Source organism: Indicator indicator, chromosome 36 (genome assembly GCF_027791375.1).
Source record: "Indicator indicator isolate 239-I01 chromosome 36, UM_Iind_1.1, whole genome shotgun sequence".
NCBI classification, from domain to species: domain Eukaryota; kingdom Metazoa; phylum Chordata; class Aves; order Piciformes; family Indicatoridae; genus Indicator; species Indicator indicator.
In genome coordinates this window covers 1,357,522-1,469,706 of record NC_072045.1, presented here as the reverse complement: position 1 = coordinate 1,469,706, position 112,185 = coordinate 1,357,522, and the positions used below count along the sequence as shown (strand labels likewise).

The following is a 112,185-nucleotide window of genomic DNA, read 5'->3' as shown; positions in this document are numbered from 1 at the left end:
TGAGAACCCTTCCAATGCAGAAATATGTCCTGAGATCCAGACTGAGCTTCCCCTGGTGCAGCTTGGAACCATTTCCTCTGCTCCTGTCCCTTGCCACCAAGGAGCAGAGGCTGCTCCCTCCTCACTCCAACATCCTTTCAGGGAGCTGTAGAGAGCAATGAGGTCTCCCCACAGCCTCCTCTTCTCCAGCCTGAACACCCCCAGCTCCCTCAGCCCCTCCTCTCAGCCCAGGGGCTCCAGGCCCTTCTCCAGCCCCTCAGTGTCCTTCTTGGAGTGAGGCCCAGAGCTGAACACAGCACTCAAGGTGTGGCCTCCCCAATGCTGAGCACAGGGACATGGTCACCTCCTGTCCCTGCTGCCCACCCTGTTTCTGATCCAAGCCAGGAGGCCATTGGCTTTCTTGCACTGCTGCTCAATTTCAACCGGAGAAAACCTGAGCACATACCCAAGTGCTCAGGAGGATGCTGTTACCTTGCCCTTTAAACAGATTCACTTCCACCCACAGAGCAGAAATTCCACCCTAAAAAATAACTGGTAACACCCTGAAGCCATTCATTGCATGCACAGAAACAGCCCTGCTCTGCTTTACAGATGGAGATATTTTTTCCCCCCCTGTTTTTTTTTTTAACCTGTAATAAACTAGTAGAGAAGCTGCCAAGATCATACAGCTGTCCAAAGGCAGAGAGCAGCAAAGGTTCTCCCACCTCACCCCTGCCCTGCGGGCACATGTGTCCGGAACTCTCCCATCCCACAGGAAGGGTAGGAGGGAGACCAGATCAGGATGGCCTACACTGCTCCTGCTTTAAACACCAGGTATCACTGCTCTTACTCTACCTCCCTCATTCCTCTTTGCCCCACGTGGGGCTGAGCAGGACACACTTTGCTCAGGTAGAGGGCATCCATTCTTGGCCAGGGAGGCAGAAAGTAAGTTTGTGCATCCCAGTGAACAGGCAGGAGACTGAGGCTGCAAACCACACTCTTTAGTGATGGGTATGGGTAGGTTTCATGTCAGTCCTCAACTCCATCAGCAGTCTCAGCAACCATCTCAGCCACTGGAGACCTGGACCGTGACTTCATCGTGGTGACTGAATATAAAGAGCAGCTGAGAACGTCAAGCTAGAAGGTGATCGAAGGTTTGCAGCAACACCACACTGCCGGTCAGCGAATGGAAGGACAAAACCAGGCTGACCAATCCTACTCTTGTGAACCATACCATGGCCAGCAGCATGGCCTGACACACAACACAATCATTTTGAAGGGCAGCACCATGATTCGTCCAGCCTTTGACTCACACCAAGGACAGGTTTCCAACATCCTCCCTGACAGAGGGCTGTGTGAGCTCCATTATCCCATCTCCAAGGCTGCAGACCTGTTTGCCTCCTAAAGAAAACCCCATGGAACAGCTGGGAACTTCTCTGAATTACTAAATTCAGTGGAAGAGTAGGGACCTGACTGGCTCCCAGCCCAGGACTCCTCTCTCTCTGCTTATGAGCTGCCTTTCTTCCCAGAGCTCAGTGCTGGTTCTGGTCAGAGTGCTCCCAGATCTTCTGGAGAAGAAAGTAGGAGGTGTCTGCTATGGGTGCAGCAACAAAGAGAATATGAAGTCAGTGGTTTGACAGAACTTCATCAGAGAAAGCATCAGCAAGTTTAAATTCAAATGAAGGCTGTTAACTATTCTGGCTACCAGGGCCCTCAAAGCACAGGGACCTAATTCTGCAGGAGCCACCAAGCCCCATCCAAGAGCATTCCTCAGCAGCAGCTACCACAGGCACCACCCAAACCGCTGCAAAGTTAGGAGGCAGAAGCAGCAACCTCTTAGCAAGGGGAGCACAAGGCAGAAGCCAAATGAAACATCATCATGGCTGAGAGATTCATTGTTATGAAAGTGAAAAGCAGAGTTTGAGCTGCTTGGAGTCTGACCAGGACCAAGCTCCTCACCAGCCCACATCACCGACAGCCACGTCCTGGCAGCACACTGCTGCAAGCAGGGCAAAGCTGCCCCCTCCTATAATCCATTAATTCCTCTGAGTTCCAGAGCCTGAGCTGTTGCACACACAACAAAGACATGAGCTTGTTGCATGTGTTGTTCCCATGCTCAGCTTATCTCCAGGCCCTTTCAGAAGCAGCAGCATATCTGCCCAGGTTGATCTTGTGACAAACCCCTGGCTGTGACCCACTGTCCTTGGCCAGACCCAAGAGTGCCAGGAGCAGCAGGAACAGACCCAGGTGTGCCAACCTCTGCTCCTGCACAGGCAGGCCAGACTCAGGGCACACACTAGAGAAGCAAACAGCCATTTCCAACTTTTCTCCCAAGGAGTCCTTCCCACTCTCTCCAACAGTAATTTCTGCCAAGAGATCACATCAGTTCTTCTGGGTACAGGGTGTGAAGACTGTGCCCCCTTCCTGAGCCTGCAGAGCATTTTATGCTCCTCACACTGGATTCAAACTGGACAGGCAGCAGCTGGACATTCACAGAGTGCATCAGGTTGGAAGGGACCCTTGAAGGTCACTTTGTCCAACCCCCTACAGTCAGCAGGGACACTTCCAACTAGAGCAGGCTGCCCAGGGCCACATCAAGTCTGATCTTGAATGTCTCCAGGGATGGGGCCTCAACCACCTCCCTGGGCAACCTGTTCCAGTATCTCCCCCCCCTCACTGTGCAGAACTTCTTCCTGATGTCCAACCTAACTCTGCCCTGCTCCAGTTTCAAACCATTGCCCCTTGGCCTATCCCCACAGGCCAAGTGGCAGTCCTGAACAGTCCCTCCCCAGCCTGCCTGTAGGTTCCCTGCAGATATTGAAATGCAGCTCTAAGGCCACCCTGGAGCCTTCTCCTCTCCAAGCTGAACAGCCCCAACTCTCCCAGTCTGTCCTCATAGCAGAGGTTCTCCAGCTCTCCAAACTGATCTTCACAGCCTCCTCTGGACCCTCTCTAGCAGGTCCATCTCCCTCTTGTTTTGGGGGTTGTAGGAGATTGACCAGAGTCAGGACATGGACTCAATATGACTTAAAATCCTGCTCAGCCAGAGTCAAGACACAGACCCAATATGAGTTCAAGATCTTGCTCATTTATTGCTAAAAGACACAGGCTTTTATAGCATTCTGTGCTGTCCACACCAATAACCCCAGCTCACTGTTGGCTAACACACATTGCCCACGCACCCGTTACCGGACACCGATTGGAATATGGTATCGGCAATGTTCTTCTACCTTGCAGCTTTAACACCTGCCTTCATCTCCTGTTTATTGCTTTGCCAAGCTTTCTCTTATCAGCCTCTCAAGGACACGTCAGCCTGTTTATAGCTAAAAGGCTGGTTTGTGCAGCTCATGGCCTTTTATCTTCTAGCCATTTCTCTACAGGCCTCCAATAGCTGGACATAGCACTGCAGATGAGGTCTCACCAGAGCAGACATTGTGAGGTTTGTTCTCTGCAGCTCCAGATCTAATGGCTGCACAGCAGTGCCATTATCCAAAGGGGCAGCTCTTTGACAGTCATGTGCCAGAGGTGCAACTGGACAGAAGGTGTAATCTCAATGCTACAAAATAATAGTGCTTCTGAGCATCTATCCTATGATGAGAGACTGAGGGCCCTGGGCCTGTTTAGTCTGGAGAAGGCTGAGAGGGAATCTTATCAATGTCTATAAATATCTGAGGGGTGGGGGACAAGAAGAAGGTGCCAGGCTCTTTTCAGTGGTGCCCTGTGATAGGGCAAGGAACAATGAATACAAGCTGGAACCCAGGAAGTTCCACCCCAACAGGAGGAGACACTTCTGTATGGTGAAGGTGACAGAACCCTGCAGCAGGCTGCCCAGAGAGGTTTTGGAGTCTCCTTCTCTGGAGACTTCCAAAACCTGTCTGGATGCATTCCTGTGACCTGCCCTGGGCGCCCCTGCTCTGGCAGGGGATTGGACTGGATGATCTCTGGAAGTCCTTTCCAACCCCTAGCATTCTGTGATTCTTCAAGTATTAATTATATACTGAACATAGACTCAATGATGTTTCTGTGTTACACAGTTAGGAGAACTTTTCATACTGCATTTGTGTTTCTTTGAGCAGCCCTGGGGAAGCCTGGAGGCTCTGCTGCGTTCAGAGAAAGTTGGTAGAGAAGCAAAGGGACCAACTCCTCTGGGAGGAAGACTTCCAACCTCCTCCCAGAGCTGTGAGGGGATGAAACAAGCTTCAACAAGCTGCAGCTGGCAGTGCCCAGTGCCATGGAACAGGCTGTGGACAGCAGGGCAACTGACCAGGTTGAAGCCTCCAGAATTCCCCAGGGCAGCAGCTGTCCTCTGCCCCAGGCTGGGCTGCTCACCACAAGGCAGTGCAGAAGCCCTCATGTGAGCTGCAGAAACCACAGCAGCACACAATGGGAGAAGACTACACTTAATTAGGGGTTGACAGCATGTTCTACTTAAATATGTGGGTGAGAAGAGACAAAGTGACAGAAAAGCTGCTCCAATCACATTCTGCTTTTTAATTACCGAAAGCGTTTCCCAGAAAGTCCTGAGGTTAACTCAGCTACTGGCAGCACTGAGAAACTCAAACAAGTGCCAGGCACTGAGGAACAGAGCATTTCTAAGACCTGCCTAAGGAAGGAAACTCTCATTATTACTGTCTCCTGTAGGGCTGCTTGGAGAGGTCCAGTTCCTCTCTCAGAGACTCAGCTTGCTAGTTAGCTAGAGAGGAGGTGGAGCACCTGGGACAGCCAACAGATGCCTCTCCTTTTGGCACACAGCTGCCCAGGCACATAGGTAAGCAGCACTGGACTGCCCTGCTGAAGTCAGTGCTGATGAGGACCAGAACAAAACTCACTTCAAACAAATCACTTTAGTTTCTTATACATCACTTTTCTTGTGCTTTCACTGCTTCATTTCAGCAACAGATGGCCTTTTGTTTGCAGTCCCTTGGTTTAACTCTCTGCAGCAGAACAGGCTGCCAGCCCTGCACCAGCAGGGTCTCAGCATGGCACAGGTCCTTCCTGCAGTGTCCTTCCCCTCTGAGGAAAGCAAAGTGGCTGCACTGCCTGCTGGATTAACATAGAGCAGTGCCCCATCAGAAGGCAACAAACACAGAGAGGGCCTTTGTGCTAGGAATTCTGCTGTGCAAGAGACAAAAAATTACTCCTCTGAGTTTCTCTATCAGCCACAGATGGATTCAGAGATGGTGAAACACCACACAGAGATATTGTCCCATAGCAGCTCCTTGTTAGGAACACAGCAAACAATCAGAGCTTTGCATTCACACAATGTTGAGGCAATCCCAAGCACCAATACAGGCTGGGCAGTGACTGGCTGGAGAGCAGCCCTGCGGAGAGGGACTTGGGGGTGCTGGGGGATGAGAAGTTCAACATGAATGGGCTGCCCAGGGAGGTGGTGGAGTCACCATCCCTGGAGGTGTTCAAGAGGGGATTGGAAGTGGCACTTGGTGCCATGGTTTAGATAGTCATGAGGTTTAGGGTGACAGGTTGGACTCGATCTTTGAGGTCTCTTCCAGCCTTCTTGCTTCTATGATTCTATGAGCTGTCAGTGAGCACTTGCAGCCCAGAAAGCCAACCAGATCCTGGCTGCATCAAGAGAAGTGTGGCCAGCAGGGCGAGGGAGGTGATTCTCCCCCTCTGCTCAGCTCTGGTGAGACCCCACCTGGAATACTGCATCCAGTGCTGGAGCCCCTATTACAAGGTGTCCAGAGAAGGACCACCAGGATGATCAGAGGGCTGGAGCTCCTCTCCTATGAGGAGAGAGTGAGAGAGTTGGGAAGAGAAGGAGAAGAGAAGGCTCCGAGGTGACCTTATTGTGGCCTTCCAGTATCTGAAGGAGGGTACAAGAAAGCTGGAGAGGGACTTTTTAGGCTGTCAGGTAGCAGGTAGTGACAGAACTAGGGGGAATGGAACAAAGCTGGAAGTGGGGAGATTCAGACTGGACGTGAGGAAGAAGTTCTTCACCATGAGAGTGGTGAGAGCCTGGAATGGGTTGTCCAGGGAGGTGGTTGAGGCCCCAGCCCTGGAGGTGTTTGCAGCCAGGCTGGAATAGGCTCTGGCCAGCCTGATCCAGTGTGAGGTGTCCCTGCCCATGGCAGGGGGTTTGAAACTGGATGATCCTTGTGGTCCCTTCCAACCCTGACTGATTCTGTGATTTTAAATAGCTTCTGTCCACCCCGTGGATGCTATCACAGATGTCCAGTCCCATGGCACTAAGAAATTCTCTTGACACATTCACAAGGCAGCTTGTAGACCTCTAGAGAAGGCAATAGCTTGGGAGATAGCTGCAGGTGACACTGTCAGCTGTGTTGTTACATTAAATTTCAAGGAGACTAACAAAAGTTTTGGTTAGAGACTTAGAAAGACTTAAGAGGAAAAAATCCCTCCTACTTAGGCCTTCTTCCACTGTTCTGCTGCTGTTTGTGAGCTCACACAGTCACTGCTGTCCCCACACATGCCTCTTCAAGAAAGAGTGCCCATGCCTCTGCTTCACACTTTCTAGGGTCCAGAAAGCACTCCAGAAAACCAGCAGCCTGCTCTGATACCTGCTTCTCCTGCTAGCTCCCTTAGCACATTTCCCAGTGCAGTGCAAATGTTTTCTGACTTGTGAGTCACGAGTTAATGAGCCCCATGGTACCACCAGTTAATGAGCCCCATGGTACACCTGCACTTCCCATATACACAGACAGTAGATGGTCTTGTGCCTTAAGGTCCCTGTGAGCACATCAACAGAGTTTAGGAAGAAATTCCTTACAGTAAGGGTGGGGAGACATTGGAATAGGTTGCCCAGGGAGGTTGTGGATGTTCCCTCCCTGGAGGTGTTCAACGCCAGGTTGGATGAGGCCTTGAGCCACCCTGGCTAGGGGAAGGTGTCCCTGCCCATGGCAGGGGGTTGGAACTGGATGATAATTAAGGTCCCTTCCAATCCAGATCATTCTATGCATCCAGAGAGTGCTGCATCCATGCAGGGAGCCAGGCATCTGCCAAGACTCTGTAGATGGGTCCTGGTCCACAGGAACATGCTTGGCTGCCTGAAAAGATGGATGGGAGCAATGAAACGTGAGAAAGGTGTGTGTGATGAGAGCCTTCGTTAGGACAGCAGCCCTAGCAGGGCTATTTCTGGACTCCACTGTTGCAGCTAAGGATGCATTGGTGAAGGAAGCCAGCACTGGAGCTCCTGCTGCTGCTCTTCAGGCTGCAGCCCACCTTATAAGGGAAAACCATATCCTGTAAGATTGTGCCTCTGAGGAGAGCCCACAATGGCCATGCCAATGAATCACTTCAGGAATGGCTCCCAAATGATGCACTGCTTATACTAAATCTCCCTTCTGGAGAGGCCCAGCCAGCCTTCCAAGTGGGGCATGGCAGCAGCAGCTCTGGCAGCAGCAGACCCAGCAGCAGTGTCATGAGCTGCTCTATGCAAAGTAACTGCAGGGTCTTTAAAAGTTCAAGGCACAGGGTGTTTTTTTCTGCCTGTTTGTGCCCAGCTGACTCCCCAGCTAATCATCCTCAGCAGCACCATTTTCGGGGGAAAGAGGCATGTGACACACAGCCAAGCTGTGAACTGCAGTCGTGCTGGGGATGATGTTTACAGTCGATTTTTCCTCAAGTGGATAAGCTCTCTCCAGTGTCCCTCTCCATGTTGGTATGGATTGAACTGCCTGTGCCCCACAGGCTGAAACTCTTCTCTTATCTCTAATCTGATCACTGAAAGAAGTGCTTCCAGCCTCCAAATGACATGTTAAAGTTATTGTTGGAGGAGGGAAGAGCTGCACACCACCACTCAATGTGTCCCCACCAATGCTCCCCCAGATGGCCTTACAGGTACTGCCAGGACCCAGCACCCTGGGCACCACTGGCTGAGGCCACGATCTCCACTATGGTATCTCCAGCTCTGGGTACAGCCAGACAAGGGTTGAACAAGAGCATAAATATTTGTTAAATTGTTTCACCTCCCTAAAGCAGAGGAATTCAACTGAACAACACACTGGAGGCTTCTGCCCAGGCTCTAAGCCATAAATGATGGGCAGATGGCAACCTATGGAAGAAGACATGTGGGAAATGGAAACAAATTGGACACCAACTTTACTTCTCCGTTGAGCTCACAATTTTCACCTTTGCAAGGAGATGATGGAGATCAGCTTTGCTATCAGTTTTGTACCAATGGGTCTCCAATAACCTGAGCCCCCTTGGATAAAAGTTGGTTTCAAGATCATGTCTCCAGGCTGTACCCAGGCAGATGAGATGTGCCCTCTGCTCATCCAACTGATTTGGGGCCAGGACACCCCAGACTGGACAATCCCAGCGCTGAGCTGTCACCCTACACACACTGCCCCTGCTCCTGCCAACAGCTCTGCTGCCTTCCCCAAACATAGCAGACAGCCCCTTCTGAGGGCAGAAGGCACAGCAGTCATCTACAGCATCAGACCTGGGAACTCCCTTTTCAACAGCAGTGGTTACAAAACTTTAAAACCTCAAAGCTGGGCTCTTGGGAAGGGGCAAATGAGGCCTCTGTATCCATGCAGGAATCCAGCTGCTGGCACTAAATGAAGCTTCTCCCTCACAGCACACCACACTGGTTCCAATACCTCCCTTCAGGAGGCTCTCTGTGTCTGAAGTCAACCTACTGCCAAGGTTTCCCTGACTTTCAGTCCCTCTCCTCCAGCCACTTTTACACCTGTCCCAGACTAACCCTTATCAACATTTACAGAGTGCTTGGGGAAGCTCTTCGCTGACATGACCCACAGCCACGTTTGTTTAGTAAGAGCACAGCACGAAGCCATCCTTGCTCCCTAGCAAAGCACTGGGGAGCAAATCTTAGCCCTGCTGGTAATCCTTCATCCACAGCATGAACACTAAGGTGAGCAGCACACAGTATAGGTAGGTCATGAGCACTTCACCACCTCCACCACTGCTCCAAATAGCAGTGAAAGGCAACAGCGCCAAGCGAGATTTGTTGCCAGCAGCTTTGAAGCAGTCAAGAAACCAGGACTGAGCTCAGCACAAACCCCTTCTGCTCCTGGGCACATGGCTCTGGCAAACACTGCTCCCATCTGCTGCCAGGATGACCCCAGAGCACACTGATATGCTCCATCAGCCAGAAGTCCCAACCTGAGACCTGCAGCCCCTGCATGCCTGTGACTGTGCCTTCACACACAGCCTACCCAGGGCTGCCTCCAGTCCTCCCAGGTTTTGTTCTCTTCCAGAATCTGCTTGTAAGCTGTCATGCACACTGTCCGCAGCCCTCCTGGGAGCTCCAGTTGCAAGTGTGGCTGAGGCCAAGGGACACAATTTGGATGCTACCCAAGCGAGGAGTAAGCAACTTGACTAGAAAAATCAAAGCATGGGTGAGATCATTGGCTCTGTTTCATCTTTTGTACTATAGGTGCAAGGCAAGAGCCCACAGGTGTGTAAATCCACAGTTACTCACAAGGGGAGAAAAACATATCCCTCGCTTAAACCCTTCCTGAGCACCAACCTCCAAGGATCTCTTATCTCATTCTAAACAAACCTCTACCTTCCTCAGAGACCAGAAAGGCGACTGAGAAATCAGGGTATAAACAGTATTTTAATAGTTCTCTCCCTCAGCATCACAAGCTCTAATTCCAGCAGCCACACTACTCCCAGGAAAGAGGTCTGAGGGTGGGTGGGGAATGCCTCAGGAAAGGCTGCATGCAGCTAGCTGCTCCATTTCCCTTGCAGCACCAAGGAACCAAAGCAGGAAAGGCCAGGAGCAACTTGCCACTTGCCTACATCTCAGCACCTTACCAAAAACTACATGCTACATCCACCTCCCAACACAGCAGAGGACATCTGTGAACTAATCCTGGCCTCTACTGCAACTGTAATATTTCCAAGATCTAATGATCACTTAAAGGCCTGAGGGTGAGGAAATTGCTGTCATAACACGTTCAAAATCTAGCTACCCAGCAGCAGGCTCTGCATGAAGTTCAGGCTCAGACAGGTGCTTAGGAGCTTGGCATCAGGCCCACGGAGGAACACATCACCACAACAACAGAGCAGGCCTGGGTGATCCTGTGCAGAACCACAGCCACCTACTCCGAGGCTGTTAATCAACTACAAATTACCAGGCAGCAGAGGTGGAGAGAGGTCTGCCTCACAGCCCCATAGATACGATCTGCCAGCCGAGGACCCAGCAATGGTTAAGGCTCTGGTGGTGTTTTCAGGCTTGGGCTCGCTCCCTTCCTTTGCACTTGCCAAGATGGGTGCTGGCACAGCAGCAAAGCCAATGTCACCCTCCCTTGTCGAGAGGACACCCGGACCCCGCGGGAGCGCCGGGAGCCGCAGCAACTCCCCAAAGCAAGGCAGGACCCTCCCCACCCCCGAGCCGAAGCCCCCTTCCAGATCCTCCCGACCCGACTCATCCCCGAAGAGAGCGGAGCACGGGTCAGTGTCCCTGTCGCCAGCCAGGGAAGCGCGTAGCTGCTCCGGTGCCGGAGCGACCCGCTCCCGATGGTGCCAGGGTGCAACAACGTCCGCCAGAGTCCCCCGAGCCCGCCCGAGGCGGGTACCGGAACTGGGGGCCGGAGGGTGACGAGGAGCAGCCCAGGAGCTGAGCAGGCTGCCCCGTGCTCTGCACGTTGCTCCAGGGGTCGCCGATGCCCGACCCCGGCGAGTACAAGCCCAGGACACCCCAGGGCGGGCGGGGGACAGAAGACAAGGGGGAGAGGACTGGTCCGGCCTCCACTCCGGAGAGTCTCGGCTAAGGAGAAGCCCCGGGAGACGGAACCCCGGGGGAGCTGTGGGGGGCGGCAGTTGGATGGGGCCACGCGGTACTCCGGGGGTGGTGGGGAGGGGGCTGGACTGAACCACTCCGACACATCCCCGGGGGCTACACCGCACACTGCGGGGGACCTAGCCGGGAGGTACCACTCGGATCCCTCTGGAGGTGCAGCCGGACTAAACCACTGCAGGCCCGCAGGGGGAACGAGACAGGGACACACACTCCGGGAGGGCTGGCCGGGAGCGGCCCCTCGGGGAGACGGCGACACGCGAGAGAACAAGCCGGGAAGCCTGGCCGAAGGTGCCGGCGCCCGATGCTCGCAGCGCGTTACCTCCTGCCGCGTCCAGTCCCCCAATACCAGCCTCCGGGGTGATGGCACCGGCTCCCGCCACGGCCGAGCCTTCCGCCTCCTCGGGCACCTCCAGCTCCATGGCCGCCGCGAAGACCGCGGGCAGGGCAAGCACGGGACAGGACAGGCCCGCCCGCCGCCGCGCTCCTCCCGGCTCCGGCGGCCGCCGCTGAGGAGACTGGGAACGGTGGAGACCATAGAGCGCGGGAGGTGCCGCGGCTAGACACGCCCCGCCGGAAGGGACCCCAGCCAGCGCCGGAAGCGGAGCACTCCGCTTCCGCCGGAATGAATCACGGCGCGGAGGCTGCTGGTCGCGATAGTTCGGGGGCTGTGGGACCGGGGGAAATCCCGACTACAAGGGGTGGGGAGAGGGACAGCGCTTTACACGCCACACAGCAGCGAAGAGAAAAAGCCGCGCACGCCCTCTCGCGGGCCTGAGGCACTGGAGAGCCACGGGGAACCGGGCTTTACCTCTCGCCATGGCAAGGGGGGAGGCGGGGCTTAGGGGCCGGGGCCGGGCTGCCTCGGCACCGCAGGATCCCATGACCCTGGGCCTGGTAGTCTCTTCGGTGCGGCGGCGAGCTCTGGCCCAACGGGGACTAGTGCCGGGCTCCGCATCGTTGCCCTTCCCCTCGGGGGCTGCCTCGCTGGGCTTGCCCCACCACCGGGTACCGGGCACCCTTCTAGAGGCCTCAGGCCAGTCCAGCGGAACCCGGCTCCACGCCATCGTCGCCGCTCTCCACCCTGAGCCTGGGCCCGGCTCTCTGCAGCCCCTCGGCGAGCCTGGCCCGTGGCGCCACCTAGTGGCACTGCGCTGTCCGTCCCGAGAGGGCCTCGGGGTGCGGGTCAGCCCAGGCCGGCCCCGCCGGTTCTCCTGGGGTGGTTCCTTTAGGCCAGCGTGTCCCGGTCCCGAGCTCCGGGGTACAAACGTGTCACAGCCAAGGGCATCCCCGTCGGGAAAATGGCTCAGCACTAACGCGCGGCCCCCGGCACAGCCGGGGAAGGTGCCGCGGTGGTAATGAGGTTGGTCGGCTGCGTCGCCGTCCCCCTGCCCGAGGGGCTCCCTGCCGCGTCCCTGCATGGGAGGGCGGCCAGTGGCCCCACAGCAGCTGAGGAGACGGCAGCTGGGCCGGGAGAGCTGCAGGCGCCGGTGCTGGAGCCTCTCCGTCCTCCCCTCGGGACTGGCGAGGGGCTTCGGAGGCAAGGAGGCACTTGATGCCGATCTGACTGGCAGTGGGGAAAGCGGTGGCTCCATGGCTCCAGGGTGGTGGCTGGTGGCCGGGGGGTTCAGGAGGAACTGGTCCCTCTGTAACAGCCCACTGCAAGACTCTGACCTCCTCCTGCGGCATCGGTACCGACCCCGGCCGGAGGCAGCAGTCTGCACGGAGAGCCAAGTCGTGGAGCTGATTTCTCTCACCGCACGAAAGCGACCCAGCAGAAAGAGGAATGACGTGGGGCTGGCTCCCAGGTGGGGGGCAGAAGAAAGGGGGTGCGGAGGAGACGGGATGGCAGCCATCAGCAGGGTTGTTTTTTCCCCCACATCAGCCATAGAGGGCATCCTGCTGGCCACCATCCCTGTCGCCTCTTGGGGCACTGGATGAAGCCATTTTGTCCCCCGTGGGCACTCCTGAGCAGGGCTGCTCGGACGGTTTCGGGGGTCCGGCACAGAGCCCTGTCACCTCGCTGGAGAGCCAGCGTCGGGGAGGAAGAACCTCCATCCCCTGGCAATATCACCACCAGCATCCTGTCATCCTGTCCCTGCCCTGGACTGGGTGGGGCGCAAGTGGACGTGGCTGCACCATAAGGAGCGTGGAGGGCAAAGGGAACGGCGCCCTGTGACTCCTGTTATGCTCAGGAAGCTACCCTGGGACCCCCTTTATCCTCTGTTCCCTCCTGCAGGCAGCGTCTGGGCCACAAAGGGTTACGCAATGCACCCTGGAGTGACACCACTGCCACCAGCCCGGGAGCTCAGCTCCTTCCTGGTCGGATCAGACGCTCGGTGAGTGCCTAACTCTGTCTCCCGGGATCCTGCTTGCCGGCTGGGGACAGGGACCCGGCCATGCTTTCACCTGGGCAACGAGCCGTGCTGGACAACTGGCCGTGCTTTATTCCTCTCTGGGTGGCTTCAGGCCTCAGTGACCCTCCAGGAGTCCCACTCTGATGGCAGGGGGATACCCCGGGGTGGACCCTGGGATTCGTTGTCACGGCTCTGCACCCTGAGGGCTGGAGGTTGTGTCTATTGATTTACACCACATCTGGGGCAGATCTTCCAGAGACCCTTTTACCAGCGCAGGGAGGTCAGGATCAGCTCATCGACATGTGTCTGGGGCTGGGTCAGAAGAGCTGCTGCGGGGATCTGAGACCTCGGTCCTGCATAGCCAGGACCAGGCAAAGGATGAGCAACTTGGCAGCACAGGCTGAGACCAGGGACCTTGCTGATCCCAGGAAGGCTTTGGGTTCCCAGTTTGAGGACGCTTGGTGGTGGTGGGCTTGGGAAACAGGTGGTGGGAACAGCTGTGGGGCAAGACTGAGGTGGGCAGGGTGCGTTGGTTTGCAATAAATAAACCTCCCCGCCCAGTGCTGTCCCCATGGTGGGCATTGCCAGTGGTGTCACCTGGGGCTGGGTACAGCCAGGAATCGGGGCCTTGCGGTGGGATGAGCTGCCCGGGCACAGTCTGGGCTTTGTTTGGCATCGAATCCCCTCGGAGGTGCCAGCCAGGATGCGTGCACGGGGCAGGGTGGGGTGCGTGAGGCTCCCTGTGCTGGGCGCCGCGGTCAGCTCTGCCCAGATACCGCCACTCTCGGCGGGGCCATTACGGGTGCGGGTTGGTTTCTGTCAGAAACCGGCCGAGCCGGCTCCGCCAGTTGCCAGCCTCGGCCTTTGGCTTGGGGCAGGCCCTGCGCCAGGTCCCTGCAGGGAGACCGAGGGCAAGACAGGAGCTACTGCCATTCCCACACTTCCCTCCCCTCCCCAGACTGTTGCTGCCCACGGAGAGCCACGGGTGGCAACGGGACGCAGGTGTGTGGCTGATCTGTGGTGTGCAGTGATGGGACAGCAGTGGGAGCCAGCTGGCGACAGCGAGAGGCTGTGCTGGGTGGCAGCAGGGTCACTGGCACAGCAGAGTCACCCAGCTCTGGCTGCCTCATGATCGGGGGGTCCCCTGGCTTATGCCATGTCACCCGTGGGCATCCAAGGAGCTCATTAAGCATTGAGAGGTTGACAGTGGTGGCAGAGCTGGGATGAGACCAGCTCAGCTCACTGGTCTGGCAGGAAACCACTACACTGCCATGCTGGGCTCTGCTGTTTCTTTACTGCTCTTACAAGCGCCAGGACAGGACTGTGGGTGCCTCACACTGTGGTCCTGATGAGCCCCAGCTGCCCCCTGGGCGCACACATGTCCCTGTGTTGAGCATGGGCAGGTGGGCAGTCGGGCTGGTTTCACCAGCCTGGACTCTGTCCTCCTCAGTGGCTGGCTCATAGCCTGGCCAGCCGGGGCTGTTGGTGAGGCCTGGGTGAAGGATTACAGCCTCCCTCCCCAGGTATCATTTTGGGGGCCCAGCCCAGGGGCTCCAGCTGAGGACTGGCCACAGAAAGGCCTCATGCTGGGGCTGAGCTGCTGTGCTTGCCCCAGGGCTGGTTGCCCACTGCTGGCCCCAGCTTCCTAATGGGATTCGTGCTTGGCACTGCCTACGGCATAGCCTGTGAGGCACCAGCGCTCGTCTCTGATGCTCCCTGGTCCTACTGAAGCCACCTCCCATGGCCAGTTCCCAGAGGAGCTGTGGAGGTTTCCAGCTTCTCATGGAACTGTCACAGGGAGACCCCATCCAGGCTCAAGGGTGGCCAAGCTTCACCGGGGAGTCAGCATGGCCCCCAAAGCAGCCATGCCAGAGCCCTCACCACAGGGCCATGCAGGTGCCTTGGGCAGCAGAGCCAGCACAGCCTGAACTGGGGACTGCTGCTGCAGCAGAGCCAGTGGCCAGTCAGATCCTGGACAGTTGTCACAGTGCAGATATCAGCCATGGCAGAGCTGCCAGCCAGCTGGTGCCAGTGGATGGTGCCCACACCTCAGCTGTGGGCCAATCAGCACTGGAGAGATCTCCCCCTAGCGGAGCTGCTGGCCAGTTATTGATGGTGGCATCCTCTGCTACCAAAAATCTGTGCTGGTTTGAGGCCAGCCAGAACATCTCTTGCCCCGAAAGGGACAAAAGAATAACACACGCAAACGGATTGGAGAGTGATGGAAAGTTTAAGTGGAAAAGCGATTGGTGAAAATACAGAAAAAAACTACAAACTACAAAGCATAGTGGAAAGGAACATCCTAAAGCATACAGAGTTCCCTACATAGTACCCAGAGGTTTCCCAATCCTTCCCTCCTCCCACCTGAGGGTCTACCCAAACCCCCAGCGCTCCTTCTTCTCCCCTCCCGCTGCTAGGCAAGTCTCAGGCTGGCCAGGTCTGAGACTGTCCCCCCCCCCCATTCTCCTGGCATTAGGCCTAGTCAGGCCTAAGAGGCCTGAGATACTCCCCCACCGTTACCCGATAAGAGAGCATCTCCCATGGGAGCAGAGAGGGAAGAAAGAGGAAGAGGATGACTCTGCAGATGGCTTTATAGGGTGCAGGATTTATGGGTAGAAATACGTCGTTTCCTGTGTCCACCCCCAGTGGGTGGGTATCTGGGACACCAGAGGCGTATCTCATGCAGCAGTGGCAGGGGGCACCCAGCCCAAACTGCCACACTAGGGTATCCTGTACCAGACCTGGTGTGGCCAGGCTCATTGTGCCCATTATGGGCTCTGTCCATGCCTGTGCCATGGCTGTGGCCATGCCACGCCTGTGCAGTGCTGTGGGTGGGGCCAGGATGGGCTCTGGCAGTGCTGATATGTCTGGGGCAGGAGTAGGCTGTGATGTCTGGGAGCAGTCCAGCTTTGCAGGGGGTGTTTCACTGTTGGCTTGGGGCTGCTGTGGGCAGGCAATGGGTTTTAGTCTGTCCCTGTACTAGTTGGTAGGGTGAGGACCTGGTGGTGGTGGTATCATGCTAGTCTTAGATTTCCTGTCTCCATCACCCTGGGACATTACTTGGTGGTCTCACTGGAGTTTCCCTGGCATGTGCAATGGCATGGATAAACCTAGCCCCTGTCAGCCCCTGACCAAGGCTCCTTCTTGTCCCACCCCACTGGGAATTGCAGGAGGCTCTGGCTCCACTGTACCCCACCCCATACAGGGCTCCCACATCTCTCTGCCTTCAGTGGAGGGGATCCCTGGCTCTGTTCCCAGGCATTTCAACCCAGATGGGATGTCACATGCCAGCCAGGCCTCTTCCTCAGGGAAACCAAAGGCTGAAGCTGGGCACTGATGCTCCCAAAGTGATTGGCAGAGCTGTCAGTTCCACGTTGTCACAGAGCCCAAAGCAGGCAGGCAGGAGGACACCAAAGCACCCCAGGCACTGCCATGTCCTGGCAGGAGGAAGGGAACAGGACCATGAGAACACATGAGCAGGTGGCACCAGACATGGTCCCAGTCCTGACCTGCTGTCCCTTTGTAAAATCTGTTTGTGAACACGTCTGAGGGGATGGAGATAGACCTCTGGAGAAGGAAATTTCCTGCTGGTTTGTAAGTCAGCTCCCACCTGGGGCTAGCTGGGGTAGAACACAGCTGTGAGTCCCAGTGCTCCTGGTGGGTGCCCAGGCACCACCATGGATTCTGTCCCTGCACGCTGTTGTCGCCAGTACCTGCGGCTCAGCTTTGCTTCTGCTCTTTGTTGCAGCCCAAAGTGGGATTGAGGAAAGGACCAGCAGCTGCAAAGAGGAGCCGAAGCCAGACCGTGCCCCCAGCTGCTGCAGCTGCCCTGCCTCGCTTGCACTGGCTGGGGGCCACCATGGAGGAGATGGTGATCTGGGAGCAGCACACAGTGACCCTGAGCAAGGTGAGCATGGCCTGGGTTGGGGGCTGTGGGGCTCACTATGCCTGACCCCTCCCTGCCTGACCTCTCTCTGCTGTCCCCACTAGGACCCCCAGCGGGGCTTTGGCTTCGCTGTCTGTGGAGGCCGGGACTGTCCCAACAAGGCGACTGGGGCCACGGCAGTGGTTGTCTCAGATGTGGTGCCAGGGGGACCAGCAGTGGGCCACCTGCAGTGAGTGACATGTGGTGTGCTCAATGCCAGCAGGGACGGGAAGGGCAGTGAATCATTTCTGTTGGGACAGGACCAGCACTGCTGCCACCCTGCCCAGCTGGGATGGGGATGCCTTGGTGCAACAGGTGCCCTTGCCACCCTGCCAGCTCCCCTGGGTGAGGGCTGCAACTGGAGCTGAGCCAGGGCTGTGTTTTCCTCCCAGGAGGAAGGATCACATCGTGATGGTGAATGGCCTTTCCATGGAGAATGTTTTGTCCTCGTTTGCCATCCAAACCCTTAAAACCTGTGGCAAGATCGCCAACATCGTGAGTGCCCTGTGGTGGGGCCGAGTCAGTGCTGTGCACAGGACCACAGCCTGACTGCCCCACACACCCCAGGGGTTCTGTTCAGGTCTTGGAAACTGCTCTACAAACATCTCCTGGCAGAGATGGCTGCACCTCTCCTTCTCACTTTCCACCTGCAGACAGTGAAAAGACCAAGGAAAGTTCACTTCCCTGCGTGCAAGAGCAGCCTCGGGTCCCCCTCCGCAGCCCGGCGCCACGACTCGGACGAGGACCTTGGGTTATACGGCGCAGCCCCGGCCCTTCACCGCTCCCGGGACGACCTGGACCACAACTGGGGCTACGACAGGGACTCCTCCAGCGAGAGGAGCTCCGGCCACTGCTGGGATGACCTCTGCCAGCACAAGCCAGCGTCCTGCAGCCGAAAACAAAGCCAGGACAGCAGCTACCAGAGGCAGAGGCCGGGCAGTGGCTCAGACAGGAAGGGCTACAGCCGGCGCTGCTCTACCAATGGCTTTGGTGGCGAATGTGACCCCAAGGGGCTGGTCTTGGTGTCCGGCTTCAAGCGGCTGCCGTGCCAGGACGTGCCCATGAAGCCCATCACGTCCGTCCTGGTGAAGCAGAAGCAGAACGAAGGTGAGGTGCTTCCAGTCCCTCTGGCCCTAAGTTTTGCTGCCTCATTTATGGCTGCCTGTCTCCTGGGGGAGGACACAATGGCAGGGCTGGTGTCAAGGAGGCAGTAGCAGGGCTGGTGTCAATGAGGCTGGTGTGAGGGTCTGATGTGGTGAGGGTCTGACGTGGTGAGGGGCAGTGCTGGGTCACCAACCTGCCTGGCCTCAGCCCAGGGTTGCAGAGCTCAGCTTTGAGGCTTGCTCATGCCCAAGGCCATCCAGGGCAGGCTGGTGGGAGTGTTGGTGAGGGGAGACCTGCATCTGCCTGGCTCTGGCACTGCCATGGGCTCTCTCTGTTGCAGAGTATGGCCTGAAGCTGGGAAGCCAGCTCTTCATCAAGCACATAGTGGAGAATGGGTTGGCAGCAAAGGGCAGTTCCTTGCAGGAGGGAGACCTCATCCTGAAGGTATGGGCTGCCCATGGGGTGCATGGTCTCCCTCTCTTCAGGTGGTTTGTCCCTGGCTAGTGTCACCACAGGGGATAAGCTAAGAGCTTCTTCTCTTGGCTTCCTACAAAGGATGGCAGCTTGGCTGAGGGCAGCTCTGGTGCCCACACCCTGCCCTGGCTCTGTAACCATCACTGGAGACCCTGTGTAGGCTCTCAAGGACCTGCTCCCCGCAGTGCTGGGGCTGGCTGGTTGAGGCAGCCCTGTGGTGTTCAACCAGGGGTGGCAGCTTGTCCCATGCCACAGCAGGGTGACATCTGCCCTGCTGTCCCCAGTGCATGTGGTCTCCTGCTGCTTGTCCATGTCCCCACTTGGGAGCAGCTGGCCCGAGTAGCTCAGGTATTCAGAGTTTGTCAGGTGAAATGGTGCTTAAAATATTTGGGGGGAGGAGGAAATAGAGGCAGAGACTCTTCTTGTGCATGCATGGGCCAGGCACACCTGTGGCTGCTGGGAATTGAGGCCAAAGTGACTCTGGGACAAATGGGAGGATTTTGCCTCAGCAATCCAATGAGAAAAAGCTGCTGCATCCCGGGGAAATCAGAGCCCCACAGTCTGCTCCCCAGCACCCACTGGTGGGTGGAGGAACAGTGCTGGGCCAAGGTCAGAGTCAAACTGAACTTCAGGCAGCATCTGAGCAGCTCCTACCTCCATGCAGGCTAATGGTGGGAGTTAATTAGCCTTGCTAATTTGTTTCCTTTGTGCAGGATGAGGTCCCAATGAGAGGCAGCCAGGAATGGGGACATGGCCCAGGACAGGCATGGTGGCTGGGGCTGGGAAGGGACCTGGGAAGAGGCAGCTGGAGAATTGTTGTTGGAGTGGGACTTGTCTGGGGGCAGCTTTCCCAGGAGTGTGCTGAGGCCTCTCACTCGGCTCCCTCCAGATCAACGGGGTGGCCAGTGAGGACATGTCCCTGGCTGACACCCAGCAGCTCATTGAGAAGACAGAAGGGGTCCTGACCCTGCTCATCCTCCGGGACCACCGGCAGTTTCTGGTCAACATCCCTGACACAGAGGACAGCCTGAGCGACAGCTCCCAGATGGAGGGTGAGGGGCCAAGGTGGAGAGGCTGAGGGCCAAATGCACAGCAGAGGGACTGGGTGGTCACTGATGCCTCTGTTGCTGTAGATATCTCTGATATCGACTCTGATATGTCACATCTGCTATCCCCTGCAAGCTCCCCATGGCCTCCAGCTGCTGCCAGAGTGAATTACCCACCGTAAGCTCTGCTTTGTCCCCATGAGCCCCCTCTCTCCCCCATCAGATTCCTACGTTCTCTGCCTGTTGGGAGGGACTGGGTCTCCTCCATCCTTGGAGCCACTTCACCCTGGAGGTGGGAATGCCATTTAGCCTCCAGCTTGCTCTGCTAGCCCTGCTGCCCACTTGGCACTGCCTCCCCATGCCCATCTGGCACCTGCCTCTGTGACCTGCCTAAATCATGCCCAAACCTTGTTCCAGGGAGAGGAGAAAATCCATCATGGACCCTGCAGCTGATGCAACCATGGATGATGCTGGGGGCTCTGGTGAGTGAGCTCAGATCAGGTTGGGGGATGTAAGGGCATGGAGTGGGCTCTGGGCCCTGCAGATCTCTGCTGCCCAAGCTCCTCTGGTGGAGCTGCACCGAGTCTCCCTGTGCTTTGGCTGCCCTGGCAGTGGCACAGCCACTGTTGCCTCCTCGACCAGCTCTCTTTGCCTACAGACCTGCTGGTAGCTGTGGAGGGGGATGGCTGCCACAGCCTCCGTGCCAGCCCTGCTGCCCGAGCTGCCCACAAGGATGGGTATGTCTGTGGGAAGGGTTGGGGGAGATGGAATCTGTCCCACTGCAGCGCTGGGGATGCAGGGCTGGTGGCCTCTGTGCTGTCCCATGCATGTCACTGCTGGGCTGACTATGGCTCCCCTGCGGCAGGTACAGCGCAGACTGCAGGGTTGTGCACTTTGTGAAGGCCAAGAGCGTGGGGCTGCGGCTGGCAGGTGGCAATGATGTGGGCATCTTCGTATCTGGTGTGCAGGAGGGCAGCCCAGCTGCCAGCCAGGGCCTGCAGGAAGGGGACCAGATCTTGCAGGTACCCAGGGCTGGCAACGGCTCCAAATGCTTCTGCACGTGGACCGGCCCACGGTCTGACAGCCCAGCCTGGGGTTTGGGTCCTGCTGGGCATTGTTTGGGGTCAGTGGTGGTACCCATGGCCCATGCCCCTTGGGCTGGCTCTGCAGGCACTGCCTAAGGGGCTGGTCCTGTGAACACCATGCAGGCACCACCTCAGCTGGCTAAGGCCCCCTTCAGGGTTACTAGGGATTGTGGCAGGGACCAGATCCATCTCCTACCTTGCCCTGGGCATTGCCATCCCTGGACCTCCACTGGCACCTGTGCCATCCATCCTGCTGGAGGGGCTGTGCCCAAGTGCTTTTGTGTGGCAGGTGAACAGCACCAGTTTCCAGAACCTGACCCGTGAGGAGGCTGTGGAGTACCTCATGAGCCTGCCGCCCGGTGAGGACATCACGCTGTGCGCCCAGAGCAAGCAGGACAGTGAGTGACAACCAGGCCCATCCTGTGCTTCTCCATCCTCAGAGCTGCTTGACTTTCCACAGCTCTTTCTGCCACCACAGGGTGGTCTTTCTTCCCCAGACCGCCTTCCTCCTCTTCCAGAGAGGTGATGGGAAGGGACCAGACCATCCTCGCCCTGTTTATGCCTCAGCTTCCTGGAACACGGGGGCTTTCTGGCACCGTGGCAGAGGCCAGCGGGTGCTGGAGGGCCAGGTCCCACTGTTCTCAGGATACCTGAGAGCCATGACAGGCAAGGTGTCCCCAGTACCCTCTGCAACAGCAGGGGCTACAGTGGAGGCTCCTGGCCAGCCTCAGTTTTTCCCAAATCCCTCCATCACCTTCCAATCTTCTCCATCATCTTCCCTCTTGGACACCTCCTGCTCTGATGGTCTCTCTCATTCTGGGCTCCAGTTTATAGGAAGATGATCTCATCCAACATGGGAGATTCATTCCACATCCGGACACACTTTGACTTTGAGAAGGATTCACCATCAGGGCTCAGCTTCACGCGCGGCGACATCTTCCATGTGCTGGACACTCTGTACCGGGGCAGGCTGGGCAGCTGGCTGGCCGTGCGTGTGGGCAGGGACTTGGCAGAGCAGGACAGGGGCATCATCCCCAACCAGAGCAGGTAGGGATGGAGCTAGTGACAGCCCCAGGATGAGCAGAGCCAGAGGATGGCTCCCTGGTGAGGTGGGGACACAGATGGCAGTAAGAGGCAGGGCAAGGGCTGGTGGAGCAGCAGTGGAAGTAAGCTGCTGGAGTCCCTTCTCAGGCTGATGGTGCAGCTGCTGCTCTGGTTGTACAAGGGGAGGGCTACTGCAGCACCATGGAGCTCCTGCCCCACACCTTGGAGACTGGAGAGACAAAGCAGGAGTCAAATTCAGAGGCTGCAGGCCCTGAGCCCTTCCATCTTCCAGGGCCGAGCAGATTGCCAGCCTGGAGTCGGTGCTGAAAGCCGCATCTGGAGCCAGCCCCTCTGGGGCCCGGGCGGAGTTCTGGAAGCTGCGGGGCCTGCGCGGAGCCAAGAAGATGCTGCGGAAGAGCCGGGAGGACCTGTCCAGTCTCACAAAGCAGGGCCACTACCCACCCTATGAGAGGGTGGTTCTGAAGGAAGGTGAGCTCCAGGGCTGTCTCTAGCACCCAAACACACCTAGGGGATGCTGTCCCTGGGCCTGCCCCACTGCAGGTGCCAGTAGGCTCTGCTCTCCTGGGAGGAGGGGGTGAGTGCCAGGCCCGTGGGCATCTCAGGGAACAGGGCTGGATCCCTGGGAGCTGTGAGCTCTGCTCTCACCCCCAGCTCCCCTCTGCCAGTCTGTGCTTTGTCCACAGCCACCTTCAAGCGGCCAGTGGTGATCCTGGGCCCAATCGCAGACATTGCCATGCAGAAACTGAGCACGGAGCTGCCTGAGCTCTTTGAGATTGCCCGTAAGTGCTCCCACCCCATGAGGAACTCATGTCCAGCAGCTGGAGCTTCAGTGGCCAGGGCCTGTGGGAGCTCTTTACCTGCAGCTCTGTCCCAGTCCTGCCTCATTGCCCCCCTCCCTGTGACACCCCAACATGTTCCTGGACTCATTTACCCTCTCTCCATGTGTCATTGTGCCAGCCAGGCTGTGGACAAGTCTCCCCTTTGAGGGACAGAGGCCTGGGGCTGAGCATGACCAGACCCAGCCTGGGGCTGCTGGAGATGCCACATCTCCCCCAGCACCTCTCACACCACCTCTGTATGCCCTGCAGCGAGCGTGCCCCGAGATGGGGCAGCATCCAAGGTCATCAAGCTGGACTCTGTGCGGCAGATCGCAGAAAAGGTGAGATCTTGACTGTGTCCTTGGGACTGTGGACCAGGGCCTGGTGGGGAGCCCACGGCCTTCATGGCTGTGCCTGTGGGGCTGACAGCTGTGCCCTGCCCCAGGACAAGCATGCCTTGTTGGACATTACGCCCTCAGCTGTGGAGCGCCTCAACTACGTGCAGTACTACCCTGTGGTGGTGTTCTGTCAGCCTGAGAGCCGGCAGGGCATCAAGGCCATGCGCCAGTGGCTGGCACCCGACTCCAGGAAGAGCTCCCGGCACCTGTATGCCCAGGCCAGCAAGATGAAGAAGCACTGCAGCCACCTCTTCACTGCCACCATCAGGCTCAGCGGCAGCGGCAACACCTGGTACGAGGAGATCAAGGACACCATCAGGACACAGCAGAGCCAACCGGTCTGGATGACAGCAGAGCAGGTACAGGGCAGGGGGTCCCTGCGGCAAGACTCAGCCTGCCCGGGCTGCAGGCAGGCAGGCTAGAGGGCCACGCACCCCCACCCCCACATCTGGGGTCCTAGGTCTTTTGTCATCCCCACACTGCAGGCAGATGTGGCCTTGGAGGACAGTCTGGACCTGCTGAACCCACGGAGCAGAGTGGCCTCAGGCTACCTGAACTGCGACAGCCACGCCAACAGCGACTACGAGGACACAGATGGTGAGGTGGAGATGGAGGGGGAGGATGCCTGCGACCAGCCCGGGCTGCTCCGCTCCTCTGAGCCCGTGCAGATGTCCCCAAGCCTGAGAGAGCAGGTGGGTGTCCCTATACCAGGATGAGTGGCTCATGTGGCACAGCTGGAGTGGCACAGTACCTGGGCAGATCCATGCCCAGCTCTGGTTCCCCATGCAGGAATGCAGCACTGCTGCAGGCTGTGGCACAAATCCTGCCCCTGACCTTGCCCCTGCCCCTTCCTCTCTCTGGCCTTTTACAGGCAGCTAAGCAGCAGCAGCAGCAGCACCAGCAGGCCCAGTGCTACAACAGCATCAGGTACCCACAGCAGGGCAGCCAAGGGAGCCTGGCATGGGCTAGCAAGGGGCATGCAGAGCCCTCAGTGCTGGTTCTGTGTGGCCTGCCCTTGCCAAACAGGGGCCTGCCTCTGCCACCTGTCCTGACTGGGTGTCAGAGGCATCACAGCAGTTTCTCCTCCCCCAGGGCATATGAGCATGAGGCAGTGAGGAAGAGGTTCACACAGGCCAGGGATGACTCCGAGGAGGATGAAGGCTACGAGTGGGGCCCAGCTACGGATGTGTAGCAGCACCACTGGCCTGTCCCACCAGTGCCATGTGACAGTGCAGGCAGTGCCACACAGCACCTGGCAGCCAGCTGCTGTACCCATCACCTCCTTCCCCTTTTGGCCTGCCTTCCCCCCGGCAGGAGGGCAAGGGCTGGCAGAGAATAAAAGGGGTGTCTGCAGCAGGCTGGGCTGCGTCTGTGCACACTGGGTGGCAGCACCCTGGGAAGGGTCACACAGCAGGGTGGCTTTGATGGGATGCAGGCACTGCCATGGCCACGTGTCATGCTTGCCCCAAGAGGCATCAGTGTAAGGATCAGACTTTGGGTTGTGCCAGCACCTGGCACCACAACAGGCTCAGCCTGCGTGCCCCAGAGCCAAGCCTCCCCTGCTGCAGCACAAGCAGGGCTCCTGAAACACAGCTCCCATGTTCCCCAACACTTTTATTTTTACATCATCCAAGCACACAAAGTCAGCTCAGCACTGCCCTGGCTGTAGGGGCCCAGAGCCCTGCATGTGGGGCTGGGCCTTGGGGCTCACCACCCCAGGCTTCCCAGGATGTGGGGCTGGGCAGTGCTGCATTCCCTTTTGCTGTGCCCAGGGCAGCCCCAAGGGCTGCAGTGGGATCAGTCTGTGTGTGCAGAGCAGTTGAAGGCAGCACCAGCAAAAAGCAGGGCTGGTTCCCCAGCTCAGTGCAAAAGGCCTAACAGGGAATTTGCACTTATGACAGGCCTCTGGCAAAGCCAGAGATGAGAAGTGGCTGCCAGAGGTGCTGCTGCCCTTAAGGCTAAGTCTGGGAGTTGCTGGTTACTTGGGATGTCAGTGTGCACCCACACACTGGTATGCAGGGGCAGTGCTGCTCTGGTGACATGCTAGGGCAAGCCCTGGAGCTGTACTTCCAGCACCATCCCCCCACAGGGAAAGGCACCATTGGTGAGTGTGAAAATGCAATCTGTGGTGATGGATGGGCTTCCCTCTCCTGCCAGAACCAGGCCAAGGTGAGGGACCCTGTGAGGCAGCAGGACAGGCACTGTGCAGGCACTGTGGGGCAGGAAAGGGTGAATGGAGAGGGTGGAGGTGCCCAACCCGTGGCACCATAAGACCTGACACTGCTCAAGCTGGGTATCAGGTCCCCCACTGTGTCCTGAGCAAAAACAAAGAAGTGCAGGATTAGGCCCTTTCTGATGTCCAGAGGGCTCTGATGAGGGTGCTGGCTGGGGCAGGAGAGAGAGACTATTCTGGCCCCAGGCACAGGTGGTGACAGCCAGGCAGAGTGAGTAGCTCAGAGGAAGAGAGGCTGCTCCTGCCCAGTCAGCAGGCGGTAGGTGGAGGCTGGCATGGTCTTGATGTGCACCTAGGCAGAGAGGCAGAGATCAGCTTGGAGACACTGAAGCTGGGGGTGCTGGTGCAGACCTGAGCCCAGCCTGCTCCATGTGCAGCTGCACCTGCAGGCAGCCCAGGCCAGGCTCACCTCGCTGACTGCCTCTGTCAGGATCTGGATGATCTTCTCATGCGGCGTTGCCACCACGCTCTGCCCATTGATCTCGATGATGCGGTGTCCCACGCGGATGCCACCTCTCTCTGCAATGCCCCCACGCATCAGGCTGCAGATCTGGGGAGCAGGGAGCACTGCTAAGATCAGAGCTGTGCCCACAGCCACCACACCAAACCCTCTCATCTGTGCAGGCTCCCAGCAAAAGCTCAGGCCTTGGCTGCTGTCCCCTCCAGCCCAGGTGTGTGCAGCAAGGCCAGGGATGGCACCTGGCAGTCCCCTGACTGAGGGCGAGCTCAGCTTCCCCCACCCAACCCTTGTGTTCCCATCAAACCTGAGCTGCAGACAGAGCTGCTCCCCAGGGGCAGCTCCCACGTGCCTGGAGGTAACCATCTCCAGTGACTGCTCAGAGCATGATGCAGCTGTGCCACCCACTCTGCTGCCCACCCACACCAGCAATTGGTCCTGAAGTGTTCCTCTCCCCTTCCCAATGCAGCCCTTGGGGAGCACAGAGCAGGGTGGGACACTGCGGACAGTAACAAATGTGTGAAGGTCACACCAAGAAAGCCACCCCTTAAAAAGCAAACAGCTAAAGAGCAACCAGAGAGACAGAGCCAGCTGCTGGTGTTGCAGGAGAGCAAGGAAGAGCCTTCTGCAGTGGCGTAGCAGAGCCCTGGGAACCCTCAGCCCTGGCAGGCATGAAGAGCACTGGAGCTGTCAGCTCCTCTGTGGGGACACAGCCAGAGCCCTGTCCCTCAGCTCAAGGGGGCACTCACGCCCATGGGGGCTGAGCCCTCAACTCGGGGGGCACTCACCACACCCATGGGGGCTGAGCCCTCAACTCGGGGGGCACTCACCACACCCATAGGGGCTGAGCCCTCAGCTCACGGGGCACTCACCACGCCATTCTCCACACAGAAGCCCAGCTGGTACTTAGAGTCAGGGCGCCGGATGACTGCCGTGGTGACAGGGGGACAGTGCACAATGTTCAGCACCACCTCTGTCTGGTGCTTCAGCTCCTGGAAGATTGGATGGGGCTCTGTGAGACTTTGGAGAGCGTTTTGGCTTTGGTAAGAGAGGTGCTCACAGCAGGGCTGAGGATTACTAACCTGATTTTAATGGGGAAACTGAGGCAGACACAGGGACAGTGCCATGCTCAGACAGAACTTACAAATCCAGTCCCCAGACTGCCCCTGAGGCCACTTTCTGCCTTGTCACATCCCTTCCTTGCAAGCACCAGCGCAGGGCCTGTCGCAGCCCACACTATAGGTTGGCCTCCTTCATGCCCCACAGCCTCATATCACCCATCTGCCACGGAACCAGGAGCATCAGGGTCCCCAGCATTACAGACGCTCCCAGACACGTTCAGGCTGGTCCCACTCTGCCAGCCCTTGCCCTCCTGGCAGGGTGGAGTCAGGAGGCTACCCTGTGCAGCCCCCACTCACCCGGATGATGCTCTGGCAGGTGGTCAGGGGCAGCCCCACCAGGCTCATCCCATTGACAGACATGAGGCGGTCCCCGATGCTCAGCTTGCCTGACCTCTCTGCAGGGCCCCTGTGCATCAGGTTGGCAATGACCACGGTGGGCAGGATGGAGCCCCAGCCCGACTCCACTATGGCAATGCCCAGGATCTCTCCCTTCTGCTTATGGATGCAGACCTAGAGGGGCACAGATGGGTTATGGTCACCAGAGTGATGGTGCACATGTCCCAGCCCCACAGCACAGTGTCCTGGGCCCAGAGCCAGGGGAACGGGGCTCAGAGCTGTAGGGAGCATCTCAGCTGCTGAGGGAGCGATGGAGGAGTTGACAGTGAGGTACCAGGGTGTACCCCACAGTCCCTGCTCCTCCAAAGCAGCTCTTACATCCTTGCAGTTCTCCTGCCGGGAGAAGTGAGTCAGCTCCGCGTTGTACTGCTCCTGGTCTTCGAGGGCACAGCTGTACTGGCGAGGGCTCAGCTCACTGGGATCAATGCTGTTGGCCTCCAGGAAGCGCTGGTAGGCCACACCAAATGCCTGCCCAATGGCCTGAGCAATGACCTGCGCCTGGGGAAAGAGAGGTTGTTCTTGCCCGTTGCCAGAGCCAACAGCATGGCCAAAGTACAGCCAACAGCTGCTGGCGCCCTGCAACACCCAGCACAGGCACTGTGCCCTGGGAGCTCTGGGGCACCCTGGCTCCCTCTGTGCCTGAATGGGCCACTTTATGGTGCCAATCCTCCTGCCTTTTCTTTCTGGGCCCCTCTACATTGCAGAGGTGCCCATGCTGGGCTTTCTGCTCTGTGTGCTCACCAGGACTGCCCAGCACAGAGAGCCAGAGAGCACCCAGAGGATCTGCTCATCACAGCAGGACACAGCCCAGGACCCCCACACTTCCTGCCCTGCCAGGGGGCTCACATCAGCTGAGTGGAAGACGTGGCACAGCAGCTTGTAGAGTCGCTTCTCCTCCGCCCCCTCTGAGCGCCGAGGCAGCTTACGCCGTGCCATGAGCACCACGAGGGAGCCAATGTCGGCGATGTAGGAGATGGTCTGCAGGGAGTGATCCATCATGGCCTCCTGGCAAGAGCAACACCAGCAGAGATCTTCAGCCCTCTCCAGCCTGATGGAACCATGGGCAGCCTGCAAGCCAGGCAAGTGGTGCCACCAACAGTTTGTGCTCAAATGCCACAGTGCCTGGCACATACTAGGCCTGTGCTAAAAGGCACAAACAGCAGCTTAAGTCAAGGACTCGCCTGCATCCCTGGGTGCTGCTGGTGCTCAAAGCAGCTCTACCCTCTTACTGTAAAGCAGAGCTCATTCTGAGGCAAGGAGCTACAGAGCATGGTCTGGGAACCCAGCAGCTCCCACCTGGCACAGTCTGCAGGAGAAGCCTCATGCAGCCCCACAGGGAACTGAGGGAGATGACACAGGTGGGCTGGCTGCAGGGCGAAAGGTCTCCTCCCAGGTGCTTGTCTTCACCCATAGACTATTCTTGGCACCACGACTTGGTGTGGGCCCAAAGCCAAAGGTTTCAGCAGCCCCAAAGCCGTGTGGCTGCCCCAGTCCCTGCTCACCTGTGTGTCAGCCGTGAGCACCTTGATTCTCTGTGTGGAAACAAACAGATCCACCTCCGTCATGGGCTGGGACTCTCCCTCTGGTGCCTGCAGAACCAAGCGTCCAGGAGAGGTCACTGCTGCTGCTGAGACTCCTCTGGGTTCTTGCCCCATGGCCAGGAGGTTCCCCTGCAGGTCCTGAATGCTGGCCCAGCAGGGCCAGGCTGGTGGCAGTCGTGCCCCCCTACCCTCCTGCACCTTGATCCTGTCCACCGCCTCCTGGGCCTGTGCCATGCGGACACTGGCTGGGGGGTTCCTCTCCGACACCAGCTGCGTGGAGCCCAGGTACTTGGCCCCAAAAATGACACCGTCCAGCAGCTCCTCTGGGTCACAAGGGCCTGGAACTGAGGCAGCAGGAGAGACTAAGCAGTGGCTGGTCCCCCCACCTCTGAAAACGAGGGGCACCAGCTCCTACTGCCCTTTAGCTGCTTTCCTATACACAGCAAAGCAGAGCAGTGCTCAGAAGATGGGCTCCTGGCATCACCAGAGAAACAAATCTGATCCCAGGACTGCTTCTGTCTTCCCTAAGGCACACCCTGGCATTCTTCCTTTTCCATTCCCAAGTCAGTGCATTCTCCCTCCACAATCCCTGAAGCACCCCCATTTGCTCAGCAAAGGACAAGCTGGCCACCCAAAGCTTACAGCCGTGTTCCTGCCTTATGTGGGCACAGAGCCAGGTGCTCCCCAGCCTGGCTGGGACCCCTGCCCAGCCTACATTTGGGGTTGGAGGAGGAGGAGGTGGTGAGTCAGGACTCCTGGGTGTTTTTGCTGCTGGAGCATAAAAGCAACTCACCCTCTTTAAAGGCCACGCAGGAAGATGAGGATTCCCTGTTCTGCAAAGCAATAAGAGCAGGTGAGGCTCTGGTTCAGTTCCCAGGGATTCAGTCTGCCAGCCCCATGGCCATGCTGCCCCTGGAGCACCAGGACAGTGAGGGGCACAACATCCCTGAGGCTGGGGGGCTGTTTGGACCCACCAGCCTCTTCCCTGGGGCATGCACAGATCACACAGCCACACAAGTTATCTCCCTGCATTCAGGGCAGCAGAAGCCAAAGCCAGTACTGAGGGTCTTGCCTAGGCACCCCAGCAGCATGAGGCCCTGTAAAACCCAAGAAAAAGACATCTCTGGCTCCTCTCTGTCCCCACCAAAAACTCATGAGGGAGCAGAGCCAAAGGGCATCTCCTGGCTCACTGCCACACCACCACAGCCCATGCACTTTGCACTCACAGTCACACTGCCTTGGGCTGGCTGCTCTGCCTCTGGGGCTGGAGCAGGAGGCAGGGCCACCCAGGCTGGCTCTGGGGAACCTTCCCGATTGCTCTCACAGGTGGAGTCGACCTCGCAGAGCCCTTCTCTGTAACACCAGCCACCAGAAGGCCTTTCCTCCGAGCTCTCTGGCCTCTGCAGCCCGTCAGGTTTCTCCACAGTGGCCATTTCCTCCTGAGCCTGCAGCATCTCCAGATCGGTCCCGGTCAGGACATTGGAATGGGCCAAAGGTGTCTCAGCACCGGCCTCAGGCAGTCCCCCTTCACAGCGCAGGAGGCTCAGCAGGTCCTCCGGGTCAGCCTCGGCAAAGAGCAGGCCGTGGCAGGGCCGGGCACAGGCCGAGTGTTGGGCGCAGCAGGGCCGCGTCTCCAGGCCCCGGCCCATGGCCACATGCAGCAGGCAGGGCCCGCACCGGCCCTGGCACTGCCCACCGCGCCGGGGCTGCTCCCCCGCCGGAGAGGCTGAGCCAGCATCGCAGGAGAGCAGCAGGCCTCGCTCCGAGCGAGGAGAGTGGTCGGAGAGGTTGGAGTCGAGGGTCTCTAGCTGCGCCAGCAGGCCCTGAATCTCCGAGGGTTCATCCTCTGCACCCTCTGCCCACTCAGCCCTGCCGGGGAAAGTGCTGGCCGAGGGAGCCTCATCCAGCTCCATGCCTGTCGGATCAGCACTGCTGGGAGTCCGGGGGTGTCCTGTGTCCTGAGCGGTGCTCCTGCCGCTGGGTTTCCAGCCGGCAGCGCCCTGCGGCCCCGTGGTCACTGCCTGCTCTTCCATCTCTCTTCCCAAGCCCCGGCAAAGCTCAGTTTGTTCTTCTCCACCTCCCCCTCCTTTGAGGTCAGAGGCTGAAGCAGGACTCGAGAAGAGCCCCGGACACCTCCGCTGACCCTCGGGGACGGACAGGTCCTGCCTGGAGCCGCAGTCAGTGAGCAGGGTGCTGAAATGGGGGCCTTCCGGCTGCGCACCACCCACACGGAGCTCGGGGGCGCCAGGCCGCACCACCGCCTCCTCCTCCGTGTCCATAGCCGGCGGCTCCGGGGCGGAGGGGGCAGCCGCCTGGAAATCCATGCAGTTCTCCATGGCGTCGCTCCGGGCGGGGAGAGGGACTCGGGGATCTGTGGAGGGGGGGAGCCCGGCGGGGCTGGGCCCGACCCTGCCGGTACTCGTTCTCCCCTCCGGTGGCCGGGCCCGGGGCAGCGCTGGCCGGGCCCGAGCCCTGACCGACCCGGAGGTTCCTACCTGCCCTTCCGGGCGCTGCCGGCGGCGCGTGCGCGGCTGGGCGCGGGCCTGGCCCCGTGGCGCAGCAGCATGGCCGCCCGGGTGCTGCTGCTGCGGGCGCTGCGGGCGCTGCTGCTGCCCGGACCGGCCCGCGGCTACGCGAAGAAGCCTGGTGAGCCTCGTCCTCCGGTCCTACCGGTGTCCCTGCACGGCCCAGTCCACTGTGCCCTGGGCCCCCGGCGCTTTGCAGCGGCAGCGCTGTCCCCTCCTCCCGGGAGCTCCTTTGCCCTGCTTGCCGACCTCTCCCTCAGCTCCCGTCCTCATGCCCTGTGCCTCCCACCCCCTGCCCCGTTCCTCTGCCCCGTCCTCGCTGCTGCTGCTCGTCGCGGCGGCCATGGCCACGTCCCCTGCGCTGAGCCCTTGTCTTTTCCCCCGCATGCATCTCTCTCCCCCTCTTCACATACTCTGTCTTGACCGTGCTCTTGGCCCTGCAGCAGTGAAGTCCAAGGGCAAGAGCGTGGCAAAGGAGGCACTGAAGGGGCCAGAGGTGTGCACTGACCCCGCCATGCTCACCACCTATGCCATGGGAGTCAATTACTTCAAGGAGGGCCCAGAGGTGGCCCTGAAGCCTGACTCCGAGTACCCTGACTGGTAGGTGGTGCCCAGCTCCCCTTGCTGTGTGCAGAAGGGGTGTTGTACCCTCCCGGGGTGCGCATCTCTACAGAGTTGCTATCCCAGAATGTCCTACATGAATGGTGTAGGAGAGACTGTTCTGGAAGGAGGAATACTGCTGCTCTGCATCCCAGAGACCTTCCCCAAGGGCCAGGAGAAGGGAGCAGTGTGTGCTGTGGATGTGGTCAATGAGGGCTCTGTATGTCCTTGTCACACCTCCGTCACTCTGTGCCATGCTTGTGCCTTCACTCTTCCTGCCACAGCTTCATATTCTCTCTGCATTCACCCTCAGGCTCTTTAAGATCCACCTTGGACCCCCTAAGAACCTGGAGGAGCTGGACCCTGACTCAGTTGAGTATTGGAGGCGCCTGCGGAAGTACAACACATGGCACCGCAACAGGCTGAAGAAGGGCAAGAAGCTGTAGGCACTGCAGAGCCTGGGGCATGGGGGCTGCCCTGAGTGCCAGTGCAGGTGGTGCTTGGCCCAGCTCCTGTTTTTTGATCTCTTCTTCTTTCTGTGAACAAATAATAAATCTCTGGTGAAACTGATACCTGTTACAGAGGCTACGACAGACCCAGGCCCTCAGCAAGCTCGGTGTGGGTCCGGCCTTGTGCCAGGGTTTTGTGAGGCAACACAGCACACAGAATCTTGGTATATTTGCTAAAACAGCAGCTCAGTTTTATGTTCGTAGAGGGAGACTGTGCTAGGGAGCCTGTGCCATCAAATGGGTCCTGCTCCTTGATCTTTCACAACCTGCAACCGTGGTGGCTGGGGCTTAAGGACCCCACAGCCAGCAGGGGATGTGGTGGGTTTAGGATTAGGAGTGACTCTACTGACTGTGTCCCCTGTGGGGGGCTTTGTTGGCTGAGCAGCTGGGGGGGCAGGTGGACTGGGACCAGGCTCTGACAGTGCTGTGGGGGCAGCAGGTAAAGGGGGGTCATGGCAGCCTGTGATGTTGCCAGCACTGCCACAAGTTTGTTCCTTATCCAGCAGCAGGGTTGGACCCAGCGTGGCTGGGCTGTGGTGAAGGCTCCCTCACGCTACCCCAGCCCCATCTGTCCTTGGCTGGCTCCAGCCTGGCAGAGCCCTGCAGCTTCCCCTGGGCCTCCCCTTTGGCTGCCCTGGCTGAGATGTGCCCCACACCAGTTTGGTGGTTCTTGGTCCTGGGCTCACTGCCCTGCAGCTCCTGCCTGGCCTTGAGTTAGGCTTTGAGGTCACAGCAGCCACCCACGCAGCACTCCCACAGTGAGGAAAGTGCAGTGGAGGCACAGCAGCATCCTAAGTGCCTCACACTGTGGCAGGGCCTGGGGGCTGTGCACAGTGCCCCCGGGGAGCTGCAGGTTGTCTGGGTTGGCAGCTGCACTGCCTGCCTGCTGCGACACAGGAAATAGTGGAGGGAAGCAGAAGTGGTGTGCTGGGGCGGGGGTGCTGCAGGAGATCTTGGCCTGAACCCTCACTTCCTCTGCGTGGGGCTCAGTGTGCACTTCGGAGCTGACAGGGCTCGGGCCGGGACAGATCCAGTGGTGAGTGCCCTGTCTCCACCATGCCCATCCTGCAGTTTTCCCTGCCTTTGCCACACCCCAGCATGTTTAGACCCCCAAATCTAGCAGCAGGGGGGAGCACCTGAGACCCTGTCCTCTGTCTCAGAGCCCCCTGCTTTTGGATGAGTGTTGCCCAGACATGATGGATGGGTTGGTCCTGGGGCTGAACACCAATCCAGGGTGGGTTGCTAGGGAGGAACCTGAGGGAAGAAGGAGGGAGCCCATCCCTAGGTGCTGTCCCCATTCTGGGGTATTTCATGCCACTCTCCCCTCACTGCCAAAGCTTTTGCCAGGGCCACGGGGAGCTGAGGCAGGTCCCATTCCCAGGACCCCCATGTACCCTCCCCTGTGCACCATGTGGGCTCCTCGTGGCTCAGTAGGGCTCATGCTGGCTCCAGAGCCACCACCCAGAGGCCTGGCAATGCCAGGGAGGCTGCTGCTGTCCCATTGGGGTCTCTGTCAGGATAGAGGCCCCCAGGCAGCCTTCAATGATGGGTCCTGTTCTCTCTGTCCTTCAGATGGATGGGGAAGGGGACAGGGAGCATTCCCCCTTTCCAGTTCCTTGGACCCCATCATGTCTGATCACCAGGCTGGTGTTGCATGCCCAAGGCCAAGGGAGCAAGAGAGGTTCCCTATGCTGCTGTCACAGCTCTTGTCCTGCAGGCATGGGGGGGATCTTATGGCACTCTTGGCTGGCTGCTGGTGGCCAGGTCCCAGCACTTCCCCTGGGAGGCCAAACCCCTGCCAGGCTCCTGCGCGGGGGTGACTCAGTGCTGGTGAGCTGACACTGGTGGCTCTGCGGTGCCATCCTGCACAGAGCCACAGCAGCACCTGGCAGTGTCCTGTGGGGCACAGGCATCTGTCACCCGCTGACAGCTTGTCCCCTCCATGTCCCCAGGCAGGGCTTGGACAGGATGGGGGACTGGGGCATGCCCATCAGCTCGCTGAGTGAGGAGGTGGTGGCACAGCTCTGCGAGGTGCTGGATAACGCTGGGCGGGGCTGGCGCCGGCTGGCCGAGGTGGCCGGGCTGGAGAAACGCTTCAAGTGCAGGTAGGGCTGGGGGGCATCTCTAGGGGGCTGCATCCAAATGGGTGACAAAATGCATGTGGACACAGCCCTGCCATGGGCTGAGCCAGAGATGTGTGTCCTCAGCCACCCCATGGTGGACTCAGCTTGAGCTGGGGGCACTGCCAAGTCCCCTGGCAGGGGTCCCCATCCTCCCTGGGGGCACTTGGGGTGTCTTGCAGTGCAGAGGAGCTGGAGATGTGCTCGCTGAAGGTGCTGGAGCCCCAGGGCAGCCCCACACAGTGCCTCCTGCAGCTCCTGGCTGAGCGTGACTGCAGCCTCAAGTACCTGCTGGGCTGCCTGGAGAGGATGGGGCACAGGCAGGCCTGCCAGGTTCTCAGCAGTGCTGGTAGGGATGAACAGCAGGGTCCCATCAGGCCTGGAGAGGGACATGGGGGCACAACAGCTCAGCATAAAGAAAACAGGGGCAGATGAGGAGCAGCTCTTCCTGCTGCCAGCAGAGCCCTAGGCAGGGTGGGATGTGATGGATGCAGTACATGGAGGTAGGACAGGAGGTGGTGTGATGGGAGGTGGGCAGCGGGATGTGGTGGGCCAGATGAGATGAGACAGGACAGACTTGGACAGGTTGTAGTGGGACAAGAAGGCATGGAATAGGGTAAGGTGGGATGGGACAGGACAAGATCGGATGGAGCTGAGAGGAGTGGGGTTGGATAAGAGGGACCAGTATGAGATGGGGTGGAATGGCACAGAGTGGGACAAGGTAGGATGGTTGGGAAGGTTGGGACAGACAGAGGGATGGGATGGGATGGGATGGGATGGGATGGGATGGGATGGGATGGGATGGGATGGGATGGGATGGGAGAGGACAGGGTGTTGTGGGCAGGCATGGGATAGAGTATGATGGGATTGGATGGGATGGTGTAGGGTAGGGGTCTCAGCCAGCCCAGGCTGATCTCTCCTCACCCACAGTCCAGGACATGATCCACATCACAGTGCAGCCAGAGTCACAAGTAGTGACAGAGGGGACACGAGTGTCCTTGACCTGCTGGGCAAGTGGTCCACCCGGACTTGTGTACCAGTGGTTCTGTGGGAAGCAGGAGGTGAGATCCTGCTGTGCCACATCAAGCAGGGCCCCAGGACCCTGTCTGTGGCAAGGGCACCCAGATGGGTGGGAAGAAGCCCTCAATTCCATGGCCTGCTCCCATCTTGTAGGTGCCTGGTGCCGCAGGCCCAGAGCTGGTGATTGACACAGCCATGCTGCTGGGCCAGCCTGAGTGGTACATCTGCAGGGTGAGCTGCGGGGCCACCTTTGCCTTCTCCAGGTGGGCCCACATCCAGGTGGAGAAGAGCAGCAGCCCCATGTCAGGTGGGTCCCAAGGGCTGGCATCCCTGGCCTGGCACCTGTGGGGCACTGCTTGCCCTCTTGGGACTAGTGTGGCTCCCATAGGGCATCACTTGGCCTGTTGTGCTCTGGCTCAGCCACAAGGGCTTGCTGGGGTAACAGTGCTCAAGGAGGAGATGAATGCCCTGTGTCTTCCTTGGCTCATGCAACCCATGGGTGCCAGGGCCTGTAAGGAAGGGACCTGGGGCCTGGAAGCAACTCCTTGGAGTCCTGCTGTGGCTGGGTGTTGAATTTGCTGCCCTGTCCCCTCCCCAGCCAGTGGTTACTGCCCCACCATGGCAGGGCTGCAGATCCTGCGGCAGCCACAGCCGTGCCGCCTGGCTGAAGGGGACACACTGGCACTGGAGTGCAGAGCCATTGGCAACCCCCCCCCACAGTACCAGTGGTTCAGGAACCAGTGCCCTGTGGAGGGTGCACAGGCACCCCGGCTCCAGGTACGGTGGGCCCCTCAGCATGGTGTGGCATTGCATGGCATGGTATGGTTTGGCATTGCACAGCATGGCATGGCTTGGTTTGGCATGGCTTGGCATGGCATGGTTTGGCATGGCACAGCATAGTACACCATCCCAGATGCCTGCCATGTACCACTGGCAGGTGAAGCTGGTGACAACAGCTGAGAGGGGCAGCTACTCCTGCCATGTGTTTAACCTCTTCCACGAGGTGTGGAGCCGGGAAGTGGACGTGGAGATTGGTGAGGGCCCTGCATAAACCTCCATGGCTCCCCACCCCGTGTGGCCCTCCCTTGCCTGCCCGGTGGTTTTAGGGGGCTCCAGTCCATGCTGGGGGTGGTCATGTGGCTCTCTGACCCCTTTGCTGCAGGCCCACGGCTTTTTGCTTCTGGAGGCTCCTGGCAGGAGGGGGATGGAGGTAGGTGGTGGCAGAGGGGACAGGTCCCTGCTGCTCTGCTTGCCATGCTTCCCAGACACCGTGGGGCTGCAGGGAGGTGTTCCTCTTTTTCCAGGCTCCCCAGAGTGCAGCAGCCTTGGCCAGCTGTATGGTAAGAGCCTGTGCAGGAGGGGTTGGTGGTCCTCTGGGGCTGTGACCGTCCCTAGCATCACCACTGGCACCCCACAAGGCTTTGCTCGGCCAAGGGTGCTTTGGGTGCAGCACACCAGGGAGAGTGAACCAGAGAGGCAGGGATGACACAGGGTACCCAGGGACAGTGACACCAGCCACAACGAGGTGTCACCTCCGTGGGATGAAGATAGTGGTGACAGCAGAAGTATCTGGCTCAGTGCCTCCCCCTCCTGTCTCCGCAGCCACCGACAAAGTGGCTCTGCTGATTGGCAACATGCACTACCTGCACCACAAGCAGCTGCGGGCCCCCATGGTGGATGTGCATGCCCTCAGCACCCTGCTCCGCCAGCTCGAATTCAAGGTGGTCTCCCTGCTGGACCTGCGCAAGGCTGAGATGCAGATGGCTGTCAACGAGTTCCTCCTGCTCCTCGACAAGGGAGTCTACGGTGTGCAGCAGCTGCTGAGGCAGCTCTGGCTGGGGCGGGCGCCGGGGGGGTTGTGCTGCTGGGGTCTTGGAGAGCAGCTGGGCAAGAAGCAGGCACTGGCAGGTCAAGGGATGCCAACTGCTCTCCACCTCTCCTGCCAGGTTTGCTCTACTACGCTGGGCATGGTTATGAGAATTTTGGCAACAGCTTCATGGTGCCCATCGATGCACCCAGCTCCTACACTTCTGCCCACTGCCTGTGTGTGCAGCAGGTGCTGCAGAGCATGCAACGGCGCCACACCGGCCTCAACATCTTCCTGCTTGACATGTGCCGCAAGAGGTGACCCACCCCTGGCCACCACCTGGGCACACCCTGCCACTTAGGGAGGTCCTGGCACTGGGGTGCCCCTGGGTGCTGGTTTCTGTGGCAGCAAAGTAGAGATCCCTGAGGGCCCATTCAAACCCTCTGACTTTGTCTGGCTACCCCAAAGTGTCACAGCCCCAGCTGAGCCAGCAGGAGCCACAATGTGTGGGCAGAGGGACACAGGGCAGGGCCCAGGGTGTCTTGTGGTGAGTTCTGAGGGGGTGGCAGGTCCCAGCTTTGCCCAGTGGCACTTCTCTTGCAGGAACCTCAACGATGACGTCATCCCACAGGTGGAGGCACTGCAGGTCACAGCCAATATCGTCTTCGGCTATGCCACGTGGGTGTCCTCCCCACCACCCCCAGCATGGGCAGAGGGCATTCCTGCCTCAGGGCAGGGCTGGAGCTCAGCCCAGTTCTCAGGTTTTCACACCTCTGGTCCCTCCGCTCAGTGCTGCTGGGCAAGTGGCAGCCCCCTCAGTCCTTCTTGGGGCAGGGAGATGCCCATGGCACTGCTCAGCTTTCAGCAGCAGCCACAGGAATTAAGCCCTGAGGCTTCTCCAGGGTGCAGACCTTTGGGCTAATGATGCTTTTGGCATCTGCTCACGGCTCCCACCTCTCCCAGCATGGTTGATGGGAGCAGGTAGAGCTTTGGCTCTGGCTTCTGCAGGGCTGTCAGCCCAGTGGGGGCTGGTTCCCAGGGCAGTGACACAGCCCACGATGGAGCCGACTACTGCCTTGTCCCCACAGGTGTGCAGACGCCGAAGCTTATGAGCTGAGCCAGGGCGAGCTCTCCAATGGCATCTTTGTCACTTTCCTCAAGCGCTGGCTGCTGGAGGATGAGAAGATTACAGTGCTGCTGGACAAGGTGGCTGAGGGTAAGTAGGGATCCCGCAGCAAGGGACAGCGACCCCTTTGGCAGCCCCCACCACCCGCTCCATGCCCCCTGCAGACATGGGCACGCTGGAGATCACACGGGGCCGGCAGGCACTGGAGCTCCGCAGCAACCTGTCAGAGAGACGAGCACTGACGGACCCCATCCAGCCTCCAGGCCAGGATGAGTCATCCGCCAGGAACCTGCAGTGGGCCAAGGCTCATGGTGAGAGTCCAGCACAGCCATCCTGCCTGGAGCTGGCAGTGAGGGGCGAAGTGCTGAGTTGCAGGGAGAGGTGGCAGGCAGCATATGCTGCGTTTCTCCCACCCTGGAGGAGAGAAATCACCAGCACAGAGCTGCCAGCCTGGCAGGAGCATCAAGTTGGCATTCCTGCTAGGGTGACCCCAGTGATCACCTTGCCCCTGGGTGCAGCCCAGCTCCAAGCACCTGCAGGTGCCAGCCATGTGCCCTCTGTGCATTCCTAGTACTGCCGCAGAGCCGGCACCTGCGCTTTGAGTGTGGTGTCTGTGTGCAGCTTGGCTTCGCTGCAGAGTTCTCCAACATCCTCATCATCTACACTCGTGTGGTGGCCATCCCCAGGGACATCGCCAGGTGTGAGGCCAGGCTCACAGACATGCCCCAGGTGGGAGAGTGTTGCTGCAGCCTGTGCTCTGACCATGCCAGGGAATGGGTGGGGATGCTCATGGTGGCTTCCATGGCTGGATGCTGTCTGTGGCAGGAGCTGGATGTGGACCTGAAGTGCACCAACAAGGAGAGTGCAGAGGAGGTGGGCAGCCCACTGGCACCCACCTGGAGCCTTGGCTGCTCCTCCTGCTGCCTCTACAGCCGGCTCTGTGGCTTGCAGAAACTGCGGGTAAGAGCTGTGCTGGGTGATGGGGCACAGCATGGCCACAGCCCAGGACAGTTGCCCATGCTGCTGGTGTCCTTGCAGCAGGAGCTGGCATTCACCGTCTGCCTGCAGTATCGCTACCATGGCATGGATGACTTCATGGAGGAGAGGCAGAAGGTGAATGTGGGGAAGCCTCTCATCGCCAAGCTCAATCTGCAGCTGGCAGCCTCTTCATCACCACCTGGCAGCCCTCTCTCTATCTCTCCCCTGGGGAGCTGGGGGGCAACGAGTAGCTCCTGGGTCAACACTCCTGAGGAGAACCTGACCCCTGAGGTCCCCAGCTCCCACACGCTGTAGAGGATATCGACACTGCAGTTCCGTGGGGCCAAGTTTATCCTGCCAGGGGGCCAGAGGCTGGATGTGGCAAAGGTAACATATGCAGAAGTGGGCACCAGGAGGGGGTGAGCTCCATCCTGGCTTGTGCCAGGGGTTTTGGGTCTTGGTGCATGACATGGCTGGGACCCTTGGCACACGGGACTGCAACTCAGTGCTGCCCCCTGTACACAGCATTGTCATTGCAGGTACAGAGATTACCAGGCCCATGTTCCCTGGCACAGAACTGCCAGCCTCACATGACCTGGCATGGCAGTGCTAGCCCCATACACCAGGACAGTGCCACCACCATGTGCCCAGGACACTGCTAGCTCCATAACTCTGGACAGTGACAGACCTATAAACAGAGCACTGCCAGCCCCATGTCTCCTGGCATGGCAGTGCCAGCCTTGTATCCCAAGTGGGTGTCAGCGCCACATGCCAGGACACTGCCCAGCAGCCTGGGGGGCAGAGTGCCCAGACCCCACAGCTCAGCTGACACGAGGCGTCACGCTGGGGCAGGGCTGAGCTCGTTCAGGCCTAGGAGAAATAGAGAGAAATAAGAAGATTAGGGGGAAAATCCCGCGGGAGGAGATTAGAGGGGGTGGGAGTGGGAGGGCTCCTGCTCCACCACCAGGCTGGGAGAACTCCTCAGTTTCCCCTAGTTCTCCTAGCAGCACCCAATTCTCCCAGTACAACTCTAGGTGCTGGACTGTGCCATCTCTGCCTGGGCAGTGAGCGGTTTCAGAAGAGGCCTGGGGTCTAGAGAGGAAAGCTTCTGGGATTTGTCCCCAAAGCACAGCCCCTCATGGTGGCTGATGTGTGCTCCACGGGGTCTCTGCTGAGGCAAGCGCAGGGGGCAGCACGGGACGCTGAGCGATGCTGCGGCTTTTCCGCTGGGCAAGGAGGGGTTCGGGGCAGAGAGGCTGCGTTTGGCTGCTTCACGCAGGGTGCAGCCCCAGGGTACCCGTGGGGGCGAGGGACAACCGATCCTTCTGGCGGGAGTACCCCGGCACCCCCCTCACGATGCCCTGGGCCGTGCCAGTGCCACCCCATGCTAATCAGACCATTTAAATCATTTGCAGTCCCCCCAGTCCCAGGAGCCGCATCCTCTGCCCGGGGCCTCTCGGCGCCCTCGCTCTCGGGCGCCGGTTGCGGGGCTTGCGGCGGGGGGGGGGGGGGGGGGGGGCGCGAAGGCAGCTCCCTCGCCCCAATTAGGCTCCGATCAAACAGGTCGGGGGGTGCCGAGCTTCCCGCCCCCGGCTTTTGTTGGCGCTCGGGAGGCCGGGGGTGCCCCGGGCTGGCGCCAGCCCCGGCGGTTGTGTCATGCGAACGGCGCAGCCCTATTGAGCGGCGCCCCCCCCCGCCCCAAGCCCCATTACTTCCGCGGCCCTTGCTGCTTTATTTGCCCGCTGCACGCCTCGGCCCCGGCCCATTAGCCGGGCTGGACAGCCGGGGGAACATCGATTATGCGTTTAATGAGTTGTTAAAGGTTTAATTGTCACTAACGAAGCAGACGAGCAGCAGCAGCCGGGGGACGGGGGACAAGAGGAAGGGTCTCGCTGGGGTCACTGCCTCGCCCGGCCCAGCGGCATCCCAGCAGGTCCCGCCCGACCCCCGGGGCTGTGGGGACTGCAGGGCCTGGCCCCGCGGCTGTGGAGCTGCGCTGAGACCTCGCAGGGGATGGCGGTGCGGGCACCGAGCCCGGCCGGGCCTGTGCGGGGCCATGGGGATGTGGTGGGGCCGGGGCTGCCCCCGCCGTGCCCCGGGCTGTGGCTGTTAGTCCGAAGCAGGACGATTTTCTGGGAAACGTCTCGTTTTGGTGGGGGAAAGTCAGCACTGCCTGGCTTCCCCAGAGGCCTGGGGCACACAAGGACACCCCAGGAACTTGGGGCAGACGACGGAGTCTTTGGTGCTGAGCCCCTGTGCTTCACCGTTCCAGCTGTGCTTCAACACCCCAAAGCCACTGTGAGCTCAGCTATCTCCACCAGGCTCTGCTGACCAGGGCCACCACTGTGGGGGTGCAGGTGACACTGGCTGTGCCTTGAGCCAGTGGGTGGGCAGGGTTACCTCGGGGGTGTAGAGCCACTCTGGGCACCCCCAGGGACATGGCACCTTGCCACCACCACCCTGCTCCCACCTGGCAGGAACCACTGTTCCCTTGCTGTGAGGACCCCAGGGCACCTATCTGGATCCTTCCTTGTGCTAACCCCAGCCAGGGGCTGTGGGGATCCTCACAGCACAATTCTGGCAGCTTTGTGCCACCAACATGTAGCAAGGTGGACACCACTGGGCAGCACTTAGGGCAGGCAGGCGGCAGGCACAGCCCTCGGGGATGGCCAGGCAGATGCCACTGAGGACGTGGTGCAGCACAGAGCTGGTCCCAGTCCTCAGCTGCAGCTGGATCTGGTTGCTTGTGCCAGGATCCAGCCTCACACACAACATCCTCTTGGAAAGCTCCTTCCCAGCAGAACCTTGACAACCTCAGACAGCAGTCAGGGCCCTGGCAGCACCCACGTCCAGCAGCACCCAACTCCAGCAGGCAGAAGCCATTCAGCTTATCTCTTTACTCAGGATACAACTGTCTCCTTGGGACTGGCACAACCAGTGTCATGCCCCAATGCAGCTAAAAAAATCCCACCAGGTCCTCCCTATGAAACTAGAGCTTTTCTGTTCAGTTTTGTTCAAATCTGCAGCATTAAAAAAACAAAACAAAACAAAAAACAAACAAATAAAAAACAAAAAAAAAAAAAAAAGGAAAGGGAAAGAGCCTGAGGAAAGGAGGTGTCCGACTGCAAATGGTGGGTGGCCCAGCAGCAGGGTGGGATGCCCAAGCCTTGGCCAGATCCTCAGCCTGGGCTGGTGCCTCGGCAAGGCAGAGAGGCCATGAGTGACTGCCCCGTGGTGGGGTCCCACCAGCACCTTGTGTCCCTCCACTGACAGTGAAAGCACTACCTTCTACCTTTGCAGAAGGAAGATGCAGACTGGCATCCCTGCTCTGTGCCCGGTTTGATCCTACTGAGCATCTCACTGTCACCCCCTCGCCCGCCCCAGGGCTGAGCCGGTGCTGGGGGGCAGGAGCCAGGGGCCAGAGAGGCTGGAGGGGAGTGTTCATCAAATGGGCTGCCAGGTCTTGTCAATGGTCTGAATATGCTCCTTAGCTTTCATGCGAAGCGAGGCGATGCTGGAGCTCCTCTGGTCCACCTCCTCCAGCGGGTACTTGTCCACAAAGGTGGTGCCACACTGGTAGGGCGTGGGGGCCATGGGCTGCATACCCTGTGCCATTGGTGGAGGGGTGTTGAGGAAGGAGTGCCCTCCGTATGGGGGCTGCAGGGCCTGGGGGGCTCCCATAAAGCCAGGGATGCTGTGGACTGTGGTGGCGCTGGAGATGGGGGACGTCAGCCATGGATCCAGTGGGAGAGAGTTGCTCATGGGCCCCACGTTGGGTGTCATGGGAGGCCGGTTGAAGGAGAGCACAGGGGTGTCATGGAGCTTCATGGAGCTGGCCTCCATCTTCTCCTGCCGCCTCCACTTGGCTCGTCGGTTCTGGAACCAGACCTGCAAGGAGAGAGCCAGAGTGAGCCCCACTGTGCCCAGAGGGTCCCTCTCAGGGGGCCTGTGTACTCTAAGTTGGGTGCTCTGTATGGGGAATTGTATCTGGTGTGGGGTGCGCTGTGTGTTGGGTCCCACGTGGTGTGCCCCATAGGGCTCCAGAAATGCCCAGCACACCATGCACCTTTGCCAAACTTTTCCCATAAACCCCAGAGATCTCCAAGGCATGGAAAGCTGCTCCACGGCCCTGCAAACATCCCTCCAGGCCTCAGGATAACATTATCTGAACATTATCTGGTAAAGGCTTTTAGAAGCCAAACTGCCACAGTTGCACCAAAATCCAGCAGGAATGAGAGGGACCAAAGCTAAGGCCAGCAGTGACATCTCACCCTGTGAGTGCTGCTAACTGGAGAGCTGGTCCCCATGTCCCCAGAGCCACCAGCAGCACAGGGCACAGGCCATCTGCTGTGCAGTGCAAAGGAGGAGTAAGGATGAACACCTAAACGGTGGAGGGGATGTGTCCTATGGGCTGACCATGGGTGTTGGTGGACACTGGACCACACTGATGCAAAACTTCTTGTCCAAAGATGAGGAATGAAACCACTAAAGGGTCCTGTAAGGAGCAGCTGAGGGAACTGGGGTTGTTCAGCGTGGAGAAAAGGAGGTGCAGGGGAGACCTTCTCAGACTCTACATTTCCTTGAAAGGAGGTTGGAGTGAAGTGGGACTGGTCTCATCTCCCCGGGAACAAGAGTTAGAATGAGAGAAAACAGCCTCAAGTTGCACCAGATTGGAAATGAGGAAGAATTTCTTCCTTGAAAGGATTGTCAAGCCCTGGGCCAGGCTGCAAAGTTTCCAGCCCTGAAGGGATTTAAAAGATCTGTAGTTGTGGTGCTGGGGGAGATGGTTTAGTGGTGACCTGGCAGTGTTGGGTTGGATTGGGCTCGATGATCTTTTCCAACCTGAATGATTCTGTCGCTCTCTGTAACCAGTTGTTGCTCAGAGATAGGAAAGATGTCCCTGTGGTCTGGGCCTCCCCAGAAAAAGGCTTAGTTTTCTTGGGCTGGAGCTGAGGCCTGGGAAACTCAGCCCATTTGTAAGGGAATTATTGCTTTACTTAGCTGTGGGTTTGTCACTTCAACTCCCTGATCCTTTCCCTTCTCAGTCTCAGCTCATCAGTACTAGGGACAGTGGGAAGCAGATTGGTGGCCCCCAGGCTCTACCCTAGGTTGCATCTTTCCCCCACAGAGCTTCTGCTTAAGCCCAGGGAATGAAACCTTCTCAACTCTGCCATCCTGATGGAACTGCCCTAGTCTGGCAAGCCTGAAATCCTCACATCCAGGAGGATCTTGTGCTCTTGTGGCTCTAAAGATCTGTAGTCACAAGTGGCTGAGGTTTGGCTTCTTTCCCATGGGATCAGCTGGAGGGATGGGAGCAGGCACCACTAGGAAGGGAAAGAAATCTCTGGAAACCATCTCCCTCCCCAAATGGAGCCTCTGGCATATGGGGGGAACTGGGACCTCATGGGGCAGGAAGGTTTAGTCCCTAAATCCCTTCTTTGGTTGTGGCAGGAGCTGGCTCTGTCTGGATGCTGCTTCCATCTGGAGCAGTGGGGAGGCTGAGGCGGAAAGCAAGGCATCAGTGGTGGAGCTGAGAGCAGAGCAAAGCTCTGCAGTGCTGGCATGGACCCTCTGCCACTGCCCAGGGGACAGAGCCGGCATGCTGGGGCCAGAAGGCAGCCTACCTGCACGCGGACCTCCGGCAGGTTGACCTTCATGGCCAGCTCCTCGCGGCTATAGACGTCAGGGTAGTGAGACTTCTCGAAGGCGCGCTCCAGCTCGTGCAGCTGGTAGGTGGTGAAGGTGGTGCGGTTCCTGCGGTGCTTCTTCTTGGGCTGCTCCTCCTCAGCGGCAGCTGCTGGAGTGCCCTCACCATCCCCTGGCTTCCGCAGCTCACCCAGGTCCCCTTCACACTTATTCAAGAACATGGTGGCACCTGCAAGGGCACCGCAGGGGTTAGCTGGGGCATGGGGACAGTGGCCCTCTGCAGCCCCAGGCTGGGGCTCGGTGGACAAGGGACAGACAGGAGGATGGGAGAGCCCCAGGAACAGGTTATGCAAAGGCATAATCCTCTCTGCTGCTGCAGTGTTATCCTGGGCCACAGTGTTCTGGGGACTGATCTGTGGTGCTGGGGACAGCTGCCCTGGGCACCCTGCTGCTGGGCTCCACTGTGAGATGCCCCCAGCCCACTGCACCCACCCAAAGCTGCTAGGAAAATGTCACCTGAAGTTGGGGATCCTATGAAAGTGCTGCCACCTACAACCAACCTGTCCTACCCCCTGCCCTAGCATGGAAGAGACCGACACCAAGTCATCTCCCTCCTTCCAGCCCAGCTCTTCTCCTCCAGCAAGTCTTTTCCATGGGCTACAAGTCCAGCCCTGAGCCAGTGGACAACCCAGTGTTGGTCCTCAAGCATGGCTGTAGAGTCCTAGCAGCATCCCCTGGCCTACAGCCCCTTAGCACTCTTACACAGCATTTTCAACCCTTGTGATGTTTCATCTTTAAGCTTTTTATCCAGCATCTGAAATCTTCCTGCAGTAGTTGCTGGGGATTAAGGATCCTTTTCTAGAGGGAGGATGCAGGCAGATGAGGAAATGGGGCAGGAAGCCACAATCTCTGGGGCACTTCTGCCAAGGGGAAGGTGCTGCGCTGCCCAGCCCTGCCAGCAGAAACTCACCCAGGTGGGTGTGGGGAGGGAAAGGAATGGTGATGAATTCTGGGAGGGATAAAGTGGGCATCCCAAGTGGGAGCATGCAGGGGCTGTGCCGGCTGGTGCTTAGGCTGTGCATGTGCTGGGTTGCCTGCGTATGGCATGCACAGGGAGTGCCGAGGCAGGCAGTGGGCAGGCAATAGGCAGGCAGTGGGCAGGCAGTGGGCAGTATGGGTTCAAGCAGCAGGTTGCAGCGGTTGTGTGGGCACAGGGATGTGTGCAGCTGCCGCTGCAGGCAGGCACGGGGCACTCAGGCTGCTCAGGCTGCCTGGGGTGCTCAGAGTGCTCAGGCAGGGTACTCAGGGTGCCCAGGGTGCTCCGGGTGGTGTGCAGTGAAGGTGTGGTGTGCTGAGCCTGGGGCGGAGGGTGTGGAGGTCTGTGCAGTGTGGGTGCAGCTCTGCAGAGCAGTTTGTGACACGTGCCTGCTGCCTGCAGTGTGTGCAGTAGGGGTGTAGTGCTCAGGGTGCAGTGTCTGTGCTGCATATGCACAGGACGTGTGTGTGCATTGTGTGCAGTTCATGTGCGGTGTGCATAGCTCAGTGCAGGGTGTGAGCACAGTGTGAATCCATGCCAGCAGCTGTGAGGACACGGTGCAGTGTCCTCACCATGCATGTGCTGCCTTTGTGTGCAGTGCACACATGGCATGCAGTGGAGGTGCTTGTGGCTTGTGCAGCACTCTCCATGCAGTGCAGTTCACACTGCATGCAGGGGAACAGCATGTGCAGTGTCTGTGCATGCAGCATGGGCAGTGGGTGCCCAGTTCCTGCCAGTGCTGGCACCTCTGCAGCATTCTTGGGTGTGTGCCATGTGTGCAACATGTGCAGGACAGTGGGCACAGCATGCACAGCACAAGCAGTGCAAGCCCAGGGGCCATGTGTGCAGTGGACAGATAGGTATGCAGTGTGGGTGTGGTGCCAGCATGTAGGGCTTTGGGAGTTGCTGGTCCCTGAGATGTGCTGCTGCCCCTCACCAGCTGTGGTGCAGCCCCAGGGGCTCTGGCTGGCTCCAAGCCTGGCCCTGTGGCTGCAGGGGGACTGCAATCTTGGGGTGCCTTAGGGGGCACCCCAAGCCAGGGCAGGGGTATTGGATGCTGCAGCATGGGGTGCCCTGAGGGAGGGGTAAATGGGTGATGGGGGGAGCAGGGGCCCTGTTGTTGCTGTGTGAGCATTGCAGTGTGTCCTGGGGCTGGGGACATGGGGAGGGGATGGAGTCCCCTGCTGCCACCTCGCTCTCACTCACCTGCTTCTCATTTGTGCAGCTCTGCACCTGCAAGGAGAAGGGAGAGGGGGTGAGCACCCAGAGCACCCTGATTCCCTGCCTGGGCCATCGACTCCCTGGGCATCCCAGCACCACATCAGGGCCCCTAGCTGCCCCAGGGGAATGTCCGACAGCCCCATGGAGGGGCTGGGGCTGGAGGATGGGAATCAGGGAAAACTGGGGCAATGGGAACAGGTGAGATGTGCACTGGGGGGCATGGGCAAGACAGGCTGCTGGGGTGGGGCTGGGGAAGAGGGAGAAGAGAAGATGTGGGGCAATGGAGGGTGACAGGGACAAGGTGTGGTGATGGAGATCAGCGCCAGGGCTGAAGGCAGCCTCCATCATCGTCCCACTCTGACCCCATCTGAAATCAAAGGAGGCTAAAAACTGCTGGGAAGCAGAGCAAACCCTGCCATGGGAGCAGGAGTGAGGCAAAGAACAGCAAAATAACCATCAGGTGAGACCTGGAGCCGGACGGCAGCACCAGACCTTGCGTGATGGGGCTGGGGTGAGAGCCACACCACCCTACCCAGTTCTGCCTTAGCCTGGCCATGGGCATGGATGTCCCTGGGCATGGAAGAGGGGACCCCAGCACGGGTGGGCTGCAGTATGTTGGCATTGGCCACCCCATATGGCCACCCCATAGTCCTCGTCTGCCAGAGCCGGCCCAGGGATCCCAGAGCCTTCGCTCACGGCATTTTGGGAATGCTGCCTCGAACGGGCAGTGCTGAGCGAGCACGGCAGGCAGTCCTCCCTGCTGCCGTCGGACATTTTTCTGTGGCTGCTGTCATCCCGACAGCAACTTTGGGGTTTAAGCCCTTAAGCTTTAAAATTGTGTTGGGAGTCACAAGGACCTGAAGGCTCGGGAGGGTTCCCCGCCTCCCTCTCTCCCTTCCCCCCCCTTTCCCCATCTACTCCACTTCCAGACCAGTGGTTTTCCTGCAGGGACTGTCAGCCACGGGGGGAGGGGAGGGGAGGGCTGCTGTTAAAGACACCCGAAAAGGCAGCAGAAATGGCATCGAGCTCTGGTTGAAGTGCGTAAAAAAATTCAGTGTCCAGGTGCCAGAAAGCAGCAGAGCAGCAGTGAGGACCAGTGACCTCGCCCAGCAGCGGAGGACGAGAGGGCGACAGCCAGGGGACAGCCCCATCTTTGGCTAGGTCCCATTTTCTTACTTCAGAAGTCCCTCCGGGTGCCAGGATTCGGCCCCCTGGGCTCGGCCCCCCGAGTCGGGCTGTTGGCAGTGGCGGGTGCGGGCAGTGGGGAGCGTGGGTGGCTCCTGTCCTCCCTCCCCAGGTGTAAATCACAGCAAGTGACGCTGGTGGGTGCCCGGCACCTGGCACCCGCCACCCGCTCCCAGGGCTCCAGGGAAGGCTGCCAGCCCCGGCCCCACCCGCTCCCTTTTTCAGCATCTTCCCCCGGTGCTTCCTCCCGAAGTGGAATAAAACGGCGTTACCTGCTGGGCACAACTCGGCTTTTCCAGGAGTATTTAACTTTGCCGGCCCCTCCTGGGAACCAAACAAGCGGCTCAAGCTCACCAATCTCGCAGCTTTGGCAGCCAAAGTTGCCTCTAGTCTTCTTATTTGTCACAGAACCACCGTGCTAAGGCTCCGGAGAATCTTTATTTAGTGTTGCAGATGTCACCAAGGCACCGCAGATTGGAAATGAGTCCAAAGGATTAAGACAAGGTTATTAATTGGAGGCCTTCCCCTTTAAGAATGATTGACAGTTACTTTCTGGACAAGTAATTGCTCTAAATGTCCCCCCAGCACGGGTCCGGGGGGGTGGCGGCGGACAAAGCCCCGAACTGCCTTCCCCACTCAGATTGTCTCCCCACAAAGGCGTCCTGCTGGAGTTTGCCTTGTAATCCCCTCATTACGGGCGAGGAAAAAGAATTAGAAACAGGGGGAGCGGAGAAGAAAGGCCGGGGCCGTGGCGGGGAGGGAGGAGAATTTCCTTCGGCTGCGAAGGCTCTGCCTTGGGGCTCGGGTCCGGGGCAGGCACCCCAAGCCCCGGTGGGATGGGGATGCTGCAGTGGGTGTCATCGCTGCCGGATGGGGATGTGAGCCTGGGGGTGGCCTCAGTGACGGCGTGTGTGGCCCTGTGGGCTTTGGAGGATGCTGGCTGCAGAGTCCTGCCTGCGTGAGAACCAGGGACAGGCAGCGATGGGCACTGGGTGTAGGGACAGGGATGGAGATCGGGCATGGGGTCCAAATGTGGGGAATACCCATAGGGACCAGGCATCCTGAACAGCACTGGGGACCTGGTATGGACCAGGGGTAGCTGACCAGGCAGGGGGACCAAGTGTGGGGACCAGCCATGGGAGCAGGCATTGGGCACCCTGTCCATGGGACCAGGTGAGGTGATAAATCATGGACATGGAACTGAGTGTGGGGACTGGGCATGGGGACACCGTGGGGAGCAGCTGCCAGGGTACAGCCTTGGGGATCTGTCCCTGGGCACTGTCCATGGGCCCTGGATGTGGGGATGTGGGGATGTGGGGCAGAGGCAGCCAGGCTGGGAAACAGAAACACACCCCCCCCCCTCCTCCCTGCTGCCCTGGGGACCCCAGCATGGGGACTAGGAACAGTGCAATGGGGGTTCTAGGGAGCTCTGAGTGGGGTGTGCTCAGTTCTGTTCCAGGGTGAGTTTTGTCCTCTTCTGTCTCTGTTCACTTTTACTATCTCCCAAAAGCCTCTTCCTGCCACCTGCAAAAGCTGCCACCCCCAGCCATCACCTCAGCTTCCTCCCACTCGCTTCCTCTCCCTGCCACAGTTCCCCTTTCAGGTGGCAAATGTCACCAGGGGACTTTTTTTGACCCCTCCCACCCTGTGCTGGGTGGCTGCTGGGCCCATGTAGGTCTGTACCCTCCCCCCACCAAGGATGGTGCCAACAGGGCTCCACAGCCACCTCTGTGCCCCAGTTTGGGCCTGAGGCCATTTCAGCTTCACACATGCTCCATTTGACCCCACTCTGGGGACAGCATGACACTGTCTTGAGGGTGGCATGCCACCAGCTCAGGGACAGCATGCCACCACCCTGGGGACACACTGGAATCACTCTGAGATAGTATAACATGACCATGGGGGCAACACAGCCCCTGTGAATAGGGTGACATCCCCATGCCATTCAGTGCTGCCAGGGCCCCACCTGCAGCAGGGCAGTGTAGGGGTTGTCGCCTCAGGGGAATGTTTGGAGACATCCCTAGGAACAGGGATTGTGTGGGGCCAGGGATGCAAGTGGGCATCTGGCCCTGCTGCTCCCACTTGCCTGGGGTCAGTATTTGTGCCCACACCATGGCAGGTGCCAGAGCTGGGTGTCCTGCTCCAGTGGCCCTTGGATGCTTCCTCCAGAGTGCTGCCTGCCCGGGTGGGCATGGGGAGGTGTCGCCATGCCAGGGCTGGTTTTAGGGGCAGGGGCTGCCTGGCTGCCTGGCTGCCTGGCTCTGGTGTTGCCCATGGGCAGTGTGCTGCTCCTGCTGACAGCCTTAAGGTGTTGGCTTGCCTGGGGGGAAGCCAGCAGGCTCATTTGCCAAATGATTATAATTGCCTTTTAGGAGCAGATAGCAAATTGATTTGCTTCCTCGTCCAAGGCTCGTAATCACTTCATCACTTTAAAATATTAATGCTATACTTCTTTGCTAGTTTCCCAATTACCCTAATTGAAGGCAAATTGGTTAAGAAGGTGCAATGCAGAGTATCAGGGGGTTTAGTTCACTCAAATGACAGTTTTAAACCTCCCTAATCCTATTAGCAGGCAAAGCTGCTAACGCTTAGAGACGCTGTGTCAGCTTACTGGGATGGTGGGGCCGGAGGCGGGGGTCGGGCCGGGGGGCGGCCGAGGGCCACCAGTCTCACGTGACCAGCTCGGCCTGGGATTTATCACTTTTTTAGTTCATTAAGAGGCCTTGAGCAGGCGGGGAGGCAGCAGGGGTGACCCAAAAGGGTACTGAGTGGGAGGCAGGTGGCAGAGTGGGGGGGGTGGGGATGGGGGACAGACAGGACGATTAGCCAAGGAGACCTGGTGGAGGGTCCTGACCCAAATCCCAAGTCAGTGCTGGGAGCCTTTGCAGAGCCCCACTGGGAGCACTGGGATCCAGACTGCCCATCAGGACAGGATGGGGCCCCAGTGCAGAGCAGGAATGAAGGAGCTGGGAGGTACAGGGTGTGTTTGGGACCTCAGTGTCACCATCCCAGTGGCTGGAGATCAGTGTTGAGCCCCAGCATTGGGGAAAGTGGGGATGTGGGATGGGAATGAGGCTGTGCTGGGTGGCTGCCACCCCATCAGGGACCTGGCCGGGATGGGGGATGTGGGAACGGCAGGGCCAGTGGGGATGGCAGGGCCAGCAGGGCAACAGAACATGAGGAAGCTTGCAGGTGTCCAGCCCTTTGGTGCCTGTCACACACGTCCTGGGATGCTCCAGCAGTCACCAGGCTCTTGACTGGTCCCTGGAAGGGTGAGTGCCCGAGGGGGGAACTGAGCACCTCAAGCACCCAGGGTCCTCCTTGCTCCTTGTGTGGTGACAGCAGTGAGTGCCATGGCAAAACTCCCACCGCACCTGTGCTGGATCCAGCTGTCTCCTCCCATCGCCACCGCCCGAGCCGTGGGCAGCGGAGCCGGGCCCGTCCCCACAGGCCTTTCCGGAGCAGATGGCCCCAGCATGGGGAGCCCGGAGGCGGCTCAGAACGTCCTTCCTTTCATGCGGGTGCAACGCGGCTCCCGGTGGCTCCCAGCGGCTCCCGGGCACATTTTACAAGGGTTCAGCGAGCTTAGTCCTCGGGGACAGGCGACTCAGGCAGATTAGACCTCACTAAAATAGGCAGGTATTAGTGATCTCAGCAGCCCCCAGCCTTCCGGCCCGCTGCCATTTAAGCTAGTGCCAGTGCCAGTGCCAGCACCAGTGTGGCTGCCGAATGCCCAGGAGCAGGGAGGAAATTCCCAGAGGGGCAAGAGGCACTGAGGCACCCCAGCTCCAGCCCAAGGAACCTTGCTGCCTGCTCAAGGATGTTGTGGGTGGGTTAAATGCTGCCAGACTCACCCCCACTCCCCTGCTGGTGTTACCCCCAGGGGATGGCATGGGTCGGGCACTGGGTCCCACTGGCACTGGTGTGCTGTCCCTGGGCTGCTGCAGAGGAAGGGATGGATGCAGCCAGTGAGTGTAAGGGTCTGGGTCCTGGCTTTGGGGCACATGGGGCAGCTCTGGTGCAGTGCTGTCATCGTGTGTTCCCCCCTGCCCAGGACAGAGTTCCTGCAGGCAAAGGGAAGAGTGCAGGAAGGCCAGAGTGTTGCCAACAAACACTATGTTTATTGAAGCAAACACTTTGTGAGGCCCCAGGGTGGGTCCTTGGAGTGATAGAGCATCAGGGACCACTGCCTGTCCATCTCAGGGCTCACACCAGGGGTACTGTGGGGAGGGGCTCAGATAGCAAGACCAGAGTGAACTCAGTCATCTTGCATCTTAGCACCCATCCAGTGCACCCCTTAAAGGTAACAGGGAATGGTTTGGGGGAGGAAACCCAGACCCAGCACATGGATTGGACCCCTCAGGTAGCAGTTCCCAGGACACCCTCATCTCATCACTCCTGGGCAGGCAGGAACTGAGCCCCAGTGCTGCTGCTGTCACCCCCGGCAGGGCTCCCGCTACATCAGGGAGCTCTTCTCCTTCACCCCCTCCACACCGCCCAGCGCACGGTCCCACAGTGCCTGCAGCTCCACCTCCCGCAGCTTCGTCAAGAAGGTGAAGACCCCGGTGTCGCCATCCTCCTCCTCCTCACCCTGCACCATGGCAGCCAGCTCTTGCGGCAGCTCTGCCGTGCCACCAGCCACATGCAGCTGGCCACCATCCCGCTCGTCCTGCACACGGGTGGGAGACAGCGTCAGGGTCGTCGGCATACTCAGGCATCCACCAGCTATGGGGCGGTTGGATGGTGAACAGGAGGTTCCTCAGGGCCAGTCAGGTGCTACGGGGGAGTGGGGTGCTGGGGGGACGTGGGGCTGTCTACCTTCAGCCTGGGGCCGTGGGATGGAGGCTGGCAGCAGATGGTGCAGGTGCAGACAGCAGCCATTTGCTGCCCTCTTCAGGAGCCATCTCCCATCCCAGGGACGTCCAGCAGCCACCGGGCCTGGGGCTGTCCCAGAGGATGGAGCATGCAGGGGAAGACCCCCGAGGTCTCGTCACGGGTGGGCTGCTCCTTACCTGGGCCAGATGGTACTTGTCCCGCAGGTGCATCCGCACGGCAGCCCGGCCTGCTTTCCTCTGTGCAAATGCCTTGTCCCGCTCGACCCTGCAGCAGCAGGCACCACAGTGACCCTCCCCGGGCTTCACCAAGCCCCCACCAACACCCTTCTGGCATTGCCCTGGTCCTCCAGCAGCACAATGGGTGTGCCAGCTCTGGGCTGGGGCAGGAGGAGAAGGGGATGCAAAGATCCATAGGAGGGTTGCAAAGGGGATCAGAGGGTGAGGGCCACATCCTGCCTCTCCAGCCCCAGCACCCATTAGAGATGTTCAGTGAATGTGCCCATTGGAGGGACTTGCTCCTTCTGGGCCTCTCAGCTCACAGGTGTTGGGCTACTGGGTCCCCACAGTATCCAGTACCCAGGGAAGTGAGACCCTGATGCTGTGTCCCATGCTGTCACCCCTTGACTCCAAGGGTGATACCCACTGCTCCAGGGCACTGACACCCTGGGGTGTCCCTTGTCACCGACAGTGCACCAAACCACTGACTCAGCCCCATGCCAATACCCACAGGGACCTGCCACACTGTGGGGAGAGGCACCAAAGGGCACCCACTGTGCCCTTGTCCCTTGCCCTGGCTGCCTCCCTGTCCCTGGACCACCCTGGGAACAACCCATAGAGGGTGGTCCCGGTCCCAGTGAGTGGAGGACTGCAATGGCCCTTGTGCCCCACAAGCCTTACTTCTCCTCCAGCAGCTGCCGCTGGTACTCCTCAAACTCCTCACAGGCCATGCCGTTGGGCAGGGTGCCCACCCTGCCATCCCTGGGGGGCCCCTTGGGTGGAAGCTCTTCAGGGCAGTCATGAAAAAGGAGGCCATGGGTGGGTGGCTGTGGCAGACTGTGCTCCACAGTGCCCAGCAATGCCGGGTCCCTTCCTGGGGCCAGCGCCTGCAAGGTCAGTGGGAGCGACTGCCCCAGGGGCACCGTGGATCAGGGGTGGATTAAAGCATTAGGAGGGGAAGCCACAGCCACTGGGGTGGAAAGACCTTCCCATGCTGCTTGCTGCACCCAGGGGTGCTTGGGGGGAACAGCAGTGTGGGAAGACAGTGGGCTGCTCCCCAGTCAGGTCACTGGGGAGGAGGAAGGAGTTACTGAACCCCAGTGCACCCCAGACTGCGATAAAAGACTCCCTTCCTCCCCCTGCTTCCCCCCCTGGTGGAGGGCAACACCTACAGGGTCAGATCCTGCTGGGGGGGATTCCTGTGTTATGGGTACCCAGAGCCACCCACACCAGCACAGCATGTTTGGAGGTGCAAGAGTCAGTGCAGAGGAGACTCAGGAGGATTAGCCCCAAACACCAGCTGGGGGTTAAACGGCTGGGAGGCTGAGGAGGCAGGGGCAGGGTGCACACCATGCACGTGTGGCCCTGTGCCCCCATTAATCCCAGCTTCACTGTGGAGATTGCTTAGGAGCTGCAGGACTGGGGGCTTCCCACTGCTGGAGGCCCTGCCTGGCTCTGGGAGTTGAGTGCAGGCAATTCCCACACAGCCACAGATTAACAGAATAATCCCCAGGGAAAGCGACTGGGCTGAGTGTGGGGGGCTCTGAGGGCTGGAGCTCCTGGGCCCCCCTAAGCCTTTCACTGGGCTTTGCCAGGTCCCAAGGGAGGGAAAGGCCTAATTTGAGCCCAGAGGCTTAAAGGTTCTGTTGAACTAATTTCTTTGGTATAATCAAAAAGCCCAGATCCCTGTGATTTAGCTGCTCGTGCCCAGTGTCTGTGTGCGGGGCTGGCATGGGCCTGCCGTGGGTCTGGGGCTTCATCCTCTAGCAAGCTGAGATGTCCCATCCTGGCCCACATCACCAGGAGGGGCAGCTTGAAGGGACCCCACATGTGGCACCCGTTGTCTAGGGCTGAGCATGGGGCATGTGGGGCATGGTCCCTGGTGGGTCAGGGGAGATCAGTCCCATGGGAAGCTTCTCTGGTCTGTGTGGTGGGAAGGACGTGCCAGGATGGAGGGAGGCTCTTGACTCCTCTTCGGGCATCCCAGGGGCAGAGAGCCTTCTCCCCAGATGCTGCCCTATGTCCCCCCGGAGAGAGTGGCACCATGAGCCACCCTACTGCTTGGCCACCCCTTGCTGTGCTGCTCCCAACCCCAGCAGGTCCAGGGGGCTTCTGGCCACAGGTCCTGGGAGCAGGATGGGGATTAAACATCCCTCAGGTGCTTCAGCTCCTTCTGCAGCTTCTCTGCGAGTTTCTTGAAGGACGGCCGCTTGCCTGGCTCCATCTCCCAGCAACTCCTCATCAGGGCATAGATGGTGGGAGGGCAGCCCTCGGGGGGCTCCATGCGGTACCCCTGCTCCAACAGCTCCATCACCTCCTTCAGGCTCTGGCAGGATGGAGAAGCCATCTGGGACCACTCCTTCTCCACCCTGCAAGGGTCTTGTCCTGGCCAGGGCCCAGTAGGATGTCCCTGTCCCATCAGTGCCAGCAGGGTGTGACCTGCAGGATCCCCTGTCATGGCACTCACCAGCTTGGGGTACGGTGCTCGGCCGAAGGAGAAGGTTTCCCACAGCAGGATCCCATAGCTCCACACGTCTGACTTGGAGGAGAATTTCTGCAGCAGCAGGAGGCTGAAGTTGGCTGGGGTCTGTTCTCAGCTCTCATCCCTTCCCAAGGGCAAGAGAGTGCCTGCCCCCCACTGACCCCAGCTCCCTGGGCTGTGAATCCCCTCCAATCCCATCACCTCCTTGGCCCTGGGTCCACCTGGCCACATCTCAGTGGAGCTGCCCCAGGGTGAGGGCAGGACAGAGGGTCTAGATGTGCCAGAAGGCACCACAGGACAGGGACAAATTGGCAGGAAGGGGGCAAGCAGGGGGAAGCCAAGGGGATGAGCTGCTTTGAGAGGACCTCCTGGCCCCTGCTCCCTCCCTGCCATTGCTCACGTTGTGTTTCAGGGCCTCTGGGGCCGTCCACTTGACCGGCAGCAAAGTGCCATCTGCACCCTTGGGGTTGACTCTGGCCAGGCCAAAGTCGCTCACTTTGGCCACGTTCTCCTCAGAGATGAGGATGTTGCGGGCAGCCAGGTCCCTGTGCACCAGCTTCTTGGACTCCAGGTAGTCCATGCCCTGAGCCACGTCCCTGCCACGGTTGAGCAGAGCAGAAGGCAGTGTCACTGTGTGTCCCTGGGGCTGCCCAGGAGGACACAGAGCAGCCCTGCCCAGCCTGTGGGGAGGGAGAGGAACTCACAGAGCAAAGAGCAGAAGCTGCTGGGCTGGGACAAGAGCTCGGCCCCGTGTGCACAGGAAGTTCACCAGGTTGCCCTGATGGAGGAAGAGAAACACATAGGGACCAAGGGGCTGGGGCTGCAAGGGGACTTTGTCTCTACGGGGGCTGCAGCACCTGGCATCTGCCCAGGTCAGCCCCCAAATGGAGCTTTTGTCCCCAGATGAGAGCAGTGCTGGGCGCTGCTGGCCAGAGCCTGGCTGGGTGCCCTCACCTTGCCCATGAACTCCATGACGATGTAGAGGCCGTTGTGCAGGATCACGCCCAGCAAGCACACCAGGTTTTTGTGCCTAACCTTCCTGAAATGGGGGGGTGCAGGTCAAGGGGGTGCCTGCTTGTGCCTTAGTTGTGGGGCAGGGTTGGGCCGTGTTTACCCACAGGGCACTCACGTCATGGCAGCTGTCTCAGCAAGGAAGGCCTGGGCGGTCACATCGCACTTAATGTTCTTCACAGCCACCTTCTGCCCCATGTAACTTCCCTGCAGGACATCTGGGAGCAGACACAGAGGGGTCAGGATCAGCCCAGGACACAATTTCCCACATCCCTGGCTGAGCCCCCATGCCATAGGAGGGGACGTTAGGGGGTGCCACTGGGGAAGGCAGCAGGCAGGGAACCTCCAACCTCATCTTCTCACCTACCTCCAAACTCGCCCTGGCCGATGCGGTCTCCCAGTGTGAGGTGCTGCAGGTTCAGCAACCAGCCAGCTGGGCACAGGCACAAGGACAGGTTAACAGGGGTCACCAGCTGGGCCATGCTGCCTTGTCCCCCAAAACCCAGACCATGACCCTCTCCTGCTATCTCCTACCTTTGGCCAACTCCTCCTCGGCTGACTTCGTTCCAGGTTTTAGTTTGGGCTTCACCAGCTTGGTGCAGAGGGCTCCCTGCTCCTTCATGTAGTGCTGCCAGGGGATGAGCAGATGGAGGTGATGCAGTGATGCCCAAGAAACGCCCATGGGGTGCTCCACAGGACCTCACCACCATCACCACCCTCAAGGAATCTGGAGCAAAATGCCACATCTGCCCCAGTTCTGCCATTCACAGCCCACATTTCAGCCCTGCTCCCTTCTGGGCACAGCCAGGGAGACACTGTGAGGGACGATGGGCTGTATGGGGTGCTGCTGGTGAGCTGGTGGGATGCTGCTGGAATGCAATTGGTGAGTCTGGTTAAACCACCTGGTGAGTGCTGCAGCAGCCAAGGGCAGTTGGACAGCGTTGGGGTTACAGAGCAGGGCAGGGCAGCTGAAAGGGGAAGGATGTGTCTAAATGAGGGAAAAATAGGAGAGTGTAACCCCCTGGAGAGGAGTCAGGCAGCAGCTATAAGACAGGGCAAGGATGGGCCCTGAGGAAAACCTTTCTGGAAGGGACCTAAGGTGGCAGCCTGGGAGCCCCACAGGGTCAGCAGGTGAGAAGGAGGCTTGGAGAGGAAGGAAATGCAGCAAAACAGCTTAAAGCCTTGTTGTGGCTCAGATCTCATGAGGGGTCCAGGGGTGGCAGAGGCTGCCAAGGTCTTCATTTTTCAAAATGCCCAAGCTCTGCTGATGTGTGAAGCACTCAACAGGCAGAGATGTGGCAGGGAACTCAGGCTGCTGCTGGCATGGCTGGTTGGCATTTCTGGGGCATCCCAGGTGTGCTCATTGCACCCCAAACTGAGTGGGAACCATGAGCCTTTGGCAAGGATGGAGAATTACACCAAGTGATGGAACCCAGTGAGAACCACAGAAGAGAGAGGTGAGAAGCAGCCTCAGCTCTGCGTGAGCCCATGAGGTTCTTGCCCTTGGGCCAGTGCTGGTGGGGCTGAATGCCTGGGGTGGGGTTTCACTGCCGGGGGTGGGTTCTCACCTCAATCAAGTCAATGAGGTTGGAGAAGTAGTGCTGGCTGTCAATGCTGAGGGTGCTGTCCTGGTGCAGCACTCGGTAGTGGATCACGGTGCCGCTGCGGCTGACGCACAGCACATAGTCCCCGGGGTGCCGGACGGACTCACGCACCAGGAACAGACCATCCTCGGCGGGCTGCAGCTCCTGCACTGCCTCCACCCCTGAGATCTTCCCGTGGAACCAGCTGGAGAGAGGTGCATTGGCAAGAAGGGCCATGCCAGCAGGCTGCCCCCAGTGCTGGCAGCGGGATGGGGAAAGCAGAGCCCCTGCCGAAGCTGCGCAGAGCTCACTGCATACAAATCCCTCCCGCTGAGATCCATCCCAGCTGGGTGCACACAACTGGGAGTCTCTAAAGTTTGTCCCCAGCTGGCCACCCAACCCCTGGCTGGGGGGAGCATGCCAGACCCCATCCTCCCCCAGCTGTACTCACGGCATGAGGCTGAGCTTGGGGTCAATGCGGATGGCTCCTCGCTGCCGCAGTGTGCTGGCTGCCAGCAGCCCCTCCTGCCCTGTCTCGTTGTACCAGGTACCAGCCCTTGCCCTGCAGGCGAGAGGGTCTCAGAGCAAGGGAAGGAGAGGGACATCCTGCTGGCAAGGCAAGACTGGCTCTGGCAGCTCAGCTGATGGCACGTGGGTCCCACCCTCTCTGTGCCTTCCTGGGGCAGCAGGTCCCTCAGGCTCACCTCCATGGCTTCGATGATGGTGACCACATCACCCTTGTGGAAAGCCAGCTCCTGGGCCTTGGGCTTGGTGTGGTCATGCTTGGTGACACACTGCGTCCCAGGAGGCCAGTGCTTCTGCAGAGGAGGAGGCAGCTCTAGCAGCACAGCAACAGCTGGCTCCCCTCTGCCTCCCACAGCCATCAGGGCCAGCCCCAAGGATCATCTGAAGACAAGGGCATGAGCCCTCCTCCACCCCCACTGTGCTGATGGCTCCTCAGCCATCAGCAGAGGAAGTGCTGGCACCCCTGTGGCTGTCCTGCTCACCCCAGACATGGTTGCCTGTCAGAGCATCAGGGTCTCCCTGTCCTCTTCTGCTGCCACCTGCAGAGAAGAAGCCAAAAGGAGCTGTGGATGGATGGTGTCATGAATCACAGAATGTTAGGGGCTGGGGAGTCCAAATCCCCTACCAGAGTAGGGTCACCCAGGGCAGGTCACACAGGAACACATCCAGGTGGCTTTGGAAAGTCTCCAGCTTGTACCCATTGTTCCTTGTCCTATCACTGGGCACCATCAGAAAGAGCCTGGCACCTGCATCTTGTCTACCACCCCTCAGATATTTATAGACATTGATCAGACTTCTCAGACTTCTCTCCAGACTAAACAGCCCCAGGGCTCTCAGTCTTCCCTTCACAGCAGAGGTGTCAAAGTCCCTTCATCATCCTCATAGCTCTCCATTGGGCTCTCTCCAGCAGGTCCCTGCCTCTCTTGAACTGGGGAGTCCCAAAACTGAAATCCAGAACTGAAAAGCAACCCAAAACCTCCCAGCTGGCTGTGGGACAGGGAGGCAGGTTGGGTTAGCAGCTTTGAGAGCAAGGTCTCAGAGACATTGCCTCAGTTTGCTTTGAGACCCTCAGCAGTGTTTGTGAAGTGAAGATCTGCCAGGCTGCTGCCAGAGAGCTGCAGGAGGGAGCCTTGTGAAGATCACACAGCTCTGCTTTGGCTCAAACTGCTGGAGCAGGGCTCAGAGAACAGAAAACCCCAACTGCAAAGCAGGTTCTGGTGCTGGGGTGCCCAAACAACAACCTTTGCCTAATTAACTGTGGTTTTAATATTAAAGTTGACACCCTTCAACTGGCTAATGAAGAAGTCCATGCTAAACAGCTCTGACTGTTCACAGAATCACAGAATGTTACAGTTTGGAAGGGACCTCCAGAGATTATACAATCCAACCCCCTGCCAGAGCAGGATCACCCAGGGCAGGTCACACAGGAACACATCCAGGTGGGTCTTGAAAGTCTCCAGAGAAGGAGATTCCACAACCTCTCTGGGCAGCCTGCTCCAGGCCTCCAGCACCCTCACTGGAAAGAAGTTTCTCCTCACATTGAGGTGAAATCTTCTATGTTCAAGTTTGCACCCACTGTTCCTTGTTCTATCACTGTGAACCACTGAAAAGAGCCTGGCCCCCTTGACACCCACCCCTCAGATATTTATACACATTGATCAGATCCCCTCTCAGTCTTCTCTTCTCCAGACTAAATAGCCCCAGGGATCTCAGTCTCTCTTCACAGGGGAGATGCTCAAGTCCCCTAGGCATCCTCGTGGCTCTCTGTTGCACTCTCTCCAGCAGGTCTCTGTCTCTCTTGAACTGGGGAGCCCAAAACTGGACTCAATATTGCAGGTGTGGTCTCAGCAGGGCAGAGCAGAGAGCCAGAAGAACTTCCCTAGACCTGCTGGACACCTTTCTTGATGCATCCCAGAATCCCATTGGCTCTCTTGGCCACAAGGGCACATTGTTGTCCCATGCAGAACTTGCTGTCCACCAGCACTCCAAGGTCTTTTTCTGTGGAACTGCTCTCCAGCAGGGCAGCCTCTAACCTGTCCTGGTGCCTGTTGTTATTTCTCCCCAGATGCAGGACCTTGCACTTGTCCTTATTAAACTTCATGAGGTTTGCCTGCAGCCAGCTCTCAGCCTGTCCAGGTCACGTTGGATGGCAGCACAGCCTGAGGGGGGTCAGCCAACCCCCTCAGGTTTGTATCATCAGGAACTTGCTGAGGGTACTCTCAATGCCCTCAGCCACGTCGTTGATAAAGATATTGAACAAAACTCGACCCAGTACCCATCCCTGGGGAGCACCACTGGCCACAGGCCTCCAAGGTGACTCTGTGCCACTCTCTGAGTTCTGGTGTGGAGACACTTCTCAATCCACCTCCTGGACCAACCATCTCTGCCACATTTCCTGAGCTGTTCTATGAGGATGTTATGGAAATAGCATCCTCAACATTCCTCCCAATGCATGCTAAACATCACCTAGAAGGCAGGGACAGCCTGGGCTGGGCTGTGAACCCACCAGAGGGACATCTCAGGGTGCTGTCTCTGGCACTGGTACCAGGGTCAGTGAGAGAGGTGCAGCACCAGCACCAGCACCAGCTGGGGCAGAAGACAGAGGAGGCCAGGCCCTGGGCTGTGCTCCTGTTCTCCACCCCAGCCAGGGACACCATTCTGGGTGGGAATTGCAGCTGTGACACACAGCTGGACTTTGGCTGCATTTAACTTGAGGTCACCTCACAGGCAGTGCCTTTATCACTGGCAGTCCCCAGCCTGCTGTGGCTGTGAACAATCGAACCATTGATGGCTCTGGCTCCTGGGCTGTGTCACAGCAAGGCCTTGTGAGGCACTGAAAACTGGAGGCAAAAGTTAATCTTGCCAAAGAGTGCTGGGCTCTGGGCCAGGTGAACATTGGGGTCTTTCACCTCGGTGTGACAGATGGGGCTGAGCTGGTGTCCCAGGCCCCCTCTGCTGTCCCCACAGGCTCCTCTGGCCAGCACAGCTGCTTACAACCTGTCCATGGTGTGGGGCAGACACACACCACAGTGCAGGCTGCAAACCTGCCTGCATGGAGACACTCCTGTCCCAAAGCTGGGTGGGAGCAGGATCCAGCTGCCCTGGCCCCTAACCCTTCTCCCTTTTGTGGAGTCCAAAGATGTGCTCTGCTGCCTGGGGGCACAGCTGGCACAGCTGGGGCCCATGGCTGTGCTTGCAGTGGGTTAATGAAGCTTTATCAGGAACTGTTTTTTTTTTCATCTCCTGTTTCAGCAGCTCTGAGTCATCAAGACCATGAGAGGCACCAGCCCAGGGCCCTGCTGATGTGGGAGGTGGCAGGGCTGGCATAAGGCTGCCTGCCCAGGGCAGAGCTGAGGTAAGGTTGTCACATCTGCTGGCTGCACAAGGTCCCTGGCACCAGCTGGTCATGCTGGGGTGCATGTGACCACTTCCCAGTTCAGAGCTGTGGGTGTTCTGCTGGAGCCCCTCATCCTGTGCCACCTCCGTGGGAGGATCACAGACACCTGGTTTGGGTTGAAGAGACCTTTTCAAGGATTATTTATTTCCAGCCCCTCTGCCATCAGCTGAGACGTCTCCAACTAGAGCCTCAAACAGCCTGACCTTGAACACTTCCAGGGATGAGGCATCCACGGCTTCTCTGGGCAGCCTGTTCCAGTGCCTCACCCCCTCAGCACAGAATATTTCTTCCTTATGTTCAGTCTAAACCTGACAGCTTTTAGTTCCAAGCCATCCCCCCTCATCCTGTCCCAGCAGGCCCTACTCAAACATCCGTCCCCAGCTTTCTGCTCAGATTCTTTAAGCACTGAAAGGCCACCAGAAGGTCTCCCTGGAGCCTTCTCTTCCCCAGGCTGAACAACCCCAAGTCTCTCTGCCTGGTCCCACAGCGGAGAGCTTCCAGCCCTTGGATCATCTTCGTTGCCTCCTCTGGCCCTTCTCCAACAGGTCACTGTCTGTGCTGAGGACTCCAGAGCTGCCCCAGCACTGCAGGGAGGGTCTCAGCAGGCACAGCAGAGGGGCAGAATCCCCTTCCTGCCCCTGCTGCCCACACTGCTGGGGATCAGCCCAGGACATGGTTGACTTCCTGGGCTGCAAGTGCATATTTGCTGGCTCATGTCCTATTTGTCAACCACCAGTACCCCCAAGTCCTCTGCAGGGCTGCTCTCAATCCACTCACTGCCCTGCCTTTATTTGTGCTTGGGATTAGCCCAGCCCAGGCACAGGACCTTGCCCTTGGCTTTGGTGAACTTCATGCGGTTCACTGGGCTCACTCCTCCAGCCAAGGTCCCTCTGGATGCCATCCCTTCACCTGAGTGAATTCACTGCACCACTCAGCTTGGTCTTCTCTGCAGACTCAATCCCACTGGACACACCACTGCTGAAGGTATAAAATGACACTGGTCCCAGGATGGACCCCTGAGGGACTCCACTTGGACGTTAAGCCACTGACTGTCACTCTTCAGACATGGCCCTTCAGCCAGGTCTTCATCATCTCTGAAGCCATCCTCAAACCAGATCTCTCCAGTTCAGAGGCAAGGATGCTGAGAAGAACCACACCAAAGGCCTTACAGAACTCCAGGTGTGTGACATTTGTAGCTCTTCACTGCTCCACAGCTGCAGTCACTCCATCCTGGAAGGCTGCTGGGTGAGTCAGGCAGAGTCAGTGAAGCTGTGCTGGCTGTTGCCTCCCTGTCTTCCGGGAGTTTCAACATCCAGGAGGATCTGCTGCATGGTCTGAGAGGGCAGTGAGGTGAGGCTGACTCATTGGTATTTCTCAGGGACCTCTCTCTTACCCTTCTCAGCAATGGGAGGGCTGCTTCCTTTTTCCAGTGACTAAGAGCTTTGCCTGCCTGCCACAACCTTTCAGACAGGGTGGAGATGGCTGGGGACCACATTACCCAATTTCCTCAGGACCCTGGGCTGCATCTTGCTGCTTCCTATGGACTTAAGTGTGTCCAGGTTCCTCAGGTGGTCTTGGACCTGATCTTCTCTTACAATGGGAGGGACTTTGTTCCCTCAGTCTCCACCCTGAGGCACAGGGGCTTGAGAGATGTGGGAAGAGAGATTACCATGGAGAACAGCATCGGGAAACAGAGATGCTGAGCACCTCCTCATTCCCCGTGTAGCTGTCACCATCTCTTCCACCTTGTCCAAGCAGGGGGCACCTTTTCCTTGTTCTGCCTCTTCTGGCCAGTGCAGAGCCCCATCTTGTTATTCTCTTGCCTGATCCCTCTCTAGCAGTGCCTTAGTTTTCCTGATCCCATCTCTACACACCCAGGTGGCATCTTAATGCTCTTCCCAGGGTACACCTTCCTGGTTACGCTGCCTGTGCCTCCCCTCCTTATAAGCACTTTGATTTGAGCAGGAGGTCCCTACTGAGCCCTGATGGTCTTCTGTCTTCCTTGCCCAAGTGTTTTCATAGAACCGTAGAATGGTCTGGGTTTGAAGGGAACCCCAAAGCTCATCCAGTCCAACCCCTCTGCAGTCAGCAGGGACATCCTTCACTAGATCAGGTTGCCCAGAGCCCTGTCCAGCCTCACCTTGAATATCTCCAGGGATGGGGCCTCAAGCACCTCCCTGGGCAACCTGTTCCAGTGTTCCAGCAGCCTCATGGTGCAGAACTTGTTCCTGGAGTTGAGAGCTCTTGTTCAAAGCAATCTGTCCTTAAAGAGCAGCTTTGTTCTACTTTATCCCTGAGGGCAGTTTCCCAGGGGGTCCCATCTCCTAATTTCTTGAACAACTGAAAATGCAGATGCTGGGACTCAGTGAACAAATTTCTTCTTGCTGCTTTAACAGCACAGAAGGCTGGAGGGGGGGCAGCCACCTGCTGGAACACTGACACCAAGCCTGTGTCCTCAGTTTCACTACCATGTACCCCCATACCATGGCATCATCCCCAAACCCACCACAGTCAAGCCTCAGCTTGTCAGTTGTGTTCTGATTTCAGCACCAGATCCATGCTGCAGCTGAAAGTTCTCTGCCACTGCAGGGCAGAGGTTTTCTCTCCTTTCCTGAAGGAGGTTTGGATTTCTCACACATTTCAGCTTGGCCAAAGATCCCTGCTGATGAGACCCCCCTGCCACACAGCAAAGATGCTTCATGCCCACCTTGCTCCATCACATCACAGAGCCAGACAGCGTGAAGCTATCCCAGCAGCTTCATGCCCCTCTCTGGTTCCAAGATCTCAAAACAGCCACAGAAACATCAGCTTCCAGAAAGGAGGAATGTCTGGGGAGTGGGAGAGGTGGTTTCATTCGTGCCTTGGTTTTCTTGGTGGTCACTGAACACAAGAGCTTGGGCAAGGCAATGTGGGGCTGGGACATGGTGTTGGCTGTGCCTCACTGCTGGCCTCTTGGGAAGGAAACTTCTGTCTAGAGCAGGATGCTGTCTCCCAGCTCTGCTGGCTGGAGGAGGTGCAGAGGCTCACTCAGCTCCTTGGAGCAGAGGTGACAGCCTTTGCTCTCTTCCTCTTCTGGAGAGTGAGTCACAGTCACTCCTCTGCATCACTGGTTCTAAACCCCAGCCTGTCTCCATGGTGGCCAGGATCTGAGGACTCACCCTGCAGTCCCTTCCCAGATCAACATCAAAGGGACAGCTGCAGCTGTGGCAAGGTTCATGTCAGCAGGCAGCAGGTTTGTCTGCTCCAGAAGCCATGGTTAGCCAGCACCTTCCTATCCTGCAGCCCAGCTGTGCTGTGTGTAGCTTTGTGCTGGGCTGAGAGATGCACAGGCAGCCACTCTATACCTGATCCTCAAGAGGCACAGCCAAGGCCTGATGTGACTGGGTGCAGCTCAGCTCACTTCCAAGATTGCTGAGGACCTCATAGGAACTGACTGCTTAAGGACATGGCCCACACCATATCCCTCACCATGATACAGCCTGCTGTGAGGAGGGATGTGCTGGCTGAGCCAGGAATGGTCAATTCCTCCACTCTGAGCACCCAAGGGCCAGGCTTCTCTTCTGCCCAGCTTTTACTAGGGCTTGGAGTACTGGACTTGAGCCTCAGGTGGATATCTGCTGCTGGCAGAGCCTGGAGACCAGCCAGTGCCTCCACCCAGGCACCAGCCAGCACTGGCAGTGAATCACTTTCCTCCTAGTGACACTCACATGCCTTGCCCCAAAGCAACAACTTGTTTTTGGAGATGTTTGGTCCATAGGGTTCTGATCAGAGGAATGAACATTGTCCTGAGCAGGATGTGTGGGCAGAAAGCCTGGGAGGAGACATTTGTCCCCTTCTTGGGTTTGGAGGTGTTCTACACTTTCTGTTTTGTTAACCTCAGTAGCTGCAATGAGGATAAGTGCAGAAGCACACTGGGGTTTGGTGGAGCCATCCCAGCCTTGAACTGGAGAGTTCAGCAGCTGAGGAGCTGCCAGGGCCCAGCAGCACTGTTGCAGATGAGGGCACCCTCGCACTGGCAGATGGCCGCTCTGCCCTTGGAGCTGGGCATGCTGGGCACACACCCTAGGTACACAGCCTGGAGAGCTGCTCACAGACACTTGGCCACAACAAGGCTCCCTGGGGCAAAGGGCAGGTACAGCTCTGGGGCTAAAAAGCAGCTGACCCCCAGTCATTGTCCCCACTGACCACCCCCCCCCCCCATCACCCCACCACCTCCTCCCCTCTGCACTGGCAGAGCAGAGTGACACTGAGCCCCCTGCTCTCACAGCTGCTGCCCCTCACACTCACCTCCCAGCAACGTCCATGCAGGGCCCTGGGGGCGACGATGTCCGAGGGGAGCTCACAGCTGAGGCTGGACTCTGAGTGCTGAACTGCTGGAGATTGAATTCCCTGTGATCCTGTGATCATCTGGAGCAGCAAAGCTTCATTTTCAAGGGCATGCTCCAGACAGAGCTGCTGCTTTATTTCCTGATTTCACTTCTGCTGAGGGCTGCAGATGCAGCTCAGAGGTCCTAGTGCCTGCCACTGCCTGCAGTCAAATATTAATCAGAGATGACTCATTATTGACAACTCTTCAAACAACTTCTACCCTTCAGGAGCAGCAGCACACAGCCCCCCTGGAAGCTCCTGCAGCCTGCAGCACTCTGCAGCGCTCACAGAACATGGATGATCCACCCTGGGTGTCACACCTTGGGTGCCAGCATCAGAGCTGCCACGTGAGCCGGGAGAGGATGTGGTGGGAGCAGGGATCTGAAGTCTAATCCCATCTCAGCAACATTCAGTGAGAGCTGGACAGGCTGCAGAACTGGGCAGAGGGGAACCTCCTGAGGTTCAACAAGAATAACTGTAGAGTCCTGCACCTGGGGAGGAACAATCCCTGCAGCAGTACAGATGAGGGCTGACCTGCTGGGAAGCAGCTGCATGGAGAAGGACCTTGGAGTGATGGTGGACAAGAAGTTATCCATGGGACAGCAATGTGCCCTTGTGGACAAGAGGACTAACGGTGTCCTGGGCTGCATTCAGAAGAGTGTAGCCAGCAGGTGTAGGGAGGTTCTCTTCCTCCTCTGCTCAGCCCTGGTGAGACCACATCTGGAGTCCTGGGTCCATTCCTGGGCTCCCCAGTTCAAGAGGGACAGGGAGATACTGAAGAGTGTCCAAGGGAGGCTGTGTGATGCTAAAGGACCTGAAACATCTGTGTGATGGGGAAAGGCTGAGCCCTGGGGCTGGTCAGTGTGGAGAGGAGGCTGAGAGGAGATCAGTGTCTATAAATGTCTGCAGGGTCAGAGCCAAGAAGGGGCCAGGCTGGGCCAGGCTCTTTACAGTGGTGTCCCCTGATAGGACAAGGAACAATGGACATAAACTGGAACCCCGGAGGTTCCTCCCCAACATGAGGAGAAAATTCTTAGGTGTAAGGGTGCTGGAGCCCTGGAGCAGGCTGCCCAGAGAGGTTGTGGAGTCTCCTTCTCTGGAGACTTTCAAGACCCACCTGGATGTGTTCCTGTGTGACCCTGCTCTGGCTGGGAAGTTGGACTCAATCTTCAGAGGTCACTTCCAACTCCAATCATTCTGTGATTCTGTGAACTGACTTCTGCGAGACTTAGGGTAGGCTGATCCAAGAGCATGGCTGTGCCTCACTGCTCTGCTGGAGAGAACTCCAAGGCATCACAGGCTGGGCAGCTGCAGAGAGCTTTAAATGAGCAGCACTGTCCAAGGGCAGAGCTTTATCTGCATCCTCCAGCACCCAAAACTGGAGGGGAGGGAAGAGTCCCTTCTGCAGCTCCTCATTCCAGCCAGGAAACTGGGGACCTGCTTTGAACTGATGTTCAGCATTTCCAATATTCTGAGCCAAGTGGGGAAAAAGAACAAAATGTGGTTCCAGGCAAACATCAGGCTTCATTCAGGGGCTTGGGCTGAGGTTTTCTGAGTGTACTGTTTTGTCCTGTTTTTAATAAAAAGGTGTTTAAGCCTTCAACCATACTGGTTGCCATTCATGGGCAAAGGCAGTGTGGAAGAAAATTATCCCAAACCAGGCAGGAGTTTCAGCTCCTGGTTGTATTTGTCCATCAACAAACAACTTCCCCAAGCCAGTCAAGCCAGTGGATCCTCAGGAGGTCTTCCTGCAGGAGCACTTCTTGCATTATCCCCTGGATTTTTCAGGATGGATCTGTAGGTCCCAGGTCTGCTCAAGCTTGAGAATTAACACAGGAGTCCATCCCTGCAGCCCCTGTGCCAGGCTGCTGGGGCTCAGTGTCCTCTCTCCTGGGCTCTGTGCTCTCACCACAGACGTTTTGCACTCTCAGATTTTGCTACATCCAGTCGGTGTTGCAGACCTGACCACAGCCCAGGGAGCACGGCTGAGCAGCACAGGCAGGGAGCAACCCACCCAGACATAACCAGAGACTCATTCAGGTTGGAAAAGACCCTTGAGATCATCATGTCCAGCCATAAACCCTCCAGTGATGCATCTGTGCACCTCCACCCGAGCTGCTGCAGATGTATCTCCTGCTTCCCACAGCCCAGAGTTGTGCCTCTCTCATACTGGGGCTACAGGAGACCATTAGCTCAGGAGCAGAGGGCCCCTTGCTGCTGGGCACCTGCACTGTCCCATGGATCCCATTCATCATCAGTAAGTTTTCAGCTGCATTCAGCTGCTCCTGCCCCCAGAAGAGCACCAGGTCCAGGGAAGGGCTTTGTCAGCTGGACCCAGGCAGCAGTTACCTAACCCAGCTGCAGCCCATCCTGCATCACAGACTATCAGGATGGAGGAAAGCTGCATTACAGCAGAGAGGCACTTGTGGGATTCATGCTACCCTCTGTGATCTGTGCTGCCTTCTACTTCTAGTACGAGGTGTCCCTGCCCATGGCAGGGAGTTGGCACTAGATGATCTTTAAGGCCCCTTCCAACCCAACCCATTCCATGAATCCAAGACTGCAATAAATGGTCTTTCCCTGTCCTACTCTATGGCCACTAAAAATACTCCCACTTGCTTCTGCTGGGGCTGCTGGAGCTGTTCTCCCTCTAGCCTGAGGAATTGCCCTTCACTTTTAGCCTGTAGGAGAGTCAGAACATGGCAATATGCCACAGAAGCTGACAGCTCCTCCCTCCTTTGCCTTCACAACAACTCTGAGGGGGCTCTTTTTACCTCTCCTTTCAGCATCTGCAGTCAAACATCCAGGTTCCTTCTGGTTCCCTCCACAGCCAAAGGGAAAACTGGCACCTCCTGAGTGCAGCTTGGCTGACCTGGTTTCAGAGGCCCACCTTGAGCAAGCCAAGCTGTCCAGTGGGGCTGCTTCTCCCTGCTGCTGGGAAGGGCAGCACAGGATGTCTGAACTTGGTCTTCAAAAGCCAGCCTCCAGCATTTGGTATCATTGAGCCTAACCCCCCTGCTCTGCACAGCAAAGATTTGTATCTCACCCCAGCAACACCCTTGGGTCATTTGGGTAAAGCATCACTTGAAAGGCTGCTTCACCCCAGTTGGTTGGAGCTTCAGATGCTGCCTTGACCTTACCCAGCTCCAAGCAGCTGCACACTCCTGGGTTTCAGATGCTGATCTCACCCCCACCCTCTGCACTCTGTGTCACCAGGAGCCAGGCTGATGGCTCCAATAGGGATTCCCCTCCACCTCCAGCAGATGCTTTCACTAGATCAGCCAAGATGCTTCCACCAGATCCTGACCGAGCAAACAGCAAAGCACAAAGTTCTGCTGCAGAAAGAGAGGAGCTGGGCAGGCTCAGGGGTGGGTGTGAGGTGCAGTGCCACAGCCAAACACCACTCCACACCCAAACCCTGCTGCTGGGGCAGGTGCTGTGCAGCCTTCACTGCAGTGTCTGTGCTTGTGTGTCATGACTGTTTTGGGGGTGATGTGCAGCACTTACAGGCATGCTCCACACCTGGGCTCTTGGTCTTTACAGGCCTCTGTCACTTGCCCTCAATGGGGACTGATACATCTGTCCAGAGGAGGCCACCAAGATGACCAGAGGCTGCAGCACCTCTGCTATGGGGACAGGCTGGGAGAGTTGGGGCTGTTCAGCCTGGAGAAGAGAAGGCTCCAGGGGGACCTTAGAGCTGCATCTCAATATCTGCAGGGGACCTACAGGAAGGCTGGGGAGGGACTGTTCAGAAGGGGCCTGTGGGGATAGGCTTAGGGGTAATGGTTTGAAGCTGGAGCAGGGCAGAGTTAGGTTGGACACCAGGAGGAAGTTCTGCACAGTGAGGGTGAGGAGACACTGGGACAGGTTGCCCAGAGAGGTGGTTGAGGCTCCATCCCTGGAGACATTCAAGGTCAGCCTTGCTGTGTCCCTGGGCAGCCTGCTCTGGTTGGAGCTGTCCCTGCTGCCTGCAGGGGGGTTAGACAAGGTGACCTTTGAGGGTCCCTTCCAAGCCCAGCTGTGATTCTGTGATCAGTTGAACATGTCAGTATCAGGTATCCTAACTTGGCTTCCACTTCCTGCAGCACTCCTGGCAGTGTCTGATGAGTTTCCTTCCCAATTTCTGATGAGGGAAGCTTTTTGGAGGGACAGCATCATTTCATCCTCGTTTGATTTGACTAAGGTAAAAGACTAGAGCTTGCTCAAAGTATTTCAATATTTCCTAATCCTTCTGATTTACCAGAAACAGCTGAGGTATAACAGAACTGTGTTGCAAGGGCAAGAGCAGAGTCCAGGCTTTGGTATGAGGTTATGGCAACACAAAATGCACAGAAGGGTGGCAGGGCCCCAGCAGAGCCAGCTGTGAGCACAGAATCACAGGATCCCGGAATACATCCTATTGGAAGAGACCTCCAAACTCATCCAGTCCTCAACCCAGCACTGCAGGGTCACCACCAAAGCATGTCCCTAAGCACCAGGGCAACACAGTGCTTGAACACCCCCAGGGATGGTGACTCCAGCACTGCCCCCTCCTCACTCCAACCTCCCTGCAGGGAGCTGTAGAGAGCAATGAGTTCTTCCCTCAGCCTCCTCTTCTCCACCTGCACACCCCCAGCTCCCTCAGCCCCTCCTCTCAGCCCAGGGGCTCCAGGCCCTTCTCCAGCTTTGCTGCCCTTCTCTGGACTGGCTCCAGCCCCTCAGTGTCCTTCCTGGAGTGAGGGCCCAGAGCTGAACACAGCACTCCAGGTGTGGCCTCCCCAGTGCTGAGCACAGGGGGATGGTCACCTCCTGTCCCTGCTGGCCCTCTTAGGTTAGAAAACACAGCCCTGTTCTAGTTCAATAGACACTGCAGCCCTGTGAACATCTCAGCAGTGGTGCTGAAGTTATGAGCTCAAGGCAAATGTTTGAACTTGATGATCTCAAAAATTTTTTCTAACCTCACCAGTTGGATGCTTCCTTCTATGCAAGCACTGAAATGCATCCCTCTTCAAATACTTTTTTTTTTTTTTTATGATTTCAACAGAACCTGATTCATGCTCCCCCCACCCTCCAAATAAAAATGGTTACAGAAGCCACAGTTTCATTTGCCAATAAACAATGAGAGGTCCTGGTTTGCAGGGAGTTCTGCCAAGCTGTTCAAAATACTCCAAAACTCTGAATCCTAGAATGGCTCAGGCTGGAAGGGACCTCAGAGATCATCTCCAACCTCCCCACCATGGGCAGGGACACCTCTCAGCTAGGCTTAGCTGCTCAAGGCCTGAATGAATGCAAAGAGTAGTTGGAACCCTTTGCTTAAATGAAGATGTGCTGATATGTGCTGATCTGCTGTCTAACCCCACAGAACAGCACACATCCCAACAGAACTGCTCAGCTCTGGTCTTCTCCTTTGGAGCTCTTTCCCAGGTACTGCTGCAGCCACACAGCAGCCTGGCTGAGACATATTTGCCTCACAGAATCACAGAACATTAGGGGTTGGAGGGGACCTCCAGAGATCATCCAGTCCAAGCCCCCTGCCAGGGCAGGATCACCCAGAGCAGCTCACACAGAACACATCCAGGTGGGCTTGGAAAGTCTCCAGAGCAGGAGACTCCACAACCTCTCTGGGCAGCCTGTTCCAGGGCTCTGCCACCCTCACAGTGACAAAGTTTTCCCTCATGTTCCCCTGGCACCTCCTCTGCTCCAGCTTGCCCCCAGTGCCCCTTGGCCTGTCCTAGGACATCCCTGAGCAGAGCCTGGCTCCAGCCCTGCACATCTTTATCCCCAGCAATGAGGGCAGCCCTCAGGCTCTTCTGCTCCAAGCTCCAAGCCCCAGCTCCCTCAGCCTGGCCTCACAGGGAGATGTTCCACTGCCTGCAGCAGCTCTGGGGCTCTGAGCTGGACTCTCTTAAGCAGTTCCCTGAGGTCCTTGCTGGGTCAGTTCTGCCAAAACTACCAGAAAGGCACTGAGTAAGCAGCTGTCTCTGCACTGCTCTGCACCTGTGTCTGCTCCCGAGCAGCAACCTCAGGAGAGCAAGATCCGCTGCTCCAAAAAGGCAAGTGGAGGGTAAAGCTTCAAAGCCATCTAACAGAGCATCAGGCCAGGAGCTGCCTGCAGAGCAGAAAGCTAAAGTTATTACTTTAGAAAACGTATGAAGGCTTGAAAGTGAGGGCTCCATGTTTGTCTGTCTGTTTGTCTGCTTGTCTGTCTGTTTGCCTCTTTCTCTTCTGGCTGCCAGCCTGGTTTGCTGTGGGAAGAATTTCTCCTAGAGCAAGGGAGTGGAAGGGAAAGGAGACACCACAGGCAGAAAAGAACTGTTCACAGGATCACAGGATGTCAGGGGTTGGAAGGGACCCAAAGAGATCATCCAGTCCAAGCCCCTGCCAGAGCAGGACCATACAATCTAGCTCAGGTCACACAGGAACACATCCAGATGGGCCTTGAACACATCCAGATGGGCTCCTTCTCTCCAGAGAAGGAGACTCCACAACCTCTCTGGGCAGCCTGCTCCAGTGCTCTGTGACCCTTACATTAAAGAAGTTCCTCCTTGTGCTGAGGTGGAACCTCCTGTGCTGCAGCTTACATCCATTGCTCCTTGTCCTATGCCAGGGAGCAAGTGATCAGAGCCTGTCCCTGTCCCCTCCCTCCTGACCCCCAGCCCTCAGATATTTATAAACATTTATTAATTCCCCTCTAAGTCTTCTCTTTCCATACTAAACAGCCCCAGGTCCTGCAGCCTCTCCTCACCAGGCAGTGCTCCATTCCCCTCATCATCGTCCTAGCTCTCTGATGGACCCTCTCCAGCATGTCCCTGTCCCTCCTGTACTGGGGAGCCCAAACCTGAAGGCAGTACTCAAGATGAGGTCTCACCAGGGCAGAGCAGAGGGGGAGGAGAACCTCCCTGGATCTGCTGGCCACACTCTGAATGCACCCCAGGACCCCTTTGGCCTTCTTGGCCACCAGGGCACATTGCTGTCCCATGCAGAACTTCTTGTCCACCAGCACTCCCAGGTCCCTCTCCTTGGGGCTGCTCTCCAGCAGATCCCCTCCCAACCTGTCCTGCTGCAGTTTATTCTTCCTGCCCAGCTGCAGGACGCTGCACTTGTCCTTGTTGAGCCTCAGTTGGTTCCTCTGTGCCCAGCTCTCAGTCTGTCCAAGCCTCTGAATGGCCTCACAGCCTTCAGGTGTCTCAGCCAAGCCTCCTAGTTTGGTGTCATCAGCAAACTTGCTGAGCAGACTCTGTCTGTCTGTCTGTCTGTCCCCTCATCAATGTCATTGATGAAGATGTTGAACAGCACTGGACCCAGCACTGATCCCTGGGGGACTCCACTGGTTACAGCTCTCCAGCTGGACCTGGCACCATTGATCACCACTCTTTGAACTCTATCTTGTAACCAGTTCCTAATCCCTCTCACTCTCTGCTCTTCCATCCCACACTTCCTGAGCTTGCTCACTAGGATGTCACGGGAGACAGTGTCAAAGGCCTGGCTAAGGTCAAGACCCCCTGGTCTCCCTGCATCTACTCCTTCAGTTATGACATCACAGAATGCTATCAGATTAGCCAAGCAGGATTTCCCCTTGGTAAATCCATGCTGATTACTCCAGATAACCTTCTTCTCTTCCAAGTGCCTTGAGATGCCCTCCAGAAGGAGCTGCTCCATCATTTTTCCAGGGATGGAGGTGAGGCTGACTGGTCAATAGTTTCCTGGAATCTCTTTCTTGCCCTTTTTGAAGACTGGAGTGACACTGGCCTTCCTCCAGTCCTCAGGCACCTCACCATTTGGCAAAAATTGAGAGTGGCAGAGCAACAACATCAGGCAGCTCTCTCAGCACTCTTGGGTGCATCTCATCAGGGCCCATGGACCTGTGAATATTCAGTTTGTGCAACTGATCCTTAACCCAGACTTCACTGACCAGTGGGGAGCATTCCCTTCTCCAGGCTTCCTCTCCTTCATCCAGAGTCTGGAGTACATAGGGGAGTTCAGTCTTAGGTGTAAAGACTGAAGCACAGAAGGCATTCAGCAGCTCTGCCCTCTCTGCATCCCCAGCTCTCAGGGCTGCCTCCTCATTCAGCACTGGCCCCAAACCTTCCCTATTCTTCCCTTTCCTGCTGAGAGATTTGAATAAGCTCTTCCTGTTCTCTTTTACTTCCTTTGCCACTTTTAGTTCCAGGAGGGCTTTGGCCTTCCTTGTTGCCTTCCTACATGCCCTGACAACTTCTCTATAGTTCTCCCAAGTGACAAATCCCTTCTTCTGTAAGTTTCTTTCTTCCCTGAGATTCCCTTCAGGATCTCCTTGCTCAGCCATGCAGGTCTCCTAGCACGTCTACCTGATTTTCTACTCAAGGGAACACACCTAGCTTGGGCTTGGAGGAAGTGGTCCTTAAAAACTGACCTGAAGGAATTGATTTAGGGACTAGAACTCCAGACACTGTCTTATTGATAGAAGGAAATGCTTTAACCCTGATGGGTGGCAAACCCTGGGAACAGAGTGCAGCTAGAAAGGAAAACATAGATAGGTTGACTCCCAGTAGTCACTGTGACCTAAGGGAGTTATGCAGGGACCTGATAACAGGAACTTGGTAAAAGTTGTAACATCGAAGATGCAGAATTATGGAATCCTTTATCTCTTGCTTGACGCTTGCTTAAGCCTTGGAAAAAATATATGCGTTCACGTGATACTTTCTCTCTGTAGCCAATCATGAATTTACAACTGTAGTTTGGACATACCAATGACCAATTACAAGCTGCCTTCTGATATTATGTTAACCTATATAAAGAAAAAGCTGTGTACAATAAATCGACATCTTGCTTGTAACAAGCAGCGTCCCGTCTCTCCATCACGGCATAATGGTGACCCCCGATGTGATGGGGGCAAGAAACCACTAAACTGTGGCCTGTCATGAGTTCCACAGAACGTTGAATGAGCTGCTGAAAGGAAGCAGGACGCCGGCTGGCACAAATCATCCCTCCAGGAAGTGAGGTGAGCTGTGGGAAACTGAAATGGGGAATCAAGAGTTGTCCCCAGAGAGAGACATATATGAACTAATTAATGCACTCCTTAAAAAGCATGGCAAAGTTATTCCTGGCCATGATCTTAAAGTAACGCTGGAGTGGTTGCAAGAATAAATCCCAACAGTTACAGCACGGACAGCAGTATGGGGCAGCAGGAGGAGATGGCCCCTGGCTGGGTCATCACGAGTCTCAGAGCAGCGGTGCCAGCCACAGCAGGGAGCCAAGCGGTAACCCCCGCGCTGGCTCTGGCTTGTCCCGTGGAGGAGGCGGCAGCTGTGGCTCCCATTGCTCTTGTACACCAGCAGTAGCATTTACAGCACTTGATTCTTTAAAGAAATGTCACAGTTTTTTCATCAAGAAATTAGTGAAAAAGCAACTTTGGAGCTGAAGGCAGTGCTCATGCAGTCAGAACTTTCACTTCAAAGCTTGAAAATCTGCACATTTCTGAAGACAACAGCGTGTGAACAATGAAAAGAAAAAAGAAAAAAGTGTCTTCTCTACTGCCGTTTGCCACCCCTCCCTCTGCCCCCACTTCCTTCCCCCTCCTTATCTCACTCCCTTGTTTTGCAGGTGTTGAAGGTCTGGAGAAACCTGTGTTCTGATCTTAAAGTAACAGTGTTAAGTTTTGTTAAAAAAGGTATTTCACCATTTCATGAATGCAACTGATACCTATGTATTGCTTTTATCATTACTTCTGATTGTAAGGGATTTGAGCTTATAAGTTTTTAGTGATTATGTTAAAGTATTTTTCCTAATCAACAAGCATACACACCGTGTAAGTGCTACTGGTTTTGTGAGTTTATAGGTTAAGGTTTTTCCTTTATTTTTTCTGGTTCGAACCTCTCTTTTTTTGAGTGTGCCGGCAATTTCAAAAAGAGCTCTATATACATATGGTAAATAAGTTTTCATCTTGAAAAGCGTGCTTTACATAATGTAACATCTTTTTTGTTGTTTTCTTTCACGTTACTTTGATGATTTAATTTTCACATAGTTCTTTAAGTTTTTAGGTCTCTTTTGGTATTAGCAGTTTATTAAGACTTTATTTTAGAAATGTTATAGAATGTTGTTTTGGTCTTTGTGTTTATAAAGGTTTTAAGATAAGGATTATATTCCTGATGCCAGAGTGGCAGAACACCAGACTCAAAGGGTGGGACAAACAGCAATGCCCATGAATCTGAAAATCAACAGATCTGAAGCTGATTACACAAGTGTACCCCAAGGAAACCTCTCATTTAGGACTGAATGTCTCAATGTCTTAATGTCATGTAATTAGGGAATATGTTTATGTAGATTTATATGTTAACTCACCAGAATGTTATAGTTAAACAGTGGTTACCCAGGAATAGACAAATAGCCCAGCCTACCTATCTGGTAAAATTAATTCATTCTTGCAATTGTGGGGTATCGCTCATGTTCCCTGTATTCCTTATTCCCCCACACAGTACACTGAAGTGACTTTTGCAAAAAATAAAGACAGGGAATGGTAGGGGCCTCTTCGGAGGCCTGGTTAAACAAACCTATGTATGTTTTACATTTTAAAATTTAAATTTTTTGCAGCTTCCTAATGATTCCCAGGAAACCCCAATGACATGTCATTTCAATTCTTTGACTACTATCAGTGCATTAATAACCTCGGGTGGAGGATATGCTTGTGTCTCAACAGGTTTTGGACCATATTGGGTCCCAGTGCTTTCATCATCCTTTGGATGCTGACTGCAGCAGCAGCCTTGCAGATCTCAAAGCAACCACAGCAAAATGTGTGGGTCACGCATGCCAAGGCCATAGGACAAGACATGCTTTGCCTCTCCGTATCAACGCCTGCCGATCCCTTCAGTACCTGTCTGGTGGGCATATCAGTGAATGGGTAAAAGGACATCACTGAAAAAATTGAACCACTGAACTTGAAAAGATCATTCTACATGTGCTTCCTGGCACACTTAAAAGCTTTCATAGTTTTGGGTGTAAAGGATTTGAAAAGACAAATCTGACTAGCCTCAAGAGATAAGTATGTTAGGATTGGTAAGAATGGATTACTGTGTTGTGTTTAATTCTACATCAGACAAGGCCACAGATATTCAGGATGTTACTCCAGCAGGGAAGAGGTACAGAAATTATACTGCATGGTGCAATCGAGCTGAATTTATACAAGTGAAGAGGCATTCCCATTCTCATTGTCTGCCTGCAGGTGTTTTCCTTATTTGTGGGGATAGAGCCTGGCCAGCTCTGCCCTCATGAATCAGAGGAGGACTTTGCAGTCTTGGTCATTTAACCATTTATGGGTGGCTTCGTAGTCTTGCTAAAACAATCATTTATGCTTTTGCTGTTTTGCTCTTTTTATTGCTTTTTTACCCTGTATATTGCAATGTTTACAAGGCTTAATCAATCAGTCTCTTAAGAGAATCCTTATTGTTCAACAGGAAGGGGGAAATGAAGGAATTGATTTAGGGACCAGAACTCCAGACACTGTCTTACTGATAGAAGGAGATGCTTTAACCCTGATGGGTGGCAAACCCTGGGAACAGAGTGCAGCTAGAAAGGAAAACATAGATAGGTTGACTCCCAGTAGTCACTGTGACCTAGGGAGTTATGCAGGGACCTGATAACAGGAACTCAGTAATAGTTGTAAGACAGAGGAGAGGGAGAGGAGAGGGAGAGGAGGGGGAGGGGAGAGGAGAGGGAGAGGAGGGGGAGGGGAGGGGAGGGGAGAGGAGGGGAGGGAAAGGGAGGGAAGGGAGGGGAGGAGAGGAGAGGAGAGGAGAGGAGAGGAGAGGAGAGGAGAGGAGAGGAGAGGAGAGGAGAGGAGAGGAGAGGAGAGGAGAGGAGAGGAGAGGAGAGAGGAGAGGAGAGGAGAGGAGAGGAGAGGAGAGGAGAGGAGAGAGGAGAGGAGAGGAGAGGAGAGGAGAGGAGAGGAGAGGAGAGGAGAGGAGAGGAGAGGAGAGGAGAAGGAAAACACATCACAAAAATGAATCCATGGCAGTCAGCTTTTAAGCAGCCAAGCTCAGCAAGCAAAGAACTGAAAATTATGGTTAAAAAGTCTTTAAATAGCTCTGGAGTTTTGCTTTACCCCAAGTATGAAAATGTAACAAACTGACTAAGCTTTAGGGTCTCTGGAATGAGAACAGAGTTGTGGAGCTTCCTTTGAAAGCTCTTCTATAAATAACAACTGCAAGCTCTTAGAAAAGCAACCTGGGCTCTGTAAAAGCCACCTGTAAGTGCCTGGGGGCTTGAGACACATCTCTGACAGGTTCAGATCTTACACAGCAGGAGGCAGCTGGGTCTGTCCTTCCTGGAGAGTGCTGCTCTCAATGTTCACAGAGCAGAGGAGTCACAATGTGGCTCAGCACACAGAACTGAGGAATAAGATCACAGCACCAGCTGCTGTGCAGAGGTTCCAGCGAGGGTCCTGAGTGCTGCTGTAATACCAACCTGCCAACAGCCTCCCTGACAGCTGCAGGAACACACTGCCTGCCGCTGCCAGAGCTCGCAGCCTTGGGGCCTGACTCCAGCCTTTTCTACTGAAAGTCTTGGTGCTTGTGGGTAGGAGGATCACAGAGTCACAGAACCATAGGATCACAGGATCCCAAAATATATCCAGTTGGAAGAGACCTCCAAGCTCATCCAGACCAACCCTCAACCCAGCACTGCAGGGTCAACACCAAACCATGTCCCTAAGCAGCAGGGCCACACAGTGCTCAAACATCCCCCAGGGATGGTGACTCCAGCACTGCCCTGAGCAGTCTCTTCCAATGTCTGAGAACCCTTCCAGTGCAGAAATATCCCTGAGATCCAGACTGAGTGTGGCAGTTTAGGCTGGGTGCCCCCTGCCACTGCCGCATGAGATGCACCTCTGGTGTCCTGGGTGCCCATCCACAGGAGTGGACACAGGAAACGACGTATTTCTACCCATAAGTCCTGCACCCTATAAGGCCATCTGCAAAGTTATTCTCTTCCTCTTTCTTCCCTCTCTGCTCTCACGGGAGATGTCCTCTCTTATCAGGTAATGCCGGGGGAGTATCCTCAAGGCCTCTTAGGCCTGTCTAGGCCTAATGCCAGGAGGAGAATGGAGGGGGGGCAGTCTCAGACCTGGCCAGCTTGAGACTTGCCTAGCAGCGGGAGGGGGAAGAAAGAGCCCTGAGGGTTTGGGTTTACCCTCAGGTGGGAAGAAGGGAAGGATTGGGAAGCTTTGGGAATTCTGTGAGGGGTTCTGTACGTTTTGGGATACTCTTTGCCACTATGCTTTGTAGTTTGTAGTTTTCTGTAGTTTCACCAATTGCTTTTCCATTTAAACTTTCCATCACTCTCCAATCCGTTTGTGTGAGTCTCATTCTTTTGTCCCTTTCGGGGCAAGAGACGATCTCTCTGGCCCCAAACCAGCACACTGAGCTTCCCCTGGTACAGCTTGAAACCATTTCCTCTGCTCCTGTCCCTTGCCAGAAAGAAGCAGAGGCTGCTCCCTCCTCACTTTAACCTTCCTTCAGGGAGCTGTAGAGAGCAATGAGGTTTCCCTCAGCTTTCTCTTTGCCAGTCAGATATTAGAAGTAAAAAGCAACCAAATGTCCTTTCCCTTTAACCAAACCTTGCTGCTTCTTTGGACATTTGCCTGTCCTTGGGTTTTTTTAGTACTTTGAGATTTGGTGGCATTGCCACAGGCCTGTAAAACCCCCAGGAAGGGATCAACTTCTGTGATATTTTTTATCATAGGAACAGCCAAGTAAGAAATTATCTTCTTTTCCTTCCCCACCAGAGCAGGCACACCCCCTTCCCAACCAGCCCTGCAGCAAACAACCCTTTGACCTGCACTTAATGAATGTCAAGTGAATGAAGAGCTCAGTTCAGCTCTCAGACAACTGACTGCAGGGAGGATTTTGCAGCTGCCTGTAATCTTCTTAACTTCAGCAATCTGACAAGAAATTCTCCCTCAGCTGCACAGAGAACAGTAGCAAACATCACCTCTGTCACTCAGTCTCTGGGGGTCTCTGGGGATATTTCTATGTACTGGCATTTTCCCACTGCTCATCTACTCCAGTTTGATGTGGGTGTGAAGGAGGAGAACTTCTCCCCACCTCCTCTCCCATTGGATCTTGGTGGCAGGATTCTAGCACTGCTCACTGAGCACTGAACACAGTCCCCCTGGCTGCACTCAGAGCTGGGTGTCTTTTCTGTCACCATTCCCCATCTGAGACACAAAAGATGGTGCTCAGGATAACCACCCATGACAGTAACAACTCTCTGGCATTGAGGAGTTTCTCACCAGGGCATACCCTCTTATTCCTCAGGACAATTTTGCCATCCCATGAGTAATGTCCAAAATCTGTTTTAAAAGCTCACCTGCAAGAAGGCTGCAATCAGGCTAGGGTTGGTCTCTTCTCCCAGGTAACAAGCACCAGGATGAGAGGAAATGGACCTGAGCAGAGCCAGGGGAGGTTTAGGTTGGACTTTAGCAAAAGTTTCATTACTGAGTGGTGAGGCAGTGGAACAGGCTGCCCAGGGAGGTGGTGGAGTCCCCATCCTGCAGGGTTGAAGAAGCTGTAGATGTGGCACTTCAGGCTACAGTTCAGTGGTCACAGGAGCTGGATTCAGGTTGGACTTGATGATCTTTAAGGTCTTTTCCAGCCTTAGTGGTTCTATGATTCTGTTAGTCTGTGAATGAACAAAACTGGATTGGTAGCCAAATTCTTGACTATTTCCAAAGACATCATTGGTAGCAGTCAAATTAAAAATCCTTCACACTGTTGCCAGTTGTTTGTCACCATAAAATCTCCCCCAGTTTGTTCTCCTGCTTGTCATTACAGCAAGGATTGCAACAGCTAACAGCAAGGGATTGAATTGATTCTGCAGAGTTGTACCTCCAGTACAGAGCCAGAGCCTGTGCTAAGTTCTACTTTGCTGAGCAAAAGCTTCCACCTGAGGCTCTGTCTCATTCCTGCATGTCCCATAGCTAATGGGGAAGTTAGAAAGACAGAGAGGAGATCACTGCATGGCTGTAGCTGAGGTACAAGACCTTAGTAAACCCCACAAAATTCAGTGTTCCTGCTGGTATGACAGGTAGAGATCCAACACAGATATTCTTACAATGGGGAGGGAAAAACAGATTTATTTTGATTGTGTAGAGGCACCTATATCTGGAATACCTCAACAAGAGATCCCAGCCTGCCACTCCAAAGAAGCTGAAAAGATGCTCAAGTCTAGAAGTCTCTGAAATTCACTAGAAAGTTCTACCAGCAGCACCCAGAGATGCTAATGGCCTCCTGGCTTGGATCAGAACCAGGGTGGGCAGCAGGGACAGGAGGTGACCATCCCCCTGTGCTCAGCACTGGGGAGGCCACACCTTGGGTGTTATGTTCAGCTCTGGGCCCTCACTGCAGGAAGGACATTGAGGGGCTTGAGAGTGTCCACAGAAGGGCACTGAAGATGGAGCGGGGCCTGCAGCACCTGGGCTCCATGGTGGTTGGATGATCTTCAAGGTCCCTTCCAACCCAAGCCATTCTGTAAATCTCTGGCTCTGTGCAATACACCTGGGTTTTGACTCTGCTCTCTTTAGCTCCTTGGGTTTCCTGGAAGTGAGGAGGTCATTTCCTGTTAGTTGCAACATCACTTAAAGGTGAATTTAGAGAAAAATGCCACAGATAACCTTTGTAACTGCTTGGCTTTCTCAGCCAGAGGATGCACAGCCTCAGCTCATGCCTGGTGCTCCCCAGTGCTGGTTCCCTGCACTGAACTGACTCACAGTTTGTATTTCTACCACAGTTTTGATTGCAGAAATGGTTCTGAAGGATCTTTTACTTGCTGTGCACGCTTCTGCAGCACTAGCAAGATTTGTCATATTCTTAACCCACCCCAGCTCCTGCCAGCTCCCCAGATATGTGCTGCACATGCACCTGCTGCTGTGCAGGAGACATCACAGAGATCACATTGAAGCTGGGGCTGGATCCTGCTGGGCTCTGGTTTCCTCAGTTTCCTGTCTTCTGAACAGCTTCTTTCTTGCTGAGGTTTTGTCATTCTAATGGCTCCTGCTAAGTCTGCAATCAAACAGGGCAACATATTCATTTCCCTTTCAATGTCAGCTCTGTTTTTCTGCTAAATATCTTCTGAAAAGAAATGCAAAATTTCCTGAAACACTCAGAGTACCCAAAAAAAAAACCAAAACAACTCCCTTTGGAGTCACATTCAAACACATTCAAGTGAGTATAAAAAGCTCCCAGGCACTAACAAATGGATGAAATTCTTCTTTCCTGCCCTGTTCTGCTGTCAACCCTCACACACAACCTACCCAGTTTGGCTTCTCACATCCTCAGCCCAGCCATGGTCAGACTCATCCCCATGGATGCAAGGAATTCTTAGTAAAACTCAAAAACAAAAAGGAGGTTTACAATATGTGGACAAAAGGACTGGTCAGCTGGGAGGATTGTAGAGAGATAGCCAGAGATTGCAGAGATGCAACAAGGAAAGCCAAGGTCCTCCTGGAACTGAATCTCAACAGAGAGGTGAAAGAGAAGGAGAGTTTTTTTTCAAATCCATCAATGATTAAAGAAAGAGCAGGTAAAGGTGAGCCCCTGCTGAATGAGAGGGGAGATATGGGAACTGATGATGCAGAGATGGTAGAGTTGCTGAATGCCTTCTTTGCCTCAGTCTTCACTCCTAAAAGCAGCCCTCAAGAAGCTCAGTCTCTAGAGGCAAGGGAGCAGAACTGGAGAGATGTGGACATTCCGCCAGTCAGTCAGGACAGGGTTAGAGATCTCTGATACCATCTGAAGATACATAAATCCATGGGCCCTGATGGGCAGCATCCACGAGTGCTGAGAGAGCTGCTCCATCATCTGTGAAAAGTCCTGGAGAACAGGAGAGGTGCCTGATGACTGGAAGAAAGCAAATGTCACTCCAGCCTTCAAAAAAAGCAAGAAGGAGGACCCACACAACTACAGAGCAGTCAGCCTCACCTCCATCCCTAGAGAGATGATGAAGCAGCTCATCCTGGAGGCCACCTCTAACCACATGGAAGACAAGAAGGTTATCAAGAGTAGCCAACATGGATTTACTGAGGGGAGATCCTGTCTAACTAATCTATGAAGTTATGACCAAGTGGGTAGATGAGGGCAGAGCAGTGGATGTCATTTACCTTGACTTCAGTAAAGCTTTTGATACTGTCTCCCATAACATCCTCATAGAACAGCTCAGGAGATGTGGCATAGATGGCTGTCAGTGAGGTGGATTGCAAACTGGCTCCACAACAGAGGTCAGAGGGTTGTCATCAGTGGTACAGAGTCACCTTGGAGGCCTGTGGCCAGTGGTGCCCCCCAGGGATGGGTACTGGGTCGAGTTTTGTTCAATATCTTTATCAACGACTTGGCTGAGGGCATTGAGAGTACCCTCAGCAAGTTCCTGATGATACAAACCTGAGGGGGTTGGCTGACCCCCCTCAGGCTGTGCTGCCATCCAACATGACCTGGACAGGCTGAGAGCTGGCTGCAGGCAAACCTCATGAAGTTTAATAAGGACAAGTGCAAGGTCCTGCATCTGGGGAGGAATAACAACAGGCACCAGGACAGGTTAGAGGCTGCCCTGCTGGAGAGCAGTTCCACAGAAAAAGACCTTGGAGTGCTGGTGGACAGCAAGTTCTGCATGGGACAACAATGTGCCCTTGTGGCCAAGAGAGCCAATGGGATTCTGGGATGCATCAAGAAAGGTGTCCAGCAGGTCTAGGGAAGTTCTTCTGGCTCTCTGCTCTGCCCTGCTGAGACCACACCTGCAATATTGAGTCCAGTTTTGGGCTCCCCAGTTCAAGAGAGACAGAGACCTGCTGGAGAGAGTGCAACAGAGAGCCACGAGGATGCCTAGGGGACTTGAGCATCTCCCCTGTGAAGAGAGACTGAGATCCCTGGGGCTATTTAGTCTGGAGAAGAGAAGACTGAGAGGGGATCTGATCAATGTGTATAAATATCTGAGGGGTGGGTGTCAAGGGGGCCAGGCTCTTTTCAGTGGTTCACAGTGATAGAACAAGGAACAGTGGGTGCAAACTTGAACACAGAAGATTTCACCTCAATGTGAGGAGAAACTTCTTTCCAGTGAGGGTGCTGGAGGCCTGGAGCAGGCTGCCCAGAGAGGTTGTGGAGTCTCCTTCTCTGGAGGCTTTCAAAACCCACCTGGATGCATTCCTGTGCAGACTACCCTAACTGACCCTGCTTTGGCAGGGGGGTTGGACCTGATGATCTCTGGAGGTCCCTTCCAACCTCTGATATACTGTGATACGCTGCTGGCTGCTGGGAGCTGGCTGCAGAGCATCCCTGGGGCGTTGGATGCCAGTGACACTGCTGTAGACACAGGTGGCAGGGCCCCTGGTTAGATGTGAATCACTTTGCACAACACAAAGCACTAAGGACCCTTCTGAGAGCTGGACAGGCTGCAGAGCTGGGCAGAGGGGAACCTCCTGAGGTTCAACAAGAATAACTGTAGAGTTCTGCACCTGGGGAGGAACAATCCCTGCAGCAGTACAGATGAGGGCTGACCTGCTGGGAAGCAGCTGCATGGAGAAGGACCTTGGAGTATTGGTGGACAAGAAGTTATCCATGGGACAGCAATGTGCCCTTGTGGACAAGAGGACTAACGGTGTCCTGGGCTGCATTCAGAAGAGTAGTCAGCAGGTGTAGGGAGGTTCTCTTCCTCCTCTGCTCAGCCCTGGTGAGACCACATCTGGAGTCCTGGGTCCATTCCTGGGCTCCCCAGTTCAAGAGGAACAGGGAACTACTGGTGAGACTATGAGGATGCTGAAGTGATGCTGTGTGATGAGGAGAGGCTGAGAGCCCTGGGGCTGTTTAGTCTGGAGAAGAAAAGGCTGAGAGGGGATCTGATCAACGCCTATAAATGTCTGCAGAGAGGCTGTCAAGAAGGGGCCAGGCTGGGCCAGGCTCTTTTCAGTGGTGTCCTGTAATAGGACAAGGGGCAGTGAATGCACACTGGAACCCAGGAGGTTCTACCTCAACATGAGGAGAAACTTCTTTGGTGTGAGAGTGCTGGAGGTCTGGAGCAGGCTGCCCAGAGAGGTAAAAGTCTCCTTCTCTGGAGACTTTCAAGACCCACCTGGATGTGTTCCTGTGTGACCTGCTCTGGGTGCTCCTGCTCTGGTGGGGGGTTGGACTGGATGATCTTCAGAGGTCCCTTCCAAGCCCTACCATTCTGTGACTCTCTGATTTCAGTTTTCAGTAAAGCACTGACTGAGAATCACAACTGATGCAGAGAGTTCACAGAGGCCAGGCAGTTGCAGGTACCTCACACGCTTGCGTCTGGACACATCTGTAGGAGCTTTAGATGTGGTAACTTCTTGGTTGCTCAGTGTACTCTTGTAAGGCACCACAGCTCTCTGCAAACATCATTTCAAGCAACAAGCCTCTCTCCCACCATGAAAAGCAAATTGTCATCCAGGTAGCAAACTGAGAAAGCCGCTCAGGGGAGAGGAAAATCCCTCTCAAGCTTTGTTTCTTTCAGTCACAGCTGGGTGGGTTCCACACACTCCTCCATGGGGCAGGTAGCCCTGGTTGGTGGGCATCATGAATCCCCAGCAGCCTGCTGTAGCTGAGGTACAAGACCTCATTAGAACATACAAAATTCAGTGTTTCTGCTGGTATGAGAGGTGGAGATTCAACATAGATATTCTTGCAATGGAGGGGGAAAAACATAGTCAGATTTGTTTACTTTGATTGTGTAGATCTGGAACACCTCAACAAGAGATCCCAGCCTACCACTCAAAAGAAGTTGAAAAGGTGCTCAAGTCTAGAATCATTTCGCTGAAGTTCACTATAAAGCTCTGCCAGCAGCACCCAGAGATGCTGGTTATGGGCTGAAACACACAGGGTCACCTGGGTCACAACAACCCCAGGGTGACCTACAGACTTGGGGATGTGTGGTTGGAAAGCTGCAGCTTGGAGAGGGACCTGGGGGTGTTGGTCAGCAGTCAATGACCATGAGCCAGCAGTGCCCAGGTGGCCAGGAAGGCCAGTGGCATCCTGGCTTGGATCAGAACCAGGGTGGGCAGCAGGGACAGGAGGTGACCATCCCCCTGTGCTCAGCACTGGGGAGGCCACACCTGGAGTGCTGTGTTCAGCTCTGGGCCCTCACTGCAGGAAGGCATTGAGGGGCTGGAGCCTGTCCAGAGAAGGTCAGCAAGGCTGGAGAAAGGCTTGGAGCTCCTGGGCTGAGAGGAGGGGCTGAGGGAGCTAGGGGTGTGCAGGTGGAGAAGAGGAGGCTGAGGGGAGACCTCATTGCTCTCTACAGCTCCCTGCAGGGAGGTTGGAGTGAGGAGGGGGCAGCCTCTGCTCCTTGGTGGCAAGGGACAGGACCAGAGGAAATGGTTTCAAGCTGCAGCAGAGGAGGCTCAGGCTGGATCTCAGGACATATTTCTGCACTGATAGGGTTCTCAAACATTGGAATGGTCTGCCCAGGGCAGTGCTGGAGTCACCATCCCTAGAGGTGTTTAAGCAGCCTGTGGAGCTGGTGCTTGGGGACACGGTTTGGTGTTGACCCTGCAGTGCTTGGTTGAGGGTTGGACTGGATGAGCTTGGAGGTCTCTTCCAACTGGATGAATTTTGTGGTTCTGTGATTTTGTGACTCTGTGAAATGGGATCTTAGTTCACTACAACTTGCAACAACTTCTTCAGTCATTCAGGGTTCCTGACAGCTGCCATGGGGCTGTGGGCTGGAGTTCAAACACCTCGGAACTGCGAATGGCTGTGGGCCACCACGTGGGGGACACACACAAGACACAGAGCAGGGCTGTCCTCAGCGGTGAGAGCATCACAAGGGAACTCATCCTGCCGCTGCTTCCTGTCGCCTACAGAGGGAGCCGAGACCAACCCACACGGGAGGCAGACACCAGCCCAGCAAAAGCAAGAGAAGAAAGCCATGAAACGGCGCCGCAGCAGCTATGTGAGAGCTGTCACAAAGGTGCCACCCACCAGCAGGCACATCCAGCGGTCTCTACTGCCTGTAGGCAAAAGCTGAGCGATGAGGCAGCACAGAGTGCCTCCTCGAAACAGCCTCTGCTTCCATCGGCAGCCCTAAGAATATCCCAAGCCTGACAGAATTTGTCCTTTGGTAACTCTCAAAACCTCTCATAAATACTTTCTCAGCCTCCTATTTTCCACAGCTACAGCATCCTCGAGTAAGTGTCCCTCAGACCTGGTGCCTGTTGCAAGCATCACCACCTCCTTCAGCTTGCTCCTCACAGCTCCACTGCAGACCTGGGGTCATGCAGCACTGGATCAGGCTGTGAACAGTCAGCTCCTGTCCAGGTGCTTCGGCTCACTTCAGGTTCTGTAAACATCTGCTCTGAATGGGGGCTCAGAGGCTGCAGAGTCCCTGCACCCACTGGCACCAGCCTCAATCCCTTCTCAAATCCTCTATCCCCTCCAAGACGAGACCAGGCTGCTAGGATGTGCGTATGTGGGTGTGGGGGTGTGTATGAATGTGGGGGGGCGGGGAGGGTGTGAGTGTGAATGTGTGTGTGAGTGTGTGAGTGTGTGTGTGTGAATGTGTGTGTGACTGTGTGTGTGTGAATGTGTGTGTGTGTGTGACTGTGTGTGTGTGTGAAGGTGTGTGAATGTGTGTGTGTGAATGTGTGAGTGTGTGACTGTGTGTGTGTGACTGTGTGTGTGAATGTGTGAGTGTGAATGTGTGTGTGAATGTGTGAGTGTGTGTGTGAATGTGTGTGTGTGTGAATGTGTGTGAATGTGTGTGTGTGTGAATGTGTGTGTGTGTGTGAATGTGTGTGTGTGTGTGACTGTGTGTGTGAATGTGTGTGTGAATGTGTGTGTGTGTGAATGAGTGTGTGACTGTGTGTGTGTGACTGTGTGTGTGTGACTGTGTGTGTGACTGTGTGTGTGAATGTGTGTGTGTGAATGTGTGAGTGTGACTGTGTGTGTGTGACTGTGTGTGTGTGACTGTGTGTGTGAATGTGTGTGTGAATGTGTGAGTGTGTGACTGTGTGTGTGTGACTGTGTGTGTGTGACTGTGTGTGTGAATGTGTGTGTGTGAATGTGTGTGAATGTGTGTGTGAATGTGTGTGTGAATGTGTGTGTGTGTGTGTGAATGTGTGAGTGTGTGACTGTGTGTGTGTGACTGTGTGTGTGACTGTGTGTGTGAATGTGTGAGTGCGAATGTGTGTGTGAATGTGTGTGTGACTGTGTGTGTGAATGTGTGTGTGTGTGAATGTGTGTGTGTGTGTGTGACTGTGTGTGTGAATGTGTGTGTGTGTGAATGTGTGTGAATGTGTGTGTGAATGTGTGTGTGAATGTGTGTGTGAATGTGTGTGTGTGTGTGTGAATGTGCGTGTGTGTGAATGTGTGAGTGTGTGACTGTGTGTGTGTGACTGTGTGTGTGACTGTGTGTGTGAATGTGTGAGTGCGAATGTGTGTGTGAATGTGTGTGAATGTGTGTGTGAATGTGTGAGTGAGAATGTGAGTGTGTGAATGTGTCTGTGTGAGTGAATGTGTGTGTATGTATGTGTGTATGTATGTGTGTGTTTGTGTGTGTGTGTGTGTGTGAAAGTGTGTGTGTGTGTGTCTGTATGTGTTTGTATGTATGTGTGTATGTGTGTGTATGTATGTATGTGTGTATGTGTTTGTATGTATTTGCATATGTATGTGTATGCATGTATGTGTGTATGTATGTGCGTGTATGTGTGTGTGTATGTCTATGTTTGTATGTGTGTATGTGTGTGTATGTATGTGTTTGTATGTGTGTGTATGTGTGTGTATGCATGTGTGTATGCATGTGTGTATGTGTTTCTGTGTATGTATGTATGTTTGTGTGTATGTGTGTGTGTGTGTATGCATGTGTGTGTATGTGTTTGTGTGTATGTGTGTGTATGTGTTTGTATGTGTGTGTATGCATGTGTGTATATGCATGTATGTATGTGTGTATGTGGGTGTATGTATGTGGGTGTATGTATGTATGTGTATGTATGTGTGTGTATGTATGCATGTGTATGTGTGTCTATGTATGTGTGCATGTATGTGTGTGTGTGTATGTATGTGTGTGTATGTGTGCATGTATGTGTGTATGTATGTATGTGTGTGTGTATGTTTGTCAAGTGTCCCTCTCTGGAGATATTCCAGCACTCTCTGGATATCTTCCTGTGTGATCTGCTTTAGGTGCTTCTGCTCTGGCAGGGCTTGGAGTGGATGATATCCAGAGGACCCTTCCAGCCCCTAAGCATTCTGTGATTGTGTGACCCTTGTGCCATCAGCAGGCCAAGCACAGCTCAACCACTGCCACTGCACAAATCAGCAGCAGAATGTTTCCTGTCCTCTGGTTTTGTTCTTAACATCTCAGATTTGATAAGCCTGAGCCCAGCACTATCAGAAATGCCAGAATTTGACTCCTGAGTCACACTCCTCAGCACAGCTCCTGAGAGTGTGGGGAAGTCAAGGCAGCTTCATCCCAGGTTTTACTTTTTGCAGGTCTGCACAAAGTCCTGCTGCAACTCCTCGTGTTCTTGCCTTGCACAACATGAGATGGCATCACCTCACTGCCCAGCTTTTTTGTTTCAGACAATGACTATACTGACCGTGCTCAGAACGACAGAGTCACAGAATTGTTTGAATTGGAGCAGCTCTCTGAGCTCATCCAGTCCAACCCTCAACCCAACCCCACCATGGCCACCAAACCATGGCCCCAAGTGCCATGGCTGCACATTTCTTGGACACCTCCAGGGATGGGGACTCCCTGGGCAGCATGTGCCAATCCCTGACCACTCTGGCAGCAAAGAAATTTTTCCTCCTCTCCAACCCAACCCTCCCCTGGCACAATTTCAGGCCGTTTCCTCTCCTTCTATCACCTGATCCTAGGGAGCAGAGCTTAACCCCCACCTCATTGCAGCCTCCTCTCAGGGAGCTGTAGAGAGCAATGAGGTCTCCCTCAGCCTCCTCTTCTCTGCACTCAACACCTCCAGCTCCCTCAGCTGCTCCTCCCCAGCCCTGTTCTTCAGACCCTTCCCCAGCTTTGTTGCCCTACTCTGGACCTGCTCAAGCCTCTCAGTGTCCTTCTGGAAGTGAAGTGCCCAAAACTGAACCCAGGATTCGAGGTGTGGCCTCACCAGTGCCCGGTACAGGAGCAAGATCACTGCCCTGCTCCTGCTGGCCATGCTGTGTGACCCCTGCCACACCATATTGCCAGTATGATCTGCTATCATCTGCCACAAAACAGCTCCTCACACAAAAGAAGAATTTCAGCATACAGCCAACCAGAAAGAACCCAAATCTCTTCATCTCCAACTTCACTCCAAGTTTCACTGCAGATGTAACTGACAGAAATGCTCAGAGCCAATTGTGTGCTGGATCCCAGCACCTCCTACAGCCAGGAAATTCAGCTTCAATTATTATGATGCTAATTACAGACCTGTAAGTGGTACAGGTATTGAAAAATAAATTTAACCCCCCCCAACATAGGATTCTGTTTTCCTACCAGTCCCTGCAGAGCCTTCATCACCAGAAGGGATTTTCTCCTCATATGAGCTGTGCTGTTCGTTCCAAGAGCTAATTTGGTGACCCCCATAATTCTCACCCTCAGCTGTCACTCAGCACAGCCAGCATTCATATAACCAAACCCTGTAACAATCTTGCTTTGGAGTATTTCTATTTGTATTTAATAATGACATTAATATCTCCTTCCAGAGATCTGCCCTCTAATAGGGCAGCACAGGAAAGAAACAAGAGGGAGAGGAATGTGGTAGAAAAGGCAATGCATTTGTTCTCAGAACTCTCAGTACACAGAGATGTAGTCTCTATGGACTACATCTGACTATGACATCTAAGCAATGAGGGTGACAAAAATGTCTTCAAAGCAACATCTAATTTCAAGGGGTATAAGAACTGGAGGAGTGGCTTCATCTCTTTTTGCTCAGCAGCCTGAAGGAATTTTATAAACAGACTTTGGTTAGATGAGGGTGAAAAAGGCAGAGTTTCTCTCTTACTGTTTGGACAGACCTTGCTTGTTGCTGACAAAGTTGCTGGCACCAATGAATATTTCATATTTGCATGAGATATTAACTTCACAGAATTGTCAGAGTTGGAAGGGACCTCATGGACCTATCTAGCCTCTGGAGGTCTGTTTTTAAAGGCATCCAGCCTCAAACATAACAAGCAGCATCTTTTAGTCTGTGTGGATACATCAGCGGTTTACTGTCCTACTGAAAAAGTGAAGCTCATCTGCACTGAGAGCACATTGGTAGCTCTGATAAAAGAGCAGATCTGAAGAAAAAAATGTCAACATGTGAAGCTTTAGGAGAGTAGAAAACTTCCTGACAGTGCAGACTGTGCAGTAACATCGCCAACCATCCTGTCACTACCATTCAATGAGATTATTTATCTTAGAACTATAGAATGGGTATGGTTGGAAGGGACCTTAAAGGTCATCCAGTTCCAACCCCCTGCCATGGGCAGGGACACCTCCCACCAGCCCAGCTTGCTCAAGGCCTCATCCAGCCTGGCCTTGAACACCTCCAGGGAGGAGGCAGCCACAACCTCCCTGGGCAACCTGTTCCAGTGTCTTCCCAGCCTCACTCTCAACAATTTCTCCTCATCTCTAGTCTCAATCTCCCCTCTTCCAGCTCAAAGCCATTGCCCCTCATCCTGGCACTACAAGCCCTTGCCCAAAGTCCCTCTCCAGGCTTCTTATAGGTCCCTTCAGGTACTGGAAGACCCAGAGCCCTCTCTTTTCCAGGCTTCTCTATGGCCTAATTCATCTTTTGCCATGAAGATGCCAAAGTGGAGTTCTAAACATAAATGGAATAAAAAGAAGATGCGGTTTGGGTATTTGTCCTACCCCACAGCCTTTACTTGCAGGGGCAAGGATGAGATCACTGCCAAGCACAGGGCAGATGTTTGAAGGAGGAAGGAGCCCTGTGAGCTGCCAAGGAGCTCATGGCAAATACAGGCACACTTGTGCTTGAGTAGAAGATGCTGATAACCCTTGCTAGATGCTCCATGGTACCAGAAGTGATGAGCCATGCCAGGGGTCTTCCTCCCAGAAGAGGCAGACGAGGGCTGTTACCTGTCTCCCATGCCAGACAACTTCCACGTTCGAAGGCCTCCTTGCCCACAGTGCAACTCTTTTGCTGTATCACTCCCAGTGCTAGCAAGTCTGCAAACATAAACATAGCTTCCATACAATCATAGAACCATTTCTCCTCATGCTGAGGTGGAACTTCCTCTGTCCATTCCAAATCTACCCTTCCCTACCACTGCCACTTGTCCCAGTGCTACAGGGACCCTTCTGCTAAATATCTTTGTGTGGGGACCTTTTTACTCAGTGAGGGACTTCTTAGGATGTCAGGTAGTGTTAGGACTGTGGGAGGGATGGAGCAAAACTAGAAATGGGTAGATTCAGATTGGATGTTAGAAAGAAATTCTTCCCCATGAGGGTGGTGAGACACTGGAACAGGTTGCCCAGGGAGGTAGTAGAAGCCTCTTCCCTGGAGGTTTTTAAGGTTTTCATCCTTGATGCCAAAGCAGAAGCAGCCCTATCAAATAACTGAAGCATACCCATGAGCTCCACTAGCTGCTGAAGTATTCTCAGCATATAGATTAAACACAAAACAAATCAAAGCAACACCCAAGCAGCCTTCTAATTCAAAGCCACAAGCCTGAACAAAAGATCTGGCTGCTTGAATTCAGAAAGCATCAGCAAAGTGTGTCTGCAGCAAACCACACGAGCTGTAAAGACAATGACTCATGTCCTTATCTTTACAGCATGAGAACAGAATACTCTGCAAGACACAAGTCCCTAGGAAACGCTGCTAGCAGCTGCACTTTGCTCTCTGGCAGCACCCTCAGCAAGCAAGGAAGAAGAAAATTATTCTGATAAACTGCTGCAGAGATGATGTGGTTTTAGCCTGACTGTGCTCTACAAACTTGCTTCAGTGACAAAAATCTCCCTGCAAAGTCAGCCTAAAGCCTCAAAACTGAACATGATGCACAGTCAAAGAACAAAATACCAGCACAAGTTCTGATGGCCAGAGAGCAGTGACCTCCGGTGCCACAGCTGATTCTGCTGACAAACCACAGTGGTTAGTTCAATACATTCCAAAAGTGACACTTCTACTGTGAGCAATAAATGCCTGAAAAATCTTCATAACTTGATCCTTTGCCAAAGCAGGAAATTCCTAATTTAATGTACCTGGAGCCCTCCCTGCCCACAAGCCACAGCTCTTCTGTCCTGCTGCAATCTGAGCCTGCCAGAGGTAGACAGGTCTGTTTGATGTGCGCCATCAGGCACACAGCCACAGGTGACTGGAAACAGTCTCTCCTAAAATGATTAAAAATCCAGATTCTAAAATCAACACAGCTGATGACAGCTCAGAAACACAACTGTGTGTGCACAGCTGCCGCAGAGCCACTGACTGTGACCAGTGCTGCTGCTGAGGTGTCTTCTGCCAGGAGCCCTGCAGAATTCCTTGCCACAGCCTAGACCAAAAGCTGGGACTTGCTAACTGTGGTGCACTGCCTGTTGTTGACAGAGCTACCCAGGCAATACTCAGCAGTAAAATTTGACAGAGCTACCCAAGCAGTACTCAGCAGTAAAATTTAAGCTCCACTAAACTATTGGGGGGCAGAAAAAAAGCTCCAGAATTGAGGGTTTCTTTTCATTATCCCATCACCCCAAATCCATGTTTGAAGCCTAAATGAACCCTGCAGGCTTGAAGAAAACTGGAGGGAGTTCTGACCAAGTCTTCTCAATTAAAGATTAGACACAAACATCCTAAAGAACATGAAGCACGGCTGCCTTGACTGTGCAATTAGCATCAGCCAATACCAGCAACACAGGGTGGCAACTGAAACCCTCACCGTGACCCCTTCCTGAGAGGTTGGTGCTAGGGCAGGCTGGGCAATGAGCTCCTGCTGCTAACAGCCAGGACCATAGCCCTGCCCCAGCCGCACCCAGCCTGCTGCAGAGCTGATGGCTCAGCTGCGCTGTGCCTTGGGTTGAGCTGAACTTGCTGCTGATCTCCAATCCATGCTGCTGTCCTGCCAGCTTCAAAGAGAATGTGCTGCCTGGAGCATCATGGGGCTTGAAGTTCCGATTGCCACAGTTTGCTCTCACTTGCGAGGTGGAAGGAGCCACTGCAGTTTCCCGGGGGTGAAATCACAGCCCCAGCTCTACCATTTGGACTCGTCATTGACTGATCCAGGCTGTGCTGGAACAGGGTGGAGCTCCAGAGCACCTGCAGTGAGCAGTGCTCTGTGCACAGCAAAGCGACCTCATGCTGAGCGAGGATGGACACTGACTGAGGTTTGTAGTGTGCGATGGGAATTGCTGCTGGGCATGACGCAGGTGGAATAGAATAAGGGATGGCGAATGTCCTGGGTTGAGCTGAATCTGCTGCTGCTGCTATCCAATCCCATGCTGCTGTCCCGCCAGCGTCAAAGTGCTGGCCAGAGCTAAGCATCATGGGGCTTGAAGTTCAGACTGCCACATGAGAGGCTTCCTGTCCCAGCTGCTGCGTTTGGTTTCCAGTTTGGGCTGCTGGTCCTTTCCCTTGGCTGGCTGCAGGTTGGGGAAGTGGGAGGAGGTTGCTGGCTGCTGCTGCTGCTTCTGCATCCTGCTGCACTCTTCTGCAAACAGGCTGAGAGAACTGTGGATCATTCCCAGTAAAACTCTTTCTCTCAACTCTTTATCTCAGTCCAGACTCTTTTTTTTTTTGGTGTTAGTTTCCCTCTGGTCTGTGTAGGAGGGAGGAGGGTTTGTGAGCACGGGTTGTGTCTATCCAGGGCACCTGACAGCTGGAGGAGATCCCCAGGTGGGAGTTTGCTCATTCCAGTGATGGGCCAGGATTAAAATGCATTAGAAAAAGAAACAAGTAAGGCAAAGTCTGACCTAACAGCTCCTGCTTCCATGGGTAGAGTTCACTGATACCTCATGAACAGCACCCTGCTGGCCAGTCAGTTTATGAAGAGTGACTAATGCAGTTCAAGTCCATGATATAAAATTAAGATCATGACTGATCAGAACTGGGACTAAGAAAAAGTCACACAAACAAACCAGGAAATGGCACTCAATAAGCAAACAGCTGTTGACTGTCTAGAGATTAAGGATTAGTGTTACCTAAAATAGCTGAAGAGCTGCTGCCCAGTGGGACAAGCCCAGCACTGTGCTCTTACTTAGCAGCTGCAAGGTAACAATTATCACTGAAATTCTGAAGATATTATTTCAATCACTACAAAAAGCTGCTCTGTTCTCCAGATGGACAAACCAGAAGTGGCTCAGGCCCTGTGAGTTACCATAGCCAAAGATGATCGCTCCTGAAGGAGAATGCAGCCCCTTGATTTCTACCTTGCAAGTTGTATTTGCAGATTTAGAAAGCAAATCAATTATCTTTCCCTTTGTCCTTAAGCCATTAACTCAGAACCCTATTTGTGTATTCAAGTTTTAGTTTGCTGTTAGATTTAACTTAAAGCAAGAGCCATATCACGCAGAGAAGCAGTTCACTACAGCAGGGAAGCTTATGCCAAAGAGATCCAAAACTGAAGGGAGAAAAATATGAAGGTTCCTCAGTTGTCCCAGCACACACAACAGGATCCAGAGCTGTCATCTGCATGGGAAAAACTGAGCTAAGAACTTGCTCTAAAAGCCTTTAGCAGATTACGCACTCACAGAGTCACAGAATGTTAGGGGTTGGAAGGGACCTCCAGGGATCATCCAGTCCAACCCCCTGCCAGAGCAGGGTCACCCAGGGCAGGTCACACAGGAACACATCCAGGTGGGTCTGGAATGTCTCCAGAGAAGGAGACTCCACAACCTCTCTGGGCAGCCTGCTCCAGGGCTCTGTCATCCTCACAGTGACAAAGTTTTCCCTTCTGTTCAGGTGGATCCTCCTGGGCTCCAGCTTGTACCTGTTGTTCCTCGTCCTATCACAGGGCACCACTGAAAAGAGCGTGGAACCTTCACCTTGCCACCCATCCCTCAGATATCAATTAGACATTGATCAAATCCCCTCTCAGCCTTCTCCTCTCCAGACTAAACAGCTCCAGGGCTCTCAGTCTTTCTTCATAGCAGAGATGATCCAGTCCCTTCATCATCCTCATAGCCTTCACTGGTCTCTCTCCAATAGATCTCTTGAACTGGGGAGCCCAGAATTAGGCACGGTATTGCAGGTATGGTCTCACCAGGGCAGAGTCGAGGGGGAGGAGAACCTCCCTAGACCTTCTGGCTACACTTTTCTTGCTGCACCTCAGGATGCTGTTGGTCCTCTTGGCCACAAGGCCACACTGCTCACCAGGGAAGGTAGGAAAGCATCAGAGCCCTCCTGTTGCTCCAGCTCTGCTGCCTGGGCATGCTCTATTCTGCAGCCACACTGCACCTCAACAGTCAAACAACAGAGGTTTTCTTCTGCAAAAGTCAACAGCTGCCAAGGTTTTCCTAACAGTTCATAATGCCACTGGTTTCCATACTCAGGTGCTTAGTTGGGCAGATGAAGATAAATTAACAGAGCTGCCAGGGACTATTGAAATGGACAATCACTGGCAACACTTTGCATTTAAACCAAAACAAGGTAAAACTCAATACCAGCCTCACTGTAATAATTGCAGACATTGGTTTCCATCCACTGAGAAGATGCCTGAAGAGAGAAACAAGAACCACCATGCCTTGGAAAGAGACTTCAAAGACATACTGAACAATTTGTACACTCAGAACTTTCCAAACTCAAAAGCATTGTGCCATGAGACTTAAAACCCTAACAGCTTCCCAGCCTCACCAGGAGAAGGATTTTGTCACTCAGAAAGAAAACTGGGCCTGGAGCACAAATTTGACTTCAGTGTATTGTCAGGTTCAGCTCTTCAGGACAAGGAGGAATGGTTTGAACCTGATGGAGAGCTTGTTTGTAACTTGTGCACAGCAGCTGAGCCGAGGGCAGCCTGCTCTAGTTGGAGATGTCCCTGCTCACTGCAAGGGGGCTTGGACAAGATGGCCTCTGAGGGCCCCTTCCAGCCCGATGCAGTCGGTGAGTTAGGCAGCATCCTTCAGCCATGCAGGGCTCCTTCAGCCATGCAGGGCTCCTTCAGCCATGCAGGGCTCATTCAGCTCTTCCTGATCATGCTGCAAAGGTCAGGCTGCTGCTGTCCTCATGCTGCTGAATCTTCCCCTTTGCTCTGCTCTGATGGGACCCCACTTCAAATACTGCCTCCAGTTCTGGTGTCCCCAGCAGAAGGAGGGCACAGAGCTGCTGGAGTGAGTCCAGAGGAGGCCACAAAGATCCAAGGGCTGGAGCACCTCTGCTATGAAGACAGGCTGAGGGAGCTGGGGGTGTTCAGCCTGGAGAAGAGAAGCCTCTGGGAGGACCTCAGAGCTGCTTTCCAATCCCTGAAGGGATTCTGCAGGAAGGCTGCAGAGAGACTTTTCCTGAGGGTGTCTAGAGACAGGCCAAGGGGGAATGGTTTGGAGCTGAGGCAGAGCAGGGTTAGACTAGAGCTAAGGAAGAACTTCTTCAGTATGTACCATGGTGGTGAAACTCTGGCACAGGCTGTCCAGGGAGGCTGTGGATGCCTCCTCCCTGGGGGTGTTCAAGGCCAGGCTGGATGAGGCCTTGAGCAGCTGAGTCTGGTTGAGAGGTGTCCCTGCCCATGGCAGGGAAGTTGGAGTCGATGATCTCTGAGGTCCCTTCCAATCTGAGCCATTCTAGGATTCTAAATAATAAACCCAAACTCCATAGCGCAGACATCTAGAGCACAGGTGAACAGTTTGAATGCATCAAGTAACGCAGAGATGAACATCTTGGAACTTCTATACAAGATGAATTATTTAGTCATGTTGGCTTCCACATCCCCTCCCCTGCTGCCCCTCCCCCCCCCCCCCTTTTTTTTTTTTTTCCTTTCAGCACAGGACTGTTCTTAAAAGCAATTTTGGAGTATTCAAGGTAGTTAAGTAGCAAACATCAAAAGCACTGAGTGCAAAAGCTTCACCCTTAAAGAAGAGGAAAAAGTATTCTTTATTGCTATCAGGTAGATCCTGAAGCATCACCTTCCAGCCCAAACATTCTAGGATTCTATAAAGATGTGAATCAGATCCCAGGACAAGCAGGAGTAGGATAACATCCTGGATGGAGAGTTGCTAGGACAAGTGAAGCCATCAACCTGAGAGAGTCAGGCTTCAGAGCACTGGGGCTGAGGTGTCTGGCTGCATCTACCAGCCCTGCACAGGAGACTTAGGGGCAGCTTTAGACCAGGAGCTGAATTTGACCGTACAGGGAACCCTCTTTTTATAGGGGTCTGTGGTGACAGGACAAGGGGCAGTGGTTAGAAACTGGACCGAGGAGATTCAGGTTGGACAGTCAGAAGAAATTCTTGACAGTGAGGGTGGGGAGATGTTATAGGTTGAGGACTGTGTCCTAACCATAGAGTTAAAGGTCCTCCAAGGACCAGATAGTCCAGTGGGTGGAGACAGAAAAATGATGTGATTCCATCCCATAATACTGCATCTTCTCTACAAACTGGCTGCACGGTCGGTTCTTCCCTTTGCTCTCTCTCTCTGCCCCTGGCTGTTCTCTCCTGCTTGGTACTGGGGGGGAGGTTCTGGGCCTGGTGGTTCTTGCTGTGCAGCTGGGGCCTAGCCTGCAGGGCAGGGAGCATGGGGGGCATTGAGGCCTGGGTTGTGGCCTGGCTGGGGGGAAGGGTTTGGAAGAGTTTGGCCTATTGAGGTTTTGGAAAAGTCCAGATGGAGAACTGGGCCAAGGCTGAATATGAATTTGTGTATTTTGTATTTGTGCCTGTATTTGTGAACTGTATTTCTAATTCCGTGGAGCATTTTTATTGTACTCCTTTGTGGGGGGCTAAAATAGCTTCCGTCAGCTCAACACCAAAACAGGAGACACTGGCACAGGTTGCCCAGGGAGGTTGTGGCTGTCCCCTCCCCGCAGGTGTTCAAGGCCAGGCTGGATGAGGCCTTGAGCAAGCTGGGCTGGTGGGAGGTGTCCCTGCCCATGGCAGGGGGTTGGAACTGGATGAGCTTTGAGGTCCTTTCCAAACCAACCCAGCCTGTGATTCTATCACAAGAGTTACTTTCTTCAGAAGCTTCCTGCTCACCCAGTTCAAACTCTGGTGGGGTCTTTCCCCACACCACATCATACAGCTGAGCCCTGACTACAACACAACACCTTGGAATGCAGCAGACTGCAGGCACAGGACAACCAATTCCCAAGCCGTGTAAGACAGCTTAGATGTACAAACACTATAACAAACCCAACAGGGGTGTGTTGAAACCTTTTAATATCAGCCTGGGGATGGGATGATAGCACCTGAAGGCCATGCTTGATGTGCCTGGGGCCATTCTGGATCGGTTTCAGTCACACCTGGCTGGGCGCTCACACACAGCCATGACGGTTGATATGCCTCAGCCTCAACTGGGTGTGAATTTTCCCCAGGCCAGTTTTGACTCCAGCACTTTTTGGCATCTCTAAACTATTCTTGGGTAGGGTTTTTGAAAGACAGGTGGTTGTTACTAAGATGACGACATGGATCTCCTGACAGTTTTAACACCCAAGACACTCGGGACTAGATGACTGGAATTTCTGAAGTTCAACTCTTTAAAAGGTACAAATAATGTGGATCTGTGTGAGCAAACATCCTGAGACACCCCAGCTCTTCAGACAAGTGCTAAGCATGCACTCGTGTACAAAATGTAATGTTGGAAAGAGGAAAGAAGTCCAAACAAGATCAGACACTCAGCCAGACATCAGCTGGCACTGGGATCAGTTGACTGACAGACAGTCCCTGAGGACAGATCACAGGATCACAGATCACAGGATATTAGGGGTTGGAAGGGACCTCTGAAGATAATCGAGTCCAACCCTCCTGCCAGAGCAGGACCATAGAATCTAGCACAGATCACACAGGAGTGCATCCAGATGGGTCTTGAAAGCCTGCAGAGAAGGAGACTCCACAACCTCTCTGTGCAGCCTGCTTCAGGGCTCTGTGACCCTTGTAGTGAAGAAGTTGCCCTTCATTTTGTGCTGCAGTAAGATGAAAGATTATCTAAGGCACTTCATTTGAAAATGCAAATCTCTGCACATCTGTGGATAAAACCAGCTCAAAACTACCTGTGCTTCACTGTCTGCTGCAAACTGCAGTGCTTAGCCCGTGACATTCTCCTTTTCAGCTAGGACTCTGCCCCATGTCATGATCCAGCTTTCTCCAAACTGCCCTGTTCAGACTCAGCTTACTGCAGATGTTTCCAACATTTGCAGGTACAGTCAGGCCTTCCTCCAGAAAGCCCTGGTGTGGGGAATGGCTTTGGTTGATGTAGGTGATGCTTGTGCAGTGAATTTTGACAACAATGAGACTTCACCAAGTCTCTCTCAGAATTTTTAAATACATCCTTGAAGCATGAAGACAGCTCAAGTCTGCTAACAACTCACTGCTTTCTACAGCTCCCTGAAGGAAGGTTGGAGTGAGGAGGGTGCAGCCTCTTACTGCTAACTAAGCCAACTAACTGCTTCACAAGCCCCTGGAGATTCCCTTAGGCAATGGTGTTCAGAGCACCACATCTGCTGTACTGAAGGCCACCAGGAATGCATAGTTTTGGAAACCACAAGCCTCTGGCAGCGGCAGCAAGCTGCTCACATCAAATGTATTCAACTTGTATTAAAACCATAGAGCATGAGGCAACTGGTGCTGGTCCAGACAATCTCAGTGCCAAGTTTGGCAGCACTGTCAATGGCCTCATCGTTGCTGATGCATGCAAAAGAAATCTGTGGCTTCAATAAGGCTGTGAGATCACTGCAGGCATTTGAGACCTGTAAGAACAAGGCAGTAAAGCTATTGCCATGTGTCTGCTTTTGTGGCAAGAAAGACTTCATCTCAAAACTTACAAGCAGCTCTCTAGCAACCACTCCAAAAGCACACTTCAGGCTCTCCATAACTCCCTACTGCTGGCTCATACAGGGACACTTCAGTGCTTTGCCAAAAAACAGGAACCCAGGCATTACTGCCCAGTCTGTGTGGAAACAGAAGTCATTCCAGTGGTGTGTTTAGGATGCATTTTATTATTGCATAACATCATTCAGGGCAGTGCTGGAGTCACCATCTCTAGAGGTGTTCAAGCAGTGTGGACCTGGAACTTATGGACATGGTTTGGCGTTGATCCTTCAGTGCTGGGTGGAGGGTTGGAATGGATGAGCTTGGAGGTCTCTTCCAATTGGATGTGTTCTGTGATTCTGGAATTTCAAGGAGTGGAAAATGAGAAATGTAATGAATGTTGTTTGAGAGTTGGACAAGCTGTTTTTCCCACGAAGCTGAGACTATCAAATGTGGTCAGTCAGCAAGCGTAGCCTGTCCTTTTGTCTTGGTTTAAAGACCAAGACAGATTCTTATTTTAACCCCCCCCAGGGAGTAAAATAAAACACTCTCACAGAACTGGAGAGAAAATATATATAGAATACAGAACTGGATTTAAAAATATATATAGAATACAGACTACATCAATCCATAAAACAGAATATATAAATCCATACTGCTGGAAAGCAGCTCCACAAAGACCTTGGAGTTCTGGTGGGCAGCAAGTTCTCCATGGGACAGCAATGTGCCCTTGTGGCCAGCAAGGCCAGTGGGGTCCTGGGGTGCAGCAAAGTGTGGCCAGCAGGGCTAGGAAGGTTCTTCTTCCCCTCTACTCTGTTCTGGTGAGACCACACCTGCAATACTGTGTCCAGTTCTGGGCTCCCCAGTTCAACAGGGACAGAGACCTGCTGGAGAGAGTCCCAACACAGAGACACAAGGATGCTTAGGGGACTTGAGCATCTCCCTTATGAAGAGAGACTCCGAGCCCTGGGGCTGTTCCGTCTGGAGAAGGGGTGGGGAGCAAGTGGAGGGGACCAAGCTCTTTATGTTGGTGCACAGTAATAAGACAAGGAACAATGGATACAAACTGGAACATAGAAGGTTTCACCTCAACATGAAGAGAAACTTCTTTACAGAGAGTGTGCTGGAGGCCCGGAGCAGGCTGCCCAGAGAGGTTGTGGAGTCTCCTTCTCTGGACACAGTCAAAACCCACATGGATGTGTTCCTGTGCAGACTACCAAGAAAAACCTTACCCCCACCCATGCCTTAACGCTCAGGCTTTAGTCCTCTTTTCTTCCCCCACTATGCCCCCTACATTAGGCCCAAATAGGCCAAAATTGTGTATGACAAATTGCCCAGGGCTGCAGTGGGACCCAAAATCCTCCCCCATGCCTGAGAAAAACTGAGGTCTTCCCAGGAGGAGAGAGGAAAGAGAAAAGAGAGCGAGCTGGGATGCAGCCTGCTTACAAAGAGACAGCAGAATTCTGGGATAGAATAAACAACTGACACTTTTCCAGTCCATCTCTACACCCTTCTAGACCTCCTGGAAGTCTTTCACTTTGTGGGGCTTAAAGGCATCTTGTCTCAAACCATAAACAGCTTTTAGGCTAGCTAAGGTTGCAGCACACAGCATGGTCTCATGCTCAGGGCAGAACTCATAAGCACTACAGAGCAGTAGTGACTTATGCTACTACAGACAAGTGTGCATTACTTTGCTCCTCCACACCAGAGACGTGAGCAAATGAAAGACTGCTACAGTGCTCACTGCAAGTTATGATGATTTAAGAAGGGATATTAAGTGCTAAAACTTCAATGCCTAATCAGATTCACCACAAAAGACCTCAAGCACTTCCCAGACGTTTGCTGCTCTGTTCAGAGATTGGCAGCAAGACTGAAGATTACAAAAATGCTCATTAAAATTTCTCTAATTGAATGGCAATAGAAAATGAACAGCTCACTGGGCAAACAGAACTGTGCTGCCTACAACCACCGTATCAAGTGAAACAATTTACCTAGACACTATTAACAACTGCTGTAAAAGAATCACAAGCTTCATAAATTATGATCTCAGCATAAAGCTGACTGCTGGCAACCAGAACAACTTACACTTTCACACTGGTTGGAAGAGACACCAAGCTGGGAGCAAGCGCTGATCTGTTAGAGGGTAGGAGGCTCTGCAGAGGGACCTTGCCAGGCTGGACAGATGGGCAGAGTCCAAGGGCATGAGATTTAACAAGTCTGAGTGTGAGGTTCTACACTTCGGCCACAACAACCCCATGCAGAGCTACCGGGTGGGGACAGAGTGGCTGGAGAGCAGCCAGGCAGAGAGGGAGCTGGGGGTGCTGGGTGACAGCAGCTGAACATGAGCCAGCAGTGTGCCCAGGTGGCCAAGAAGGCCAATGGCATCCTGGTCTGCATCAGGAACAGTGTGGCCAGCAGGAGCAGGGAAGTCATTCTGCCCTCTGCTCAGCACTGGTTAGGCCACACCTTGAGTACTGTGTCCAATTCTGGGCTCCTCAGTTCAAGAAAGATGTTGAGATGCTGGAACGTGTCCAGAGAAGGGCAACAAGGCTGGGGAGGGGTCTGGTGCACAGCACTGTGAGGAGAGGCTGAGGGAGCCAGGGGTGTTTAGCCTGGAGAAGAGGAGGCTCAGGGGAGACCTCATTGCTCTCTACAACTACCTGAAGGGAGGCTGTAGCCAGGTGGGGGTTGGTCTCTTCTTCCAGGCACCCAGTGACAGAATGAGATGACACAGTCTCAAGCTGTGCCAGGGGACGTTTGGGCTGGATGGTAGGAAGGAATTCTTCTCAGAGAGATTTGCCATTGGAATGGGCTGTCAGGGGAGGTGTGGAGTCACCGCCCCTGGAAGTGTTTCAAAAAAGACTGCATGAGGCAGTTGGTGCCATGGTTTAGTTGATTAGATGGTGTTGGGTGATAGGTTGGACTTGATGATCTTGAAGGTCTTTTCCAACCTGGTTAATTCTGTGATTCTGTGATGAGACCTCCAAGCTCATCCAGCCCAACCCTCGACCCAGCACTGCAGGGTCAACATCAAACCTAAGCACCCTAAGCACCAGGTCCACAGCTGCTTGAACATCCTCAGGGGTGGTCACTCCAGCACTATCCTTTCGCTTCCTTACATTTGACTGTGGAGTCCTTTTAGCTACTACTGTGTTTTAAAGGAGATGATTTCAGAACCCAGGCTAATGGATAGTGTGACTGCTGTGCAACAGATGTGGGGGGAACACTTAAAAAGGTTATTAATACATCAAGGAAAAGAAAAATGAACGAAAGAGAAAACTCAGCTTAAATAACAGCTTATAATAACTGCAGATTTATGTTGAATTAAAACTTATCCACATCTGCCCAAACTGATTATGCATGGCTGGGTTAATTAAAGAATATTGCTGCAGAGAAACTTGAGTCAACATCTTCACCAGCCAGCAAGTGTGCTGTTGACTGAAGAGGTTCTCACTGCTTCAGAGCTTGGCACAGCCATTTCCACTGCTGCTGAGAAAGGCCAGAGAAGTTCTCCTGCAGACAATGTAAATGGAGGTGATCGTCCCGCAGCACAAGGAAGAGACAAATATGCTTTACAGTGGAACCTGGACAGATTAGACCTATGGGCGAAGGCTCATTGCATGACATTTAACGAGGCCAAGTGCCAGGTCCTGCACCTGGGTCACAACAACCCCAGGGTGACCTACAGACTTGGGGATGTGTGGTTGGAAAGCTGCAGCTTGAAGAGGGACCTGGGGGTGTTGGTCAGCAGTCAATGACCATGAGCCAGCAGTGCCCAGGTGGCCAGGAAGGCCAGTGGCATCCTGGCTTGGATCAGAACCAGGGTGGGCAGCAGGGGCAGGTGGTGACCATCCCCCTGTGCTCAGCACTGGGGAGGCCACACCTGGGGTGCTGTGTTCAGCTCTGGGCCCTCACACCAGGAAGGCATTGAGGGGTTGGAGTCTGTCCAGAGAAGGTCAGCAAGGCTGGAGAAAGGCTTGGAGCTCCTGGGCTGAGAGGAGGGGCTGAGGGAGCTGGGGGTGTTCAGGTGGAGAAGAGGAGGCTAAGGGGAGACCTCATTGCTCTCTACAGGTCCCTGCAGGGAAGTTGGAGTGAGGAGGGGACAGTCTCTGCTTCTTGGTGGCAAGGGTCAAGACCGGAGGAAATGGGTCCAAGCTGCATCAGGGAGGTTCAGGCTGGATGCTAGGAAGTATTTCTTCACAGAGGGGGTTCTCAAACATTGGAATGGTCTGCCCAAGGCAGTGCTGGAGTCACCATCCCTGGAGGTGTTTAAGCAGCCTGTGGAGCTGGTGCTTGGGGACATGGTTGGGGACAGGGTTGACCGTGCAGTGCTGGGACGAAGGTTGGACTGGATGAGCTTGGAGGCCTCTTCCAACCAGATGTTTTCTGTGATTCTGGTGACAGAAGTCACCTCACAAGTGAAACAATAGCAGAAGCAGAAGGACAAGGAGCAATTACCACTAACCACAGGGAAGGGGAACTGCTGTGGGACACCAACCACAACTCCATCCTTCTGCAAGTGGCTAGAAGGCACTTCTGATGAGCACAAAGCACTCCACACCAGCCCAGGCCTCCCAGGAAACTACCCTCAAGTACAAATACAAAAGCACCAAGGACCAAATACCAGAAAGAGTGAGGAGAGCACAAGGGAACACGGAGAAGGAAAATTGGAAAGCCTTATGCAGAAGGATGCTGACGGTGAAGCAATGCAGTAGCCCTCAATGAGATCCCAGCATGAAACCACAAACCAAGAGATGAGCAAGTGCATGATTTTTAAGCAAAGCCCTGCACAATGCCAGGCTATTTGTTGGAAAAGGTGAGAGCCAGTGTTAATGGGAGTCCAGGGGCTGAGACCCTGAGGAAAGAAAGCCACAGGAGAGGCTAAAGAAGGCAGTCTCATAATGGCTGGGGGAAATCAAAGAGTGACATGAGCTTGGAGAGAAAGAAATAAAGACACTGGGCCGGCCATGGAGGACACCTCCTCCATGCACAGGAGCCTGGACACCTTCCAGGAGACACAGACTTCACAAGCGCAAAAAATGAGGGAAGCGGCAGCTGCCCAGGACACTCAGCACCTGCACCCGTAGAGGGGCCCAGGGATAGCGCAGCGCATCCAGGCTGCGTCACCAGCAGCACAATGCTACCCGCGCCGGCCGCCTCCGTCTCAGCCGGCCCGAGGGCGCTGCGAGCACGGGCACCACTCTGCGGGCGGGACCAGGCCGGCTCCGCCCCGGCTCCGCCGGTACGTGCCCCGCGGCTCCGGGCCCCGCTGGCCGCCATTTTAGGCGAGGCACAGGGAGGCGGCGGAGTAGCTTGGGCTGCAGCTCTAGGAAATATAAAGTGGTGCCGTGATGGGTTTAATAACCACGGGAACAATACAAAAATAGGGAAATTAATTAATCGAGCTGCCTTCCACAGCCTCGCCGACGAGCCTGCCGCTGCCTGCAGCCAGCTGGCAGCCTGGCACTGCCCGGGGGTGGCTGCTGCTGCTCGCAGGGTTCAGGCAGGAGCGCACCGAGCTCAGGACTCGTGAAATCTTTCTGCGTCTGCGCGGAGGCTGTGCTGCTGGAAAGCTCTGCAACCGCCCTCCTTTTGTAACCTTAAGTTTTTAGCTGATGTTTATTCAAGGCCGGTTATAACCGTTTGTCCTTCTGGCAACCATGCCAGTAATTCACTGTTCATTTTCCTGCCACCCGAGAACCACGCTGACAAACCGCTTCCAGTCTTACTCTGCTCGCAGGGAGCTTTTGTTTGTGTTTCAACACACCTGATGGAAGAGCACAACTGCAACATACCTGTGAAGAGCCTGATGTCATTGCTGTTGCATCACTGCACTGGATAAAAAAATGGCTGATGGCCAGGCCCAAAGAGTGGTGTGGGGAATGGAGTTAAGTCTGGCTGGTGCCCAGTCACCGGTGGTGTGCCCTAGGGCTCAGTCCTGGGGCCTGTCCTCTTTAATGTCTTTATCAATTATCTGGCTGAGGGCACCAAGTGCACCCTCAGGAATTTTGCAGATGGCACCAGGCTGGGTGGCTGTGTCCATCTGCTAGAGGGTAGGGAAGCTTTGCAGTGGGATGTGGGCAAGTGAGACCCATGGGCCAAGGCTCACTGTGTGCAGATCAACAAGGCCAAGTACCAGGTCCTGCACCTGGGTCACAACAACCCCAGGGTGACCTACAGACCTGGGGATGTGTGGTTGGAAAGCTGCAGCTTGGAGAAGGACCTGGGGGTGTTGGTTGGCAGTCACTGACCATGAGCCAGCAGTGCCCAGGTGGCCAGGAAGGCCAATAGCATCCTGGCTTGGATCAGAACCAGGGTGGGCAGCAGGGACAGGAGGTGACCATCCCCCTGTGCTCAGCACTGGGGATGCCGCACCTCGAGTGCTGCGTTCACCTCTGGGCCCTCACTGCAGGAAGGACATTGAGGAGCTGGAGCCTGTCCAGAGAAGAGCAACAAGGCTGGAGAAGGGCCTGGAGCCCCTGGGCTGAGAGGAGGGGCTGAGGGAGCTGGGGGTGTTCAGGCTGGAGAAGAGGAGGCTGAGGGGAGACCTCATTGCTCTCTACAGCTCCCTGCAGGGAGGTTGGAGTGAGGAGGGGGCAGTCTCTGCTCCTTGGTGGCAAGGGACAGGACCAGAAGAAATGGTTTCAAGCTGCAGCAGAGGAGGCTCACGCTGGATCTCAGGACATATTTCTGCACTGATAGGGTTCTCAAACATTGGAATGGTCTGCCCAGGGCAGTGCTGTAGTCACCATCCCTGGGGGTAGGTAAGCACTTTGTGGGCCTGGTGCTTAGGGACATGGTTTTGTGTTGACCCTGCAGTGCTGGGTTGAGGATTGGACTGGTTGGTCTTGGAGGTCTCCCAGCTGAACATTTTCTGTGATTCTGTGATTGTAAGCCATCAGGAGACAGCTTCATCCTTCTTAGATTTCACATTCTCGTGATACCTTCAGACTGATGTGTTTCATATTGAACTGCAGCAGACAATTAATATATTTCATCAAAATGAGATCATTACATTAAAGCTGACATACAGTTAATAGGAGAATACCTCCTAATTGCCAGCATGGTTTAAAACAACAAAGTGCTTACAGTGATAAATGAAATGATCAGGTTCCAAATGGGCATCAACGCTCTGTGCAGTGTTGTCTTATGCCCATGGCCTCAGCTTTTGGAGATCTGAGATCCATCTTAGGCTCAAGAATGGGATTGCTTAATTAAAACTTGAATGAGACAAGGAAATATATAAAAGTTGCTGTAGCAGAAATCTGCCACTGATGTAAATGACATAATTGTGATATTGTGGCTGGCATTCGTAGCAGCACAAGCAAATAACACATGCACAAACATCTTTAATGTTTTATGAGGCCTTGAAGGATGTTTCGAGACCTGTCAGGCTTGGAGTTTACATGTGAGGATTTCCCATCTGGCACTGAAAGCTGTGATAAAGGAAAAATAAAAGCAAATGGCAATGTTTTAAACATTGACCTCCTCAATGGACTCTTCATGTCATGATGCTGACCATTGCATTTTCTTTGATGCTGTGCACTTCAGACTATGGCAGTGGCTGGGCTGTTCCTGGGCATGACGCATAGAAGATCAGGAGCTTCTACATAATGGCTCAGTATAACAATTGAAGGGGGTTCTGAAACCAGTTTCTGGGCAGATCACACACCGTCAGTGCAACAGTGCTGAGAATTTACAGTGCAAGGTATTGCCACATCCAGACAGGTAAAGACATTTGCATTTTCACTGTGTAAATTTCCATTTGTCCAGTGCGATTGTTACTGGGTACAGAGTACTTCCATACAGGTGTGCAGGAAAATGGCAAAGGTGCATCCTCTTAAGCATGGTTCTGCTGCTATGTTGCCATGAGATCTCACTGCTTTTCCAGTCCAGAGAAAGGTGCATTAATTTGAGTTCTGTTACTGAGCTAAGTAAAACTTGTAATTTGAGGTGTCCATGAATGAAAAATGACATCACACATTTGCATGCAGAACTATTCTGAATTTTGAGTACCTTCACGGGTACCCAGCACTTACAAACTTGTAAACTTACAAGTATGTCACACACTAAAGGCACTGCTCTGTACCACAGGAGTCATTGCAGAACAGTGTGCTAGTGACAATAAGATGTCTGCTGCAGAACAGTGGAATTTTACATCCACAGATGACTCCTGTGCAGTAGGAATAGGTTCAGATATAAAGGGATGCCCTTGGCTAGCAGGAAATCGCTACTAGTGGACCGAGGGAAAACTCATGAGCAGCAAGTCCAGTACAGTCACTGTGGGATTTCTCTGAGCATAGAAGATCACTGGCCACCACTGCTTCTCCTGCATATCACCACTTGCAGCTCATTTACACTCTTAACTGCTTGCATTCCTATGTATCACTGCTTAGAGAGGCTCTCCGATTCACCTGAGCTCCAGCTGGCACTTAACGCCCATGGAATGAGAGGGCTCCAGCTAACGGGGAGGTGCTGACCACAAACACCCCAGAGCCTGGGGCTGTCCTTCCACGCCTCCTGCCTAAGTCTTAACTTTAGCTACAGGGGAAAACTTGCGTTTCCCCTCCTGCGAGAGCAGTGAGGAAGGCCTCGTGCATAGGCGAGATCCACGTTTGCCTCCTGGCTCCTTCCCATGACTTCAGCAGGCCAGGCGGAGAGGCCGAGGCTGGCTAGGCCCCGGCTCCTGGCCTTTTCTGAAACTCGGAGACATCCCATGGGAATGGCTCGGGTCACGCGGCCTGCCGCGGTACCTTCCTGTGCCCTCCGGCAGCCGCGGCTGAGCCGCTCCCGCCACGACCCCTGCCTCGCTGTTGGGCGGCAGCCGGTTCGCAGCCCGCGGCCACGCAGGGCCCAGCTCCCAGCGCCGCACGGGCAGCGCCCCTCCCCCTGGCGCGCCGCCAGAGGAGCTTGACGGACAGGCACCGAGCCAATGAGGCGCGGGGCACGTGTGCGCAGCAGCCAACGGAGCTCGGCGGGCGGGGCGGAGGCGTGGCCGGTGGCGCTGCGAGCGGCTTGTTGTGCGCGCTGCGGAGCCGTTAGCCTCCCGCTGCACGGGCCCTGCCGAGCCGGCCGCAGGTGGGCCTAGGCCGCCGCGGGTTCCCGACCGCCCGCCGCGCAGCCTCCGCTGCCTTCCGAGCGGGCCGGAGCGCGGGGAGCGGGGTGGCGAGGGCCGCGCCAGCGAGGCCGAGGCCGAGGCCTGGGCCTGCCGGGGAAGAGCCGAGGCCTACGGGGGGAGGGGCCAGCCGAGGGGGAGCGTGGGCCCGGGGCGGCCGGGCGGCGAGCAGGGGCCGCGGCCTACGGGCTGGCCTGCGGCCTGTGGGGCTGGGAGAGTCTAGGAGAGGTGGATGGGGCAGGGGCGGTGGAGGAGGGGCCCGAGGCCTTCGCAGTTGTAGGCGAGCAGGCCGTGGGTCTCGCTGCCCGGGGCCGCCGCGGAGGGGGCCGGCCCAGGGGGGCGGATGCGCTGCCCAGGTCCGTCAGCTTGCAGCCGTTCTGCTTCTGGTTAATGCCGTTGTCTTTTATATTTATTTTACCAGCGTCTATAGAGGTGTAGCTTTTAAATCTCTCACCTTCGTTGGTTCGCCTTTATTATTTGCAGTACTTGTAGGTGGGCTTCCTAATGTGGTCAATACGTATTAATAATCATACTAGTTCATGCCTGACTGGAGCTGGGTTCGGTAATGCTGTGCTAAGTGCTTTTGGCCGGAAGAAATCGGGGTTAAAGTAGCAGCCCACTATTGTTAGTACTTGTGGGAGGCTTTTCAAAGTAAAGCGCTTACCGTTTTTTGGTGATTGGAGGAGGCAAGAACGCGTTAGAGGTTATTGGGTGGGAGTTTACGTGCCAGGAACGTGGGTAGAAGTGGTCCACAGAAAGGGCTCTGGTGCAGTAGTTGTCTGGAGTAGTATTTCTGTTGGGCAGAGGCTTGTATCTGAGGCTTTCTGAGAAGGGAAGTGTGTTTTACTGCATGAAGGACTTGTGCTAGGATTCTGTGATTCACTTCATGAAGCATTTCTGGAAAATACAAGAGTAAAGAAAGGGGGAGGCTATGGATCCTTTCACCTATTAAAATTTGATGTTAATGCTTGATTATTTTTTGTGATTTCTGTACTTCTGTTCGTTTTTCCTTTTCCTTCTGTGCCCTGATTGTGGATGGTGACTGCTCACATTGCTCAGCTCTTACCCATTTTCCAGCTTGCTGTTCCCCAGTACTCATGTTTTAGCCATTTCTCTTTCTAGATCTATGTGAACAGAATTAGCTGACTTAGCTATCTTTTTAAAACCAGGGCAGTGCATACCTTCTGCAGGCTTTGTCAAACCCACCTGATCAATAGGATTTCTTAGTTTTCTGCTGCCTCTTGGGTTGTGTCTGTGTTGTATGATGGAGAATACGGTCTAGATATCTGAGCTTGTAAGTCTGCAGCA

At 55.3% G+C, this 112,185-nt stretch overlaps 7 protein-coding genes across 7 annotated transcripts; 3 read left to right on the top strand and 4 right to left on the bottom strand.

The window, feature by feature from the left end:
• Positions 1-16,816: 16,816 nt before the first annotated feature.
• Positions 16,817-24,190, top strand: TJP3 (tight junction protein 3). The gene is made up of 19 exons (XM_054396350.1): positions 16,817-16,990; positions 17,074-17,198; positions 17,401-17,503; positions 17,662-18,115; positions 18,453-18,556; positions 19,476-19,638; positions 19,720-19,810; positions 20,050-20,114; positions 20,291-20,369; positions 20,498-20,654; positions 21,007-21,115; positions 21,545-21,764; positions 22,054-22,250; positions 22,466-22,561; positions 22,871-22,941; positions 23,046-23,357; positions 23,484-23,696; positions 23,879-23,907; positions 24,064-24,190. Exons 1-19 carry the CDS (start codon positions 16,943-16,945, stop codon positions 24,188-24,190), a joined length of 2,763 nt encoding a protein of 920 aa, XP_054252325.1. The 5' UTR covers positions 16,817-16,942.
• A 419-nt stretch (positions 24,191-24,609) lies between these two features.
• APBA3 (amyloid beta precursor protein binding family A member 3) lies at positions 24,610-31,082 on the bottom strand. The gene is made up of 10 exons (XM_054396040.1): positions 29,973-31,082; positions 29,540-29,579; positions 28,945-29,090; positions 28,708-28,794; positions 28,052-28,210; positions 27,524-27,703; positions 27,107-27,319; positions 26,561-26,680; positions 25,641-25,781; positions 24,610-25,523 (listed from the first exon to the last, which is right to left on the bottom strand). The coding sequence occupies exons 1-10, from the start codon at positions 31,080-31,082 to the stop codon at positions 25,452-25,454; spliced, it is 2,268 nt and encodes a 755-aa protein (XP_054252015.1). The 3' UTR covers positions 24,610-25,451.
• MRPL54 (mitochondrial ribosomal protein L54) lies at positions 31,081-32,435 on the top strand. Its single transcript, XM_054396039.1, has 4 exons — positions 31,081-31,095; positions 31,200-31,392; positions 31,715-31,871; positions 32,185-32,435. Exons 1-4 carry the CDS (start codon positions 31,081-31,083, stop codon positions 32,315-32,317), a joined length of 498 nt encoding a protein of 165 aa, XP_054252014.1. The 3' UTR covers positions 32,318-32,435.
• Positions 32,436-34,348: 1,913 nt separating this feature from the next.
• On the top strand, positions 34,349-39,746 carry LOC128978394 (mucosa-associated lymphoid tissue lymphoma translocation protein 1-like). The gene is given in 17 exon segments (XM_054396289.1): positions 34,349-34,485; positions 34,683-34,849; positions 35,431-35,561; positions 35,674-35,831; positions 36,119-36,182; positions 36,184-36,297; positions 36,458-36,554; positions 36,683-36,730; positions 36,825-36,860; positions 37,123-37,326; positions 37,467-37,644; positions 37,931-38,005; positions 38,416-38,543; positions 38,618-38,764; positions 39,025-39,182; positions 39,279-39,413; positions 39,492-39,746. Coding segments are annotated over 17 exon segments (2,232 nt in total).
• Positions 39,747-42,875: 3,129 nt separating this feature from the next.
• On the bottom strand, positions 42,876-45,298 carry RAX2 (retina and anterior neural fold homeobox 2). The gene is made up of 2 exons (XM_054396287.1): positions 45,056-45,298; positions 42,876-43,319 (listed from the first exon to the last, which is right to left on the bottom strand). Exons 1-2 carry the CDS (start codon positions 45,296-45,298, stop codon positions 42,876-42,878), a joined length of 687 nt encoding a protein of 228 aa, XP_054252262.1.
• A 7,677-nt stretch (positions 45,299-52,975) lies between these two features.
• Positions 52,976-54,387, bottom strand: LOC128978289 (complexin-3-like). The gene is given in 4 exon segments (XM_054396106.1): positions 52,976-53,188; positions 53,532-53,619; positions 54,252-54,351; positions 54,354-54,387. Coding segments are annotated over 4 exon segments (435 nt in total).
• Positions 54,388-55,713: 1,326 nt separating this feature from the next.
• Positions 55,714-59,662, bottom strand: MATK (megakaryocyte-associated tyrosine kinase). Its single transcript, XM_054396105.1, is given in 13 exon segments — positions 55,714-55,896; positions 56,038-56,124; positions 56,453-56,648; positions 56,757-56,830; positions 57,007-57,091; positions 57,182-57,281; positions 57,431-57,496; positions 57,598-57,691; positions 58,632-58,851; positions 59,098-59,190; positions 59,192-59,208; positions 59,351-59,464; positions 59,654-59,662. Coding segments are annotated over 13 exon segments (1,338 nt in total).
• Between the last annotated feature and the right edge of the window lie 52,523 nt (positions 59,663-112,185).

Excerpts from the sequence above, each read along its gene's own strand:
- TJP3 (XM_054396350.1), top strand. The coding sequence starts at position 16,943 with ATGGAGGAGATGGTGATCTGGGAGCAGCACACAGTGACCCTGAGCAAG. Across the intron at positions 22,562-22,870 it reads TGAGCTCTTTGAGATTGCCC|CGAGCGTGCCCCGAGATGGG; the intron begins GTAAGTGCTCCC and ends TATGCCCTGCAG. Across the intron at positions 23,358-23,483 it reads TCTGGATGACAGCAGAGCAG|GCAGATGTGGCCTTGGAGGA; the intron begins GTACAGGGCAGG and ends CCCACACTGCAG.
- MRPL54 (XM_054396039.1), top strand. Across the intron at positions 31,393-31,714 it reads CGGCTACGCGAAGAAGCCTG|CAGTGAAGTCCAAGGGCAAG; the intron begins GTGAGCCTCGTC and ends TTGGCCCTGCAG. Across the intron at positions 31,872-32,184 it reads GACTCCGAGTACCCTGACTG|GCTCTTTAAGATCCACCTTG; the intron begins GTAGGTGGTGCC and ends ATTCACCCTCAG.
- APBA3 (XM_054396040.1), bottom strand. The coding sequence starts at position 31,082 with ATGGAGAACTGCATGGATTTCCAGGCGGCTGCCCCCTCCGCCCCGGAG. Across the intron at positions 29,580-29,972 it reads CAGCCCAAGGCAGTGTGACT|AACAGGGAATCCTCATCTTC; the intron begins GTGAGTGCAAAG and ends ATTGCTTTGCAG. Across the intron at positions 27,320-27,523 it reads GGCAGGAGAACTGCAAGGAT|GTCTGCATCCATAAGCAGAA; the intron begins GTAAGAGCTGCT and ends GTGCCCCTCTAG.
- RAX2 (XM_054396287.1), bottom strand. The coding sequence starts at position 45,298 with ATGTTCTTGAATAAGTGTGAAGGGGACCTGGGTGAGCTGCGGAAGCCA. Across the intron at positions 43,320-45,055 it reads TGCCGGAGGTCCGCGTGCAG|GTCTGGTTCCAGAACCGACG; the intron begins GTAGGCTGCCTT and ends CTCTCCTTGCAG.